At 38.7% G+C, this 118,414-nt stretch overlaps 6 protein-coding genes and 1 pseudogene across 9 annotated transcripts in view; 4 read left to right on the plus strand and 3 right to left on the minus strand.

Annotated features, from left to right (window-relative positions):
• The window catches only part of LOC137085142 (olfactory receptor 2T27-like), a 939-nt gene extending 324 nt beyond the window's left edge, over positions 1-615 (minus strand). Inside the window, exon 1 of the mRNA XM_067451699.1 lies at positions 1-615. This exon is cut by the window's left edge and continues 324 nt beyond it. Within this exon, the coding sequence (XP_067307800.1) occupies positions 1-615 (615 nt within the window).
• A 20,736-nt stretch (positions 616-21,351) lies between these two features.
• On the minus strand, positions 21,352-24,663 carry LOC137085143 (uncharacterized; annotated as a pseudogene).
• A 6,496-nt stretch (positions 24,664-31,159) lies between these two features.
• Positions 31,160-33,553, plus strand: zgc:171927 (uncharacterized protein LOC100124616 homolog). Its single transcript, XM_067451700.1, has 7 exons — positions 31,160-31,453; positions 31,552-31,637; positions 31,813-31,885; positions 32,090-32,185; positions 32,503-32,598; positions 32,699-32,830; positions 32,929-33,553. Exons 2-7 carry the CDS (start codon positions 31,624-31,626, stop codon positions 33,148-33,150), a joined length of 633 nt encoding a protein of 210 aa, XP_067307801.1. The 5' UTR covers positions 31,160-31,453; positions 31,552-31,623; the 3' UTR covers positions 33,151-33,553.
• A 1,165-nt stretch (positions 33,554-34,718) lies between these two features.
• Positions 34,719-36,174, minus strand: LOC137085145 (gap junction delta-2 protein). The gene has a single exon (XM_067451701.1). It carries the CDS (start codon positions 36,172-36,174, stop codon positions 35,110-35,112), a length of 1,065 nt encoding a protein of 354 aa, XP_067307802.1. The 3' UTR covers positions 34,719-35,109.
• A 2,336-nt stretch (positions 36,175-38,510) lies between these two features.
• vezf1b (vascular endothelial zinc finger 1b) lies at positions 38,511-54,676 on the plus strand. The gene is made up of 5 exons (XM_067450464.1): positions 38,511-38,682; positions 47,282-48,021; positions 48,956-49,025; positions 50,291-50,456; positions 51,691-54,676. Exons 1-5 carry the CDS (start codon positions 38,650-38,652, stop codon positions 52,053-52,055), a joined length of 1,374 nt encoding a protein of 457 aa, XP_067306565.1. The 5' UTR covers positions 38,511-38,649; the 3' UTR covers positions 52,056-54,676.
• A 1,477-nt stretch (positions 54,677-56,153) lies between these two features.
• Positions 56,154-87,665, plus strand: cuedc1b (CUE domain containing 1b). 4 transcript variants are annotated; one of them, XM_067450468.1, is made up of 11 exons: positions 56,155-56,399; positions 72,404-73,032; positions 77,421-77,548; positions 77,884-78,010; positions 79,826-80,042; positions 80,393-80,461; positions 82,626-82,715; positions 82,833-82,926; positions 84,060-84,118; positions 84,712-84,781; positions 85,238-87,665. In XM_067450468.1, coding segments are annotated over exons 2-11 (1,152 nt in total). In that variant the 5' UTR covers positions 56,155-56,399; positions 72,404-72,735; the 3' UTR covers positions 85,239-87,665. The 4 variants fall into 4 exon arrangements, with proteins under 4 accessions (XP_067306566.1, XP_067306569.1, XP_067306568.1 ...); XM_067450465.1 differs by lacking the exon at positions 85,238-87,665 and having other exon boundaries at positions 56,154-56,399; positions 84,712-84,785; XM_067450467.1 differs by lacking the exons at positions 56,155-56,399; positions 85,238-87,665 and adding an exon at positions 66,466-66,770 and having other exon boundaries at positions 84,712-84,785.
• Positions 87,666-91,598: 3,933 nt separating this feature from the next.
• On the plus strand, positions 91,599-105,696 carry wsb1 (WD repeat and SOCS box containing 1). Its single transcript, XM_067450469.1, has 9 exons — positions 91,599-91,974; positions 93,303-93,471; positions 94,902-95,173; positions 96,751-96,882; positions 97,658-97,758; positions 101,072-101,244; positions 101,350-101,463; positions 102,234-102,341; positions 103,702-105,696. The coding sequence occupies exons 1-9, from the start codon at positions 91,935-91,937 to the stop codon at positions 103,862-103,864; spliced, it is 1,272 nt and encodes a 423-aa protein (XP_067306570.1). The 5' UTR covers positions 91,599-91,934; the 3' UTR covers positions 103,865-105,696.
• Positions 105,697-118,414: the final 12,718 nt, after the last annotated feature.

Below are 118,414 nucleotides of genomic sequence, written 5' to 3' on the forward strand. Positions count from 1 at the left end.
CATCATGGCTGTGTTGAACAAGCCTATGATATTACTACTTGTGGTATTGTCACAGGTCAGTTTAAGGAGAGAGGGATTATCACAAAAAACATTCAAAACTATGGATCTGCATCTGGAATACTTGCCCTGCAAGGAAAACAGCAAAACAATGAAAAAAAGGTCAAGGCCCCATACAATAGCAATGATTCCCATCACAAACTTTGGTGTCATTAGAGCATTGTATCGCAGAGGCATACAAATAGCAATATAGCGATCAAAAGACATGGCAGCCAGGATGAACAAAACACCACCCCCATACATGTGGAGCAGAAAACCCTGGAGCACACAGAGGGGATAGTATGTCTTATTGCTTTCCATCACAATGTCAGAAAGAACCTTAGGAAGCATGGAAGTGATTCCAACAAAATCATTCAAAGGAAGACTAAACATAATGAAATAAATTGGCTTATGGAGACTTTGTGTCATAATGATGAGGAGCAACAGGGTCAAATTACAAAAGGCACTAAACATGTAGATAAAGATGCCAAAGAGAAATATGGGATATTTTGCTTCTGGAGGGATTGAAAATGGATCCAGGGTTAGCTCAAAACTAACTATGATGGATAAATTCTCCATTATGACTTTGAAATCTGTGGGAAATAAGAAAAAAATTTGTATTTTGACATTCATTTCATTAAATCTCTAAACTGACCCTTTATGAATTAAAAGAGAAGCCATAAAACATTTGTCAGTATGTCACTCACCTCATGCACCCTTGATTAATATCTCTCAGTTAAAAACCTCTATGCAGTATCATGTCATCTACAAGTTCAAGTTGAAACGCCTTTGTCTTATATATATAGTCATCTTAGTGACATCATGAACATTATAACCCCTGAAGACAAAATATTTGAAAATGCATTAATACTTGTCACAGGCTGGCAATGTTATGACAGATTCTTACCCAGACATGCATATTCCATACTACTTAATTCTAGCACCGAAATATCAGTGTACTTCAGAAATGTGTTGCAATAACATAGATAATAATAAACATTATCAATTACATTTTAAATTGGTTACTTTAAAAGGTTGGATGCTTTCCTTGAATAGAATACAGGGTTTGTTGAATGCTGTGCTATTGATTTAATTATAAGATTTATGTGTAGAAATGTATAGAAATCTCTAGTCACATACTTATTGAGACATTTTTTTATGGTCTTCACTTGGACATCTAACCATGTGTTATCTAAATAATTTCCAGCAAAGGTTTGTAGAAAAGCTCCAAACATGTAGATTAAGATGGCAAAAAAAAAAAAAAAAAAAAAGAGATATTTTGCTCCTGTGGGATGGAATATGGATCCAAGGTTAGCTCAAAATTAACTATGATGGACAAGTTACTTATAATGACTGTGAAATCTGTGAAAGGTAAATATAATATCAATATTATATACACCAATCAGGCATAACATTATGACCTAATTTTGTGCTGGTCCCATATTTGCTGCCTAAACAGCCCTGACCCATTGAGGCATTTACTCTTCTAGATCACTGAAGGTTTGCTGTGGTATCTGGCACCAAGATGTTGAATGCTCAATTAGATCTGGAGAATTTGGAGGCAAAGTCAACACCTCAAAGAACAGCAGAACATTGCCCAAAGCATCACACTGCTTTCGCCTGACATGTCTGTCATGTCTTGTCTTGTTTAGCTCATGTTGTGTTTTTTTTATTTTCTGTGCATGTGCTTGTGTTTTGTCATGTCTGGTGTGAGCACATGGCTTGTGTCACGTGTTCCTTGTGTCATGTGCTTTTCTGTCTATTGTCTTGACCCTTGATAAGTTATCTGATTATTGATTTATTTTCCCTACATGTTCTCCCTCATTACCTAACTTGTTTGTTCCCTTTATAATATGCGTTTGTTTGCAGTCCTGTGCTGGATCGTTGTTTGATGTCTTCTGTTCCCTGTGGTCCTTCACGTTCCTGCTCCCTGTGTTTAGTTCATGTGAAGTTTGGTTTTCCCCCCTCGTGGGTATTTTGTTTGTGTTTGTTTTATTTTTATTATTTAATAAACTACCTATCTTCCTGCAATTGAGTCCACACTCACTTTATACTTATCTGCACCTGTCACACCACTGGCTTGCCTACTTCCCATAGTACATCTTGATGCCATGTGTTCCCCAGGTAATCGACGCACACACACCCAACCATCCAAGTGATGTAAAAGAAAACATGATTCATCAGACCAGGCCTTCTTCCATTGCTCTGTGGTCCAGTTCCGAATCTCATGTGCCCACTGTTGGCACTTTTGGTGGTGGACGGGGGTCAGCACCCTCCTCGGCTATGCAGCTCCATATGCAACAAACTGCGATGCACTGTGTATTCTGAAACTTTTATCAGAACCAGCATTGACTTCTTTAGTAATTTTATCCACATTAGCTTGTCTGTTTGAAAGGACCAAGATCTGTTTGTTTCCTCTCTCAGGACCCATAAAAAGCACTAAATACGTCGTTATAAAAAGCCCATCTCAATAGGGTGGTAAACTCTACAATAATTTAATGAAGCGACGAGAATAGTTTTTTTGCGTAAAAAAAACTAAATAACAACTGATATACTAAAGGGCCGGTTTCATTTTTGGGTGAACTAACCCTTTAACTTTCACAGGAATTCATTTGAAAAGTTAAAACACTCACTTTGCTCCATACCGCTCCGTTTACACGAATGCCTGCACTTGCCTTAGCCGAGAGCTGTGAGTGTGACTGACGAACACAAGGAGCTTAAAAAGGGTAGAAATCAAACACTAATCAGATAACAAGGGGAGGGATCAGACAATGAGCAGCTGGGCTTCCAGCATGCACTATCAAACCCTTGCAGCTGATCCAGAATGCAGCGGCGAGAGTGGTCTTTAATGAGCCGAAGAGAGCGCATGTTACGCCTCTCTTCATCAAACTGCACTGGTTGCCAATGGCTGCTCGCATCAAATTCAAGGCACTAGTTATCGCCTACAAAACAACCACTGGCTCTGCACCAATATACCTAAATTCACTTGTTCAGAATTACACACCCTCCAGAAGCTTGCGTTCTGCGAGTGAGCGGCGCCTCGTGGTTCCATCCCAAAGAGGCATAAAATCGCTCTCACAGACATTTTCCTGGACCGTTCCCACCTGGTGGAATGACCTGCCGATCTCAATTCGTGCTGCCGAGTCTGTAGCCATTCTTAAAAAACATCTTAAGACACATCTTTTCCATTTGCACTCGACCAATACAGAATAGCACTTACTGATCACCACAGCAACGACCAAAAAGCACACGCTACTGGATCATATCTACGTCTCTCATCCGGATTTGTGCCTTCAGGCGGGTACGTTACATAGTTATTATAACTATCAGAATCCAGTGTTCTGTATATTGCGTATGTGAGTTTTTCTTGAAGATGGCTATTGCTGCGCGTTTAGCTAGAATACAAAACCAACCCATTGGGCCACTGAATCTGCATTAACGACAACAGCTGGGGCAACAGCCTTAGTCCTAATGGGTTGTTATCATAGCTATCAAAATCCAGTGTTCGGCACTTTGCGTACGTGAGTTTTTGTTGTAGATGTCTTTAAAAAAAAAAATTGTTGTGTATTGTGCTAATTAATTGAGATTTCTTACAGCTCTTACAGGTTTTTGGCCTTGTCTGTTCCGTTGCTTCTATTACTCTCCCCTTTTTTGTAAGTCGCTTTGGATAAAAGCGTCTGCTAAATTATTAAATGTAAATGTAAATGTAATGACTGGAGCACATGCTCGACATAAAACCCACATGCACACACAAGACAGGACAGGCATGTGATATTACCCCCTCCTTAAGGAGTGGCTACCAGACGTTCCACTAGGGATGGGAAGGACAGACCAGGGCGGGGCGGGAGAGACAGACCAGGATGGGGCAGGAGAGACAGACCAGGATGGGGCAGGAGGGACAGACCAGGATGGGGCAGGAGGGACAGACCAGGATGGGGCGGGAGAGACAGACCAGGGCGGGGTGGGAGGGACAGACCAGGGTGGGGCGGGGAGGGTCAGACCAGGGCGGGGTGGGATTGGAAAAACAGACAAGGAAGGGACAGACAAGGGAGGGATAAACAAGGGAGGAATAGGGAAAACAAAACAATCAAGAGTCCATGGTGGCTAGCAAAGTTCAGATGACCAGGGTGGAGGGGTGAGAGGCAGGAACCTAGGTGACATTTCCGGCCCCGCAGCGTCCACCTGCACAGAGTCCACCGGCACATGGACCACCTGCACACGGACCACCGGAATACGATCCACCAGAACTGGGACCACCGGAATAGAATCCACTGGAACTAAAACCACCGGAACACAATCCACCGGAACTGGGACCACCGGAACTGGGATCACCGGAGGAACCTCCAGAATCTTGGAGAAAGCCCTGTGCTCCTACCAAGCATGCAGGACTGCCACCACGAAGCATCCCATCACAGCCCTCCAGGCCGTTTCCGGATTCGGGACAACCGGAACACGATCCACCAGAACTGGGACCACCGGAACCAGATCCACCGAAACACAGACCACCGGAACCAGATCCACCAGAACAGGGACCACCGGAACAAGATCCACCAGAGAAGGGACCACCGGAACAGGGACCACCGGATTATGATCCACCGGAACTGGGACCACTAGTCCACGATCCAATGGAACAGTAGCAGAGGAATCTTTTCTCCTCCTCCTCTGTTTCAGAACCACCGGAACTGGGACCACTCTTCTCTTGCAATGGTATAGGTAGTTAGAAAAGTTCAAGTGGCTCACTAACTCCATCTCCCCCTGCGGGAGAGGGAAGTCCAAGCAGAGATTAAAAATGTCCTTGAGGCAATTAAGCCTCTCTGCCCTCTCCCAGAACCTCTGGGTAAACCCCCATATGTCCATTCCCCTTTGGCTGAGCGTACTCAGGCCACGAGGATGGACCAGGTTCCTACTCATCCTGCTGAGTCCTCTGATGGTTGGATCGTTCTGTCACGTTTAAAACAAAGGAAAACTGGTGCAAGGACTTAAGGGCAGAAATGAATGATTTATTTATAAAAGAAACATAAATACAAAACAAACACCCACGAGGAGGCAAAACACATAACACATTAAAAATAAACCAAAAACTCAAAACATACCAATACAGGGAATCGCAGGGAAACATGGAGACGCATACATAACAACGATCCGACAAAAACTGACAAACACAAAGAGCTTATAAAGGGAAGAAATCAAGAGGGAATAGGTGGGAGAAATCAAACACTAATCAGATAACAAGGGGGGAGGGTCCAGACAATGACAGGAGTGCATGCTCAACATAAAACCTGCATTTGTACACAAGAAAGGACAGGTATGTGACAATAAATCTCTTGTCTCAGGGGGATATGGGGGGGGGCATGGTCATTCGAATATACTCCTGGGTAATTGCTGAAGTAACACTTTAAACGTTGGATCTGGCAGGTAAGGGCAGAGAAAGGGAATTGCCTGTCTCTAACCCTGCTACTAGATCTATTTGCGAACCCCAAGACGTGAGCCTCCGCAAAACCAAGACCCAAGCCCTAAGAAACGCAAGCTGAAGCACCCTCCTCAAAGAGCACTTGGCGGGACTGGAGAGTTCTCTTTCCAAATGTTTCACATTGCTCATAATCAGCCCACTCAAGGGCTGCCTGAGCATGCTCCAGTCCCAAACACATAACACAGAGCAAATGCATGTCCCCACTCATAATATAATGAGGGCAAGGAGGCACACACTGTCTGAATTGCTGATTCGCCTTGTTTTTTGGGGTGGGGGTTGTTTGTTTGTTTTTTGAGACACACACACACACATACACACACACACACACACACACACACACACACACACACACACACACACACACACACACACACACACACTTTTTAGATAAATTATTTCAACATAGAGTGCTTGTGAAGACACAGAAGCTGACATTGTCTGGTTCAGGGGTGCTTTATAATTTCCTGGTCAATGACGTCACCTGCCTATGACGTTCAGTCACGCCATTGGACTGAATTCATTGGACTGCATTACTGCAGCGCGAGTTTGCTTGAAAGGGAATCAGTGTTATTCACTATACCTGTTGGTCAGATGCTCGATTGGATTAAGATCTGGGGAATTTGAAGGTCAATTTAACACCTCAAACTCGTTGTTGTGCTCCTCAAACCATTCCTGAACCATTTTTGCTTTGTGGCAAGCGGGTCAATGACATGACATGTATTTTTTGTGTCCAAATGATTTATTTTTCTAAACATAATTTTAATAAATACATGTCATATATCAAACTGATCTACAATATCTCCTTTATAAGAAACCTTTTTTATTTTATTGAAATTCAATTGATGTTTTTGAGTTTTGGTGTTTGAAAGACCAAAAATGTCAGGCGGTGCGACCGTCCGAACCTGCAACCAGAGAACAAAACTGCAATAAAAAGGTTAATTTTGTCATTAAAATTCTTAATTGAATAGTTTGGCATGATTTTATGTTAAAGTCATTATAAATGAGGGAAAATGGTGTATCAGTCCTATTTCAAAACTATTTTAATACTTAAAAAACTTTTGTCCGAAAAATTGACTTCTCCAAATGTCAGGGAGGGCGACCGACATAAAAATGCAATTTTATGCAATGTTCCTTTAAGAAAACCATGTGACAGCATATGACATCACACAAAAGACCCCAGAGGACCCATTTGATGCAGTAACAAGGTTAGTCACCCTCCCATAAATATTAGATAATTTGACATTTTTGAGTAATGATGAGGTTGATTCAACTTATCATGTCAGGCGGTATGACCCCTGGAAAACTTTGAAAATGTGTTGTTATTATTAAAATGTGTATTTGATTAAAAAAAATATCTATAACCTTGAACACATGGTCAAACATTTTTATAGGTGTCCAAATTAATGCCTGTTAGATTTGAATTGAGTTTGAAATGTCAGGTGGTGCGACCAATATGTCAGGTGTCGCGACCAGAATTGCAGTTAAACTAACTGAAAAAAGTCATGTTAATTCATGTTTTTGAATATATTAAATACATTTTAATAAATGTATAAAGCTTTTTGTAAGATATTAAGTTGTTTAACGGTGCAATCTACATATATATATATATATATATATATATATATATATATATATATATATATATATATATATATATATATATATATATATATATATATATATATATATATATATATATATATATTTATGATGGTATGGGTAACCATTTAAGCACATTGTCCATCTAAAAATCATATTCTTCAAGAATAACCAACACTGATACTAAAACAATTGCATATTGCATCTTTAAATTAATCTTTTTTCATTTGTTTTTGTAGATGCCATTATCAAGCAAGGAGAAAACCGCACAACATAGAGCTCGATATATAAAGGTCATGGTAATATAAGAATATCCTGTAAGTTTCCGAGCTGCAAATGTCCTTGTTAGTCAAAGAAAAGCTTTTATAAACACCAGGCCGTCGGTCTTGTGCTTCATCCTGACATCATCGACTGACGAAACACGCCTCTACAGAATAATAAGCACGTCCATGTGTGTGTGTGCAGTTTGTGCTTCTATCCACCGATCGGGCAGGCCAAGCAATACAAAAATAATATTTCAATCAATCGCGGGTGGATGAGAAATAAATCATTGTGTTTGTTTGATAAAGACGTTCACGAGCCCTGTGGTCGCGAGAATCATTCTGGTTGCCGCTTTCAAAACAATCCCTCCCTCCAATGAACTGACAGCGTTTACTTCTAAGTCTCCCGTGACACACCAATCAAAACCCAGCGTTCAGGAGAGAGCCTCAAAACCAGTGTAGAAAATAGACTATCGCTTATTAGTTATGATGTTTTTGAATGTAAAAACCACACGAACATCATTAGTTGACCTCAGACAACAGTATATATAAAAACAAAAAAGCCAGTTCATGACACCTTTAAAAAGTGATCCAGTTGCAAGGGCAAAGTACCTTGCCAAAAGAAAAGCAAGGTTTTGTGTATATCTAGATAAAATACAACTAAAGTTAAGATGTTATGTTTTGTGGTAATTACACAGTTATTACATGTTAATAATAGAAATGTTTTAAATTTCTAGTTCCCTTTCAGTCGGTCACGTTCGACGTACGTCTCCATTCCCTCCTTCAGGGAACGAGGGTTACATACATAACCGAGACGTTCTAAAGAATCGATAATCAAATGTTTTTATTTATTTATTTTTATCTTGACTTACTGTTACTAATGAGTCTATTTGAATGAACAATAGATTGATAGATTCTGGGCCCAATATTTGCACTAGTTCCATATAAAAGATGTTTTCATTTATTTAACTTGTTCCTTGAGGTTTTGTCTGTATTGTTTTGCACTTCTTGTTAATGAAATATTATTATATTACTGAGTTACATAAATTGGTCTGATGATTAAAATAAAGGCAATTGAAACCAGAATAAAATGCATTGACATTTTTACTTTTATTTTGTGAATATCAATCATTATTGATCACAACGTCAGGTGGTGCGACCGGTCATGGTCAGGTGGTGCAACCAGCATATTTTCTTTTAAATTTATCAATTTCCACTGCAATTGCAAAATAAAGTAAGAAATATAACTGTAAAACTTTATATAACATATACAAATCATTTTAACAATTAAAAACAAAAATAAAAACTCCTTATCGAAAAATTGGTGTTTGAACACATAGAAAAGTAGCCATTTATATGAATTGGAATAAAAAAGACAATAAATAAAGAAATGAAAGGGGAATTTATAATGCAATATGCATTTAAGACACTACAAGGACTGATATTTACAAGTTCTCAGTAGTGCTAAGTACATTAAATGTATATTTATTTAAATTAATATATGGTCGCACCACCTGACATTTTCTGGGTGGTAAAATCAGAAATCTTGTTTAATAATGAATTAATGCTGCCTAAAAAGCTGTAAAACCAATATGAAGCAACATCAAACATTTGTATGGACATAAAAATGCATTTTAAAACCGTTTTGCTTAAAAAAAAATAAAAAATGATCTTGAAAACCTTATTCGTCATTAACCCAACGCATTATCCTGCTAAAAGAGCCACAGCCACCAGGGTATACCGTTTCCTTGAAAGGTTGTATATGGTCTGCAACAATGCTTAGGTAGGTGGTACATGTCAAAGTAACATCCACGGGGATGGCGGGACCCAAGGTTTCCCCCCCAGGAACATTGCCCAAAAATCACACTGCCTCCGCCGGGCTGCCTTCTTCCCATAGTGCATCCTGGTGCCATGTGTTTCCCAGGTAAGCGACGCACACGCACACGCACCCGGCCATCCACGAGATGTAAAAGTGATTCATTAGACCAGGCCACCTTCTTTCATTGCTCCATGGTCCAGTTCTGATGCTCACATGCCCACTGTATTCTGACACCTTTCTATAAGAACCAGCATTAACTTCTTGAACAATTTGATCTACAGTAGCTCGCCTGTTTGATCGAACCACACAAGCGGAATCAGTAACGGGAGGGAAAAAATGGTATCGGAACATCTCTAATATCCCTCCCACTATCAGGTGCCGTGATGAAGAGATAATCAGTGTTATTGATTTCACTTGTCAGTGGTCATAATGTTATGCCTGATCGGTGTGTGTGAGTAACATTTATTTATTTGTTTGTTTGTTTGTTTGTTTGTTTATGTCTACTTGATGAAAACAATAAAATATCCCAATGGACTTCCTCATAATCGACTCTCAGAATGGAAAATACAATGATATCTGTGTGAAATACAGTATGGCCAAAACCTTAATAAATATTTTAACTCTTTTAATAGTCTTCACTCCATAATCTTATCAACCCGCACCCCCAAAACTGCCAAAGATGAATTCCTATATACAGTCCCTGAGAAAAGTCTTGTCGCTTGTGTACAAATTGACCTAAAGTGCCGCTGAAATATATTTCTAATCAAGATATTTTTACAAGAAATTGCTCATTTTAATCCCACCAGCTTTTGCGATAATGTTTCAGTGAAAAACTAAACTTTCAAAAAGTTTTCTAATATTCACAGCTTGGTAAAGCCCATTGAGTCAATTTTTGCAAAGACATAAGTGTTGTCACCTTGTCATATGAGCTTCACCTGTGACTAATAATGGATCAGTTAGGTCTCAAGTGTGTATAAAAAGAATCCCAGTACACTAGACCTTCACATCAACTGCAACTAGACCTCTGCAAACATGCCTAAGATTCACCCTGAGACTAAAGTTTTGATTATCAAGAGGCTGAAGACCAGATCCACTGCTGATATGGCAGACACCTTCAATGTCTCTCAGCGTCAAGTACAGAGGATAAAAAAAAAGATTTGAAGAGACTGGAGACGTTTTTGACAAGCCCAGGTCAGGCAGACCCCGCAAGACAACTGCTCGAGAGGACCGTTTGTTGGCTCGAAAATCCAGGTGGCCAGCCCATTTTCCACTGCAGCAGAGCTCCACGAGACCTGGTCACCTGAAGTCCCTGTGTCAACCAGAACAGTTTGTCGGATTCTGTCTCGAAATGGCCTCCATGGTCGAATCAGTGCCCAGAAGCCAGCGCTAAACAAAAGACAATTGAAAAACCGTGTGGCATTTGCCAAGGCCCACAGCCTGCTAAAAAAAATGGACGCTGGAAAAGTGGCAGAAGGTGGATTTTTCAGATGAATCTTCTGTTGAATTACACTACAGTCGCCGCAAATATTGCAGGAGACCTACTGGAGCCTGAATGGATCCGAGATTCACCCAGAAAACAGTGAAGTTTGGTGGCAGAAAAATCATGGTCTGGGGTTACATCCAGTATGGGGGTGTGCGAGAGATCTGCAGGGTGGAAGGCAACATCAATAGTCTAAAATACCAAGAAATCTTAGCTACCTCTTATTCCCAACCATAAAAGAGGCCAAATTCTGCAGCAGGACGGTGCTCCATCGCATACTTCCATCTCCACATCAAAGTTCCTCAAGGTGAAGAAGATCAAGATGCTCCAGGATTGGCCAGCCCAGTCACCAGACATGAACATCATTGAGCATATGTGGGGTAGGATGAAAGAGGACGCATGGAAGACGAAACCAAAGAATATTGATAAACTCTGGGAGGCATGCAAGACTGCTTTCTTAGCTATTCCTAATGACTTCATCAATAAATTGTATCAATCCTTGCCAAACCGCATGGATGCAGTGCTTCAAGCTCATGGAAGTCATACAAGATATTAAATTTGGATCTCACAGCACCACAACTTAATTTGCTGACATATTTTTGTATTTGCAGTAAATTTGTTCCATTTCTGTATAGGCGACAAAACTTTTGTCTTGCAAAAATTTGACCTTTCTGTCTTGATTAAATGATAAATATTTTTTCTGTGAAAATTATTTATTTCAGTGCATTAAACATCATTTGGGAGGGTTTTAGCTTTTCATATGAGCTATTTCTAACACCAATTAATTAATTAAAAGTCAGGTTAATATCAGGTATTTCTAGAAAATAGATAAGCGACAAGACTTTTGTAAGGGACTGTATGTATAAGTACAAGTACCATTTACTATAAGTATATAGTGAGTCATATTATGAGTCTGAATAATATGAAATATTCACCCTGACATACAGTATTTATTGGGCCATTGGGACTTTTGTCAAACCATTTCATCATCTTGAAACATCAGATTAATGAGACCTGTGGGAGAGTGTATTAATGACATCTACTTTTGTTTACCACATATCATAAACCCTTGATAAACCTCTTGTGCCTCAAGTAAACTCACCAATTAGATTTATCTACGCCTTAATAGCAAACAATGTTTCTAATAAAACTTTGGGGATTTGTGTTACATACAGGCCTATACAGAAAAATGTTCCTAATCATTTTTTAATCATGACAAAAATTTCTAAAAACAGCTGAAAATGATTTACCAGGGAACCGTTTTTGCACTTTTGCTTTCGAGAAATCACCACATTAGAATTATAATATTCTATCTGCATTCTGAGTGGTTTTGAGATATTGAGCTTCAAAGTTTTTGCATTCCATTCAACTTTGATAGAAAAATATTTTTTTTTGTTTAAAAAAAAAAAAGTTGTCAGAATAAGAATATGTGAATAACTCAATTTTGAAGTATTTCTATTAGGGGTGACCTCTAATAGTCGAAGATTTGATGCATCGATATGCAGGACCGGATTCAACCACTGATCTCATGGTCGAATCTTCGTGGGTGTTATGAAACGAGGATCATACCATTTTGGCAATATGGGGGTGCTCAATATTAGTGTTATAAAGACATGTCGCGGGACTCGCGGCAATGAGCGATCGCCCCTTTAAGGGCACTGAGCTTCGCACTGGATGCGCCGCGCCTTTAGAATTCGAATACATATACACTGGCATTCGACGCCTGTCCGCGGCGATTAAATGTATATTTCCCTCAAATCGTGAATGTACATACTGATTTCACCCTGTGCTACAAGATACACTCATTGTGCAGCTCTTCTGTCAGAAGTCGATTCAAAATTGAGCTCGCGCGTATATAATGTTCACGTCTGCCTGGTGTGAGATACCTGAGACACGCCGCTGAGCTTCAATCCGGTGTGCGACCCCCTTTAGGCACAATCGGCTTAAGAACGTGCATATAAACACACTCAAAGTGTTCTTTTCCTCTCTAGGCAGGTTTTTTTTTCGGTTTATTTATCAAAATGTTCTTTTATATATTTGTGTGATGTTCTGTGTTTCGATCGCGACTTTTAAATGTTATGAGAGAACGGTTAATTTACGAATGTATAGTGTAGCCTAGTTTTCATCACTTTATTAAAAGTGGTGGCTGACTAGTGTCCTGCCCTTCCCAACCTGTTTATACCGTTTATTTTTTTCCGGTCTATGGTTTACACACACACAGATGATTCGACTATCGGTCGACCAAAGAGAGATTCGAAAATTCTGATTCGAATGTGTAAATCCTTAGTCTGGGACACCCCTAATTTCTATCATGAACTAAACATATTATTTTCAGATCTCGGGCTTTAGTTCTCAAATTTTTGCAACCTGTTGGCTGTACTGTGAATGTGTAAACAAATCAGTCACTGAACAACTTCAGTTATAAATCCGTATTACTTGATTTGAGGTTGTCAGATTAGTTACAATTACACATATAAAATGTGCAGTATTGATAAGTACAGGACTTTTTAGAATAATATTTATGTCAATAGCCATGTTTCAACCAAAATTACCCAAAATAATTTGTCCCAGAATTTTTTTTCTTCTGACCTGTTGCTGTCTGTTTCCATTGGAGTCTAAAATACCGTGAAAATTATTCCTATTAGTCCGGTGATGAAACCTTGTGTGATACATTTTAAGGATGACGTCAGACTTTACTGCACACACCGCAGCAGACTTTTAAAAATGGTGGTTGAAATAAAACCAAACTGAACTCAACCAATCAGTATGTTTATCACCCAAGTTCCACACCCAAAATTTCCCAAGCTTTGAAAAAGTACTTCCTTGCGAGCAGGGAATTTCTGAGGGGGAAATAATTCAATACCCCTACATTTCTAGACCAAATAACACATCGAGTGCAACCCCAAAGTCCCTAGTTCCTGGAGAAGGTTCCTGCAATGGAAATGCGGTTAATTAAAACATTGACCCTAATGAGACTAAAGACCAGAGAGAAATCATAGTAATTAAGTCTATGAAACATTGGTCATGGGACAGCCACTGTGAGCTTATTATGACTGTAGAGACTATGAGAGCCTGGTTTGAGTAAGTGAATTAAGCCTCAGGTCAGTATTTTATACCCACTTGTGGATAAAGAGGCCCAAGTGGAACAAGGGGTTCAGAGTTACTAAACATTGCTCCTACTGGTAAAGTTTGTAACTACACCTGCACAAATAGGGTAAAAAAAAAGTATATTTTTGCATTGACAGCAAGCAATTAAAATTAGCATTGTACTTTGATTTAAAAAAAATATCTTTTTTTGATCTATTTTAACTTTTGTATGTTTCATTAGTTACTGATTTGTATATGGCTTTAAAGAAACAAAACACATCTCCATATTTACTTTTTTTTTTTTTCTGTCTGTTGCAGTTCTTTCTAATACAATGATCAGTGTCATGACACAGTCAACCCTAAATTTATTCAGACACCTTGATTGTCTCACATTATCAGTTTATTCGCTATAGTTTACCTGTATGTAATTAGATCTGTAATTAATTTCTGTAGTTACATTTATAATTACACAGTCGACACCTAACCCTAAATTTACCCATACCACCACACCTGTGCCTATAACTATACCCTTATATCCATTATCAGCAAGTGTTTTGCACTACAATATGAACACAGTAATTACTTGTAATTACTCCAGGTGGATGCTGCACATTGGTGGTGGTTGAGGAGATTCCCCCTTCTATGTAAAGCGCTTTGAGTGCCTAGAAAAGCACTATATAAATGTAACTAATTATTTGTACTAATTTTAATTTTATTTTTTAATTATCTAAGTATATTAGTTAAGGCCACCTAATATAAAGTGGGACCAAAAATTATATCTGGTGTCTAAATAATTTTTTGGTTTGACTGTATGTATGGGTCAGATGATTGGCTCAAAAGATGATCGTGATGTAAAGATGGCAGCATTTACCAAGACATGTCTGCCATGAATGAGATGAGTGGGAATGCCAAAGTATTGCTTATTCCTGCTACGTTATCTCTCAAAAAATTACTGTATGCTGCACAATGTTAAAAGTCACATGTGTGTGCTGCATGTCTCATTTACGAGTCTTATTTCTGGAATTTCTGAAAATAAATATTTTAAAATATTTTAAAATATTGTAGAGGTAGAAGGATCTCCTTAGCTTTGCAAGGAAACAATACATCATTTTCTGTTATTTTCAGTAGTCTCTTGAGTGTATTAGTGTCAAGGGAACACATTAATTGGCTCTCTTGGACCTCTTGTCTCAGGTCTGTGTTGTTTTTGTTACTGTACCTGTTAGCAGCAAGATTATTTTTGTAACTCTTCCATAGTAATGACAATTAAAAAATAAAAAAAAACTATTCAAAATGTTCAGCATGACAGCCAATAAGGGTGAAGAATAGAATCATTTTTTAAATTAAATAAAGTAACTAAAATAAAATAAAAGATTATGCTTTTGATTGTACATCATTTCATTATTTGTTATAGTTTTCAATCATTACAAAAACTGGAGTAAACCTAAAGAAAGTAACACTGCTGGATAAAATACTGTAGAATCACAGCACTAATATGAAATAAGTACTTTATCATCTACATAATCAGTAATTAGATTCAGTGGATCAGGCCCCTATAATGCTTATGTCACCATCAATAGTTACCAACATCATCAGCCCCTGTTCTTCGTAGATCACTCGGTTATCTGGATTTGACATCCAGGATTTTTAGGTTTCTCAAAGCTCATCCTGGAGTTGCTATTTATATTTGTCGTGGTTTGGATTTAAATAGGCAAATGCTAAATAGTCTATGACTGGATCATTATTGCGATTTTCATGTTTCTAGCATGTTATATGTTTTTGAGAACAGTTATTCTAAACCTTATTGATGGAGCTTTTCGTTTCTTTAAACATTATGGCCATATCCCAGGATGCAATGTCATGATTCATCAGGGTCAAATTGTGAAAGAATGGTTGGAAGGGAGCATGAAGAATCATTTTTACACAGGCACCTCTGAGTCCAGACCTTAAAGGAATAGTTCACCCCAAAATTTTAATTCTGTAGTCACCCTTATATCGTTCCAATCCCGTAAGGCCCTTGTTCACTTTCGGTACACGAATTAAGATATTTTTGATGAAATCCAAGAGCTCTCAGGCACCTAGAAATTAGGGGTGTCAACAATAATCGATTCGGCGATGCATCGCGATGCGGGGCATGAACGATTCAGTATCGATGCGGCAAAGTGCCATAATCGATTATGTCACTGTTTATTTTCTGGCGGACAATACAGTTGTGAAGTTTCAAATACTTCCGGTTCCGGGAGAATAACAACAACAACAAGCAAGATGGCTGAGGCGGAGGGAGATGACCACGATAGACGGGTTATTAAAAACGGTCCCAAAGCTTGGAAGGCGGACATCTGGGCACATTTCGGATTTTATGAAGGGAATGGGAAACTAGACAAGTCTTACGCGGTGTGTAAAATCTGCCACACTAAAATTAAGCACGTTGGCAATCCAACTAACTTTACAAACCATGTCGATTGTTGGCATCCTTGACAACAACAACACAAAAAGTCAACACATCCCAGCCAAGAATTGACGAGTCGCTGGTGTCAGCATTGCCACACAACTCCAAGAGAGCAAAGAGGATCACGCGATCGGTGGCATGTTTTATAGCGAAGGATCTACGACCCTTGTCTGCAGTAGAATTTTGATGCATCGCAATGCATCGTAGAATCGAATTGAATCGAATCGTTACCTGGTGAATCGTAATCGAATCGAATCGTGAAGGCAGTGCCAATGCACACCCCTACTAGAAATAGAGGGATAGTTCACCCAAAAATGAAAATTTGATGTTTATCTGCTTACCCACAGGGCATCCAAGATGTAGTTCTGTTTGTTTCTGTAGTAGAACACAAATAAGATTTTAACTCTGTATGCCGTATAATGCATGTCATTGGGGTGTTTTCTATGAGAGTCAGAATCCATATTAAAACCTATGGCTTGTGGCGACACATTGATGTTTTAAGACACGAAACGATCGGTGTGTGTGTGTGTGTGTGTGTGTGTGTGTGTGTGTGTGTGTGTGTGTGTGTGTGTGTGTGTGTGTGTGTGTGTGTGTGTGTGTGTGTGTGTGTGTGTGTGTGTGTGTGTGTGTGTGTGTGTGCATGCGTGCACATGCGACCAGTGATCAGGTCCAGGAGTCAGAGCGATGGCATGTCCAATGACTGTTATGTTCTGACACTAGGTGTCGCTGCAGGGGGTGAGATAAGAGAGAACAGATCTGAGATACGGATGGTTCTGCTGTTGCATGGATTGATTAAAAAAGTATCTTTGTTAATCGTGCTTTCCGGTGTCTAATTTCATCAATACAAGACACTACAATGACTTCAAAGGTAGCTTTCACAAACTGGAAGTACAAGCGCTACTTTTCCCGCTGAGGTGAAAGGTAAGAATGTTTATGTAACATGCAACTTATGCCCAGGAACGTGAGCTCTGCTACCAGGAGGAGACAGAGCCACGACATTAAAGCAACCAAAACTAGGTTTTTCTCCACCGCAAGCTCTTATCACCCAGACAGAATTTAACAAAATAATATCTATATATAGTGGAGGACATGCTGCCGTTGTCGGCAGTTGAGTCAGATTTTTTCCGGGCAATCGTGAAAATATCCACGAGAGAGTGGGTATGCCCGCCATACAAACAAGACTTGATTGCACTTCTTGTTAAACTATTTACTCTTATGAGGAAGAAAATACTTCAAGAAGGCTACAGTATGTCTACCAGTTGTGAAGCTGCGTGACATTTTTAGAATTTTAAAGGGATGATGAATTGAGGAATCAACTTTCCCTTGAGCTTTTGATATATAAAAGGTCATGGTAATATAAGAATATCCTCTTAGTTTCAGAGCTGAAAACTTCCTTGTTAGTCAAAGAAAAGCTTTTATATACACCAGGCTCAGCAAACGGTCCTGTGCTTCATACTGACGTCAGTGTGCGACAAAACACACACCTCCACAGCGCGTCTAATCCAGTAGCCTCACCCACCGACTCCTGGAGGGCTATTCCTGTTTGTGGAAGAACACAGTCGCTGCATAAGCATCCTTCTGATACTAATATTAGGAATGAATGGTTGGACTTCATTTTTAATGAAGTTCCAGCTCACGTGAGGAAGACATGTTCACTTCAGTTCACTGCAGAATCATTTGTAAACAAATCTCCGGTTGATGCTGGATTTGGATCCGACAGGAATGGTGCAGCACATGTGAGTAAAACTTTTTTCATGTAATAGTACTGCATTGTTATAGATCGTTTTGCTTATGTGTTGTGTCTAACAGAGCATAACTTTAGCACGCTGGACTCATTATGGGCTAGAGCTCCCAAAGCCCGGCAGGCCGATGAATCTCTTAGTATTCCCACTTACGAAACAAAAATATATTGCAATATATTTGAAAATATCATGCAATATATTCACATATATGGGATTTAATATTTATATTTTCCAATATATTGCAATATATTGAAAGCGGCAATCATTTGTATATTTTGCAATATATTGCATGAATATATAATATATTTTATAATACCATCAATATATTATTCCATATATTAAAATATATTTCAAGAAAATATATTGGTAAATATATTTTCCTTTCGTAGGGTCCGTTCTTGTTCTGCTATTCTGTCTCAGTCTCTCTCAAGTTGACTTGGCATCTGAAGGGCGGCGCGCATACAGAACATGTATGTTTGTGCGTCCGATCTTGCGGGCTATGTGTAATATAAAAATAATAGTCCAAACAGTCATGGGTCGATGAGAAATAAAACATTGTGTTTGTTTGATAAAGACGTTTACAAGCCCTGTCATCGAGATAATCATTCTGGTTGCTGATTCTTTCTCATTCTCTCCTCTCTCATGTCACCGGACTGACAGGGGAGCTTAAAGGTGCACTATGCAACTTTCCGTCCACTGGAGGGCGCCTATTCTAAACAAAGGTGTAGTTTGATGACGCCAAGTGCGAGCGCAGTATCTTGGGACATGTGGTCTTCACCTCACAGCCGGTGGAAAATAGGACTTGGGGAGAAATCATGTTCATGGATGCGGTTATTAATGTTACTGTAGTATGAAGCAGAGCAGGACCGAGTGTTGTGGAGCTGAGCACGGCCGCTGGAGCGATTGTTAAACAAACACACGGTTCACGAGCACCGGGACTTTTATTTTGACGGGACGGGACACAGTCGCCGGGAGCCCGCACTTACGCGATTTTCGGTCATGATTATGAGGTAAATCAGCTCTGTTTATCATATTAGATGCATTTATGTGTGTTTAAAATTATGTTATGACGTTACTCTGTGTGTTCGCTCGGTGGCTGCTGTGACTTGTTCACACTGCTAAGAGTAAAGCGCTTCTGCCAAATAAAACTGAGGGTAACGCAGATATGACGCACTTGACAGGCGACTCCCTGTATATATGTACAGGTCTTTCTCAAAAATTTAGCATATTGTGATAAAGTTCATTATTTTACATAATGTAATGATAAAAATTAAACTTTCATATATATTAGATTCATTGCACACCAACTGAAATATTTCAGGTCTTTTATTGTTTTAATACTGATGATTTTGGCATACAGCTCATGAAAACGTCTCGGGTTATGTATATAACCCTTGTTCCCTGAGAGGGAATGAGCACTGCGTCAAAACAACGAATTTGGGGTTGCTCCCTAAGCATCAATGCACCTGAAGTATGAATGAAACTAGTCCAATCCTGATTGGTGTTACGTCATGACATGGATGTGACGGCATACCCGGAAGCTATAAAGGGGAGGCCGGCGCATAGTAGCGTCAATTATCGCGATGAGGCAAAACGCTCTCAGGCGATACGTGGTTTGGCGACGAGACGCAGTCTCGGTCCCTCTCAGGGAAAAAGGGTTATATACATAACCCAAAACGTTCCCTATATCGAGGGAACTTCGCACGAATTTGGGGAACGAGTACCCATTAGGCCACACCAAGGGTACGCCTGCCCTATTGTGAAGCTGGAGACCAGGCACAATTAAGATTGAAGCACCCTAGCGCCGGGAGTCGCAGGGATGTGTAGGCTGTAGAACCTAATAAACGTTGGCTGAGTGGCCCAACCGGCCACTTCACAGATATCCTGCATTGGAATGCCAGAGAGAAGGCAACCGAGGAGGCCATGCCCCTGGTATAATGTGCCCTAACGGCTATAGGTGAAGGCAAACCGCCAACCTGATATACAAATAGCCTGCACTATCCAATTACTAATAGTAGGGGTAGATGCAGGCAACCCCTTCTTAGGCGAACCAAAACACACGGGGTTTGAAAACAAACAGGGCACAAGAGGAAAAGTCTCCCTTCTTCCGCCGTCACATGAGGCGGAGGATGGAAAGCCTGTACCACTAAAGACCTGACCACATGAGAGGGCACCTTAGGCACATAGCCTGGCCTAGGGTGCAAGATGGCTTTTACTCCTCTGGGTGCAAACTCCAGGCAGGTCGGCTTCAATGCCAAGGCCTGAAGGTCCCCCACTCTCCTCAGAGGTGTGATAGCTAGAAGAAATGCCACTTTTAGGGTCAGATATTTAGGTTCAATGGATTCCAGTGGCTCAAAGGGGGCCTCAGCCAATCCTTCGAGGACCACCGCCAGATCCCAGGTAGGAATCCTGGTACGGCCAACGAGGAGCTACCAGAAGAAGACTGGCTCCTTGTTGCCGGACTCTCTCCAGGACCCCGGGGAGCAGAGCGATAGGGGGAAATGTGTACAGATGCAGCCTCGGCCACGTCTGTACCATGGTGTCCAACCCCAGCGGGGCTGGATGTGTGAGGGAGAACCACAGTGGACAGTAGGATTTCTCTCGAGACGCAAAAAGATCCACTTCCACTGGGCCAAAGCTCTTGCATATCAGCTCCACCACCTGCGGGTGGAGCTGCCATTCTCCGGGCCTCAGCCCCTGCCTCAACAGTATGTCTGCCCCCTGATTTTGTATTCCCGGGATAAAAAAATCGCCCTGAGGGATAACAATTTCTCTTGTGACCAGATGAGGATGAGATGCACCAGTCTGCACAGAGGGCGCGACCTCAACCCCTCTTGGCGGCCATATTGTCCATGCGGACCAGAACGTGGTGCCCGCAGAGATCCGGGAAAAAAACTCCTCAGAGCTTTGTAGACCGCCATCATCTCTAGACAATTTATGTACCAGGAGGAATAACGGACCTCCCATGGACCTCTCGCAAAGCGGCCTTCCATGATCGCGCCCCAACCAGTGAGGGATGCATCTGTTGAAACGGTCTTCCGGCAACATGATGCTCCCAGCACTGGTCCCTGGGACAGAAACCAGACTTTCTTCCATATGACTAGAGCCCGAAGGCATTTGCGCATTACTCTGATCATACGAAAGGGGTTCCCTCTGGAGGAAAACCCCCTGGTCTTTAGCCAGCACTGCAGGGCCCTCATGTGCAACATGCCGAAGGGAATAACAGTGGACGCTGCCGCTAGGTGCCCTAACACTCTCTGAAAGTGTTTCACATTGATATTCTGGCCTAGCTTTATTGCTGAGACTATCACCAGAGTGGTCTCGACTCGCACAGGAGATAATTGCGCCCGCATCGAAATCGAGTCCCATATAACCCCCAGAAAACTCGTCTTCTTGGCCGGCTCCAACACTTATCTTATCACATACATCACCTTGATGCACCCTGGACACATCCTCAGTGATGTTACCTGGGGTCACGGAGTGTTTCGGGTCTTTCAAGCATCATACACTCTCACCCAGGCGACCCAGCCGGGGTTGATCAGGCCCTAGCTTGTGTCCAGGTAGCCCTACCCCACCCATGGTTCTCCTCTCTTTATCCACAGCCACCTTGAGGCAACTTCTGCTGACTCTGTGACCTCCTTAATGGCCCTTCGCTTACTGGCCCCTATGATGCCCAGGATGTTATAGGCCCTGCAGAGAGACTGGCCAGCAAACCCTCTACATCCAACCTCAATGGGCTCACACCGTGCTCGCCACCCATTATTCCGGCACTCCTCCACTAGCTCAGCGTATTTTGCCCTTTTTCTCTCATTGGCCTCCTCGATACGGTCCTCCCAGGGTACGGTAAGTTCAAGGAGAACGATCTGCTTAGAGGTCTCTGAGATGAGTAGCATGTCAGGCCGCAATGTTGAGGTGGCGACAGCTTCTGGGAATTTCAGTTGCTTCCCCAGGTCAGCTTTCAACTCCCAGTCTCGTGCTGTTGCTAGCAGCCCTGATGAGGTGGCCCTGGCTGCTAGTGGTGGCTTGTCCCCAGCCCGGACAAAAGCAATAGTGTTCTTCACTGGGCGGAGGCGCTTACAGTGGTCAATTCCACAGCTGATGGTATTTGCAATGACTTTCAAGACTTGGTCATGACGCCAACGGTAGCGCCCTTCGCCCAGTGCTTTTGGACAGCAGCTTAGGATGTGCTCCAGAGTCCCCCTCTTCAGGCAGAGGGTGCAGGCTGGCAACTCCACCAATCCCCAGCTGAACAGGTTGGATGGGCTTGGTAGTACATCGTAGACAGCCTGGATCAGGAACCGTAGGCGATGGGGTTCTGCTTTCCACAGCTCCGCCCATGTGACTTTACGGTCCACTGCATTCTCCCATCTTGTCCAGGCTCCCTGCTGCCGCATTCCAACCATCCTGCTGGCCCGCTCCTCCTCTACTGCTACCCGCACCTCTTGCTGCACCAGTGCTCTCCTGTCCTTCCCCTGTGCCTTATTGTAGCGAGGTGTTGTGCCGCTACCCAGCCCAGCTCTTCCATGCGTCACTGCTCCTATCAATGACCTGTGCCGTAGCCGTGACTCAGCCTCATCCACCGCCGCTACTGCCCTCCACTTCCGCCCTGTCCTCACCTCGATCCCCGCCTGGGAGACCATCGGGTCTAGTGACTCTCTGTATTGCAGCACCTCCCTGGCCCGGCCCACCTTAAACTCCTCACTCAGGCCGCTGATGGGGAGCTTCAACTTATTGTTCTGGCCATACAAAGCAATGCTGCTCAGGCTTCGAGGTAGGCCCAGCCACTTCCATAGAAACCTGCTGACTCTCCTCTCAAAGCCCTCGATGGTGGAGATTGGAACCTCATAAATCAGGAGGGGTCAGAGAATCCGTGGGAGGATGCCATGTTGGTAAATCCAGGCCTTGAACTTGCCAGGTAGGCCTGACTTGTCTACTGCAGCCAGCCAGCCCTCCAGTTCAATGTTGGTTGCATGGATGGCTGCCGTGTCCTTCAGGCTGCAGTCGAACACCTTTCCCAAGCTCTTCACTGGTTTATCAGTGATTGATGGTATCTGGGTCTTGCCGAGTGTAAAGCTGAACTTGTTGGAAACCTTTCCTTTCTTCAACACTAGAGCTCTAGACTTTACTGGCTTGAAGCACATGCGCGCCCAGGATGTCATCTCTTCCAAGCCCTTCAAGATCCACCTGCCCCCTGGTACGTGTGGTGTCGTCACCGTCAGGTCATCCATAAAAGCCCTAATGGGCGGCTGGCGAATACCCGACTTGGTGAGGGGACCTCTGCACTGGACCTCTGCAGACTTTACCAGCATATTCATGGCAAGTGCAAATAATATCACTGAAATTGTACATCCAGTGATAATTCCCTTCTCAAGCCTGTGCCAGTCTGATGTTGTAGACCCTGCAGAGACTCTGAGACTGAAACTGCCATAGTAGTCCAGAACGAGGTCTCTAAACTTGTCTGGGATGTGGTGCCGGCGCAAGGCCTCCTCAACCAGTTTGTGGGGTATGGACCCATAGGCGTTTGTAAGGTCCAACCACAGCACCACCAGGTCTCCCTTATTCTCCCGGGCTTCCCTGATCAGCTGTGTGACCACGCCTGTGTGCTCCAGACACCCCAGCACCTTTGGGATCCCTCCTTTCTGGACCGAGGTATCGATGTAAGAGTTCCTCAGGAGGTAGTCGGTCAGCCGCCTAGCAACAATGCTGAAGAATATCTTGCCCTCAACACTGAGCAGTGAGATGTTTCTGAACTGGTCGATGGTCTTTGACTCTTCCTCCTTTGGAATCCACACCCCTTCTGCAAACCGCCACTGCTGAGCAACCTTTCCCCTCCTCCATATGACCTTCAGTATCTTCCAGAGTCTGTGGAGTAGCTTCGGGCAGTTCTTATAAACCTTGTAAGGTACCCCACTAGGTCCTGGAGCTGAACTTGCTCTAGCCGTTTTGATCACCTCCTGGATCTCCTTCCAGCTGGGCTCCTTTCCGTCAAAGTCCAGAGTTGGTGCAGGTGGATCAATCAGGTGCTGGCAGTGCCCCAGATCTTGTTCCCTGGATCTATCACAGAAGGTGTCTCTGAGGTGACGATCGATCTCAACTTTGGAGCAGGTAAGCCGGCCACTCCGCTTCTTGCCAAGTAGCTGCTTTGTGAACCCAAAGGGATTCGCTATAAAGGCAGCCCGCTTCCTGGCCCTCTCTTTCCTCCTCCTCCTGTGCCACTCCGCTCTCCTCAGAGTCATTAACTTCTTACGAAGGATGACACGCAACTCTGCTAGAGGACCCCTCTCTTCCTCCCTCGCCTCCTTAAACCTCCTCCTCAGACTCTTCAGCTCTTGCCTAAGCTGGTGGATCTTGTGCGCCCTGTTGTTCATAGTGTAAGGGAGGTTCACTACTTTCTTCTCCTCCAGCCCAAATCTCTCAGCTGCTAGGCTGATGATGATGGTAGTCATTGTCAGGAGGCGTCGGTCCGCGTCACCCTTGACTCCTGCTTCCAAGATGGTATCGACGTCTTCGTCAAACTGGAGCCACTCCTTCTCCTTGTTCGCTTGGGGCCATTTTACCCGCCGATGTTCTGATGTTCTGCATGGTTTTGGGGCCTGTGTCACTCGGAGGTTCTGGGCGCTGTGGTTTGACTCCGGGCCTAGCTCCTCCTGCGTCTCACCAGGGGTGTTCCCTGTGCGCTGTGATACAGGAACCATCCGCACGCAATCATCTTGGCCTGGTGGATTCTAAGGCCATGTGGGTTTTTGCACACTTTGCCGCAAAAGCATTGTGCACTCGTCGTCATGTTTCCGTCGCTGTGTGTCGGTATCCTTTGGTCTATCCGAGTGGGATCCTCATCCTCCCCCCCTCTCGGGGATCCCTGAGGGTATAACACCATAGGTCGATCTGTAGCTTGTAAAGTGGGTTCTTCCTCACAGAAGATGCAGGTTGGGCTGCTAACCCTCCCTACCCCGTTGCCGTCTCTCCGAGCTGTCCGCTGTCTCTCCAGCTGCCACCACACTGTTCTCGGTTGTCAATCAGTCTATTCCTGATCGTCACTGGTTGTTCCAGACAGTAGCTTATCACATACATCACCTTGATGCACCCTGGACACATCATCAGTGATGTTACCTGGGGTCACGGAGTGTTTCGGGTCTTTCAAGCATCATACACTCTCACCCAGGCGACCCAGCCGGGGTTGATCAGGCCCTAGCTTGTGTCCAGGTAGCCCTACCCCACCCATGGTTCTCCTCTCTTTATCCACAGCCACCTTGAGGCAACTTCTGCTGACTCTGTGACCTCCTTAATGGCCCTTCGCTTACTGGCCCCTATGATGCCCAGGATGTTATAGGCCCTGCAGAGAGACTGGCCAGCAAACCCTCTACATCCAACCTCAATGGGCTCACACCGTGCTCGCCACCCATTATTCCGGCACTCCTCCACTAGCTCAGCGTATTTTGCCCTCTTTCTCTCATTGGCCTCCTCGATACGGTCCTCCCAGGGTACGGTAAGTTCAAGGAGAACGATCTGCTTAGAGGTCTCTGAGATGAGTAGCATGTCAGGCCGCAATGTTGAGGTGGCGACAGCTTCTGGGAATTTCAGTTGCTTCCCCAGGTCAGCTTTCAACTCCCAGTCTCGTGCTGTTGCTAGCAGCCCTGATGAGGTGGCCCTGGCCGCTAGTGGTGGCTTGTCCCCAGCCCGGACAAAAGCAATAGTGTTCTTCACTGGGCGGAGGCGCTTACAGTGGTCAATTCCACAGCTGATGGTATTTGCAATGACATTCAAGACTTGGTCATGACGCCAACGGTGTGTTTTTCGTGTTGGGTCTCAGCCCCAAGCACTGGATGTGTGACAGAACTACATCTCGATGTCGAACTGCCATCTCGTACGACTGTGCCAGGATTAGCCAGTCGTCGATATAATTCAGTACACGGATGCCCTGAAGTCTCAATGGAGCCAGAGCTGCATCCATGCACTTCGTGAACGTGCGAGGGGAAAGAGCTAGACTGAATGGAAGTACACGATATTGGTACGCTTTGCCCCCGAAAGCGAACCTCAGGAACTTCCTGTGGCATGGAAGGATGGATATATGGAAATAGGCGTCTTTCAAATCTATTGTGACGAACCAGTCCTTGGGCTGGATCTGACTCACGATGGTAGGGATAGTTAACATCTTGAACCTGAATCTCCTCAGAGACCGGGTTCAGATACCTTAGATCTAAAATCGGCCGAAGCCCTCCATCCTTTTTTGGAACTATAAAGTACCGGCTGTAGAACCCGGCCTCCCTCTCCGACATTGGAACCTTTTCTATGGCTTCCTTCGTCAGCAAGGATTTTACTTCTTGTTCCACTACCCGAACCCGCTGTGGCACCACTGCAGTCCATGTTTCCATGCGCCGAGATAATCTACTAAGGGAATCAGCCTCTTGAGGCCGACCTCGGGTGTTATCTGAACCTCGTTCCCAGCCCCCTGAAGCGGAACCCTGGCAGGGTCTTTTTCAAGACGACTGGGACAGCACTTGCCCATGGAAAAATGATGTGACCCGAAGCGTCAGTGACGGCGGGATTACCACATCGTTTTCCCAAGAGCGCCGCACGGAATGCAACCTCGGTTGCCCCCGCTCTTAGAAGCCCTTAGAAGGGACCGCTTTTAGAAGCCCTACCGCGGCTAGGACTTCTTCCCAGCAGCCTTCTTAGCAAGAAGGACATTCCTCAGATCACCCTTCAGCCTTGAAGACTGCTGGTGAGAGTATCGCCTTTGTTGCCAGGCTCCCGGAGGAGGGGCTCTAAAAGCGACACTCTCTTTCTGCACCTGCCAGTGCGAGGAGCTGGTTGACGGCTGAGGCTGCCCACTTGGGACAGCCTTCCCCTTAGAACGCTGAGGGAGAAACTGGCGGAAAGCTGCCGATTGTTTTTTCGCCTCCTGAAATCTGTCGACGACGGTGTTAACGGTATCGCCGAACAGACCCGAACGCGAAATCGGGGAATCTAGGAGAAAGGTTTTGTCCTTCTCCTTCATCCCCGACAGATTGAGCCAGAGATGTCTCTCCACAGTAACCATAGAAGCCATGGAGCGGCCGATGGCACGGGCCGTCTCCTTGATGATGCGGATAGAAAAATCGGCAGCTTTCCGGAGCTCTAAAATATCCTCCGGAGAGGGACCCTCTCCCTCGTCTAGTTCCTTGAGGAGGTCGGCCTGGTATGCCTGCAAGATTGATAATGTAAGTAGGGAACTACCAGCCCGCCCAGCCGCCATATATGCCCTGGCCACCAACGCGGATGTATCACGGCATGGTTTGGTGGGCAGTACCGGGGCTTTAAGGGATGATTCCGATTCGGGCGAAAGATAGCTTGCGAGAGCATCTTCCACCCGCGGCATAGTCCCATAACCAGCCTTGCGCGCTCCCAGCATGTTAGAATAATCCAGTACTGGGGGATTGGAGACACACGCGGAGTATGGTTTATTCCAGGACCTTGGAAAAAAATGGTAAGCCCCGGCGAGGAGCCTGAACCCGGCGAGAAAGAAAGCGATCATCCAGCCTGCTTGGTGGCTGGATCTTCTGCATTTCTTGTGGCCAATCGATGTTTAATTTGGCTACTGCACGGGTCAGCACCTCAACCAACTCCTCATTGACGGGTGGATGAAGTGGTGACACAATATCTTCACCATCCGCCGTTCCTCAGAACCAGAGAGCACGAGCATCGGACCGCCCACCCAGGGGGAAGAAGCCGCAGCGCGGGCTTCCAAGCGGGGAGGGAGATCATCCGAACTGTTAGCGGATGATTGAGGAAGTGCCTCGGCAGTCTAAATCTCCGCTGACAAATCCAGCTGTAAACCCCATGATCTGCGACGCCGAGCCGCCTCGGGGGCCGCGGGTCCAGAACCATGGGGCTCACGGGGCTGACCGCCATCACTGAAAACGGCCAGCCGCGAGCGAAGCACTTTGAGTGCCAGCTTCTCACAATGCTCACAAGCGGCTCCCTCAAGAGCCGCTGTGGCATGCTGAACACCCAGACAAAGCACACACAACGAATGTGTGTCCGCACCTGACATGAAACGGGGGCATGGAGGCACACATCGTCTGAGCTTCTAGTTGCCATTCTCTTTATATATTTAAATATAGGGACAAACAACAATAAATAGACAGACAATTTCACACAGAGAATTATGCTAAAGAGCGATAACTATGCCCCGGCCTCCCCTTTATAGCTTCCGGGTATGCCGTCACATCTACGTCATGTCATGACATAACACCAATCAGGATTGGACTAGTTTCATTCATACTTCAGATGCGTTGATGCTTAGGGAGCATCCCCAAATTCTTCGTTTCGACGCAGTGCGAAGTTCCCTTGATATAGGGAACCCAAAATTCCTATCTCAAAAAATTAGCATATCATGAAAAGTTTCTCTAAACAAGCTATTAACCTTATCATCTGAATCAACTAATTAACTCTAAACACCTGCAAAAGATTCCTGAGGCTTTTAAAAACTCCCAGCCTGGTTCATTACTCAAAACTGCAATCATGGGTAAGACTGCCGACCTGACTGCTGTCCAGAAGGCCATCATTGACACCCTCAAGCGAGAGAGTAAGACAAAGAAAGAAATTTCTGAACAAATAGGCTGTTCCCAGAGTGCTGTATCAAGGCACCTCAGTGAGAAGTCTGTGGGAAGGTAAAAAATTTGGCAAAAAACGCTGCACAATGAGAAGAGGTGACCGGACCCTGAGGAAGATTGTGGAGAACGACCGATTCCAGACCTTGGGGGACCTGCGGAAGCAGTGGACTGAGTCTGGAGTAGAAACATCCAGAGCCACCGTGCACAGGCGTGTGCAGGAAATGGGCTACAGGTGGCGCATTCCCCAGGTCAAGCCACTTTGGGCTACAGAGAAGCAGCACTGGACTGTTGCTCAGTGGTCCAAAGTACTTTTTTCGGATGAAAGCAAATTTTGCATGTCATTCGGAAATCAAGGTGCCAGAGTCTGGAGGAAGACTAGGGAGAAGGAAATGCCAAAATGCCTGAAGTCCAGTGTCAAGTACCCACAGTCAGTGATGGTCTGGGGTGCCATGTCAGCTGCTGGTGTTGGTCCACTGTGTTTTATCAAGGGCAGGGTCAATGCAGCTAGCTATCAGGAGATTTTGGAGCACTTCATGTTTCCATCTGCTTAAAAGCTTTATGGAGATGAAGATTTCATTTTTCAGCACGACCTGGCACCTGCTCACAGTGCCAAAACCATGGTTTACTGACCATGGCATTACGGTTGAGCTTAAGGCTGCTATCGAAGCATCCTGGGTCTCCATAACACCTCAGCCACGCAGCACTGAAGCAGTCATTTCTACAAAAGGATTCCCGACAAAGTATTGAGTGTATAACTGAACATAATTATTTGAAGGTTGACTTTTTTTGTATTAAAAACACTTTTCTTTTATTGGCCCGATGAAAAATGCAAATTTTTTGAGGAATTTTGGGGTTTCGTGAGCTGTATGCCAAAATCATCAGTATTAAAACAATAAAAGACCTGAAATATTTTAGTTGGTGTGCAATGAATCTAAAATATATGAATGTTTAATTTTTATCATTCCATTATGGAAAATAATGAACTTTATCACAATATGCTAATTTTTTGAGACAGACCTGTGTGTACATATATATATATATATATATATATATATATATATATATATATATATATATATATTAGTGCCACGGATGGTCCAGATCGGCATCTGTGTAAATAAATATCTAAGATCGTGCCGGGTTTTGACCTTATTTGACGGAAATAACGGCCATATAGGAATACTAGATGAGATTCGTCTGATATGAGGTAAAAAAAATAACACAAATACTGCTCGGTTTCTCGCAGAAACCGATAGTTTCGTGTCTTAAAACATCAATGTGTCGCCACGAGCCACAGGGTTTAATATGGATTGTGTATTTTTTACTCTCATAGAAAACACCCCATTGACATGCATGCCTACATCTTGGATGCCCTGGGGGTAAGCAGATAAACATCAAATTTTAATTTTGGAGTGAACTATCCTTTTAACACTTTCAAGGTCCAGAAAGGTTGTAAAAACCTTGTTAAATAGTCCATGTGACTCCAGTGGTTGTGCGCAAAAACAAACAAAAAATAATTACTTTATTCAACAATTTCTTTCTGGCCTGTGCAATCTCCTAAATCTACGGCCGATGCTGTTCATGTGAGCACCACAACGCATGCGCAGGAGCTGCACTACATCGTAAACAGCTAAAGGAGACTGGCACAGGCCAGAATGACAGTCATTATCTTTGTTTGGTTTTGCACTCAAAAATGTTGCAATAGTGCTTGATTCTTGCACTGTCAAATAAAAATAATATCCCAACATTTATTACTATGTATTGTTTCGTTTCCTCACTGGATTCCTCCACAACTTGTAATATTCTTAAACAACATTCGGGAGCAATAAATACTGCATTATGGCAATGCTAAAAAAAAAACATGTACATGTGTCGTCTATGTGAAGCCTGTCAATCAACATTAGAGCGCCACCCTCAGGCACAATCTCTGCCGAAAATGTGTATGCGTGTGTTCAACTATAATAATAAAACTTACAAAATGTTTACCATAAACTACCGCTAAGACCCAGAATCTGCCCTACTTCACTTTTGTACATTATAGGGTACTGCCCCAGTGAAAGCACTGTACCTTTTATTCTGAGTGCTTGCTACATTTTAATGCAGTGATAGCCTCTTTGCTTATTAGCATATTATGTGATGTTCATGTTCATGTTAAGTTTTAGTTCAGTTAGAACATTTAAGTAAGCCTAGCTTTTATAAAAGTGCCTTACAAAACAAAACATTACTGGTGTGCATCTTAAAACAAAACAATGGCAGTAACATATTTTAAAGGGTTAGTTCACCCAAAAATGAAAATTATGTAATTAATGACTCCCCCTAGAAAGTTAATTAATGACATTAATTTCACTTTTGGGTGAACTAAGATATGCCAGTGCATGTTGCTTTCAGTTAAAATAGTTCAAACATTTGGATTTTAGTCTGGCCTATAGGTTTAAGCCTTGTCTGTGAAGCCATGTGTTGAAGCTAGGTGTTGAACAGTGTTTGAACTTTTGAACTTTTTTATGGATTCCAATGAAATAACTTTACAGTGGGCTGATTCACATCTGAAAGTGACTAACGTTCAACAACAACAAGATAAGTGGACTCTTCCTTATTCCTTAGCGGCCTCTAGCGGCAGTAGTTTACTATTACAAGGTAGTTTGTATGTTTTTTACTGGTTACGGGTAGTAGTGATGGTCTTGGGTACACTCTTTTTTTCTTGCCTGTTAATACAAATTTCACAAGCTTTATAATTTTTATTTGATTAACTTAAACACTGATACTACAATGACAACTTGCTGGATAGGCTGTTGGTAAAGTTGCATAGTTCATGAACAATTATATCTTCAGAAGTTGTTCAGAATTTGGCAGAAAACAACATAGTGTCATGCCTTTGACACTTGTTGTCGCTCGCTACTAGGCTGCAACTTTAAGAAACAGGTAATGGCCACTTTGTAACCTGATCAGAGGCTTTAATAAATGATGGAGCAGTATCTGGGTTCACTATTGCCACGGTTGTTGCTGTTTGCATTTCCAAGGACAGAACCCAGCTGAACAAAATAGTCGAGCTAAAAACACCTTTCTGCGTTCTGTGATCAATTAACCTAAGGATGAATCCTGAGTAGTAAGTAGTTATGCCTCTATTGTTTACTTTATTGGGGTACTGTGTTGCTAACGGTTAACAGTCTTTCTTCGATTACAATGACTAGAGAAGAATTCTGGCCTAGTGTAGCTTACATAGCATGAACACCAGTACACTAATATGCTATGTTAATAATAGCTTATGATGTTTTTCTCAGTGATTACTTGTTCAAATTGCTGCTGATTGGGGACTCTGGTGTGGGAAAGTCATGCTTACTCCTACGGTTTGCTGTAAGCTAAATCATTTTTCCCCTTTACTTGTCATTTTCTCTTTGGATGTTCTTCAGTGAATGGTGTCATTAATTTAAAGTAGTTCTATAAATTATTTACTCACCTTCATTTTAATTTTTTTCACCTTCATCTGTTTTAGAAGTTTCCACTATTTTCTGTTTTAAAATAAGTACTTCTGTTGATGACACACACTTATTTCACCAGGATGACACCTATACAGAGAGCTACATCAGCACTATTGGAGTAGATTTCAAAATAAGAACTATTGAAATGGAGGGAAAGACTGTCAAACTGCAGATTGTGAGTATAGAAATGTATTTCCATTCATATTCAACAAAGAGTCAACTAGTTGGTTTGTGTCTGGCTGTGTCTAAGTTGTTTTCTTTTTTTATCCAGTTATTAGTTTTGTTTTAAACAAACCTCTGTGGAGCAAAAACATTTAAAATCTAATTATTGTTGTTACAATAACTAATAATTTGCCAATTAACTTTTATCACTTGGATTGGTCCCAAAGGGCAAAAAGGCCCTGTTGAGGATTGATATTTCCATTTTCTTAAAGTGTTCGCAAACAACATTGTGCTTTTTTTACATATGCCATGCTTTTCTCCATCCTGAAGTGGGATACAGCAGGGCAAGAGAGATTTCGAACAATAACATCTAGCTATTATCGAGGGGCTCATGGGATAATAATAGTCTATGATGTCACTGAGCAGGTAATATTTTTGAATATTACAGAATGTTGAATAATTTAGCATTTTGTGTATGTAGAATTGCTTACTATTAATGCCTATTAAAGTACTTTGTTTTGTACAGGAGTCTTTCAACAATGTGAAGCAATGGTTAGAAGAAATTGATCGCTATGCATGTGAAAATGTTTCCAAGTTGCTAGTCGGTAACAAGTGTGACCTTTCTCCAAAAAAAGTGGTAGACTTTACCACAGCAAAGGTAATGCTTATGCAAATTCATGGTGAGGTCTGTAATACAGGATTGCCGTATCTGAGCTAAAATTGATATATTTTACATTTCATTTGTACTTTTTTCAGGAATTTGCTGAGTCACTCAAAATCCCATTCCTGGAGACAAGTGCCAAGAATGCAAACAACGTAGAGAAGGCATTTTTAACAATGGCCTCTGAAATCCAGAAGAGGATTGGGACAGACAGTGTTCAGAATGAAACTGTTAAAATGGGATCCAAAATAAACAGTGCCCCCCTATGGCCTGGTGGAGAGAAGTCAGTAGCTGAGGAGGTCAGCTCTTGTTGCTAGTACTCAATATCATTCAAATTCAGGGTTATATGAAAACTCTATTATTGTTTTCATCCTCTTTCTGATTCTTTTTCATTTTTAATATAAAATTTATATAATAATAAGCTTATAATAAGCTAATGAAGATGCATTTGGAAATGTCTCTGAAAATCATTTTCTGCTTGTGTATGCATTGTTCTATGATAAATGTTCTTTTATCTTTTTGGTGATGGACAAAACCTATAAGCATTCACTACTTTTCAAAAGTTAGGGGCCGTTAAGATTAAAAAATGTTTTTGAAAGAAGCTTCTTATGCTTTTAAGGCTGTATGCATTTGTATTTGATGGGGAAAAAATCAGTAAAATCAGTAATATAGTGAAACAGTTTTACATTTTAATATACTTTAAAACATAATTTATTTCTGTGGTGCAAAGCTGAATTTTCATCAACCATTTCTCCAGTCTTCCGTGTCACATGATCCATCAGAATCTAATCAAATATGATTTTATGCTCAAGTTTCTCATTATTATCATTGTTGAAAACCATGTTAGATTTTTTTTAAATAATAAAAATGTTTTAAAAATTTATAATATTGAAAGTTTAAAAGATCAGCGTTAATTTAAAATAGATTTAGTTTTTTTTATAATAGCATAGAAGTTTTTGTCTTTGTCTCTTTTGATCAGTTGAATGCATACAATTAAAAGTATTAATTTATAAAACATTTACTGACCCCAAACTTTTGCACGGTAGTGTATAAAATGTCTGATACTATATCACCTATTTTTTTAATAAACAATACTATGAAATCTAAGAGAAGTTCAGCTTAAAATATATTTACTTTTCAATTTCTCAAAAAAATAAAAATGTATATACATAAATGTGTAACTTTTTCTGAGTATAGAAGAACCTTCTGATTGTATTGATCTTCATTTGCATGGGTAATCAAGCAATTCTGCACTCTCGCTGCGCTGGGCATATACAGAAGCGTTTGCACTGCATACAAAGCTAAATAAACACTCGGATCAACCATGTGCTAAATATTATATGCACAGATAAAGCACTGGACCAAGAGTTGTTGTGCATGACACTACATCATATGTGTCAAAAAGAACAAAAACAAAAAATCACGGTCATTATTTCATGGATCTCATTAGTGAAATAACAGTCAAGTATTCATACAATTAGGTAGATATTATATAATATACATTTATAATCAGATGATCAAATTCTGACATTTCGTTGAATATATAATATTCATTTATGACATTTCAACATTTTTGAAAAGTGCTTATCTTGATTTATAATCATAGCTCTAAAAGGGTGTAACTTCCTGGGTCAAGCATTGAAAGCATTTCAATTGAAGATAAAATGGCACAGAACATTACAACGCAACAACAACTCTGCTCAGCTGACATGAGTACATCAGTTCATCACTGAAAGGTTTCAGGCCTGTTGTGTTCATCCTACAGGCTCATGTTGAGCTTCACACTGATTTCTGCCTGGATTATTTACTGTGGGGGGGGGGGGTGCATTAACAATGACCAGTGTCTTTTCCGCTGAGCTTACAGACATTTCCTTCAACCCTGAAGCACATCTCAATGCAATGCATAATTCAAAATACGAGGAAAACAATGAGGAAAAATCAATGCAGAAAATGTCTTCATATTAACGGGCCAAAATTATTTCCTTTGATATCAGCCATCTTTTTTTCAAAAAAATGGCTGATTAGATCACTCCCTCTTGTATGTTGCTTCTATGAACTTATAGTTAAATTATATAAGTTTAAGCACTTTCTGCTCTGTTTTCTGCTGATTTCTGCATGTAATGCGCCTTAAAGTCCACTTTCATTGCTTCTTCTGGGATGCAGCACCACCGCATGCATTTTAAAAGCTGTAACTTGTTAATATGCCCACCAAAAGAGATGAAACAGGCCTCTGAATGAAATGTACAACAAGAGAAATTAAAAACCATCAGTACACATTACAACCAGGACTTTTTCCCAGTAAATCTGGCCATATTGGCCAATTTCAGCCGCATGCGTTCCCTCTCCTCTGTATTTCTCTTTGAGGTGCACTCAAGTGTAGAGTCGGTCTGAAATGAGATGGCTGGGCCGTGTGAAAGCAAAGCTGCCCCCGTCTTCTCCTGAGACAGGGTGGTTGTAGGCGACTGCAGGACCAGCCTGCTCCGCATTGAATGTCTGAGGCGTAGCAACAAAGGGTTGCGTTGAGGATACATCTCCCTCTCCGGCCTGCAGCACAGGAAGCAGGCAGCACACAACATGCGGAAAATGTAGATCCAGCCGAGGTAGTGAAGCTCCACAATGTTCAAGAGGAAACAACCCAGGCTGATGCTAAACATAAAATTAAGGAAGATGGTCTTTTCCGTGGCTCGAGACACAAAACAATCGGTCCGTGTTGGGCATGGGTATGTTTCACAGCGGAACAAATGAGGCACCTCAAATCCGAACAGGTAGTACTGACCGACAAGAAACGTGATCTCCAAGACGGAGCGGATTAGGACATGAACTATATAGATGAGGAGAACCTGACTGGAGAGTGTGGTTGGATCCTTGCTGACCTCACCAAAATCATCATGCAGTAGGCTTTGCTCCACGCTTTCCTCATCCTGACCACCCCATTCTTCTCCCTGAGGTCCATATGCCAGTTTGACACTCTCCCCTTCCAGCCGCCCAGGGTGCCTGGCCTCTGCCTGGACCCTTTCCGTCTCCAGCTTCTCGTCTTTGGTGATTTTGTGCAGCACATAGATGATGTAGAAGATGGAGGGCGTTGAGACCAGCACAATCTGGAAGACCCAAAAGCGCAAGTGTGAGACAGGGGCGAAAGTGTCATAGCAGACGTTGTTGCAGCCCGGCTGCAGTGTATTGCAGGTGAACTTGGACTGCTCGTCGCTGTACACGGCGTCTCCCACCAGGGTCACAAGCAGTATGCGAAAGATCAGGAGCACCGTCAGCCAGATTTTACCGATGACCGTCGAATGATTCTGAACCTCTGTTAGAAAGCGGCCCAGAATTGACCAGTCCCCCATTTTTTAAACTGGAGAAAAAGAGGAAATGGTGGAAAGGCAAATGTATTGTTATGTAGTCATCTAATATATTAAGTTTTTCTTAAGAGAGAGAAATATGCTAATTAAAACAATATTTTGTTCATCATGCATTATTCAGGTTGTAAAATGTATGCTTTTAATCTATCTCTTTGCAGTCATTATTTTATTTGGTAGGTCAATATGCATAAAATGACACTCATTTGATGAAATTGAACAACATTATGACCAATACATTGAGGAATATCATAAAATATACATTAAAAAAAGGCACTTACCTTTGGTTAATTTGTCTTTTTTTGATTGCAATTTGACAAATTGCGCAAAACATACCATTTCATTGCTACATTTGAAAACGGGCTGTTTGTCACTGGGAAAGGACCTCAATGTGTGAGCTGGGGGAAATGGGCTGACCACAGGCATCCATCCAAAACCCTCATTGTACTGTATTCAGACAAAGAATCCCAATGTACAATGTCACAAAGGGATGCAACATTTCTGAATGTCCCTGAACACTCAAACTAATTGTTCAAAAGAACCTGCTGGAATGGGGAAACAATGTTAATTCATGAGAGATTTTGACCTATACCTGCTCTGAACGTGTGAAAGCTATATTCTTCTGCACGTTAAAATAATTAAACCCATATGCCATAATATGAAAATGATCCGTAATGACCCATCACTCTGATCACTTTTTCGTTTTGAATTGTACTCGGTTAACACTGGCTCCCTAAGTGTAAAGTAAACACACAACACAACATTTCCCCCTTTGGGTCAAAAAAAAAAACAACAGTCTTCCCATATGAAACAAAAATATATTGCAGTATATTGGAAAATAACATGTAACACATTAGGTAATATATTCATATATGTAGGATTTAATATTTATGTTCTCCAATATATTGCAATATATGAAAGCGGCAATCATTTGTATATTTTGCAATATTACAGGAATATATAATATATTGTATAATACCATCAATATATTATTCCATGTATTTACAATATATTATAATATTTTTCAAGTAATATATTGGTAAATATATTTTCCTTTCGTAAGGGTTAAAAAAAAAGATAATGAACTTGGAAAAGTTGAAACTGTGAATTTTAATTAAGATTATAAATATGCTTTAAAATATAATGTTCAAGAGCCTTGTTCAATCATGTCAGTGGTAAGAAAAAAGTTGCCATGAGTTGAAGTTAAAGTTGCATCTGCGGGGATGGGAGCAAATTTTTAAACATTACTAAGCTTTTCTGTGAACTTTTTGCACATCCTTATGCTTTCACAACCACACCATCTGCCCCGTCACAATATCGACTTGCACTAACATAATTTGCACAGCCTCAACATCTCTCTTCACTACTTAATAACATATTAAGCATTTGGTTCTCTCAAGCATGCAAACCAAAATATAATGTCTATTTCCTGTATTGTGTAACTTGTTGAGTATTACTATATTTGTATGGTTATAATTGTATTAACTTTAATTTCATATCATATTTAAACTATATATTACAATATAGGTCTAGTTTAACTATATATTTATAGTTATATAACTATACAGACAGACAGACACACACACACACACACACACACACAGACAGACAGACAGACAGACAGACAGACAGACAGACAGACAGACAGACAGACAGACAGACAGACAGATAGATAGATAGATAGATAGATAGATAGATAGATAGATAGATAGATAGATAGATAGATAGATAGATAGATAGATAGATAGATAGATAGATAGATAGATAGATAGATAGATAGATACATACATAGATACATAGATACATAGATACATAGATAGATGGATGCATTTCTTCATCATGCATAATTCAGGTTGTAAAACTCATATTTAAAATATATAGCCTATTACAATAATTCAATATTGGCACAATAAAGTAACCTAGCACTATTCCCGGATAACTAGTGCATTAATGGTCAAAATTAGTTGTCACAATTCAGCAAAGTATAGCCTTTACCAAAAGTACAATTATTTGAAGTAGCCTAAATATGTAAATGTATTTATAATTAGCATTAAATAAATGTAATTCAAATACATTTTGGTAAATGTATTTTCTTAGCCTAAAGCTTACTCTAAGTTAGTTGTTTAGGATATAGCACATAAAATGGACTATTACTTTTCCTTTTAGTATTATATGATTATTAATTTCCACATCGTGATCAATCTTTTCTTTGTCATGTGAAAAGTCGTTTATTGATAGCCTATATTTTGAATAAAAATAAAAAGTATCGTTGCTCTAAAGTGTTTGTGAGTGCAGTGCTGTGATGGAGTGAGCTGGCAGAATCTCAGCAGCAGCAGCAGCAGCGCGTATATCAGATGAAATGGTTTGGCCCTCGGGGTTACAGGAAGTTGTAGCAGCTGCCATGTTTAGCTGCTTTGTTGTAGATTTCTTGTAGGTTTCCTGCAGATTTTTTTAAGTGTTGCAATGGAGCCGAGCTGGAGTTCATTTTTATTTCAGGTAAGCCAGCCGTTTGAAATAAATCTCAACCACGCGGGAAAAATAGAAAATCGATCGGGACTCTTAAAAACAGCGCGAAGCGCGGAGATTTGAGCTTTAAAAGCGGGATTTTATGTCAGTAAAAACAATGGTAGCTAAGCTAGCTTACATTAGCCGCTAATGCTGCATCTCCCCCAGACTTCCAGCTGTGAACTATGAGGGAGACATACAAGGGATTTCTTTACCTCTTTTCCACCTCTTCTTCCTTTCCATTTCACGCTCTTTTTATGTTCTTTTTGTCCTTTTTATCTTAAGTTAAACACTTTTACGCTGGCAGCTTATGCCTTAGTTTTGGGTACTCATTGATTTTGTGACACAATTTGGATGTTTTGGCCAGACAACGTCCATGTCTGCGTGGTGTGTAGTGGAATACGGTGTTTATGTGCATTTTTTGGCACAGTGTTTTAATACTTCGTTTTTCTTCCCCTAGCGATCTCCATGTTATACCGCTTTTCCTTTTCTTTATTTTTATTTGTTGTCAACGCAGCTCCCTTGGTTACTTTTATTGGAGGGAGCATGGGGATAAATGGCTGTGTTTCAAAACCTTCTGACCTGCCCACCTAGACATCATAATCGAACAGAACGTGCACACGATGGACAGAATACTGTATCACTTATTTTAAAATACTGTGAAATTCTGTCAAGGACTAGGTTGATATATCACAGTCTTTTTCTGTAAGTTTTAAAACACCTTAAATTTTGACTTTGGTATTCCTTTTAAACTATGCTTTGTAGTTATGCATGCAGTGATGTTACAATGGAATGCATGCTTTATGTAAGTGTGATGGAAATGCTGATGTATGAGGAATCTGTGCATGTTTATGGTGAAATTAGAACACTTAGTTTGTGGCTGTTGTTGACCGCATGCAACTCCTCTTTTTTTATGAAAAATTACTGTGATGTTTTTCATTTTTAAGTCGTTTGCTGAATGAATAATGCAAATGCATGGATCAGCCAATATCATTTTTTTTAACAATATCAACACTGCTGGTTTACATCATTAATATGCAAAATACATTTTATAAAATGTTTTATTTCTGCTTTTTCGTGGTAATAATCATGCTACATTTTCGATTTAATATTATCAATAGCAGTATTTTTTAGTAGAATCTAAATTTTGTTGTTGTTGTTGTTTAATTGCAGATTTGTTTTCTCATTGTTTTGGCCTGTCTAACTGTTGTTAAGATTAAAGGGTTAGTTCACCCAAAAATGAAAATTGTCATTAATTACTCACCCTCATGTCATTCCAAAACTGTTATTCCTTCATTCATCTTTGGAACACAAGTTAAGATATTTTTGATGAAATCTGAGGGCTCTCTCACCCCTCCATGGACAGCTTTTTAATTACCACTTTCAAGGCCCAGAAAGGTAGGAAAGACATCATTAAAATTGTCCAATTTACTCCAGTGGTACAACCTTACTTTTATGAAGCAGCGGGAATACTTTTGTGTGCAAAAAAACAAAGAAAAATAATTACTTTATTCTACAGTCAGTGTCCTAAGCTGTTGATGTAGTAGTCCAGCGCTTCCAAGTACCAAGGCCAGAACGCCAGCTTACCATTGGCCGAGGCTGCTCACGACGTGAGGGACTATTTTAACAATGTTTTTACTACCTTTCTGGGCCTTGAAAGTGGTAATTAAATTGCTGCCCCTATGGATGGTTCAAAAACCTCTCGGAGTTCATCAGATCTTCACAATCAATCCATGAAATAGGAATGTGACTTTACCTGTGAAAACTGTTTCCTGTTAAATTCACTGTGTGCTATTCTTTAGATATACAATACATGATGTGATTTATTGTTGGAGCCGATGTTAAATAACAAATTAAATTAAAGTATAAATATTGGTTCAAAAAACATTGATCAAGCTAATTATTATAAATAGTCAAGACATGTATTTAAATGTCATCTTAGTCGAGTATACTTTCTGTTCTAGAGGTATAAGGAAGTAGTGTCTCGGCTTTTCCCTTGGGAGAGAAAGCATTTGAAGCACTCTATGACTATAGGCTTTGTTCCAGAAAAGTTTGCCAAAATGCATTTCTTTCTGGAACAGAAACTGTTCCAAAAAATTATAACTATAGGAAGGCCTGCTGCATCTTGTGTGCTTTATCATCATCTTATTTTTAACTAGACATGTAGTGAATTAATTTTATTGCAATCAGCTTAAACATCAGATTTAGCATTTTCTTTGAGAATAGATTCTAGAGATTTGAAACGATATGAAAATGTAATACGACGATTATAGTGACCAAAACGATCATGGTTATTAATATTATCATGTGCTAGAAATGGTCAAAAAGTACTGATTCACACTATAATCATTTTGCCAAGTTTTATGTTGAAAACCAACATAAACAAATACAATTAGCAGCACTATGCAATTTTTGTCTGCATAAACATAAAAATAATAGCATTAACAATGATGGCCAGTTTTTAAATAAACAAAAATGAAAAGTTTTGATAAAAAATTATAAAAAGGTAAAACCTCTTATTTCACCCTTTACATTTTTTTTTATGAAAAGGATGAATCAAAATGATAAATTATAAGTATTCATTTTTATTAAATCTATATCCAAACAGTTTTATTGAAGTTTTATTGAATTTGGTCTTATAAAAAAAAAACGACAGACAGGCTGATTGAAAATGTTAATCCACTCTCTGACAGTAGGTGGCACTTATGGAACTACAGAAATAAAGCTGTTTCCCAGGTAACCTCCGTAAACAAAGAAGCGCTGCGCTTTATTAGGCATAACACGGAGGGGAGCTAAAAAGCAAATGCCATCAAAACTTTTCTGAAGACAGACGGTTCCTAGTCTGGTCCTACCAGACTCTCGTACATTTAATTTGTACAGAGAGTCTGGCCACTCTCCATTGACAAGTATTTACTTCCTTGAAGGCAGACTCTGTTAAAGTTTAAAATTCGTTGAAGTCTCTAACGTTTTGGTCATGACGTATGTCATGCGTAGTTCCAGCAACTATCAGTGTTGTTCACCTTAGCCAACTCTTTCACCACTAGCGGACCGAGCTCGAAAATCAAACTTTTCCCGAACCCCATGGGGAGTAGGGGCCGCAACATCCTGGCCACCAACAAAACTCAGCAAAGACTGTCCTTGCTCCGGCTTTATTTTCTGGATATTCGGCAGCGTTGCCACAACGGACCGAACGGCTTCGCTCGCATCTTTCTCCACCACGTTACTGAACTACAACTCAAACTAGCGCACAACAGCAAAGTCATCGTTCTCAGCCACTCCCTCTGTGCACTGATTGGACAGATTAAAATTTGGCCAGAGAAAACCAGCGACTATAACGCAAACCTAGACGGAGTACTGAAGGAAAAGGAAAATTGAGCGGAAGCACAATAGGAGGGAGGAGCCAGGCTAGTCGCTTCCCCTGTTAGAGATATATTGTAATTAATTCATACATGCATTCTGCCTTGTGTTTTTACCCAAAAGCGCCTGCATGAGACTGTTGCTGAATGCTACATATTTACAAATGCTATAATCAAATACATTTTTAATGATAATTATGAAACTCTAAAATTAACCGTCTTGAATTTTTATCGTGACTTATTGGCAAATTGGTAGTGTTCTATCCCTAATAGATTGATTGTTATACACCATCAAAAAATGTCGTCTTGATTACATTATGCATGTTTGTCTACTGTTCTCAGGAGTTTCTTCAACCTGCTCACCATACTCCATGCTCCCAAGATCTTACGTGCACCAATCATAATCCATATTTGACTTTGTGTAAGCTTAACCTTAGCTGATCCGGATATTGTCAGTAAAAACCAGAGCTCGCTGACCATTAAGGAGATAAACAACATGTTTGTTTCTCAAAAGCCTGCTCAAAGTTCTTTTCAAGTGTCTTGAAACTCTGTAATACAAACTTGAATAATTTTTAAAACTGAGAGGTCAGTGATTTGGTTTACAAGCCTAAAAAGTGCTTAATTTGTTCTGCTTGATTCCATCCATGTGATGAGGCATCTAATGAGACGACGGTCTAGCGCGTCACTCCTCATTGTTCTGCAGGCGTCTGAGGTTATTCATGAGCAAGGCATTGTCCGGCTCCCAACAGGCATCTCTTAATCCGTCTGCAGCAAACAAGAATTTGATTCACTGGGTTCTGTCTCTGGAGTAAAGGCGTTCTGCTCACTCTTGGTCTTGTTTTTCGACAAGTTACACGAGGAGATGTGGTTTTGATACCACAGATGTTTAATTTTATCTTTGTTATTAAGCAATTTCTTTTTCTATTTCTCCAACTACGCCTGTAATAGGCTTAATCAGAGATTTATCTGTGCATCTGGCATCTTCGCAGATCACGGTTAGTTTGTGCTGCAGATCAGAGTGTCTACAGACATTGTCACAATGCGAATTAACCTATATACCAATACCGTCCTTTAAAAATAGACTGACAAAAGTGCCACTTTTTAAATGCAGCTTCAGGTTTAATTTTACCTTTAAGCCATGCTTGTCACATTTAGGCCTGTGTTTCAAAGTGCCTACAGTGTTCTTATGTGCACTGCTCAACCTCCATATTATTTCTATTGGTGTGACCTTAGCCTTCAATGCGAATTTGTATCAAAATCATCCGAGCAGCGTGAAGAGCAGGTTGCTGTCACGGTGTGAAAATGTATTGCTGCTTGAATGGGTCCATATACAAATAGACTCACAGACACAATGTCACAAAAAGTACCATCCATACCAAATAATGCTGGGATAACAGTGTTCAAATTATTCAGACCTCAAAGCAGCTGTGTCCCGTTTAATTGCACATGTTGTAGAGTGAGGTCGCCTAATCAAGCTCATAAAGACCTCCTATGGGGCTTTTACTAAAAATGCAGACCAAAACACGTATGTTCTTTCATACTTTTAGGATATGTAATCCTGTAAGCTTTAACATTTATAGCGTTTCCCCAGCCACCGTCGTCAGAGGCGGCATGTCCAGTCTGCAGGTCTCTCGTTACTGTAGACTTTATTATATTTCCTCAGAGGCACAATTGTGTTCATGAAGGGCCGCCCCCACCCATCAACTGGATGCCGTGACCAATGGGACAATGCAGGCAGCTGCAGAACGGGGAGGCTAATAGTCGTGTAGTCTTTCAGCTGCTCTTGTTTTAGGCCCAGTGATCAGGGTTGCCCCCCCTCAGCAACCAACGCCCACACACCTTATGAGCAAATTATGCTCTGTGACCTCCACTCATTTATTTTTTTGTAAGTAGACACAAAATGTATTTTTATTTATTTATTTTTTACTATTTTTATTGAGAGTATTATTTATATTGCAATGTGCTTTATTGTGATTTATACCAGTTTGTTTGTTTTGATCGTGTCAGATTTTCTTGTTTTTGCTTATTCAGGCATTTATGTATAAAAAATAACTAATCCAGTTCGTTGTTCTTTCTTTAACTCATAATAATGTTCTGTTGTGGTTTTATGTTCCTTTACCTAGGGCTGGTCGCTTATGGCAAAAATCATAATCATGATTCTTTTGCTCAATATTGAAATCATGCTTATTTAACATGATTATAGGTGGGTGATTTGATCAGTCTTGTTTCATGAGATGAGTCATTATTTTAAATGTCAGTGAAATTTCACAATTAATCAATACTTCAGCAAAAAAAAACGAATACTAGGTAAATTAATGCAAGTAAAAGTCATGGATGGCAAGCAAACAGTCAGCAATACAATAAACAAAAATACAAATGAAATAAAGCGTGCTTTAGGTTTGTCCGAAAGATGTACTAACAGTTATATTCAGATAATAATAGCTTACAATGGAAATTAAATCAATTCTAAATTAAATTAAACATTAAATATACATTAAATATAAACTAACCCTTATTAAAACTACAAAAGTTATTGATTCAACAGTCAAAGTGATTTTTATCTTTTGTTGTTTAACAATAATAACTGCAGCAGATTTATTGGGCTGCTGTCATTTTAAGACATTACCAAAACCGCATTTCAACAAATTTCTGTGTAGGGTATTTGACCGTTTAGGTATCTGAATCCCATAGAATATTTTGCTTATGTGTGTTGCGCACAGTAGCACTCTCTTTCACAGCTTAATACGCTTTTAAAAACACTGTTTAATATCAAGCACGTCCCGTAGTTTAGCAACAATAAATTGCCCTATATTCCATGTTTTTTTGAAAGGTATACAGGTCCTTCTCAAAATTAGCATATTGTGATAAAGTTCATTATTTTACATAATGTAATGATAAAAATTAAACTTTCATATATTTTAGATTCATTGCACACTAACTGAAATATTTCAGGTCTTTTATTGTTTTAATACTGATGATTTTGGCATACAGCTCATGAAAACCCCAAAAAATCTAAAAAAAATTCGCATATCTCATCCGACCAATAAAAGAAAAGTGTTTTTAATACAAAAAAAGTCAACCTTCAAATAATTATGTTCAGTTATGCACTCAATACTTAGTCCGGAATCCTTTTGTAGAAATTACTGCTTCAATGCGGCGTGGCATGAAGGCGATCAGCCTGTGGCACTGCTGAGGTGCTGTGGAGGCCCAGGATGCTTGGATAGCGGCCTTAAACTCATCCAGAGTGTTGGGTCTTGCGTCTCTCAACATTCTCTTCACAATATCCCACAGATTCTCTATGGGTTTCAGGTCAGGAGAGTTGGCAGGCCAATTGAGCACAGTAATACCATGGTCAGTAAACCATTTATCAGTGGTTTTGGCACTGTGAGCAGGTCCCAGGTCGTGCTGAAAAAACAAATCTTCATCTCCATAAAGCTTTTCAGCAGATGGAAGCATGAAGTGCTCCAAAATCTCCTGATAGCTAGCTGCATTGACCCTGCCCTTGATAAAACACAGTGGACCAACACCAGCAGCTGACATGGCACCCCAGACCATCACTGACTGTGGGTACTTGACACTGGACTTCAGGCATTTTGGCATTTCCTTCTCCTTCTCGGGTCGGCAGTCTTACCCATGATTGCGGTTTTGAGTAATGAACCAGGCTGGGAGTTTTTAAACCCTCAGGAACCTTTTGCAGGTGTTTAGAGTTAATTAGTTGATTCAGATGATTAGGTTAATAGCTCGTTTAGAGAACCTTTTCATGATATGCTAATCTTTTGAGAATTTTGGGTTTTCATGAGCTGTATGCCAAAATCATCAGTATTAAAACAATAAAAGACCTGAAATATTTCAGTTGGAGTGCAATGAATCTAAAATATGTGAAAGTTTAATTTTTAGCATTACATTATGGAAAATAATGAACTTTATCACAATATGCTAATTATTTTAGAAGGACCTGTATAATGGCTGTTTGTCATAAATATTGTTTTGCCCTCAGCACTCAAATATCATTTGCACTATTTAAACATGCATAAACCAAGAATGATTAGTGCCATTAACATAAAAATATCTCGATTTTTCCATGTTTGAATATGCAAATTAGATTAGAGAACTGCATTTGAAGTACATTGGATACTTTTACAGTGCCTTATGTCCATATGTTCCACCCTTTTATATTGTATGGAAAAGAGCCATCATGTGAACATTCTGCCTTCTAACTTGCTCTGCTAACCATGTAATCTCACTGTGTGTATCCTGCAGTCGTTGTTGTCTATATGTAAGTTTAGCAGAACGTCCTGAGCTTGAGGCCAGTCACATGAGGAACTGCTTTCATTACAGACTCAGATCATTTTACATGCAGTAGGTTTATGTTTGCAGACTATTTCTTTTGCAAAAGCATTGAAGTCTGATATGATGCCCAAGTCTGTTTTCGTAGTTAGTTGCTTTTTATGGACTGTTTTCAGCTTGTTCTCTTACATCTGAATAAATGATAGTTCCTTCCTTCTCATTTGCTTTCTTACTCTCTCCAATATCTCATTAGTCATCCTGCACTTTGCTGATCAGCTGATTCGTCCCCCTGCTAGGTCCCAGTCAGGGCTTCTCATGTTTTCCAAGTTGCACAGATGCCCTGGAAATGAGTCAGTTTCTATTTTTGCTAAACATTTAGCACTGTCTCTCAGCTGAGGTCGTGTTTACCTCATACTGGCCAATAGCAACACTGGCCCATATCACAGCCAGTCGATTCACACAGCCAGTTTGCATAGTGTTCAAATCAAATGATACAGTCAGGTTTTATTACAGGAGAATTTTTGTATTTATTAATATCACTTATTATTCAAAAAATATACCAAGTTCAAAAAACAATAGTTTTTAATGTTTCAAAAGGCTTCTTCCTATATTAAGCAGTGCAACAGCTTTTAACATTGATAATAAGAAGGAATATTTAAAATCAGCGTATTAGAATTTCTGAAGGATCATGTGACAAAGACTGGAGTAATGCTGACAATTCAGCTTTGTCATTACAGGGATATAGAAAACAATAATTTCACCTTGTTACATTTTTTTTTTTGTTTATTTGAATAAATTCAGCCTTGGTGAGCAAAAGATGAGAACATGAAAAAATCTTGATAGTGATGGTTTATATTAAAGTAGTGATGGTTTTTGGTTTTGTTTCGTGTCTAAAAGCTTCTGTGAAATGTTCAACATTTTAAAAGTATTTTCTTCCTCTATTTCAGCAGGCCAATGAAGCCCTCCACCACCAGCATCAGGTCTCGCAGAACAGCCTTCTGCCTCTGCTCAACTCTGAGCCGCTGGATCAAAAGCCTATTCTTCCCATCCCGCTTGACCAGAAGCCCCCAGTCAGTGCGGCTGACCTCCTCAAAGACAACATGGGCGGAGTGGGAGGAGGTGGCGGCGGCGGTGGTCCAGTGGTTATAAAGAAGGAACCCAAGTCGAAGACTCCCTTCATATGCGGCTACTGTAACAAGGCCTTTCGGGACAGCTACCACCTCCGGCGGCACGAGTCCTGTCACACGGGCATTAAGATGGTGTCACGGCCCAAGAAGACGACCACAGCGCCCACCATGGTGCCTCTCATCTCCACTGTGCCCCGCGACAACAACGGCAACCCCTCCTACGTCTCCACGATGGCGGGCATCCTCACCACTGCCACCACCTCCGCATCCACGGCCGCAGGCATCATGTCGATCCTGCCTCAGCAGCAGCCGGCCGTGCCCAAAAAACCCCCCAAACCGGTGAAAAAGAATCACGGCTGCGAGATGTGTGGCAAGGCCTTCCGTGACGTGTACCACCTCAACCGCCACAAGCTCTCGCATTCAGACGAGAAGCCCTTCGAATGCCCCATCTGTCACCAGCGCTTCAAGAGGAAGGACCGCATGACATACCACGTGCGCTCGCACGACGGCGGCGTGCACAAGCCGTATATCTGCTCCGTTTGTGGGAAAGGCTTCTCTCGGTAGGTTCAGCAATTCACCATTGATTTAAAGGGTTACTTCACCGCTTTTTCATATTAAACTATGTTATTCCCTTAACTAAAACGAGTTGATACATCCCTCTCTCGTCTCAGTGCGTGCTCTTAATCGCTCTGACGTGCAGTGACATTCTGATAGCATTTAGCATAGCCCACTAAGCCCAGTTCATTCACTATAATACCAAACAGAGATCAAGTTAGAATTACCAAACACCTCCATCTTTTCCCTATTTAAATACAGTTACACGAATAGTTGAACGATCAAGTATGGTGACTGGTTTCTAATCGGATTAAAAAGGAGAACTACAATGTATGGCGGATTAGCACTTCTGAGAGTACTTCGGCTCGGCGCAGTAAAAAGTCCCGGCTGAAACCTCTTTCCTCACACCTCCCCCTCACTCTCTCATTTCTGTCAATAGGGAGATGTGAGGGAAGATGTTTCGGCCGTGACTTTTTACTGCGCCGAGCCGAAGTACTCTCAGAAGTGCTATTCCGCCATACATTATAGTTCTCCTTTTTAATCCAATTAGAAACGCGCCACGTTTTATTTTGTCACCATACTTGATCGTTCAACTACTCGTGTAACTGTATTTAAATAGGGGAAACGTGGAGGTGTTTGGTACTTCTAACTTGATCTCTGTTTGGTTCCATAGTGAATGAACTGGGCTTAGGGAGCTAAGCTAAATGCTATCAGATCGTCACTGCGTGTAAAAGAGATTAAGAGCACGCACTGAGACGAGAGAGGGATGTATCAACTCGTTTAAATTAAGGGAATAACATAGTTTAATATGAAAAGGCAGTGAAGTATCCCTTTAACAACAACGTTATTTAATTTTGGCTCTTATGAAAAAAATTGTTTAATATGTCTTGCATGTACTTTTGAAGTTGTTTTTATTGTATGTAACTTCCTCTCCAATAGGCCGGATCATCTTAGTTGTCATGTCAAGCATGTACACTCCACAGAACGACCCTTTAAATGCCAAGTAACGGTATGACTACACATTAATATTTATATTTTTCATAAAATGTAAAAAAAGAAAAAAAATGCTTAAAGTCTACAACTGTTTTTTTTTTTCTTTACAAAGAAAATGTAATCATTTGCATTTAATTAATTTTATATTTACTAGAAATAATATTTGAATTTTCACAAAATATCCCACATTGTTTTACAAAGAATATTAAAAAAATCTGTAGAAACTTTATTTAACAATTTATTTTATATTTACTATATATATTAATAAAATGTTACCCTTTCACAAAAATGTCCCACACTTTTTACAAGGTTATTTTTTTAATGTTTAGAAACATTTAACAATGTATTTTTATATTTACTAGAAATAATATTTGTATTTTTCACAAAAAAATCCCACATTTTTTACAAAGAATATTTTTTAACAACATTTAAACATTTAATTATTTTTTTATATATTTACTATAAATATGCATTTATTTTTTAATAAAATGTTGTTTTCACAAAATATCCCACACTTTTTAAAAAGAAAATTTAAAAAAATCTTCAGAAACATTTAAAAGTGTATTTTTGATATTTACTAGAAAAAATATTTGTATTTTTCAAAAAATATCCCAAACTTTTTACAAAGAACGCATTTTTTAAAAATCTTTAGAAACATTTAACAATGTATTTTTATATTTACTAGATATAATATTTATTTATAAAAGGATACATTTTACACAAGATCCACAATTTTTTTATTTCTTTAAGTGTATTTTTATATTTACTAGATATAATATTTATATATATTTATAAAAGGATACATTTTACAGAAGATCCACAATTTTTATTTCTTTAAGTGTATTTTTATATTTACTAGAAATATGTACGGTATATTTTTTTCGTAATGTTAGATTTTTACAAAAATCCACAATTTCTTCTTTGCAATGAGAATTTTTTTCAAAAATATTTACTAGAAATAATATTTGTTTATAATGTTTCATTGTCAAATATCCCAAATTCATTTCTAAACCATTTTCTTTAGAAACATTTTATATTTACAAAATATTATATTTGTCATAAAAGGTTACATTTTCACAAAAGATCCACAATATTTTTCTTTACTTATTTTTAAACATTTTTCTTTAACTTTATATTTTTATATTTACTAGAAATATTTACAATTGTCATAAAATGTTACATTTTTACTAAAAAAAACAACAACTTTTGACTCCTGCATGCCAAGACTTCCTGTGAGTTATCACACTCCTTCCACACTGATTTGTCTTTCAACCACTGCAGGCCTGCACGTCCGCCTTTGCCACCAAAGACCGTCTACGTTCACACATGATACGGCACGAAGGCAAGGTTACCTGCAACATCTGCGGGAAGATGCTGAGTGCCGCCTACATCACCAGCCACCTCAAGACCCACGGACAGGCCGGCTTCACATCCCCTTGTAACAAAGGTATGCCAATTCTACACAAATTTTCAAATGTCCTCTGGGATGATTTTCACATTCAGAGAGAGGTGCCACTGGTGTCTCTTGATCTTCCCACATACATTAGTGCTTCCTGTTTGCCACAATGTGTGATTTGATGTGGCCATTAAAAAATAGAATGGTTCTTTATGTTCACTTTTTTATTATATTTACGTGCTCTTTTTTTCCCCCCAACTTGGTCTTTTAAAGTCCACAAAAGTCAACTGTCTACTTTGAATGTTAGATATGTAGGGGTGAATCAAAATAAGACATTCAGGGCTCAACGGTAAGTATTTATTTTTTCATATATATTCAGTATTATATTTCTTCAATATAAATTTTTCATGGTACATTTTTAGAGGAGAAAAAAAACACTTTTTTTCTTTACAAAGAAAATGTTAACTTTTTAATTTTTAAAGACCATGTGAACATTTTTCATTAGAAAAGTTTCTCTTTAAAAATTTATTTTTTGATTTACAATAAACAGTCTTCATATTTATCATATAATGTTATGCTTTTTTTTTTTTACAAAAAAGGTTTGTTGTAAATTCTTTTTGGAAAGGGAAAAAAAAATAACACTTGCGGAAAATGTTTGTTGGAATGGATGGATTCAGTTCAGTTTATTCATCTGTTAGGAAATTTAGTTTGCACAGAAGCCACACATCACATTTATGCTGTCACACACATAGACATTCATTTAATAAGAAGAAGAAGAAGAAGAAAAGCTTAAATTATACAAAGATAAGGAATGGATGAGAGAGGGTTCCACTGACCATCAATTCAAGTAGCAGCATATTACTCAATATTGCAGGTGATTTTAACATAGAAGCAGCAGTTGGTATAAGTATATGAATTTTTAAATCTCCTTGTTCTTCTCCTTATTGCTCTATCAATATTGCCTGATGGAATTACAACAAACTGGATGGAATTGGTTAGCAGATCTTACTGACACTTTCATAAGTAATTTTTGACAATGTCATGTTAGCCAGCTTGATCAAATTTGGTGATAAATCAAGATTGTTTATATTTGGAAGGCATAAAAGTTGATGTACACTATCAATGAATGTCAATTGACATTCATTGATAGTGTACATCAACTAGCCTGAAACGCTCTCATACTGACCCTGGGCCATCCTTATTGATGAACCCTTGTATTTCCTGTCTTGCTCATACTGAAATCATTCCAAAGTTTTATTCACTCCTTTCCCGCTTTTCTGCCCAGACTCTAACAACGTGTGCAACTCTGCCTCAGTCACGTCAGTCACTGCTTCGACCGCATCCAACACTACGGCTATGAACCGCGGCACCGCAAGCAACCCCGTCACCATCGCCGCCCAGATGAACATCACCACCAACACGGTCAACATCACCTCCCCCGTCAGCCTTCAGCACCCGGTCACCATCACCGGTCCCGTCAACATCGCCTCTGTCAACATCCCAGCCACGGCGCCCATGAACATCGCCCATCCAGTCGCCATCACCTCGCCCATGTCCATGAACATCACCGGTCCACTCAACATCGCCATGAGGCCAATGGAAAGCATGTCTTTCCTCTCGCAGGTCCTGCCTTCCTCCCCTCCATGGTAGAACCGAACGTCCCACCCGGCCTCTCCTCGTAAACCTCTCGTCTCCCGTTTTAGTCTTCCTCTCCAGCTGTGAGGGAAAAAAGAGCCCGGAGGAACGGCGAATATAGGAAAACGACAGTCCGCGGCGGCAAGGAAATCCATGCAGGAAGTTAGCTGGCACTTTGCGTCTCCTTCGCTGGGCTGGGAGACGAGCAGATCCAGATTGTCTAGAGTTTAGTGACGGACAGAAAAAAATAGTTATTGCATGGAGTGGAAGACTGACATGCTGTATGTTTGGTGATTTTTCACTTTTCTAGTGCCAGAGAATCCTTGCCAGTCGGCTGTTTGAAGCGTAGCACGTCGCCGCTTCATTGTTAGTGTTAACGGTTTAAGGACTTTGGCAAATATTAACTGTGAGGATTTTATTTTTGTTACGTTAGCTTGCTTATCAGTATTTCATAGTTTTATGCATTTTAATGAGTTGCGTACAACAAAAGGGACAGTGGCTTCCGTTAATGGAAGATGAGAGGGTTTTTTATTTGAGACAATACTCTACAAATGAGGAAAGCTAAGATTTAGAATAAGGTTTTAAAAGGCCTCCTTTCATTGTAAGCCTTTTAATCTGTAGCTGTGTTTTATTTTTATTATAATTATTAAAATTATTATTATTGTTCTTTATAGGTAATCTTTGGAGTTGGTCATTCCTGATTGTAGAATAATTACGTTCTGTTTCAGTAGCTGGGATATTCTTCTGCTTAGTGGGGTTGAACATTTACAGTAACAATCTGATGAACTCTTGCACTGAACACATATCTCTTTAGCGGCTATTCTGACGGCAGTATTACTTTAGATCAAATATTTTGAGTGTTCATATAGATGCCTGGTCACCAAGTGGCCGACTTCAACACTGAAAGGTCCATTTTTATCCTGATTCTTATCTTAAGAGCATTTAGTTTTGTAACCGTGACGTCTCTGCTCTTCCTTTCTGAAGGACGAGGGCTGTTTTTTCCTTAGGACCTTTTGCTCAGGAAATATATGCTGAGGGTGTCCCAACTTACTCTGCTCCTGTGGTGTACAGAATCACGCCTAACGCTTTCTTCCAGACCTAATTTTCTTAGCAATTATCACACTTGTTGTGTTCCCTTTATTGGCCAAAACTGAGACGCACCTCAGAGGTCGAGGCGCCAAAAACTCGTCAGCTGTTGACGTGATCGTCCATCACAGGAGCATTAAGTGAACCTCTGTTGCTTGTTTGTTTACCCCAGTCACAGTGAAAACCAAAACTGCCTTCAAATTTTCAGGGTTTGTCATCTTGTTCGGAAGTAACCCTGTTCAAAATAACAGAATCGGACATCGCAATTATCCCCAAACTAGCTTCTCTTTGATTTTCCTCTCTCTGTGGGATATATAAAAGCAATATGCCTTTCTCAGTCCTCCTGTTGACCCAGCCGGACAGCTGTTGTGCCCATTTTGTGTTATGATATGGGGAAACTGATGCAAGGTATGTTGTCACGTGTCGCCCTCTAAACTGGGCTTGCGTGCGCTTGTGTAATGTGAATGAGTCTCAAACAAAGTAAAACCAGCTGAATGTGATCGTACTTTTAACTGATGATGTCATAGCTACCACCGTCTGGGCGTAAATTGCCGGAAAAAAAAGGTTTAGTTCGTAGTAACTCGCACCCCCAGTGTTTCCCAACCAGCGTTGAGCCTGGTAGCAAAACGTGTGGTCTTCTGTTAGTATTACATGGACTTATATGTAGGCATGTGAAAGCTAAAATCACTCAAAGGCCTATTTCCTTTCGCGTTCTGTTTGTTTTTAAATGTTGCCTTTAGTAGAGGCGGATGAGTGTCGAGAACTGGAATGTGACTGAAAACACTACAACAACAACAACAACAACAACAACAACAACGAAAGAGTTTTTAATTGTGCTCGTGATTAAATGTCTGTCCTTCCACAATGGCGTCACTTCCGTGCCTGAACTGCATGTCTGAAAAAGCCACCGTGAAACACATCAGTCTTCTCGATAGAAACAACTGGGCGGCCAACTGCAGTTTAACTGTTTACCAAATGTGTGTGGAGATTTAGAATCTATTTTGCATATGAAATATCAAGTTGCCATGTTTGAGGAGTTATGAATCCTGTTATTTTTTTTAAATATCCTATAAAGTATTGCTAATGAAGTTACTCCTTATGCATCAGTATCTTTTAAAGAACATTAATGGAGGGAAATGAGAAAAGGCTTTGTGTTCGGTTTTGGATTGGAGAGTTTAAAATTAGTCCAGTCCTTTCATGTCCTTTTTTTATTTTAAATTGGCAAACCCATGTGAAGGCCAATGAATGTATATCTTTGTACAAAAACATTTAGCTCAGAGAACGTGGTAGTTATGATAGACACATGCAAGGAAAAACACAAGTAAAATAACCTTTTATAAGACTTTTTGTATTAGAACATTAACATTGGTAATTTTGTATATATATATATGAAGACTAGGCTTTTTTGGTTAGCAGAAAGGTTAAAAAAAAAACATTCCTACGTATTGTTTTTTTTTAAATGTATGTCAAGAATAATTATGTAAACACATTGCGCAATGTTTTATGTGCCTTTTATTTGGGTTGTCTAAATAAAAGAAAACTGTCAAGTATGATTTGCCTCAGTCTCTGAAAGCTTTTGCTGTTGCCAATTGATTTAATAGTAAACGGCAAGCAAAAAGAAACGTGTATTTACATCACTTGTTAGGTATAATCTGAGCTGAACATTGTCAAACTGAGCATCTTTCAGTAAATATTTAATAAATTTGGGATCAGTACACTATTCAGAAAGAACACTTCAAACTGATTAAAAGTGACAGTAAATAAATTACTGTTACAAAAATATATTTCAAATGAATGATGAATGAACCACTTTTAGCATTGATAAGAAATGTTTCTTTAAGCATAAAATGGGGATATTAGAATAATTTCTGAAGGATTATGTGACATTGAAGACGGGTAATGCATCTCAGGAAGAAATGACATGTTATATATTATAATAGAAATAGATTTTTGCAAGATTACTTTTATTGTATTTTTGGTCAATAAAATCAGCTTTGTGAGCTGTGCTGTATAGCTTTGGTTATGGTTATATGGATTTAAATGCATTCATCCATCAATACTAAACTCATTCCCATTTAGAGCTGGCACACAATATTTGTGGATGTCATGAGCAATAATAATGATGATCGTGATGATTATAGGGGCATATTGCACAAAACTAGGTTAAGAGAATATGCCAGGATATCTTTTCATCATATGCAAAATTCAGTACACCACTGTCGTGTAAACATACCGTGAAGGCACACTCACACCAAGAACAATTACGAAAGATAACTGTATATTAGCAGATAGATAATCCCTTATCCTAGTTTTGTGCAATAGGCCCTAGGTTTGCAAAATCTGTAATACAGGTTCCAGTTTATAAAATGCATTGCAGATGATCAAAATCAATAGTAAAGGATTTTGTACTGCTATAATTTCTGTAACATAATTTTAATTAAACAATTTACCAAAATGTATGTCATACTAAGGATCATAGAGAAATATTTAATAATAGCCCAAGGTCACTGAAGGCTCTATATTTTAATGTCTGTAATGTTTTTAAAGAATTGCAAAGCAGATAATCACTTATTTGTAAATACAACACTTTTATACAATATAAGTAGCCTAGATAAACTTATGCATATTGACTGTAAATGATATACATTTGAAAACTGAATTCCTAAGTACAATTAAAACATATAGTTTGTTTACACTTAAACAGTTGTACTTAAAATGTATATTTATTTATTTATTTATTACATTTACAAAATCGTATTTCTAAAGTATGCATAACACATAATTAGCTAAATGTAAATAAAACATTAAAGAAATATAACTTAATTGTATTAATTTTAATGTAAATTTAGTTATTTCTATTTTATGCACATTCTTCTTTAGAAATACATAATTATAATTCCTACTAATTTTTTCAAACATTTCCCTGCTGTTTGGACCCAGCGGGTGTAATTCCGCTCTCGTTCCACTGGGCGGCCGTGTGGCTCTTTGTTCCCTCTCACACACGGATTGTGGCTGACAGATTTTTTCCCATCTCTTTGATTCATCCCATACACAACAACACACTGCTAGTTCCCTTTCTGTGGGATTTCAGGCGCTTAAGCATGAACACATCAACCCGTACAGAGTCGGTGTCGATGGAGATTATGCATGCCGATGTGAATAGTCTTTTAAAGCCAGCGAAAATGAGTAAATAGTGTTTATATTTATGATAAAAGAGGAAAACGAAACGGATTGGGAACGTGCACTGGGGAAGTCTGCTTCTGTTCACCTAGAGTAAGTAGCTTTGTTTTTTACACTAGCTTGCGGTAACATCCTACGCTACGGATTTCACATTTTATGTTAGTATTATATGACAGACATTTAGTTACTACGCAGATAAAATCGCTACGTCGTTGTTTAATGGTTGTTTTACACGTCTTTGTTTAGAGTAGGGGCTGTTTGGTTGCTGTTGTCGAGGAGTGTGTTGCGAACTGCTGCGGCCCTATGTCTTATTTACACTTCAAATGTATGTGTTTATGTTATATATATATATATATATATATATATATATATATATATATATATATATATATATATATATATATATATATATATATATATATATATATATATATAATATAATATGCGCCAAGGGGGATTTAGCTGTAAGTTACGCGTTAAATAAAATAAAGTCAGAGAAGTCCATATCTTGGATCTGAAAAGCGCTGTCCTTCTCCAATTAATCTGTTTGTTTGTGTTTTAAAAGCCTACTTAAACAGTCTGTTTGTGCATCACGCGTGTTCGAATGGAATTTGTTGGTCTGCCTTTTTCAATAGCCAAGTCCGAGTCGTGAACGATTCGTTATTTTGAATCGGATCTTTTTATTGAATCGATTAAACCTGTTTGCAAATCTGTCTCAACGATTCGTTTTTTAATCGAAAGGTAATCGGTTCGGGTGGTTTCTGAGTCCGCAACGATGTCCAATTCCTGTTTAACCAACTTAAGAACAGAAAAAGGTTTTTTTTTTTGTTTGATTGATTGTTTTTGTTTGTTTACTTCCTAATAATTTAGATGAAAATGTACTCTTTTTGTTATTGGAATGCATGTTTTAAAAAATTATAGAGATTTGTTCATTTCATTAGAGATATACAAGTAAATTCATAACATTTTTGTATATTCAAGCTAATACTTGTTTACATTATTTTAAGTGTGTAAACCACAAGGCAACAGATCTTCATGTTTTTACTGATGAGCCACTTAACAGCTTCCTTACATCTTTACACAAAGGAACCAGTTTTATTTTTGCACAGTTGGAATTTGCTTTTTAATCAACCAATCTATTTGCCTGACGTCATCACTCAATTCTAGTTAGAATATGAGTCTGATATTGCTCCATTGGATGTGATTATGGGGCTGTTGGGGGTAAACAGTAGACGACCCAAGACCAGTAGTGAAAAATGAAGACCAGGTGTCAGGAGTGCAATTAATTAAAATAAAATTTCAGTGAAGAATAGTTTGCAGTTTCATCATCAGAAGCCAGCTTTAAGTCTTACAAGGAGTTTATAGGGCACGCTCCCCCTCTCCCTGTCTTGTCGTAATCTCAAACATTCAACAGTTATAGTGTTTTCAAGGTTTATCCACGGCATTACTAGCTTGACAAGCCAGACCCACATCAAGATGTTTGGTCTGGAAACTCACCATTGACAGGGCTCAATCCGAGGGGCGGGATAAACGGTTGTCTTTTAAACTCCCTCTGCATGCGATAGGATAACGCTACAACCAACCAGAGCAACGAAGGAAAAACAGAGCTTGTTGATAGATTAAACGTTCGCCGTATCCGGTCAGCAAAACTCCGAACACATCTTCCCTTCTTAAGAATGACTTCAATGCCGTCCTTTTTCTTTTCTCAGAGAAAAGCTCAACTCCAAGTCTTCCAGAGTCGCGGTCAAAGCTGATTCGAAAGACCGCCGTTCGCCAGTTTCTGTGTTTACTAGAAGCACGCAAACGCAACTCGGCCGTCGTCATTATGGCCCCGCCCACCGACTCTATACACGATGTGATTGGCCCAGGAGAGTTTGGCGATTACATCTCAGAAGGGTATTGAGAGTTAGACGACACTCGTGGGCAGATTAGATTTGCTGCCGCTTGGGTGCGTCTAGATTTCTAGGCTACAGCATTACTGCAATGTGGATGATTCTGATTGGCTCAGAGAAAATGAACAGTTACAGTAAATTTCCACACGTCAGTTAATCTGATGCATGTTTCCATAGACGTGTCACTTGTTGCTGCTTTCACCCTGGAATTAGGCCCGTAGTGATTTTCCAGATCTGGAGCAGGTGCCAGCTTGCCCAAAGCATGTAGTCCACCCATCTCTTAGGATGTCCATTGTACAACTTCTCAGCACTGATCTGTAACACAGAATATTGTGCACATACAAAGATACACAGTCTCTCCCAGGTTGGAGCTGATTAAGCTCCAGCTCTAACTAGAATGTCTCCAAAACATACTGATCACTTGCTGGCTCTCAGTGAGGATACAGGCAATATTGTAGGTGTGTCCCCGACTAAGGATTTACACATTCAAATCAGAATTGTCGAATCTTTCTATGGTTGACTGATAGTCGAATCATCTATGTGTGTTTAAATGGGCTGGGAGGGGCACGACTAGAGGTCGACCGATTCATCGGATTTGCCGGCACGATAGCTGATTGGTGGAACAATCGGTTATCGTCAAAAATCAATACCGATAGTTTTTCCGGTTTGCGTCCATTGCGGGAGCGGCTGAGAAGGGTGCTGTCTTTACACAGTAGCCTACAAGAGCTCTGAGAAGGGCCTGCTGGTATTATATAGAGCGAGAGTGGCCTCTAGAGGCCAAATAAAAAACTATCACTGTTTACAGTGAGGACATGTGAGTTTGCACGCTTCACAGCACACGCTGCACAGAGCGCGCTGACACATCTGACGCGCGTTTAAAACAGCGAAAGGGAAACGCTGTTGCCAAATCATTATAAAGTTGTTGTTTTTTTGGTTACTAGATGCTTTAGCAGCGAAAGAACAGAAGTATGTATGCACTTTACTTTGTCGTCGAGGCTGAGAGGATGCTAACATTAGCAGTAACATTTACCTCAAGCAGTTAAAGCGATGTAACAACTTACTAGGTGATGTAAGAAACCAAACTTTATGGTCATGCATCCGACAGAAATATAAACACATCAGAAACGCATTCGATTTCAATACATATTTTGTTACTTTGATAAGAGTGATCGTCAAGTGTTCTAAAAAAGCAAACTGTTTGTATTTATATGAAATAACACTTAATATAATACAGTAATCCATTATAATTCATTATATCCAATATTCCATTTGTAACATTAAGTAAGGTTAATAAATGCTGTAGAAGTATCATTCATTGTTAGTTTTATATGTTAACCTTTTTTATGCACTATGAACTAACATGAATGATTAAGATACAATTGTATTGCTCAACTATTATTACACGTTGTAAAATGTATATTGCGTATCATTCATGTAAGCTAGCTAAAAGAGCTAATAAATTCTTGTTAACAAATGGGACTTGCAGTCTGTTACCTGACATTCACTTACATGTTTCTAGGTTATAGCTAAAGAAACATTTATTTGTAATATTTTAATGTTTTAGTTATTTTCTGTAGATTTTTTTCTGTTAGAACTTTTAATAAATTCATATTTACATATGCAATTTAGAATTGCATATGTAAATATGATTAATTTGTTGTTATTATTATTATTACTATTATTATTTTTATTTTAATCTAGTATCTTTTTAAAAACTATCGGTCGATTAATCGGTTATCGGCAAGCGTGATCCAACCTAGCTATTGGTATCGGTAAAATCCACTATCGGTCGACCTCTAGGCACGACAATAGTCAGCAAGAGGGTAAAACTGTTTTTATTTTCCTTTACACACTGCACACAGCAACAACTATGACCAAAACTGCCAACCAACCGGCAGACAAACTGACAATGGCTTTCTTATTTGGGTTTAAATAAAAGGTAATGTGGTGGATAAACATTCGTAAAATGTTTTCTCATAACATTTTAAAGCCGTGATCGAAATACAGCGTCACACAAATATATAAAAGAACATTTTGATAAATTAACCTAAAAAAAATACCTGCCTAGAGAGGAAAAGAACACTTTGAGTGTGTTTACATGCACGTTCTTAAGCCCATTATGCCTGGTCGCACCCCGGACGCGAAGCTCAGCACCACGTCTCCGTTATCTCACACCGGACGCGCACCAACTGCAGGCATGCTGAAAATAGTAGAAGAAGATAAGTGTAAACGATCTTTGCTGGTGTTATCAATAATTTAAGGCTACACAGAGTACTTACCAACTCAATAATCATTTTTGAGAGAAATAGTAAAGGTGAATGCATATAAAAACAAGTTCTCAGTTTAGGATTAGAGTAAATTCAACCCAAGTGCTCTTTGAAGATCTGGCTGAATATGTTATTGTTCATCATCTGTCAATCATTAAAGCCCACCCTGACAGTTTGATCGGTTCAAACAGCTGTTCGGGCATAGTTACTATACACAATGCAGCAAGTTCAGACTGAACTTCCCGACCTCAAATGTTGTGGGCAGGGCTTAGTTTGGCTGGCATCCAGGATACCAATCTATCAACTTTTCTTTGTTATTTTCTGAAGTATACTTTGTGGCTTTTTCATGGATGCAAACCTTATTAGAAGACTCACAATAAGCTGTCACATTACCACGTGTGTTAGGTTTGTCAGCACATTGATTTGTTCAAAGATCTAGATGTCTGGCAGCCATATTCCTGGTCCTTGCAGTGTTAATAAATGATGAAGGAGGTGGTGAAGGTCTGTTGGACAGCTGGTGCCACTCCTCTCCCTTTAAGAGAGTCTTGATTTGCATATATGGCCACTGACCCTATTTTTTGCCGTTCTTGAAGATGTTGTAGTGGTTGATGGACTCTTACACACCTCCTATATTGTATGGGTATTGATCCAATGGACCTCGGGGGCGAAGAACTGGATGTAGGTTGTCCCTTTCAGATCCCCTCCTTATTGGCAATGTCAGCGCTCAAGTTGCCTACATGCATTAAAAAGGCACGTTTAGTTTATTAATTAGTTTTGTATGAGCATGAGAATACACTGTAAAAAAATATGTTCAATAAGTTATGCCAACACATGTTTATAAATAATTTTAACTCATCAAAATAAGTTAAGAAATGTTAAACTTTTTGTATAAGTTATACAATATGTAACTCATTTTTTTAAAGGCAGTTTAACATAATCTAAGTTGAAATAACATAAACATTCAAGTCGATTGTACTTAAAAAATTCAGGTTGTGACTTTTTTTACAGTGTAGTTGCAGTCAGATAATTTGGTTAGGTTTGTTGTAATGAAGTGCAGCAGAGTTTGCAGTATGGCTTTGGGACAAAATTCAGAGAGATTTATTCCTAAATGTGTTTAGTCCCAAAATAGCTCATCACTGTCTAATGCGTTTAAGCCACTATATTTTTAAAGTATGACCTTGGGACAACAAACTCCCAACTTCCCAAGTGTCTTTTTATTTAAAAAAAGAAGGCATAATACAAACAGGCACATAAACAGACATGTTTATATAGTATCTTTCAAATACTCAACTAATAGTTCATATAAAAAATAAATAAATAAAACTTATTTTGTGTCAGTATTATTAGTTGTACCAGTATTATTACACCGCAAAACTCCCAGAGTTAAATTAACATATGCAGATACAGATTGTGCATCTAAAAATGTGTTTATAATTTAAAAAAAAATGTAAGACATGGTCTGTCTGAATATTGTGTTTGGCTGGAAGGTGTACAACTGTTTAATGCTCAGGTAGTTCCAAATCAGTTAAATCATACCGCTAGATCTAACGAGCCATAAATTATGAAACTAACCATCATTTTTACTTTTCCCAGTCAAATATTTAGCTGCAAACAATGCTGGCACATGATCATGGTATAAGCGTAATCACGACAAACTGTGTGTTAAACTATTTGAATGGATTATGTTTTACGTCAGGCGGTTCTTTACCTCCATGTCATGCATTAAAATTGTTTAATGCACAACTGGCCATGAATTATCCCCTATATACACTACCGTTTAAAAGTTTGTGATTGGTATTAGTTTGTGATTGGTATTGGGATTACTTTGTAAATCTTAGATGGAACTTTTAAAGTCCTGCCATATCACTGCATTTTCAATAAGTTCATGTATTTTTTGAGTTGGTCCTGGAAGTTTGGCTAAAAGAGGCTAATGTGCTTTCAGACACTATATTTTGCAAATGTATTGTGTGTTGGGCTCCCAGGGGACAATGGCAGACTTTTGTTCCTTATGTGGCAGATGGCCCAAAAAAAGGTCTGTTAGGATCATCTTTATTGGGTTTATGGCGCAAGCCTCAACAGATGCACTCCAGGGTTGTCACTCTGAAGAAGATCCTCCAGCAGCGGGATGAGACATGCTGGGGGTGTCATTGTGAAGTCAGCCGTTTTCTTTCCTCCTTCCAGTATCAGAAACCTCAGTTCCCTCATTTGGGCTATGGCTTTGGAACCAGGTCAGAGAAAAGGAGGAAGAAAGGAGAGGAGGAGGGGATTGTCAAGGCCTTATGCTATTTGGTTCAGTGCCAGCCTGACTGATTTCTGCTCATTTATCTGACCTAGAGTCACAAATAAAACCACTGCAGACATAAACTTCAAATAAAGGGCTTTTCGAGTTTGCTTCCAGAAACGGTGATGAATAAAACCAAACTGTTTTGTGTCTCTATTCAAGCGATTTTACCAGTTAAATGGCTTTGTGGCATCCATCCAGTCAGTGATGCATTCAGATAAATGGCAGATAGCAGTGAGTTACTCTCTTTTAGCCATTAATTATTCTACTTTCGCAGTCTTCACACTTCTTTCATTCAGAAACGCATATGAGCAGAAGCAGCCAGACATCACAGACGGCGTAATTGATTGCTCCTCGGTTTAAGGTCTGTTTTGCAATTAGATTTGCTCTTGCCAAGGTGTTGGAGCTGACTGGCTCACTTGAGAACTCGTGGAGGCTTTCCAGTTTCTCCCCCCCGCGGGTCTGGTCTGTTCATCTGCTTGCTGAACAGCCATATTTTTGCTTCTGACTGCTCCATTTGCCTTTTTTGATTCAGAATATAATCACCAGACCTAATATTGTCATTGTCTATTTGTTAACTTAATTTTCGTTGTCTGTGCCAGACTGATTTTGCACCCGACAGAGCAAGCATTGACTTTTATCTGTATTTGACAGTTTGAAGTCAGGCTGTGTCAAAGGAACGTAACGCCCTGATATTTGAGCATCCAGATTTAGCATTCTTTTGATCACTGCACGCACTGCTCGGAAAAGATCTTCTGTCAACAAGCCCATGTTTTTTTTTCCCTTCCTCTCTTCGCTCTTGGTGAAAGAGAGTTTCTCTCACTTCTTTTTCCCCCCTGGTTTGCTGGCCTGTTTGTTATCTTGTTTAGCTTGTGCTGATGTTGACAGATAGTTTCCAATCTGATAATTGGCTTGATGGTTTTACGTGGTCTGTTCAGATGCCATTTCGGTCTTCGGCATTTTTTAAACAGGTTTAAATCATAGCTGCTCGTACACACATATTAAAGGCCCTTTGACGTTATTAGAGCATTGTTAAATATTGATCACATCACACGCGCCTGCGTTTCATGCTTCTTTGAAGTCCTTCAGCCTCAGTGTTTGGCGGTCTGTCAGATTTACCGTTATTAATGTAAAGTGAAACCTATTTCGCCCTAGACAAGGACTGTGAAAACACAACCTGCAGGCTTTAATTGGCCTTTATCAGCTGTCAAAACAAGTTGAGTGCAACCAATTTGGTGCCTACAATCAGGATGGCTGGAGTCACTGTGGAAGGGCGATGGTGCACTTATGTGTGTCAACACCCAAAATGTGTTAGTGTTTCCTTGACTTATCATTAGCAATGTTTCCATTCACTAGTTTTATGCAGATTGTGGGATTTCACGTAAAAAGCACTGAATGGAAATGGCAAGGAAATGCGCATAAATTCTAAAAATGTGCATAAAAATGTATCAGATCAATTGAGGTGGATAAATGTCGTATCCAATAAGAAGCATGGGCGTGGTAGTGGGGGGAAAAGTGGACCTGACTACCCAGGGCCCCATCTAGGGAGAGGGCCCTTTGAAATCCCATTTAAAAAAATATATATATATTTTATTTTTTTGTAGCCTAATTTGAATTAATTGGCCCCTCCAATTGATGTCATTATTCATTTTCTTTCTTATTAAGAAGACATGCGCATAAACTATGATGGAAATGCATCAATGCGCATGTGCAAAACAAAAAAGTCATGTGGTTTTGTCTCAACAGATCATGTGAGACAGCGTAACTGAACTAGCCATGGGACCAATCTCATTGCACAGCATCTCAAATGTTGGTTTGGTCATTCTGAAATGCCTGAGCCAAATTTTGTCATCAAAATGGTTGGTTTTAATGACCTCCCAGTGCTGTCTCGCACGAGGCATCTGCCTCAGAACGCAATATAACATGATACCGTTTGTGTTTTTTCTGCACACTCTGAGGCGCAAATGATGTACAAAGTGGCTTCACCCATTGCATCGATGTCCATTCTTATTACAGATATTTTACGGCAACTTCCCAGTAATTGAAGATTTTGTTCTTTTGAACACACGGGATACAAACAATTTGGAAGTGTTTGAAGCAATATTGAAATGTTGAGCATATGTTAATTTGGCAACTTTGGATGGAAATGGCTATATTGTTTTTTTTCTTCTTTTCTGTAGTTTTATGTGGGTAATTTCTGCTTTCTAATAAGGAATTTAAATTTTACATTTATATCTATTCACATTTTATTTATTTAGCAGATGCTTTTATCCAAAGTGACATTCTTGTTTTATTTATTTTTTTAATTGGTACTCACTTAATTATTAATAGGTCAACCATCTATAACCCTGATTCTAAGATATATTTTTTTTGCTAGCACAAGCATCTTGAAGAAAGCTCTATAGATTTTCCCTGAATTGGAATGGCCGTTATTCACAAATCTCTACAAATCCCCTGCCTCTTGCATGGTTGTTTATTTTGGATCATTTGATTTTCAGCTGACATTAGGAATTCATTTATAATTCATTTATGAAATGGCCGTTTGCCAAAAAAAAAAGTTTTATAGAAACCATAGTTACATTTAACCGTTATAGTGAGGGCATGCATGATTGTACCTTCTTTTCTTTTTCTTTTTTTACTGTTGCTGATATAAGTTTATAATGTTCATAAGCTTAAAAATCATTGCTTTAATGTCAAATTGGCATTATCATGAGACCCAGTATGTTGTAATATTGGTAAGTGCACTTATTTGTGAAGTGCAATCTTTATTGTTGTTGGTTTATATATTAGCTTGGATGTCTATACTATGTGTAAATCCATTCCTCTGAATTGTGCCCTTGACCACTTAAAAATACTCTGCCAATTATGATGCCTCTGAACTAGAAGCATGCTTTGTGTTAGCAAGCACTGTTTGATGTTAAAAGTATTGAACATTCTTCCGTTTTGTGTCTCCATCAAGATCTGCCCACTTTAATCCCTCTCTGTCTAAACGATAAGACTGAACAGAGTTGAATAATGCATGTGAAAGTGCAAAGTGGAAATCTCACATCCATGTATCCTTAGAGCAGGTGATGGTGTTCAGGCTTTTCTAAATGGAGTTTTTAAAGCACTGCAGCATCTGGATGTCCGCTGGACTGCAGCCAGCTTGCAGACAGGATATGATGTGTTTCTTTTCCCATAATTCACATCATGTGTTGCATCTGGAAACCGTCCGTGCACCATGTGAGTTATTGACTAACCTGGATGAGTTTGCTAAATCTTTGGTTCAAGAGTTCAGGACTGCTGTGGATGGCCGTTGTTTTTTTATCCTGTGTCACGGGTATCTGTACTAGATTTCTTTTCAGATCCACTTTCATTGATCAGATTATAACTAGGTGCTGGGTTTTATGTTGACTTTTTGATAATATTTAATGTTATAAATTAATAAATTAAAAAAATTATATAAATTAAATATATTGCTAAAGATACTAAATTAAGCTTTATGTATGTCATGTAGATTTTAAAATCAGTTAATGCTGTGTACTGTGGATTGTGGTCAAAGGACTTTCCTGGAATATATTTTTTAGTTACTTATTGCCTAGTAAAAAAGACAAATACCAAACGTTCCATAACCTTTGCTTGTTTGTAAAACATCCCACTAGACACAGTTTTTAAGCAGGTAACAACAGATTTATGAAGCACTTTTAGCATGACTGGTTTACATTTGCTCTGAATTTTTTTGTCATGACATTGGCAGAGGAGACAGTGTGTTGGTTTTTCTGGAGGAGTAAAATCGAGCTCTGGCTCCCATTAGTAAATATAGAAGGTTCTCTGATACAGATCATAGTCATGTGAAAAATAGCTCAGTGGAATGCTTGGCCTTGGCTCTGTGCGGTCTATGCCAACTCTGAGCGCACACATTATACGTGCACTGCAAGTCATCTCTGCTTTGTTCACCTTCAGTTCAAAGCTCTTTGATATCGGGTGTTAGTGATGGGTCAGACGGGTACTTCACAACAGGAAGTGAGAGTCTCAAGCAGGAAGGGTAAGTGGAAAGTGGAATGTTTAGAATTTCGGCTGATGATAAGCTCATCTATATATTGACAACAGCTCTTTATACTTCATTTGCAGCCCTGCATTGTGAACAGTAGTAATTTTTTTAACACTCATTTTACGTTATCGAATTATTATTTTAAAATGACCAGAAACTTGTAGCATGTTTAGTGCAAAGACTATATTCAATATAGTCTTTGCACTAAACATGCTACACGTTTCTGGTCATTCTAAAGGCTTTATTATTATGGAGCATCCTGTTCCCAATTTCCTGTCTCCAGGGATCCCTGATGAGAGTTGACATAATGCAGAAAGAATTCCATACTGGAATATTCCAACAGACAACCTAAATATAGTGGTTTTGAGGAGGATCTATTTACAGGCCTGCTAACCAAGCTGTGTTGTATAGACCATGAAGTTGAACTGAAATGAAATGTTTTTTTATTATTTATAGTACTGTTTAATTATTGTAATTGCAGTGAAAGCTTGGTGTGACTTATAGCTAAACATATAAACTACAGTTCAAAAGTTTTGAGGTCGGATTTAAGTTTTTAAAAGATGCTCACCAACACTCAACTTTCTTTCTTTTTTTTAAGATTAACACATTTCAGTTAAAGGGGTACTTCAGCGCTGGAAAGATGATTCTGTATTTAAACTGGGTCATTATTGTAGTAGAAATGTGAAATTATTTTTGAATTTGGTGCTTTCTAGATTGAGAAAAGACAGAAAATGTATTTTTGTCTCATGGGGATGAAAGACTACAATTCCCAGAATGCTTCGCTGCCCTGTGAGGCCATTGCCAAAGCCACCGCTACTGGATTACAGGGACTGTAATTACAGTCACAGTTAAAACACTTACATCGCTTAGCATCCGTTTAAATGAGTGCCTGTAGCTGAGCTGAGCTCTGAGTGTGATCTCCCATCCCCATGTGCGGGTTGAAAACGTGGAAATAGCTCCCTCTGCTGGCTGTAGTCTTTAGCCTCTGGTCAAAAATTCCGAAGAGGCCGCTAATATCGTCAATTTGCGTCACGGCAGGGAACTACACTAACCTTTTCCACTGGTGGCACTTGCGCTACTAACTTTTTCAGTTACTGGCACAAAACATGATTTGGTCGCACAAATTATTTATAGTAAGCCACTCTGGATAATAACAATAATGAAACTGTATTGCATACCGATGTGCTTTTTTTTTTTACTTGCCATCTTTTAAACCACATGCCTTCTTGTTTTCTTTAACAATGGTTGGGATAGATTTATTGCAATAAAAAATACAGTACACAATAAAGTGCAAAATGAATTCCTTTTGCATTTCAACATGCTGTGGTGGGCACAGATGGGCAGACTCCTGAACTCTTAAGGAAAAATAAAATAAATATAATCCATAAAATAATAAGAAAAATACTATCATTGTTAAGCTTCAGTGCGTTTACATGGAGCACTATAATCGGTTTAAAAGTCCAATCCAAATGAAAATGCTCCATATACACACCTCAATCTGAATAAAAATGCCCAAACCGAATGAAATTGTAATCAGTTTGAGAGGGGTGGGATAAACCTTTTCATGAAAAATGTAACCATGTTAAACGACCTGACCGGATTACTTTTCAGTGTGCGTCCTTATATGACGTGATACACAGCACGCGCCTTCACTACTGACTGCGCGCCGCGCTCAAACGCAGGCTATAATGTTGAGAGGAAAGTTTATTTTTCTGAGGGGTAAACTTTTTATTTCTTAAGAACGTATGAAGATAATGTTGGCATAATGACAGACATAGCCTGGCTACATCCTCTCATCTTGACAGCGTTTGTCCCAGGCACTTTTTACTTTAACTGCGCCTGACAGAAGAATTTATTTTTTCTGAGATGATTATTACACTTTACAACAAATAAATAGCTTTTATAAAACCGTGTAAGTCCTGGTGGCTGTTGAGAGTTGCTATGGCATCCGTGAACACATTCAGCTGCTGGAGAGAAGCGTCGACATTTCTGAAGCGGCAGACAAACTGCTCTGTGATGATTGCGATTGAAAGTCAGCTCGGTTTAGATAACGTCTCATGTAAACAGTCCACTGAATCTTTCAATCATAATTATTTTAATTGGAATGACAAAAAAGTGTGCATGTAAACGTGGCGGCTAACGTTACTGATTCGTGTTTGAATTGTTTTGACGCAGTTACAAATTTGGACAGTCCTGCAAGCAATTGATGGCCCACAGAATTTACAGTACATACAGTGCATTGCTCCGTCTTGGTACCTTAACCACTGGTAACTTATGAATTTCGACACCAGTGGCTCGAAGAATATGTCCGTTTCGTTTTTCCCGCGTGTGCTTTCCCTGACGAATCCCCTCAGCCACATCATTCCCACTCACAGGCTCCGTTTGACATGTCGCATCGACATCAAGTGATGGTTCTGTTCATAGACCGTAAAAATGTTACACTTGAACTTCCCTTCTTACAATATGAGTCAATTGTCCGCTTAATTTCAACACGTACAGATTGTAACTTAGGCTAAGTTGAGATATATATGCGATTGCTGTGTGTGTCTTAACGAGAGATATATTATTTTTAATCAACGTACGCCTCGCCTACATTTTGGGAGGGGGCGGGGGTCGCGGGGTTGAAGCCAACTTGATGTGTTGAATGCTCAGAGCACGTTATAAAATGTTTTCTTAAAATACACATTTCTGTATTAATAAATGCTCATAGTAAATCATAGTATATTGCCTAAAACATAAGGTAGGTACAAAAATAATCAGTGATACATTTGCGACCCCATAGAAATTCGGGTCGCAATGGCATTTCAAAAGGTCGCATATGCGACCATTTTGGTCGCACTGTAGTTCCCTGCACGGGAGGATTTTTTCCAGAAATAAAATGCATAAATCTCTTGTCTCAGGGGAATATGAGGGGGGAAGCACAATCATTTGATTATACTCCAGGGTACAAAGTACCGAATAACTTAGTGCGCGAATCGCCGTCTTTCCCCCTCTCTCTCTTTCTCATCCACGCTGTCACGACAACAACGCATACACATATTTAGGCATTAAATAAATAAATAATATTTAATATTTAAATAGTTTAATTAGTTCAACTTTAAAAGTTTTTTTGACAGTATTGAAACTGATACCGTTGCTATTTTTAGATCCCGCAGTATACCATTTTACCATATTACCGCCCAAGCCTAGTACAAAGCCATATCCTAATCACTGAAGTAACCCTTTAATAGTAAAATTCTATCAAATTTAACTAAAATGTGTAAGGATTATTTTACTCAATTTGATGAAATGTTGCTATTAATTTAAATCTGTAAATCTTTAAAAGAAAATGGCTTACATTTTTGAGTAGAGGCGGCAATTTATTTATTTTTATTTATTTTTTGTTAAAATGCAGTAAAACACCAGTAATACTGTCAATTTTTAGTATGGATGGATGGTCAGGTCAAAGTGTAATTTTGGTCCCAAATTTGTATCAATTTTACTGGTAGTCCAGGAATTTGCGGTTATATTATGTCACAGTTTACTTTATTTTGCTATCCTCACTTGCATATAGTGGCCGGCACCCACTAGTAAAAAAATATATATCTGGTGTCTAAATAATTTTTGGTTTGACTGTTTATGAAAATGTATTCCTGTGACGGCAAAGCTGTTACTGAATTTTCAGCAACATTACTCCAGTTTTTAGTGTCATAAGCCTTCAGAAATCATTGTAATATGCTGATTTGATGCTCAAGAGACATTGCATGTAAGTAAGCATGTTTGGGGACTATCAATACAACACTGCCCTGAAAGCACTATAAAAATGGTTAATTAATTACCCTAGGCCAAGGATTTTCCAGAAGTCGCATTTATCTTCAGCTTATTTTTCTAAGTTGGCATTAAAACTTGCCAAGTAGGTCATACTCTTAAAAAAAACACTCTTGTTTCTGTGACCTTTCTTGTTGTGCGTTGTCAAAGCATCGCAGCGTCTAAGCCGAATGAGTAAGTAGATGCAAAACAGGCCCTTAGCTCAGTAGGGAACTAAAACAATACCTTTTCACACAAGCCACTGAAATTGGCCACGAGGTGAATTTTTCCTCGATAACTAAGCCATGCTCCCTGCTCTTTCGCGGGTATCCCTGCAGGCATCCATACACTTTCATGTCAGTGCACGGCGAAGCATCCTGTTTACATCACAAAATGTATCCATGCCAACAAGAGGCTGGTGAGGGGTGCTGAGTCCTGGCAGTGCCATGTGGGCTTGGCTCGGGCTCGGCTGTGTGTATTGTTTCGCCGAAGCAGGGATTTCTCTGCCCTGCACTGAGAGGAGAGAGAAAGGGAGGGTGGAAATGGGGCAACTAATGAGCAAGCCATACGAGATCCCAGAACATCACTGCAAAGTTGTAGCTATGCTCTACAGACTCGTGCATTTTTAGCATTCTTGAAAGCTGGCATGTGGAAAACTTCGGACCACTAGATGCTGAGAGGACTGGGGCTAGGAGTGGTTAGGATTTGCTTTAAGTAGTCTGAAGGTAAATGAATACACTTGCTTCTAAAATTGTTTTATGCTCGACAGTAATAGATTTTGCTGCTTGCCACTAGTGCTGACTGGTGTAGATCCTAAAGAGAACACACTGAAAATAGATGTATTTAAACCTATATATATATATATATATATATATATATATATATATATATATATATATATATATATATATATATATATATATATATATATATATATATATATATATATATATATATATATATATATATATATACACACACATTTGTACATTTAATAATGTATTTAAATATTATGTATTTTTATGTATTTTAAAATGAAGTATATAAAATATACTTGAATTCTTATATTTGTTTTAAATAATATATAATAAATAATAATAATAAATAGTTAAAGTATCTAGCTGGCTAACATAAATATTTAGAAATTAATATTTTATTCACCAAGGATGCATTAAATTGATCAAAAGTGACAGTAAACTCTTTCACATTGTACATTTCAAATACCTGATGTTCTGTCTGTCAAAAAAATTGAAATTTTCAACATTTATAATAATAAGGAATGTTTCCAAAATATCATATTAGAAGTATTTCTGAAGGTTCATGTGAGACTAAAGATTGGAGTAATTACCGGTATGCTAAAAATGAATAATAATAAATAATAAAGTCATATAAAATGAAATCTTGTGTGGTGCCGGTGAAAATGTTGGCATGGCTGGACAAGTACAAATCTGAACTGTTGGCCTCACCAGTCTACTGCAAAAATGCTTCTTGATCTTGAATTTAGTATAGCCTAATTATTTCTATATGTACTATTTGGATACCCTTCCTGTCATCCAAACTACTCACTTGCTTAGTCTTTTTACTTCTTCCTCTTTCGTCTGATTATTTCTGCCAGTGTCATTATATCTGTGGTTGTCATTATATCTGTCTCTCAGGGATAGATGGCTTTGTAGCGATGTGTGTGGACTAAATACAGGGTGGTTAGTCTCCAGAGCGAGCCAATGAGAAGCACAAACGCAGGCCATTAACTGGTTGATGTTTGGCAGTCAAAGGTTTTTATAATGAAATATATATTTTCAAACCATGTCTTGTTAACTGCATGTCTCTGTATTTGTTTTCAGTTTGAGCAGAACTAATGGGGAGATCACACAGTTGGGGACACAGCTAAAACGCTCAAGACCAGACCGTCTACTTCCTTCGTGCCAGGGACTCCGTGCTGTCGTGTTGGATGCAGCTTAATAAGCAGAAGAAGCGAAAGAAAGGATTTCTCTCACTCCAGCGGACTAGATTGTTTTTGGTATGATGAAAAAGTGAACTTGAATAGTTCCATAAACCAAAAAACAGGCGAGACGGACAGAGATATTTGTGGGGGACATCGGGCTGAAGTGGGCGCCATCGTTTCCTACGTGGCATCGTTGGTCGTGGTAGGGTAAGGGAACGGGGATCCTGTAGGATGACCAGCCTTTTCCGACGCAGCAACAGCAATGGAGGGTCTAGGGGTGGCGGAGGCTCGGCAGCAGGCGAGCTCAACAACTCCAGGCCCAACCGGCAAGTTCGACGGCTGGAGTTCAACCAGGCCATGGAGGACTTTAAAACCATGTTCCCTAGCATGGACTATGAGGTGATCGAGTGTGTCCTGCGCTCCAACAATGGGGCTGTGGACGCCACCATCGACCAGCTCCTGCAGATGAGCATCGATGGGCAAGGCTCAGATGACAGTTCGGACTCAGATGACAGCATACCACCAGAGGTCAGTGTCTTTGAAAGAGCCTATATTGCCCATATGATTGCATTTCCTCAGTAGAAGACAAACGCAGGGCTCGACGCTAAGGATCAACCCCAGGCCTGATCAGGCTAGTGGGTTAAATTTGTACTGACTACACCATAAAAAAGGAATAAATAAATAGGCTAGTTATTGTTTTCACTGTTTTTGTCTCGTGTAAATAGGGTTATGATTATGGCTGAAACGATTCCTCAAGTAACTCCAGTTACTCTAATTGAAAAAATCCTCGAGGCAAAATCATCTGCCTCGACGCTTTGCTTAGTGCTTTTAAATACACATGGATGCTGCAGAAATAAAACATTTTGTGTAAGGACTCGGAGTATGCAAGGATTGTGGTTCTATCGACGGTTCAAGAGGGTAAACATCCCAAAAATTGCGGGTGGATGAGAATTAAATCACTAATGTGTTGATTTTATAAAGACGCTGAACTCTCATTTTACGGTAAAACGCAACAAATGTGTGTCGTTCTTTAACTTTTGTTTTCAGCTCATGTCAAAATCAAAGACTATAATGCCAGAGAGAGTGGCATCAGCTCTGGTAATATAATTTAGTCTCGCTATTTTTAAATGAAGACAACTGTGTGTTGAGCTTTAGAATACGATGCTGAACATTTAAGTTTCATTTGTGGCAGTTTGTGCGTCAGCTGAGGAGATACAAGCGACTCCAAACACATGAACGCGATGGAGTTTGCGCATGGATCACCGTCATTATGATGTGTGTGAAATCTTTGATGAGACTTTATATATACTAGAAAATATCTTCGAAATACACCATTAAAATGTTCTGAACGCTAGGCGCAACAAACAACAGAACACGCTTTACCGCGTTTGTGTGTGTGTGAGATGCGCAACGCTCGTGCTTTCAGAGCTGCGTGCTTTCATTTATTTTGTATTATTTATTTTTTATATCTCACATTTTAATCATATTTGATACTAACTTAATAAAAATAGCTGTGTTACAATGATGATTGATTAGTTCAAAATATAGATCTGTAGACCTGTGTTATGTACTTTATCTGAATACAAACACATCTCTCACTTTTGCTCACATTCCAGCGGTTACTCCTCCATGTGATGTAGGTTGTCAACCCTGGCTTAGGTTATTTAAGACATGTAATTTCGCCAAAAAAGATTTTTTTTTAAACAGCCTACTTCAGTGTCGCTAATATGACGATAACACCGCGCTTAAACCGAGGATTAGAATTTTTGACGATCGGGTGCGGATGATTTTAAAGGGGGGGTGAAATGCTGTTTCATGCATACTGAGCTTTTTACACTGTTAAAGACTTGGATTCCCATCCTAAACATAGACAAAGTTTCAAAAACTAATGTTGGACGTTTGATGGAGTATTTCGGTGTCAAAAATACTCCTTCTGATTTCTCACAAGTTTCGGAGAGTTTTTTTCGAGTATGGCTCGACTTGACGTTAATAGAGCGGAAGGTCCTTGTAGGGGTCCTTGGGCCGTACGGGCTCTTCTCCCGGTAGGGTGCGCGCACGCGTGTGACTAGAGCGAGAGAGGAAATGCACGGCCATAAACACTCCGCGCCGCGCTCCACTTTATTCCTATGGGTGACATCAAGCGACTTCAACGCTTCAGCACAGCATTCCGGGAAGGCAGCGCTGCCTTTGAACCGATTTGAACGCAGAAATGACGGGAAGCTTCACAACATCGCTTCAGTCGCGTCGCAAAAGTGGATCTCCACGGTCACTGCTGTCACAGGACTTCACCAAATCATACCAAAGAAGTGTGTTTTTGATGGAGCGGTCCCAGCGATAAAGGTTCGGTCCTGCTTTGGAAGCAGCCGGTGAGTAAAACTGCTTCAAATGTCTCTGCTGTTGCCTATCGTCGCCTGAGTAAACATCAGTAAACAACATTATCGCGTGCTTCGTCATTCAAATGCGCTAACGGTTACTCCATTGTTGTTCTATGTATAACGTTACACTAGTCTGACGTGCAAAACCATTTTGCTTGCTACTGCTAAGGTTTAGAAGCATACAATAGTCCATAAACCGAATCATGTCCTCATAAACTGCGAGTAAAGACAAATGTTGACAGGCCACTAAATACAGTACATACCACAGAGATGGACGTCCTGCTGTTGCTGTTTCTCCTGTTCAATTTATTTCAGCCTTCGAATGATTCTGGATCATGTATCTATGAGCTGAGATTGATAGCCATGGGCTTCTCCATGCTTGAAGACGTCACTGCTTTGTGCGCGCTCGTCATTCTTTAGCTCCGCCCACACGATACGCCTCCAGGCGCTCGTTTTTTTCCGGAAAGACTCGGTACAGCCCATATTTCTTTTATAAATATAATAAAACTAAAGACGTTTCGGAGATATGAAGGATGCAATACTACCCTATAGGTTCTCAAGATTGATATGAGATTGACTGAAACTGAGTGTTTCACCCCCCCTTTAACAGAGGATCCGGTGAAGTTAGAACTGATCTGCGCATCTCTAGTATGCTCATCTCTACTCTTGTTCTTATTTCAAGTTACCTTTCTGGCCAATATTTTTTGCTTCTTACAAAAGCCACAAATCCTTCATAAGACAGTAAAGGCTTATGTCATGCCTGAACTGAAGCTAAATACATTATATTATTAATTATTGCTATTAGGCATTATTGCTATTTATATTACTATTATTTTGGTTTATTGGTTGTAGGTTTAGTTTTATATTGAACTGTTTACCTTTTTTAAGTAATTTGAAATAGATGTTTATATAATATAATATGGCAATTGAATGCATTCAAATTGTTTAGTTTCACAGTTGTTAATGTATGCAATTTCAGCAATAAAACATAATTTTTTTTTAAAGAAAACGAATTAGATGTTAATTTTAAGATACCTGTCTTATTTTCTTTTATATTTTTAGTTTTGCTCTTTAATAAAGAAAAAAAAAATATTATCTAATTACTCAATTAATCGATGGAATAATCGGTAGAATACTCGATTACTAAAAGAATCGATACACTCCAAAAAAAAAATACTTTCAGCATGAAAGACACTCGGGACAGTTCACAAAATTGTCACTTGTAGACCTACCTGAAAAACTAAAAGCACTGTTCATTTCAAATCCATTTATTTGTGCTATTGCTAAGTTGTACATTTGTTATTATTGTATTACTGAATGTTTACCTGTCTTTAACAATGTTTGACTCAGGCTTGTAGGAATTGGAATACAAATTTTGGTAATAACTAGGGCTGAAGCTACACTCTAAAAAATGCTGGGTTAAAAACAACCCAAGTTGGGTTGAAAGTGGACAAACCCAGAAATTGGGTTGTTTGAACCCAGTGAATGGATCCATTCAAACAAACCCAATTTCTGGGTTTGTCCATTTTTAACCCAACTTGGGTTGTTTTTAACTCAGCATTTTTTTAGAGTGCAGCTACAGCCCTAGTTATTACCAAAATTTGTATTCCAATTCCTACAAGCCTGAGTCAAACATTGTTAAAGACAAGTAAACAGTCAGTAATACAATAATAACAAATGTACAACTTAGCAATAGCACAAATAAATGGATTTGAAATGAACAGTGCTTTTAGTTTTTCAGGTAGGTCTACAAGTGACAATTTTGTGAATAGTCCCGAGTGTCTTTCACGCTGAAAGTTGACATTTTAATAAATGAAAAGCTGTCCAAGCTTGTCCTTGTTTTAAGCAGGGTGTAATAATCAATAAGTGTTTTATACACAATGATCCTATACCTGAATGCTCTGATAATAAACGGTGTCAGTACTGGGCCTGGAGACAGATCTGAGACACATTACGGTATATCTGTCCGTTTCCCCATCTGCTTCATGGCCCAGTGGAGATGCTCTACCATTAGACTTCGATGCGATCCTAAGTGAAGCATAAACTGCAGTGCATTGTTTATACATTCTGCCACGATTCTGTATGTAGCTGCTTTTAAGGACATTCCCCACTGGTGTATTTTTTTCTTGCATTATTTATAATCTTCTGTTTAGATGGGGATGTGTTGGAAGAGTATTTGCATGCACTTTACTGTATATGCTGTTTATATGAAAATCACAGCAAACACTGACCGATTATCACTAATCAACACAAAGACCAGACTACTATATAGCCTAAATGTTTAATTTAATTTCTAATTTATTTTTATATTTATTTAAAATGCCTGATGATATTCAATTTCATTTAAATATTAACCAATTCAATTAAAAAACAAACATTTTGATTTATATATATTATGTATCAACAGATGGATTTGTTGAAACTGTATCTCTATGTGCTGTAATTAATATTCATTTTGCTGTGATTTTTATACAAACAGTATATGAACAAAAGTTTTTTGTTTTTTGTAATTGCATTTGTTTTCTCTTGTGCTTTTATTAGATTCTTGAGCGGACCCTCGAGCCAGACAGCTCAGATGAAGAGCCGCCCCCTGTCTACTCACCGCCAACATATGACATGCACATATATGACAGGAAGTACCCTGATGCTCCTCCTGTTCCTCCACCCAGGTTATAAACCTTTTTGAGAGCCGTTTTAAAAGAATTACTGAAACATCAGTCTTGGAAATGGGGTCATCACAGGTCCTTGTTCATTTTAGTCACGCTTCTTTAAATTGATGCCCCCTGGTGTTCATAAGCCATAGTGCAAATCCTGTTAATCCTTTTGTTTGTGGTTTAATAGCCAAGATGCATGTAATTCCACTTCTCCACAGATGTAATACTTATTAATTCACAAATGGGTCAGACACATTTCAGGAGCTATAATTGAATCATAAGTCTGATGTAAGCATTGAGAGTTGCCATTGAAACAAGTGTCGGTGACACTGGGCTCTGCTATCTTTCAGATTTGAGCCCCAGCCTCCCCCTGCACACGGGCAAGTCCAAGGTTACAAAAACTGGAACCCACCGTTACTTGGCAATCTGCCTGATGATTTCTTGCGAATCCTGCCCCAACAGTTGGACAGTATACAGGTTAGCATTTACCATGTGATGCAGTAATATTTTAAAGTTTGGGGTCAATAAGATATTAACACGTTTATTCAGAAAGGTTGCATTACATTGATCAAAAATTACCATAGACATAATGTTACAAATTATATTTCAAAATAAATGCTGCACTTTTGGACTTTATTTTCATCAGAGAATCCTGATGAATATTGAATGATGAATATTTCAACATTCATAATAATAAGTAATGTTTCTTTAACATCAAATTAGCATATTAGAATGATTTCTGAAGGATCATGTGACACTGAAGACTGGAGTAATGATGCTCATTCAGCTTTGCATCACAGGAATAAATTACATCTTATAATTTAGAATAATAGGATTTTAAAAAGTTATTTTACTTTGTAATAATATTTAACAATATTACTGTTTTACTGTATTTTTATCAACAATAGGGACAATAAAGATAAAGTTCTGATAATCAATCAGAATAGTGGAGTTAACACCACAACTATAACAATAATAGCACAGAGTAATTATATATTTTCCTGTTGATTAACGATAAAAACATCAGAATCCATGAGCTTGAGCCTTTAAAGCAGCAGATGACAACTGCAGCGCACGTTTAGAATAAACAGAACAATATCTGCTGGTGTGGATGCCAATGTAGTTATTGTTCCTTATAGCTATTAGCTATCTTTCTTGGTGTGAACAGCCCTTTAGTTGGAGGCTTTCAAAATCGTACTGGCCTTAAACTTTTGAACGTTAATGTATCTAAGACTTAACCAAAGCATCACACTGCCTTTAACACTGTTTAGGGGTTAAAACACAGTCTGTGTTCTCGGTTATTAGCACAAACTCTGATTCCAAGCAGGTTTTTTGTGCCCTCTGGGCTTGGATTTTTGGCCTTTTGATTTCACTCCAGCTCTTTTGCTATTCAATAATATTAAAAAAAAATTAATAGCTCAGAAACATCTTTAGAGTTTTAGAGGTTTGGTCATTAAATCATGCTAATGCAATACAGAAGTGCAGCTGAGAGGTCGTTGTGCAGTTGCTTTTAAGCTCTTCTGCCATATCATGCTTTTGGAAATGGCTATATTAACTATAATGGTGTCCTTGATCCATCGTACTTCTTTTACAGTCGTCCTGCAAAGCAATTGATATTTACTATAGCAGCATGACATTCTCATGTTATTAAATTAAAATCTCACTCACATTACCATATGAAAATTTATATAGTATAGTATATTATATAGTATATAATATAGTTTAATTTATATAGTATTTCTTCATCAAACATAATATAAAATTGCTTTTATTATAGTAATAAGACGGAAGAAAATCTAAAATATGGTAATGCAAATTTTGTTGGGAAATGTACTTATGATAATGATTTTTGAAGTTGAATTGTTATTAATATAAAAAATATTTTAGTGTGAGTGTGTGTGTGTAATATACTATACAATAAATATATACTATGCTATAAAATACTATACTGCTATATATTGCTATAGTATATGCATGTAACATATGTAACAAGGACACTAAAATAAAGTGTTACCAAATGTTTTTTATATGCCAAGTGTATGATCGGATGAAACTGTTATTAATTCCATTAGGGAACTGGAAATAAAATTTATTACAGTAACAATTCTCTTAAATATTTTCAGAAATGTTTATTTGACAAAATTCAGACTATAGAGAACTGCTCTAAAACAACCCTGCTTTAAATTTTGCCAGGTCTCTTCTTTTTCTTCTTTTTTTTTTCCGAACTTTTGGATCTTTCATTAAAGCGAGTCTGATTGTCCTACATGTGCCATACCCTTCAATGTTCTGCAGAGCTCTCAGAGTAGCGTCTCCAAGCCATCTTCCTCCTCCTCAGTACCCCAAAAGGTCCCCACTGTGGCAGCTGCCACAGGAACAGGTGGAGCTTCAGAGCAGGAACGCAAACTGAAGCAATATTTGGAGGATGAGCGTATCGCTCTCTTCCTGCAGAACGAGGAGTTCATGAAGGAGCTGCAGAGGAACCGAGAGTTCCTCATTGCATTGGAAAGAGGTAGGAAGATGCTCGCCCACACTCTAAATGGGACAATGAGCAGATTCTGACATACTCCACTTCCCTTCCTTTCACAGTTCCACCTACACAAATCCTAAAGAGAGAATTCTTGTGCTAATTTACTCAGCGCGGCTGTGAACGTTGACGGTTTTGGTTTCTTTCCAAGGCCATTAGCAAAGTCTATTCCTCAACGCAAAGTTTTTGTTATGCTTTGTCACACACAGTTTGTGCTTTTCCACACAGTTTTTTTGATATGCCTTAAACCTATGAACGGTCCTCATTGGGCGATTTCATATCCTTGTTGAATGCAGAATGTCAAAGACTTCCATAACACCTGTCTTCTGTTTTAGATCGATTAAAATACGAGTCAAAGAAATCCAAATCCAGTCATTCATCAGCTAGCATGGAGAACTCCACAGGTAGATATTATTCACCTGAACTGGTTGTGCATGTTTCCCTGTGTGTGAGCATGTATGTCACACTGTGTGCATATGCATACACTCTCTAATATGCTTTTCACTTTAGAAATCACATTGGTGTCACCACTATGGATAATAAGAGCTGCTATTTCTGTTGCAAATGAGAAACATTAAAACTGCAAGCAAAACAAATGGAACAAAACTGCACTATGCATTTGAGCTTTGTTTAATATTCGTTTTTCAGCTCGGACCAATAATATAATTTTACAAAATGTGATTTGCTGCTGCATTAATAAAATTGCAGTGAGATATAGTGAGGAGCATTCCATTTCAAATGCAGAACTCTGTTATAAACCACAGATAACAGATCAAACTCTGCTGACATCAAAAATCAGAAGAAACATTGTGCCATGAATGAAAAAGTTATTCAAGGATTTTCAGTCCACAAATCACCAACATTCACCATGAATTTAATGTAGTTTATTGTAGAATTTAATTAATTTAATGAAACTAACTGAAACCATGATATTGTGGCAGAAATAGTCAAATGTTTTTTATTCATCTCAGGGTTCGTACAACCTTTTGAGAGTGAAATTCGAGCCCTTTTCAAGCTCTAAATAGTATCCATTTTTAATGTGATGACTTGTAAAACTAAAAATTAAATACCAGTTAACCAAAAAAACTTACCAGCCCGTGGCTAACAGGCACTTTATTAAAAAAAAAAAAAAAAGGAAAAACAAGACATAAAAATTACCACTATAACCAGTGGATGGAGGCAGAGGACAACGTATTGACTTATTAGCAATTCCCTCTCCCTAACATGGAAAAAAAAGTAGAAAGTCGACTCAACAGACTGAACAGAATGAAATTAACCGAATATGATTTCCACACCAAATAATGCAGAGCCACAGACCAAACCGACCTATTATGTTATTGCCTTGGACCAATGGTAGTTTGAGTTGTTTTCCGGAAAGCTGTTTCGAACAAACATTCTTTTGGCCTAATTTTGTCTGAAATGACACCACACTAGTTTGTTCTTCGATTTAGATTTAAGGACCTTAATTTTCTCTTTTCAAAACCCCCAATTTTTCTAAATATTAATAGCTCAGCTATTACAATTACTCATGTAAATATATATATATATATATATATATATATATATATATATATATATATATATATATATATATATATATATATATAATAATAGATTTTATTTATAATGCACTTTTCATTCCGAAGAATCTCAAAGTGCAACAAGGGGGGGGGGGGGGGGGGATAACAACAAAAAAATGAATAACAAGTAAAAATATAGAATACTACAAACAATCAACCAACACAGAAAACAAACAGAAAACAGAGCTGATGGTGAACAGAAACAGAGCTGATGGTGAACAGAAAACAGCTGATGGTGGAAGTCTCTGTTAGCTCCGCAGCACACTGTGGTCCACTCCATGTTTCAGATTTCTCCCAGCGGCAGTGTCCCAATGACATCGCCGAGGCAGGACAGCTGAAGACCAGATGATGGGTCTTCATGACGATTCAAACGATGGGGATCGCCGCAGCACCATGCAGGAGGCAGAACATTTTTTCGGGCACTTCTGTGGACACACCGGGGTCGGCGCAGAAGTCCAAGCCGCTCCACGGCCGCAATGCAGGACGGAACAGTGGCGCAGCCGAGAAGCGGAACATCCCAACATCATGCCGGACGCCGATTACGATGGCCCAGATGACGCTAGCCCGGTGCAAACTTCAGCCACCATGCAGCTTAAGCCCAAGGGAGACCACCAGTGAGCAGTCGCGACGAGAAACATCAAAAGTCCTCCAAACCAGAACCAACCAACCGCAGCAATTCAAACGTAAACATTAGAAGCGGTGGAAAACGGCGAAACGAGGAACAACGTCCTCTCAGTGGCTGCCAGCAATCAGCAACAGCCCCAATTGTAGCTCTGACTGTTAGACTAGTCACAAACATAAGGAAATAAAATAAAATCTAAATCTAATAGTACATTAACATGATCATTTGTGGGTGGAGAAGCGGCGAACAGACGACGCCAGCGTCCTCTCCCCCACGTTGCCTAGCAACTCATATATATATATATATATATATATATATATATATATTTGTTGTTGACAAGATGTTTTTTACTTTTTTCTGAAACAGGTGATCACTATGCTTCCGGATCTGTAGAGGCCTGTACAGCAGTTTCAGATGACGCTCTCTTCAGAGACAAGCTAAAGCATATGGGAAAATGTAAGGGTCTTGCCTGAAACACCCCTGTTCATCTGAAAATAATTGTTTATTAAACATTTTACTTTTAGGACGTTAACATTTCTATTGCATTGTAACATTCTGCATTTTCTTCTGCAGCAACCAGGAAGAAGCTGTTTGAAATTGCCAGAGGGTTCTCGGAGAAGACGAAGCGGAGGAAGTCTAAAAGAAGAACATTGCTGCGGCATCATTCATATCCTTCAAAGTGTGCCAGAACCACATTAGTTTAAAGACCCCCCTCTAGTGAAAATCAAGTTTTTAATGTTGTTCCTATGCCTATGTGATGTTTTTAATATGCTTTAGGATAAGCCCTGTGCAAATTCATCAGTCATCACCATTGCTCTCCTTAAAACTGCAGTAGGAAAAAAAACGTGGTTTGAAATTGCAGTTGTTCCCTACATCACAAATGCCGTCAACGCACAGGCAGGCTTTAGCATATCATTAACTATGCTGCAAAGCAGTGAGATTCTTCTCAAGAGAAGCCAGTTTATCCCAGTCAATTTTTCTGTTGAAATGAAAAATGGGGTACATTTAGCAAAATAATGGGTGAATATTGTTTATGATGTATGTTATGATGATCTCTGTGCCTTTCTCCACTGACGTTATATGTTCAAGCGTTTCTAAGGATGCTGGTTTTTATAAGGCAGACTGAGATTTCGATTGTGAACATGGTTTGTGTAACATTAGCAACACATTAGTGGCTGTTTGATAACATAGTCAAGCAAAATGCTAAACATATTAATTACAAGTGTCCGATATTGTAAAGAGCAATGCGTAAAACGTATTACTATTTTGATACATCGATTTGTAGATGACCCTGTATAATTCACTCTTCCACTACTGAATCAGTTTCTGGGTCAAATATATACTAATTTGCATATTCATGTTTCTACATATACTAAATTAATCAAGGGTATAGTTATATTGAAGCTATTTTAAGGCATGAAGAAATAATTTTCACAGGGGGAAAAAAATGTAAATGAAATTTTGATAATCAAAGGCGAGTTTAATTATTGATTACTAGGGGACTTTAAATCAATACAGTAGCAGTGTAAAAAAATTAAATATTATGTGAAATCAGAGTATTTTTTAGAGCAAGCATGAAATAGAAATTAGTACAAAAATTAGGAAGCTAGAGGAGTATATTTAGAGATATAGACTGAGTTATTATGCTGTGAACTCAGTGGCTCCCCTGTTTTGTGTTCAGTGAATTCCCCAACAACTGTTATTTATGGTTCTTGGCAAAGTAACTTTGAACTTTAATTCTGGTTCAGTTCATTTGAGTACATTTAGTGTTGACTGTTTACTTTGACTGCACTTTCTCAGATTGGGCACAGCAAACTCCACTGCCAACCTCCTAGATGATGTGGAAGGAAACCCATGTGGTAAGATTTTCTCTCCAATTTTCCAAGCCATTTTTTCCTTTATGCCACTGATTAACTCTTTCCCCACCACAGACAAAATTTTCCGTAATGTATGACCTGACGCTTTCCTGGCATTGACTGAATATTTCAACAGACCGTGTTTTCACTGCTATACGGTAGAGGGCACTATTACGGATCATCTAAAATACTGTAGTACAGAATTAAAACCTAAAATCAAAAATTATACGGATCAAATTGCATGCGAAAAAGAAGCCGAGACAAGCATTTGTCTTTCCTCAGCTTTTTGTTAAAAATGTTGCTTTTTTTATGAAACTGACCCACATTCAAGTGTTCAAAAAAGAATGCATGAATCTAGAATAAAAATTACTCTATTATTACTAAGTACTAAGCAGAGGCTCTGTTCTGTCTTTTGTTTTATTCATATCACAAAATATTTTTGGGACCATGAAAGTTTAGATCAAAAACGCTGGTGGTCTTTATTAAAATTAAAATTAAAAACTGGTGGTGAAAGAGTTAATTGAATGTGTATTTACTTAGGTGCAGTAAATTGCTGACGTTGCTGAAAATATTAATGCTTTAATAAATAAATATAGATGAAGAAAGTCAACACAGACGATTGGCTGCGCAGGAAGAGGAGTCGTCACATAAGGAACCACTATCATGGTGAGTGAGATTCTTCACTTTACTTTTGTGCTGTGTGCTTTCATATTCATATTCGTCCCACTAATATAATAATCCTAGACTGGGTACACCCAGCCTGATCTGCCGGCGTTTCGATTTCGCAGTCTCAGTCTGGAAACCTACTTCTGTTACACTTTTGCAGGAACCAATCACAGACTGGCTTATCCACCTGGCACACTATTGGCGGGTTTATCGGCGGTACAGTCATTTGAATTATGCTCGTTTATCACTCCTTTGAAGGACTATCCAATTGCGTACAGAGTCTTTTCAATAATGCTTGTTTATCACGCCTCTTGTGCAGTTGAAAATACAGAGCAGACTCCCCAGACCAATGTTCAATCTTAAATTGAGCTTGGTCTGGTGATATCCAGACAATAATACTCCTTTAACTGACATAGATATCTAGTAGTAACAAACCTCTTGATCATTTCATTCCAGATCCCTCCTCTGTGCTCTTGGGAAATTAGGGTTTCCATGGTGACCTCAGAATGACCCATGGCTGATAGCTCCTTATCTCAGCGGCTCCAGTCCAGGCAATCCCAGACTCTGAAGGAGGACCAGCCGAGGCAGGACTGTATGATCATTTTGTAGCAGCCTTTTGCAAGCCTAAGATTATTGTTACCTACATTTGATTACTATTATAATTATTGTATTGTAACTGTTAATATTTGGTTTCATAATGTAAAACTTAGCATCTATAGTACTGATTTCCAAAATATTTTTGTCTTTTTTTTATATCTAATCATCTGAAAAGAAATTCCCTTGTATGTATGTTTAAAATATCAGTTACCTGTGGAATTTCTTTCCCCACTTATATTTTCCTTGTCACCATTAGAAAAGTGGCAAATATTTGATTTATTATTGTCCACAGTGTCCAGAAGTGACACAATTAACTTTCAGTTGTTTCAGCACATTACTATATAATTGTTTCCTTATTTTCATTGGACTCTGCTGCTCTTAGAGTCTAATCTGCACATTAAACATTAACAGCATTTCCTCAAATAATGGACCCAGATTGTCACGTTTATTACTCGAAATGCTTTCTCCCTTCTTCATCATTGCTGTTAAGGAAAAAACACCATTATTCAGGTCTCCATTTAGTCTGGTGTGATTAGGGTGCTGAATGGTCTATTTCCATACTACTTTTTCATACAATGAAATCAAAACTGACTTCCTTCAGATGACCTCTTTTAAGTGGTCTCCTTCCATGTAAGTTAAACAAAAAGAGAAAGGCAAATTGCAGATCAAACGAAGAATTGGCCTGCTTCTAATGTTTGCACTGCCATTTCTGTTTTATAAAATATTTGAATGGTTTTCATTTCAATTGTTTCTTTGTGGACAGTGATTAGATTTGTTTGTTTGAGCCAGTATAGTTGCCATCTGAATATCTGTTTGTTTTTTTGGTTATCTTTGAACAGAACGAGCAGAGAACAATTTGAATGATACTGTCCTTGAACCAACCAAAACGCTGCTGTGCGCTTTGCTGCTTCCTGTTTGTTTTTTGCAAATCACACTGAATGACTTACCCTAATGCTGTGCTTCCAGTAGGTCACGTGACTGTCATATGGTCAGAGGTCTAACTGTGATCCACCAATAAGAATGTGCCATTATGTTCATTTTAGTGTTGTGCATCCAAGTATTGATTCAGTGTAAAGTAGCCTATTGGAGGATACTGTGTGACAGTGATGATGTTTTTTTTGTATTTTATGTATGTCAGGTTATCCAACTGGTAAATCTGTTAGTTTGAAACCACCTAGTCACAGTATTACATGTGCCGAAGCACACTTTTTGGATTCCACCATGTTACTGATACACGTCAAGCTCCTGAAATGGCTATTGGAACTTGCTTGTTTTATTTAAAGGGCATTATGTACAGTATATGAGGTTATCATGACTATATCTCATCAATATGTGATTTATATAATTTTTGCCATTATTAAAAATTATATAGGTATCCATAGGCATCATCAATGACGTATATTTCGTATACAGTAATTATATGTTCTGTGAAGTTGAATAGCCATTATGAAATGCATATTTGCATGATGTATTTTTTACAGGTTTTTCTTTTTTCTGAGCTTTATGGATGGCACAGAGCAACAAGTCAGCAATTCGTTTTGAAAATGATGTGAATTGAAAGAACAAAGATTTTGTAAGAGAAAAACCTTGTTGAGTAGTAACGCATACAAGTACAGATCCCACGTTCCCATTGCTACCGTTGTAGTCTATGATTCGCAGACACGACTGCGTGAGATTTTTTCCTTCCATCTAGCTTGTTAACATATTTTATCCACTCAGGGAACGCGCTCTCATTTCACTTTCTGCTGAAAGCACAACTAAAACTGAAAACTTCTTAGCGCAAAATATTCATTAATAGGCAAGGTATCGCCGCCTGTTTTGCCGTCATGAGGTTGATATAAACAGTTCAGGGACTGTGGATGATCTGCTTCAGTATGTAGCCCAAGTTCCTTTTCTTGATCACATGTCCTTGCGTGTTTACCAGAAATGTTTTCAAGGTCTGCTTCTTCATCTTCCGTCTTTACATGGGAGAGATGAGGCGAAATCAACTGTGGATGTGTTCAGAGTGTCGTGTGCGAGCCACATGATTTTAAAATTAGTGGAATGTAATATTTATACTGTATTAGAAGGTAAACACGTACAAGGAAATTGGCGATTTTGAACGTAAAATACTTTTTTGTTTTAAAGAATATTACCTAATTAATTTGACTGCATCTATTTGCCCTGAATAAATGTGATTTTGTTCCGTATCACATCATTCACTTAAGACTATTTCTAGTTCTGGACTTTTCTTACAATCCAGATGTTTATTAGCTATTGGAATAAATAATAAAATTGTTGTACTCTGCCTGATCATGTCATTTTTTCTCAACAGAGTCAAGTCAAGTATTGAATAGTATATTCATTCTTTGTAGGCTATGTATAGGCTGTTCCACAACCACAAAAAAAAGTGCATTAAGATACTTCTATCATCTATTGACTCCCACAATAATACTTAAAATATCCGTAAGCTTAATATTTATTAAAATCATAATTTATTGGTTACTTTAAATTGGGAGGTGGCTGTCCTGAGCCATAACTGCTAAATTTAAACTTGAAAAGTGTTGTTTTTTTTTTAAATGACATAAATCTATATATATTTTAAACATTTCCATTGATGTTTTTAAAAATATATATTTTAGATGTTATATATATATATATATATATATATATATATATATACACACATACATACATACATACATACATACACACACACACACACACACACACAGACTCTAAAAAAAAATGCTGGGTTTTAACCCATTCTGAGTAAAAAACAACCCAATGTTGGGACAAATATGGACTAACCCAGTGAGATTGGGTTGTTTTAATCCCACGGCTGGGTGAAATATTTGCTTAAGACAACCCAATCGCTGGGTTTAAACAACCCAACTGCTGGGTTAGTCCAACAATGGGTTGTCTTTTACTCAGAATTTTTTAGAGTGTGTGTGCCTGTTTATGTGGTTTATGAGGACACAAATTTGTATAACTACATGGGTATTACACTATAAATGTGGTTTATGGGGACATTTCAAATGTCCTCATAATTCAAATAGCTTTAAAAACATACTAAATTATGTTTTTTTTGAGAAAGTAAAAATGCAGAATGTTTCCTGTGATGGGTAGGTTTAGGGGTAGGGGCAGTGTAAGGGGATAGAAAATATGGTTTGTACGGTATAAAATCAATTACGCCTATGGAGAGTCCCTGTAAACCACATAGACCAACGTGTGTGTGTGTGTGTGTGTGTGAGAGAGAGAGAGAGAGCGAGAGAGATGAGAAAAATAGATTTTATATTTTCTTTGTAACTCATGAAAGTTTATATAAAAAGTTTTTATAAAATGTTAAAAAGTGCCCCGCGTTTTCATATCACTACCGAAAAAGTGTTATGTTTTAGTTGTGACATCGTTTTTGGGGGGATATTGATATTGCATAACCCTGTTGCATAATCAACATTGTTATGCAAATCATTAGTATGTTTTCATTATTCATTTTAGTATGATTAGTCACGATCGAAAAACATGCTATGTCAACTAAGATGTAGTGTTTGGTTCAATGTATATTCAGACTAATAATCCTTAACTTTGAAATCAGTATGATAAACTTTATGACCTTATTTAAAAAGTAGATCTAAACAAAATATTAATAGGCTTTATTAAATTATTATTATTGTGTTTCAGTAGTGATACATAGGGAGAGAAAATCTGAAAATACAATATGAGAATTAACTGCAAAATTACTAGAAATGTGTACCCTGGATATTATATAATTTGAATGCATACAAAATTTGTGGAGAAAAAAAAAATCTAAATGTTCCACTTCCAACTCTAACTGACTGAACTAATTCTGTAGAATAGCCCATTTGAAACACCCTATTCGATATAAATGCAACCAGTAGAGGGCAGTGCAGTCCCTTATAATGGGTTTGTTTTTCCACATTGCTGCATTTTTAATTTTAATTTACATACATTTTTCTTTTAAATCATTTACCATTCTTGATTTATTACTTATGGCTGACCACCCACTTAGATGACCTACCCTTGGCCAACTTTCTGTGAACTGGTATTTCTTGGAATTACTATAGGCAATGAAGAAAGCCCTTTCAACTCCATGTCACCTCAGTTATCACCCCAAGACAAAATAAAAACTTTGCACTATCAAGCATCAAGATGGCAAGAAAAAGAAAAACGTCCTGTATCTAACACACTTATCTGTTTGACACACAAAGTTAACCCTTTAACAATGATCTGGCAAGAAATAAACATGCACTTATTGAACCAGAGATGTTATTCCAAAACTCTTTGCACACTGATACAAATCCAGTAGCTATAACATCATATAAACATAAAGGAGAACTAACTAGAAGATCACAACATTATTAATGAAACATACATTATTGTTTTATCACATCTGCGCTAACAGAATGTTCTGTCTGATGTGTGTCAAATAAAATAATTGATATGAAACCATAGCATCTTCTTGAAGAAAAATTATTTTAATATGTACTAAGCACCCTCATGTTGTTACAAACCTCTATTAGTTTCTTTCTTCTGTTGAACACAAAAGAAGATATTTTAAAGAATAACCAGACAGTTGACAGTATAGCCATTGACATTTTTGGCTTCTATGGTGACCGTCAACTGTCTGGTTACCAGCATTCTTTAAAATATATTATTTTGTGGCAATCCATACAGGCAATCCATACAGATGACTAAAAAAATAATAATTTTTATCCCTTCAAGGCACTTGATCTGCTGTTGAGTGACTAGTCAGTCCAGGCATGCCTGACAGCACACTTTATCCTCAACTATATTCATTACACCGTTTGGCTTTGGAAGCCTTATTGCATAATCAGAAACTTTAGAAACAACTCCAACCCTTTCCCATAATAAATTCAACACACAAATTTTCTAACATTTATTTCACTCTCTCCAACCATGACTGCATGTGCAGATTCATTGTGAAAACCAGTCATTCTTCCAAACCATTTAGCTTTCGCATTTGTGTCTTTCTTTTCAGCTCTTGACAACGTTTTTACTGGAACTACCTGTTTTTAGATCAATCATCATGCATTTAAAATAGGGACACACTTTTCAAATTCTTCTGTCTTTTCTTTGAGGTGAAATACCTACATTTTAGTCTCATATCGAACCTCTTTTTCTTTCAATATGTTTCAGGTTATCATATAGGGCTTATCAATCCACATCAATGGGGCTGGACTTAATGTAGCTGGTTTTAACCATGGGTCAAACCTGTGAAATGCTGAAGATACTGATTCTGGACATTTTCTCCTATTTCAGGACATTGTAAAACTCACTGGCAACAGCTGACCTTCTTTCTTGTTTGCTCAATGTAGAACAGCCTGATCTCTTTTATGTTGAGAGAGCAATATTGTTTTTTTTAATGTCACAAATAATTAGCCTTCAAAAAGATGGCAAGTAACAATTAATTAAATGTGAAATTTTGAAGACTGAGCAGTTTCTTGTGAAACGTACTCCAATTAATACATTGTTTTACAGTGTTCGAGGTTTACCAGCACGGTCATGCTGATCATGGTTCAGATTTTTTTTTTAATAATATACATAGGCCTATTGTATGGATTTATTGTAAGAAAACATGACACTAGCCCTATATAGGCTATTTATGCAACTGTAAGGTGGAGATAAAATGAACAAAGATATATATATATATATATATATATATATATATATATATATATATATATATATATATATATATATATATATATATATATCTTATTGTATGTTTCAGATAATTGAATAGTAGGCTACCTACCAAGGTGCTAAACTGTTGGTAAATTAATCAGACTTTTAAAAGTAAAATTCTGAAGAACAAAAATATAATGTTTAATATAACGCAGACTACCTACACCCATCCACGTTATAAGATACATTTTCGTTGTAGCCTACAGCCTACTTCAACCTTTGTTCTCTGGATGCTTTCGTGGAATTCACCACAATACAAGCTAAACGAAATAAAGAGTACTTTCAATTTCTGAAGCCTTTTTAAAGCAATGTGCTCTTTTCAGAAACAAAGAATTGCACCTCTGGATTAGGGTTTGCGCTTCATCATCACACTGCTCACCAGCACGTATTCCACGAATCCATTCCATTCATATTCTCGAGAGACTAGCCAATCAAAAGCCACGCGTAAATAGCCTTGGTCCAATCAGAGATCCTCCGTTGCTTCTGCAACTGTTGTGACGTCGCTAGAATAGCCACCCATCGGTGTGTGTGTGTTTGAATCGTTAGGAGGAGGACGCTCGCAGCCATTATCACTGTATTCGAGCTTGGTGCGAAACGGTTTAAGCAGACCTGTCTATTATTTGCTCATTTTCGTTGTTTAACTCTTAGTTTTTATCGATCTCAAGTTGTACATCAAAGACAAAAATAATTGTCTATTTTCTAAACAGTCGTATATGTAAATATTGGCAGCGTTGCGTCGACGCGCCGCATTCCCGGGCATCTGACTCATCGGAGACACGCGGAAATCATTTTAACGCATTTATTTCATTAACCAACACGATTTGAATTGAAGAGACTAGCTTCGATTTAGATGGCAAGCTTCCCAGATTTTGTCAACGAAAATGAAATAGGTGAGTTTTTGGATTCGTCACCATTGCTTTGAATGGGGGAGGGTCTTGATTTTTAGTTCCCATCTATTCCTTTATATACTGCCTATTTTTACATTTGTGAAGCAATGGGGCTTAAGTAACGTTACTCATTCAGTGTTTGTCTATATCGTATTAATGCGAGAACTCAAACAAATGCCTAACACATATTTTATATATGGTCATTATTAATATGTGACGGTTAAACAATGATATTTATTTTAGTTGTGCTCGTGCTTTCTTGAGCCCCACGTTCACACCCAGATTGCTTCGACTCCCTCCCCCACCGTCCGACCCTCAGAATGACTCAACACACCAGTTGTGAACTACACGTTCGTGTTAATTATATAAACAATAACATTTTAGGAGAGAAACAATTTTATGTTAATTAACTTATGTTGTTGTTATTAAATTCTTATATCCTCGGCGTATTCATATTGTGCCCAGTATCTTTTCAATTAGCCACTACTAGTAATTATAAGGTAGCCAACTAACATAAGTTCATGTCACTATCCTGATTGTGAAAAGTAACTATTTAATTTGTTTCTAGTAACTATTTAATTTGTTTCTAGTAACTATTTAATTTGTTTCTAGTAACTATTTAATTTGTTTCTAGTAACAAATTGCTAATTTTGTCGTTTAAGTATGCAGGATTTGTGGTTCAGACACTTAATTGATTACTAGTACGTTATGCATTTAAATTGTTACATTCACTGCTGTAATAAGTATTGGTATCTAATAAATATTTACTACTGAAATTCATCTATTTGATTCCTTACTAGCTAGTGACACAAATGTTTTACAACGTAATACCTTGTGTGTTAAAACAGTCCCTATTTTTAAAGTATTTAAATTGATTTAGAGGGATGATTCACCCAAAAAATGAAAATTGTAATTTACATTGACTTGATTGCTTCTACAGAGCATAAAAATCAATATATATATGCAATATTCCATGCTTCGAAAGTCAATTAGTCAAAAGTCTTTGGTTACAAACTTGGGGAAACAAAAACCAAAAAGTCATGCATGTTTGGAATGACACCAAGGTAAGTAAATGTACTAAATTATGAAAGAATTTAGTATTTTTGGGTGAACTAACCATTTAAATGTTACCATTTAACCATTTCAATATAATAGGATTTTATTTGCAAAAAAATAGAATACAAAATGCAGTTATGATATAACTCAAAGCTGTGAATTCATACACACATTCTCTCTAATACAAAGTTGTTCACCAACTAGTTTAACATTTTGTTTTATAAGAAGTTTTAAAGGCTTAAAATGTGATATTATTTTTTTTCCTTTTGCAACAGGTAAAGCTAAGTTCATCGGGGAACTCATACCTCCAGTTGCTCCCTTTGACCAGAAGTCTGGACGGGAGACTTGGACTGTGGCTTTTGCACCTGATGGTTCCTACTTTGCTTGGTCTCAAGGGCATCGAATTGTGAGACTTGTACCATGGAAAAAATGCTTAGCCAGCTTGTGAGTATACACACTGATCTCTTTGTTTCCCACCATGGTGAATTGTTACAATACAGCTTGTGTGTTGATGGACTGAAAAAAGGCATGAGGTGTGTGCTGGTTGTCTGGTCTAGTCCTCTGGGCTTTCACATGGGGGCAATGCCACAGTCTTGCACAGTGTTTGGGCTTGTGTAGCATTCAGTGGCACAACGTAGGTCACCACTAATCATCATCTCACCTTACCCTGTGGATTCAGAGACCATTGTCGTGCATGCAGCCCTGCCAACCAGCCATTGTCCCGTTCTGAATGTGAAGCCCTTATTATGAGGTTCACATCATTGCCCTTTGGCTGCTTGCCTTGAACTGAGCAATGTTTTGGGTTGTTTATTTACTTTCCTCTTAGCCAATATGAACGTAAATAGAGCTGGGCACAAAATTATCTATCCAACTACTTTCCACAGTCAGTATATTAAATGTTATTTTGCATTAATACAACAACAAAAAAGATAAAGAAATGATTTTAAAAAAAATTCTGACTTGCTCATGCTAGTAGCCTTCATAAACACACCAAAAATATCACTGCAACATGAACTATGCAGACAGAGTAAATGTTTAACAGAAAAAGTTACAATAGTTGCAATTAAAGCAAACAAGTTTCTACATGTGTCCATAAAAGAGAAGCATAGTATTGTAAAACTATTTTCAGTTGTTGTACAGTAAAGTGTAGTAACTTTTATTAGTAGTAGAAAGTACACACAAAGGATATCATGTGGAAACTGTTAAATTAATTAAGTTTAGTTGGGTATGGTAAAATTACACCACTAAAATAATTCAGAGATGATCATAAATACATTCACAGTCGGTTATTATAGATGTCAACTGTTGAAATAAAATAACTTAAACTTCTTATTTTGGCTAGTTGCAAAGGAATCGTTGCTCGTTTATTTAGTTGAACATGATACACTAAAATAATAAAAAAATGAATAAAAACATGGGGTTGTGTAATGACAGAGTTTTCATTTGAGTGAACTGTTCCTTTACTGCGAAGGCAGAAGCAAGCAACTGTGCCATTAAATGCTTCAGCGGACACGTGGCAGGCATTATCTGTTTCAGTTCTGCAGCGCCTGCTTTGTATTCACACAATAACCTCTTGTAATGTTTCCAAAACCTCACACTCGATGCATTTAATGAACAAGAGCTTGTAGAATTAGGCAAGTGATGTTAAATGGGTCAAAGTTGATGCAACACTTCTGTAATCTCTTAGACTGGGAGTTTACTTAGTGTTCAAATATTCAAAAGATTTAAAATGTTCAGCTTATTTCAACAGACATTCTTGATAACCCTTTAAAGAAGTAAAACATCCTCTTGCTATTCTTAATTTATCAAAGAATTTATCTGTTTACATCGAGCGGAGGAGACGTGATTCTCACGGTGCAATAATCTCACCCTAGCTCTGTAAAGAAAGAAGATCGGCCGAGCAGTGCAGGTCCTCAACGACTCTCCAGGCAGAACAGTGAGGGCAGTCTGCTGCCTGGCGAGCCCAGAGAGCACACCATCGACTGTGGTGACATTGTATGGGGCCTTGCCTTCGGCTCTTCCATTCCCGAGAAGCAGAGTCGCTGTGTTAATATCGAATGGCACCGGTTCAAGTTCGGCCAGGACCAGCTGCTGCTTGCCACCGGCCTCAACAATGGCCGCATCAAAATCTGGGACGTCTATACAGGTGAGGGTCCTCAGACAAAATTTTGCATTAGTGAGACTGCAGGTCATGTGACATTACTGTTTGTCCAGATGACTGTTTACATATTCCTCAAAGAGTTGCTTTTGAAGAAATTAACAGTTAAACCACATACAGTTTTTAATAATAAAAAATTGTAAGTGCCTGATGAAGTTTTACCATACACTTTTCTCACCTTGTAAATAGCCAATGAAGCTGGCATGGTGTTAAAAATAAACAGACAGTCCTAACAATTAATACTAATAAACTGGTGGGTTAACTGGTGAGGTGTTTGTTCACTGATTTGTTTTTTATTGATGTTTCTGCGCTATTGAGTAAATGTTTTAAAAATCACAGTCCAGCCATGCTGTCCCCTCTTAACACTTCTGTGTGCCCGCTTCCTGTTTTTCATTTTCCCAACAGATGCGTGTGTGTGTAAGAGAGAGGGGAGGTAGTGGTTATATAATGCGTTGACATGATATTTTAAGTCCTACCTTTTTGTTATTTTGACCCCATCTTGTTCATACTTACACCAATGTTTTTCAAATGTGTCTCTTGGATACACCTACTGATATTTTTTTTTTTTAGCATTTATGCAGTCAGTCAGTTATAAATTATTTTTAGTACATATTTGCTCAACCTTTCAGGTGGTATTATCATTCTACTTTATGAACCTTTGAACTGCGTTGGCATTCATTCCTTGGTCACTGAGGTTCTGCTTTTGTGCCTCTGATCAGTTTTCACAGTTCTAATGATCATAACTTGTGAATCTGCTATCAGAGAATCTAAAACTGAGAGGTAGTTGTTGACTTAACTGGCAGCTATTCAGAGTTATATAATTAATTTTTGCTTGGCTACAACATGTATTAATAGGTGGGCAGGTCCTGTACAGACATCCCCATTGGTTGTTCTGAGGGGATAGAGATGTTTTCTTCAGTGGATAACTCCACCTCCCTTCTAACTAAAACCGCAGTGCCATAAATTTACCAAGCAGACTTGCTGTTTTCAGGGTGCGAGACTCCTCCTCCAGCTGCCTTTTTTTTCCATTCTAGAAACTTCCTAGAAATCTGATAGCAGTCTTTTGTACAGTATCTCGACAGGATTTGTGTCATATACCCGTCATTCACAGAGCTAAGTGAATGTATTTTGTCCTGTTTGACAGGTTACAAATAGGCCCTGTTACTAATCCCCAATCAAATTTTCAGAAATACATGTTAAAGATTTTTTTGTCCCTGTAGGTGCAACTAATTGTAGGGATTTAGCCTGGCAGGTGTCAGTGATTGTACATCCATATACCTCAAGGCAATTCTATACCGCTCATAAAGTAAGAGCTTAATCGGGTGTATAACCTACTGTTTCCGAGATGCCTTGGAAATGCCTTTTTGGCACCTGCTTAATAAGTGTAAAGCCACAAACATAATCATTCTCTCTTTGATTCCTAAGATGACAAAACAATTCCTAAAAAGTGGAATGCAGCTCCCAAGATGTTAATACTAATGCAACATTGACTATTTGATCCGATTAGCCTGAACTTTGTGCTTTTAAACAGTGGTTTATCCTCAATTTTGTTTTCTTGTGTATAGGAAAGCTATTGCTGAACCTGATGGACCACACAGACATTGTGCGGGACCTGACATTTGCCCCAGATGGGAGTTTAGTACTGGTTTCTGCCTCAAGAGACAAGACCCTACGTGTGTGGGATCTCAAAGATGATGGTGAGGAACAAGTGTTGATTTTTGTATGAGTAATTTGGTTCATTGGAGAATTTTGTTTATTAAAAATTACAACTTTTTTAAAGTTCTTTACATAATATTAACAAGTCTGATAATGTGTAGCCCCAAACTGATAAGTTTCTGCAGTTGAAGTTGCTTGCACAGCAGCCTGCTTTGTTTTTATTTTCATATCTCCATGGAGTTCATCACACATACTCGCTAGCTCAAGCCTTCATGTGCACACCCTCTCGAAGATTCTGGCACTGTGGTTGTAGCTCAAAGGAATGTTTGCTGATATTTTCTCTTATTTCTTATGAAATCCTAAGACAGACTTGCTTTTAATAGGATCGCATGAATCTTATTTATATGCTGGGAACTGAGATGAAACGGAGCTCAATGTATTTGCAACCAGATTTTTATTTTATTTATTTTTTATTTTTTTACTAATCATTAAGGAATGTTGGCCACAGTTCAGCTTCAATTCCTCTGGTCTCAAAGCTAAGAAACTTGGCTATTAGATCAAGTAAATTAGTTTTATTGTTTTTCCCTGTGCATCAGCATTGTTTTCAAGAGATAAATATTCGATTAAGGATTTATTTATTTTCTTTTTTTTAAAGTTTACTTTCTGCAGTATTTGTGGGAAGTTTATCATTAAATGTAACAGCATTCTTAACCATTCTTTTTGTGCAATGACATTTGATAACCAACTCAAATTTTAACAGAAAGCTAGCTAAAGCTATTGCTATACTATAAACAATCTAAATTGTTTGTCTAATAGGTAACATGGTGAAAGTACTCCGTGGTCATCAAAACTGGGTCTACTGCAGTGCTTTCTCACCTGATTCATCGGTCCTTTGTTCTGTAGGCGCAGGGAAAGCGGTATGTTTTGCAGTTCTTTCCTCCTCTTTATTACTACCTGTATGGTGTGTTGTTAATAATTCTAAGACCAATCAATGAATGCTAAATGAATCATAATGCTCAGTGCCATAACCTGCTTCTATAAACCCTGCCTGTAGTTTTGATTTCTGGTTTGCTGTTGTTTAAACAAATGGGTGCCTGATTATTGTACACGTTTACATAGAAATGCAAAAAGCTCATTCTTCTCCATAAAGATTTAAAGTTTATATTCATTAAAGGAGCCTAAAATGTTTCACACTCCACCAAAATGTTAATCAGCACAGCTTTTTTTACAACATCAATGATAAATGTTTCTTGAGCACCAAATCAGTATATTGGTATGATTCCTGAATGATCGTGTGACACTGGAGACTGGATAATAGAGAACTTATTGTTGTATTTTTGATAATGTATTCTTGATCAAATAATTACTTATTTTTAAAAAATTAAAATATCTTAACAATCCCAAACTTTTGAACAGTACATTGAATGACATAGTTGTCATGCTGGTTTGCATGTGAACGCCCTTATGGCGCAAGCAAAGTTTTCCAGCCGTCAATCTGACATCTCTGAAACAGAGTCTTACTGGATCCTATCTAACTCTCCACTTATGACCAGGCTGCAGTGATTAAACTGTACGGTTGTGTGTGTCCATAAGTGTCTTGCTTTCCCTGTCCCAGGTGATGGCAGAGCTCTGTGTTTGAGTGATTTTGAGGGAAGCGCCGCGCTGACATATAGAGCAGCCGGTGCGGACCACACGGGGCACGGCTGCCATCGCGGCCCACGTTGAACGCTCATGTGCCCTCAAGGGCTACCTGTACGTAGGTTTTGCTCCATGTCTGTCTACCTCTCACTGTCACAGTTTTTACTTCTTTTACCTTATCTCTCAGAAGAGTTGACAGTGAGATCCCCTTCCCACCCTACCCCCTACTTACTTTCCTGATTTCCTTTCCATCTCTATATTTAGTAGCATTTCTATTATCTCCATATTTACCCTAAAACAGGAGCTCTAGGTATTGTCTCCTGTATGTGTACGCAAACCATCCAGTAGAGCCCCTTCCTACTCATTAGTGGCTTTTGTTAACCAACCTCACTGCACCCTTGAGGCGCAACGCTCGGCCGCTGGTCAATTTGTCTGTATGTAATGCCCTAGTCAGACGTTTTTGTAATGGTGTTAATAGTTGGAGGGGTCGGAGCATTGTTTGCATGTGTGAGCAATGAAAGGGCTCCTTGTGCCTCAACAGATTGATAATGTCACTCTAATGAGGAATTACTCCAATTGGGAAAACAGGTTACGCAAATGTATCATTCCCTATTGCGTCATGCATGAAGCCACCACTAGCAAGACCTATGGGTACTTTCCACGCTGGTTGCAATTTCTATTTGAAAGCGCATTTTGTTTTCCATTTGTTAATAACCTAATTTATCCTATTCTCAAAGCAGAGTCTGTTTCAATGATGTCAAGAGCTTTAGCAAACACCAGCATGATTTTCCCAATTCACAAGGTACCACTCAGCAATAGTAGCATTTATTTTTCCTACAGTAGGTACAATTTCAAAAAAGGCTTTAATGTTCCCTTCATGCGAAAGATATATGGCTTGTCTTAGTATTGAATGCTGGGAGTAGTCATGCACCCTGAAGCCCTTTCATCTCACGTTGCAAATTTAGAGAAAACGGTAAATTAGCCTTGTGTACTCACCGTTGTAGTTTCTTCAGAAACACCAAAGTGTTTCAGTTGCAAATAGCTATTGAATCTGTAAACTTTTGCTCAAGTGCAATGTCTGTAGCTTATGAAAAATAACAAAAAAATGTTTCTTTAATGTTACAGGGAGCTTGAAACTCAAATTAATGGTTAAAGGGATAATTCACCCAAAAAAATTAAAAACCCTGCTCCTATCCTAGGTGTATATGACATTCTTCTTTCTGGTGACTATAAAATCAGAGCTAAAGATGGCTCTTCCAAGCTTTTATAATGGCAGTTCAAAATTTGAAGAACACCAGATGACCAGCCATCATTGGGGTGTTAACCATGATAAAGGCCTCCTGAAGCGAATGGATGGGTTTTATTAAAAGAAAAATATCTATATTTAAAACTTAACAAAGTAAAATATCTAGCTTCAGCCAGACCACCTCCCGTATTCAACTTACAAAGAAAGTGTAATGCTTCTCGCAGTTCAAAATGCTTACCCTAAGTCAACGTCCTTGTTGCACCAATTATGCTTTTTTCGTAAGTTAAATACAGAAGGTGGTCCCCGGACATTATTTTATAACGTGTGGTAAATATGGATATTTTTCTTACAAAAAAAAAGCATAGATCCGCTTCAGAAGGCCTTGATTAACCCCCGGAGCCGTGTGGATTTCTTTTATAATGGATAGATGCACTTTTTTGTCCTTTAAATTTTGGGCTGCCATTCACTCCCATTATAATGCTTAGAAGAGCCAGGGCATTTTTAATGCAACTGATTGTATTTGTTTGACAAGAATGTCATATACACCTAGGATAGGTTGAGGGTGAGTAAATCATGGGATACTTTTCATTTTTGGGTGAACTATCCTTTTAAGCTGTGGTCACATTAGTGAAATTGTGTGATCAAACTTCCTTTCCTCATTGTCTATTGTCATATCACACATCCAATATTGACCGTACCTTTACACTTAAAATATAATAAAAATTGCGCTGGAGCAAAATAAGCACTAGAAACTCATGGTTGATTCATTAGTAGAGTTTGCAGTTGTGACGTGTGTGTATTTTGTGTTTGCCAAAGGCGTCAACCTTTTGGCCATCAAATGTTCTCTTCTCTTGCAGTATCTGTGTCTCTTCGTAGGCCTCCGCCGGCGCGGTGCAAGCCTATTGTAAACTCAAGTGAACTAAAACTGAAAGGGGATGCCAGTGGAGTAACATTATGTTACCTTAAGTTACTACTTATTTGTATTTATTTATTTTTTAATTTCCACATTATGTAGTATTTCTTGGAAAAATGTTTTAATCAATATATTTTGATTTATGTACCCTGTAGTGTTTTACAATATTTTTTATTATTTTTAACTGAGCAGTTATGTAATTTAAAGTCTTACTAGAGATTGACATTTGTGCAGTTTTGTGCAACCAAGCCTTGCTGTTTCTTTGGCATGTGCTACCTTTTACTGGGTTTGGTTTGTAGTGCTTAAGATTTTCCTTAAATGACACTGAGCAAGTTTTGAACTTGTTTAATTTGAATTAATTCTTTGTTTAAATTTATTGTCTCTCTGTGTGGAAAAATACAGTAGACTATAACACATGTCTTTTGCATTGCAGGTCTTCCTGTGGGACATGGATAAGTACACTCTGATTCGAAAGCTGGAGGGCCATCATAACGACGTGGTGTCCTGCGAGTTCTCTCCTGACGGGGCTTTGCTAGCCACCGCCTCCTATGACACCCGTGTCATAGTGTGGGACCCTCATGCAGCCACTGTTCTGTTCGAGCTGGGGTACGTGACTAACCCCTAACTTTTTTATTTTAAATTTTTGATTTCTTTCTAAACTTTTGCTTTGCATAAGCTCATGTTGTTTGGCTGATCTCTTATCTTCCCCAGGCATCTCTTCCCTCCTCCCTCCCCCATATTTGCAGGGGGAGCAAATGATCGATGGGTTCGCTCCGTCGCGTTTTGTCATGATGGTCGGCACATTGCCAGTGTCACTGATGACAGGTAAGATTATGCAAATAGTTGGTTATTTGCTCTTAAAAACTCATGTTGATTTGTTCGTTTTTGCAGTTAGGGCCTCAAGAAAGAGTGTGATTTGTAGCAGGGCCTCTTTCTGGGAAAGATCACATGCCTCTCATATGACATCCATTAATCACTGTGAGGCGCCTAGTTTGCTTTCGCTGCTCCTCCTGCCGTCTCTGGGTGGAGGCGTCGCTCTCTTACTGAGTGAATTAAACCATTTGTGCTCTACAAAATGGCGGAGAAAGAAAGTTACATTACTTAATGTATGGTTTATTTTATTTTGGGGTACCTAATTACACTACTGTCATTTTATGCTCATATAGGCTGCGTTAATTTGATCAAAAATATTGTAAAAAATAATATTGTGAAATTATGATAATAGCTGTACTCCAGTCTTCAGTGTCACATGATCCTTTAGAAATCATTTCAATATGCTGATTTGATTATTAAAAACTGTTGATGCATATTTTTATGGAAACTTTGGAACTATGAGGGAAAAAAAGTTGGGTTTGTCTGATTTAATGGAAAGTTCAGACGTATTTACTGTCAATATAGAATTTCCTTTATTAATTCTAGCTGAATAAAAGTATTAATTTATTTTTTTGTTTACTGGCCCCAAACTTATGAATTTTAGTGTATAAAATACACTAGATATTTAAACTACATGCTTTGTGCTTTAAAAGTGTTGTGAATCCACAGATGTGAATAAAACAATCTATTGTTTTTTTACAATCTGTATTTTCGTTTTTCAGGCTGGTGCGTTTCTGGAGCATCGATGAGAAGAGTCCTCAAGCCATTGCGCCTCTCACTAATGGCCTCTGCTGTGCCTTTTCTACTGACGGAAGCGTTTTGGCTGCTGGGTACGAATCTGTTAGTCTACTGTTTGGTGGCTATAGTGCTGCACGATTATGACACATCATAATTGTCAATTATTCCCTTGAAATTGTAATGGCGATTATTAAATATATTACAATTTACTTTGAATGGCTTTATACTAGGGGTGTAACGATACACTTGTCACAATTTGATATAAATCACGATACTTAACTTATCGATGAACTTATTGATATTTTAAGACAAAATTGTTGTTGTTTTTCACTATTATTATTATTATTATTATCAAGATCTACAAATATTCCCCCATTGTATCATTATACATTATATATAGTGGTTTAATGTAGTAATGTCACTGAAACTCCAAAAACTTTAGTTTCAGATGATCAGTGCAATCTGTCACAGTTCTAATTGCAAGAAAGCGTGTCAAAATGACACTTCCTAAACTGTAAATGTTTAGCTCATCTAAAAAATGAATTCTGCATGTACTCACTCATGTTGTTTTCGCGTGTCTCGCAATCATTTGAATGTCCGTGTTTACTTCAGTATGCAAGTCGTGGTAAATCTGGTCATCAGATAAAGCCATTGTGTATCTTCAGAAGACTTGGATTTGGATTAGTTGGACACTCGATTAGTTATTTTTACAATGCTTTTATGACATTGTTGGATCTTTTTGATCCAATTTTTGAGAGGAATGGACAGTCCCGCGGCTGGCCGTCTTGATGCCCTAAGCGTCAATACTTTATGATGTCTGTGGCACTGGGAATAAACTTAAATGGAGGGACAGAAATCGCAGGTTTTATAACAAACATATTCATTTGTTTTTAGAAGCTAAATGACAACATATATAGGCTGTGTGCATGGCTTCTGTGCTATTTCTCATGCATTCGACCAGTCCGCATACTTCTGTCACAACGGAACATGATATCCAAGCATGCAGAATGTTTTTATTTTTTTATCGTGGCTTGGAACGATTACATAATCATAGCATCCATAATTGTAATCTTGATTAGAAATTTGATTAATTGTGCAGCCCTAGGTGGATAGTGTTACTACGTAATCAAATCTGTATCTTGCTTTCTTACTTGTTTTGGAATGATGCCAGAAATATAACACTTTCTTGTATCTTTAATGATCCGTTATAAAAAAAAAAATTATAGCAAACTGGTTCCGCAGCTTCCTTTTGTTTATACAATTCATTTCACAGAGTTGGCTGTCACACCCTCATACTTTTCTGCATGACTGTAATCTGACAGTTTAATTAACTAGTACGGTGTATAAATGGCACAACCCAGTTTGATCATGATGTCAGTTTGTATTTTTAGTTCACTAAATAAGTGGAATGTTTGGATGCAAAGTTAAATGCTTCTGTTCGTCTTCCCACAGGTCTCGTGATGGCAGTGTGCATTTCTGGGCTTCCCCACACAGCATTGCGAGCCTCCAGCACCTGTGCCGTATGACCCTGCGGCGAGTCATGCCCACCCAGCAGGTTTATACGCTGCCCATTCCTTTCTCCATGCAAGACTACCTGGCCTATAAGACACTTTAACATGGACCACAAATCATGGCACTCTGTGAAACCAAGGAATTAATTTTTTTTCTTTTTTTGGTGCAAATATTTTTTTTATGCTCATACAAGACCCCCTAAAGTAGGCAAGGTCCGTTCTTTTTGTATTTATTTATCTTTTTTATTTTGAAAATTTACTTTTTCTAGTTCCAAATATATTTCAGTACTTTTTATTTGTTGAGATTTTTTTCATCCTTTTTTTTTTCCTATGTCCATATCAGGTAGTGGCCTTCACAGACAGCCTTAATATATCAGCAGACCATGTTTTTTCCTCTTGATTTGCAATTCGTTTTTTTCATGTGGCTCAACTGATGGGTGAAATTTGTGCTTTCTTTGGGCTCAGTTCAGGGTGTTCCTGCACTGAGCTGAAAACGACATGATGGGGAATCCTCTCCCAAATGTTCTGCAGTGTTTTCTTTTACCGTGCTGGCTATGAGAGGGACTGAAGGGAAATGACAATGTGAAAATGTGTATGAACGCGTGCATGTTGTAGACGGAACTGAGTTTGGTAGTTCAGGGACACAGGCAGTGCCTCCCCTTTACGTGCCTCTTTAGAGAAAATAAACTCTGCGCGCTTATGCTGCTTCAGCAATGGCCTTATGTTCGTCACAAACCTAAAACTACAGTAACGCATGGGCTAATTTGTTTTTTGCAGAAATTGTATATTTTTTACTTGTACAGAGATTTGTAAAGGCACATTTTTTGTTGTGTATGCATATTTGTATAAATGTATATATGTAGCTCTTTTTTCATGCTTCTCATCCTTCACTTTATAATTCTTGTATTGAAAGTCTGCTGTACATGGTCTTTTCTCTTGTGCAAATATGATAGTTTGTAGGGGAATGACACAAGTTTGCTTTGAAGAGAAACTGCCTACCAGTTTGATGAGATGTGTAACCAGTAGCGAAAATGATCCCACATTCTTGATTTCTCATTCCAAACAAATAGCCACTGACTTCCATTTGCTGTATCTGCGATTAATTCAATATGGCACTTTAACCATGCTTGGGACTTGGTCCGACACATTGCCTTGTTCTGACCATTATCTCGCAATCAAACCTCAGTCTGTTCACCCTTCGACATTCTAGATGAATGGCCATGTGTTTTAACAGAGAGAGCCAAAAAAGTGCAGTTTTGTTGAGATGGTTTTGTGCAGCCATGTCTCATCTACCTCTCGTTTTGAGGAACTAGTCATGTTGGCATAAAGGTAGATTATTGGATGTCCTGGAACAAAATGGAATGATTCTGTTTTTGTATATGCATGTGACCCTGCCTGTCAATCAATTCTTATTTTAGAATGTAGGAATCAGAATGTGGCGCATTCATCTGGTCATGCAGTCTTGGCAATAAAAATGTGTTGAAAAAGCTGATGCCAAAGATCCCCTTGGGTTCTTATTGATGTGATTGGCATAGTCAGTTTTCTTTCCCTCTCCTTCATTAATGGCTTAAACTTGAAAGTCTTTATGTATGTCTGGTATTCTGTGCTTGGGTGTATGAAGAATGCTGATGTTCAACAGATTGGGTTTTCTTTAGACCGCTGCTTATAAAGTACATCTAGAAAAGATACATAGATTTGCTTTAATGTTCCAACTTAAATGTTAGAATTACAGTTTATTTAGAATACAGTGGTGACATTTTTCAATCACTAATGAATATTATAGAGCTTGGAAACTAGTTAATCTGACCATCTGTTTCAGACAGAATACCTAATGCTATGTTCACCAGGAGCAACTCAATTTTACAAGAATGTATTTAATTTTTTAGTCTGGATTTTTGTTTGTTTTGATTGTTGAAATAAAGTATTTTACATCCTTTGGTTGTCTTGAAGCAGTTTTTTGGCAAAGGTAAATTTACAGCAGCCATTATGCCAGTTTTTGGTGTGATCTTTTATTTTTAGGAATCATTCCAATATGCTGATATGCTAAAGAAAAACATCTTGTGTTGAAAACATTTGTGCCGCTTAATATTTATTTAACAATTTCAGGATTCTGTGAATAGGAAGTTTAAAAGAACAGCATTTACTTTGGTAACATTAGAAATGTTTTTGACACTTTTTAAAACAATTGGATATGCTTTATCCAAAGTGACTTACAGTTGAGGGGAGTGCAATACAAGCAGTCAAACCAACAATCAATGTGTTCACCCTCATATTTCACCCTCTCCTTGTAATACCTGTCATGCCCATGTCATTATACCAATTTGTCCTCATATGTCACAAAAACATGCCCACACGCACAATGTATGCTAATTATTAAATTAAAAAAATTTGTAATGCATAAGCAAAAACAAAAAAGATTGGTAGCTCTGTTCATAGGACATTTGACCCATTTTGTGACTGAACAAACAACAATCACTGTGAGATTTCACAGCTGTGCTAATCTTCCCATGCTCCTCAAAACAAGTAACTCCTCAAGAACCCTTACGGAGAACAGCATTCCAACCTTCAGCCTGTAGCAACTTAAAATTGCTACAGTTAGATATGTAAAATGTTTGTGTATTTTTTTTGGAGACATATTTGTTCAAAACAGTTTTTTTTAAAGAAATTATTTAATTTATTGAGGTTACATTCCACAAAGTGTGGAAACTTGCTGAACAGCTTTAGTGTTTTTAGACTCTGTCCAAAAGGCATGAAAGGTCATTATCAGGTTAATTATTGACTAGCACCAGTAATGCTATCAGGTTAAATATTAAGACTTACAGCCAATAAAACCAATGCTTCAAAGGAACAAAATCATTACGTTTCACATTTGAGTCATTATGGCCTAAATCTTTATTTTAGTTTTTTACTTGTATAGTGTATGTTGCAACCTCTCTAAAGAGGCTCAACTTCCAGATGTTTCTGCAGCCTAAAGCATACACTCAAAGTGATGCTGTATTTTTTTTATGCTGTTCGATTTATTTAACTATTTATTTTGATTCAGCACCACTGTATCAGGGTTAAAATGATTTGAAGCGGTTACTCTTTGACTTAACTTTTTCATTTTGAAATAACATTTTTCAATCAAGTAACCCATGGTAATTTTAAAGTGTCATTAATGTAAAATACTAAATCAACTATTCTATTTAAAATGTAACTTTGACTATATATTATATATATATATATATATATATATATATATATATATATATATATATATATATATATATACAGTCTTGTTCAAAATAATAGCAGTACAATGTGACTAACCAGAATAATCAAGGTTTTTAGTATATTTTTTATTGCTACGTGGCAAACAAGTTACCAGTAGGTTCAGTAGATTCTCAGAAAACAAACAAGACCCAGCATTCATGATATGCACGCTCTTAAGGCTGTGCAATTGGGCAATTAGTTGAAAGGGGTGTGTTCAAAAAAATAGCAGTGTCTACCTTTGACTGTACAAACTCAAAACTATTTTGTACAAACATTTTTTTTCTTCTGGGATTTAGCAATCCTGTGAATCACTAAACTAATATTTAGTTGTATGACCACAGTTTTTTAAAACTGCTTGACATCTGTGTGGCATGGAGTCAACCAACTTGTGGCACCTCTCAGCTGTTATTCCACTCCATGATTCTTTAACAACATTCCACAATTCATTCACATTTCTTGATTTTGCTTCAGAAACAGCATTTTTGATATCACCCCACAAGTTCTCAATTGGATTAAGGTCTGGAGATTGGGCTGGCCACTCCATAACATTAATTTTGTTGGTTTGGAACCAAGACTTTGCCCGTTTACTAGTGTGTTTTGGGTCATTGTCTTGTTGAAACAACCGTTTCAAGGGCATGTCCTCTTCAGCATAGGGCAACATGACCTCTTCAAGTATTTTAACATATGCAAACTGATCCATGATCCCTGGTATGCGATAAATAGGCCCAACACCATAGTAGGAGAAACATGCCCATATCATGATGCTTGCACCTCCATGCTTCACTGTCTTCACTGTGTACTGTGGCTTGAATTCAGAGTTTGGGGGTCGTCTCACAAACTGCCTGTGGCCCTTGGACCCAAAAAGAACAATTTTACTCTCATCAGTCCACAAAATGTTCCTCAATTTCTCTTTAGGCCAGTTGATGTGTTCTTTGGCAAATTGAAACCTCTTCTGCACATGCCTTTTTTTTAACAGAGGGACTTTGCGGGGGATTCTTGAAAATAGATTAGCTTCACACAGACGTCTTCTAACTGTCACAGTACTTACAGGTAACTCCAGACTGTCTTTGATCATCCTGGAGGTGATCATTGGCTGAGCCTTTGCCATTCTGGTTATTCTTCTATCCATTTTGATGGTTGTCTTCCGTTTTCTTCCACGTCTCTCTGGTTTTGCTTTCCATTTTAAGGCATTGGAGATCATTTTAGCTGAACAGCCTATCATTTTTTGCACCTCTTTATAGGTTTTCCCCTCTCTAATCAACTTTTCAATCAAAGTACGCTGTTCTTCTGAACAATGTCTTGAACGACCCATTTTCCTCAGCTTTCAAATGCATGTTCAACAAGTGTTGGCTTCATCCTTAAATAGGGGCCACCTGATTCACACCTGTTTCTTCACAAAATTGATGACCTCAGTGATTGAATGCCACACTGCTATTTTTTTGAACACACCCCTTTCAACTAATTCAACTAATTGCCCAATTGCACAGCCTTAAGAGCTTGTATATCATGAATGCTGGGTCTCATTTGTTTTCTGAGAATCTACTGAACCTACTGGTAACTTGTTTGCCACGTAGCAATAAAAAAATATACTAAAAACCTTGATTATTCTGGTTAGTCACATTGTACTGCTATTATTTTGAACAAGACTGTATATATATATATATATATATATATATATATATATATATATATATATTCCGGCAAATACACGGATAATGCGACCCGGCATTTGTGCCCGGGCCGCTAGATTTGGTCCATTCACACTGCCAGCGAAATACCGTAATAAGTGCGCTTTCACACACAACCCGTAATGGTCTCGGATCAAGTTGACACGTGACATCCAAATGTGACGTATAATGGCGAGCGATCTCCGCTTCAGCGCGGATAGTAAGGAGCGCCGTGATCTCGACTTGTGTCCAGTTTGCGCACATTTCTGCTTGTTTAATTTTAGTTTCTTTTGTATACGAACACTCTCTGCGTTTAAAACACAGACTAGCTGTTCTGGCACTTCAGGGTTGTATTATTGAAAAAACAAGCTCTAGGAGTCGCACGATAACTACGTACACCTTGCGGCATTAGTTTTGGCTTTTGTTCACACAGCGCTCGTCCCGGATCGAACCCCGCAATGTTACTAGGTCCCCGACCCGGGTTCAGTTCGGAAATCAATTCCGGGACGTGGTTGCTTTCACACAGAAGGCGACCCGGCAATGTTCCGGGAATATTGCGGGTCTGACGTGCAGTGTGAAAGGGGCTATAGAAGGCCACATCAGAATAGTCCAATATTTTGTTATTATCCATTCTTGGGTGATTTTAGCTGTGTGTTTTGGGTCATTGTCTTGTTGCAGGACCCATGACCTGCGACAGAGACAGAGCTTTCTGACACTGGGCAGTACGTTTCGGTCCAGAATGTCTTGATACTTTTGAGATTTCATTGTGCTCTGCACAGATTCAAGGCACCCAGTGCCAGCAGCCCCAAAACATAAAACATGCAGTGAGCCTCCTCCATTTTTCACTGTAGGTATTAGGTTTGAAGTGAAAGTATTGATGAACGTATATTATGTGCAGAGAGCCTTCCCTCAGTATTGTTATCTCATTTTTGACCCTGGTGGCTTTTAGAGGATTTTGCATTGGAAGTCTTCAGATATAGATTGCATAATAGCAGTATGGTTCAGTTCTTTAGATCATCTTTCACCATCAAATTCAAAACCAATATGCGTATGTTAACCATGCCCACTGGTTTTTCTGAGATGCAGAGCAGTCCTTATCTCCTGAACTATCAGATGAGCTCACCATGGCCCTTGCTGCAGGGCGGTGGTGGGCAATAAAGGAGGTTTCACGCCCCACCTCTGAGGAGCCTGAGTATTGTAACCTCAACTCAGGGCTGTGGAGAAACTTCATGCCCCTCATCCCTGTTCTTCAGTGATGCATCTGAAAAGGCTCAGTATCCACACTCAGACTTCTCAGATGCAACACTGAAGACCACGAAGCAAAGGCAGAAGAAGACAAGGAGCACCTGTGTCCGTCAGGTCCCAACAGGGAGTGCATGTGCATGCCACTTCTAAAGCCCTATTCGGACTGGATTAGATAAACATGGGGACATGGGGGTAAAGTAATTTTTATCAGATGTGCTCTGTGTAAAGATTACAGAGACTTTTACCTTCTGTAAAAAGGCCCGGAAAAATGACCTAGGGGGAAAACTAATCCCATTCAAATAGACCCGCTGTAAAAATGTGAGGTAAAATTCCATCATTTCCTGTTTAAAACGCATTTTGCGAGCTTTGCGGCGCTTGAAGCATTAGGTTGCGTTGTAGGTAGTGGGACACAACTCTGTGGCAAACGTCCAGTATTTTCCACTTATCATTTAAAACAAAAAGAAGATCAAAAGCACTTATTAGAGGCACAACACTTATTTTAGCTCTAGGAAAGTGTCTATTACCAACACAATCCAATCAGAATCGTTAGACTGGATGTAACTGTGCCGGTTGAAATAAAAGGCTGCGTGAGCTCAACCAATTAGCATGTTCAGTGCCCAAGTCCCACACTCGAAAGTTCCTGAACTTTGAAAAAGTACAACCTCACAAGCAGGGCCCCTTTGAGGGGGAAATTACCCGGAACTTCATTCAGACCCTGGTTCCTGTGGTCGAAACACACCAAGTACCACCCCTAGTTCCCGGGGCAATTTCCTGCGGTGGAAACACGGCTTAAGAGGCAAAGCCTCTGAGATGGAGGCTGCTGCAGCAAAAGCCTCGAGCTTCTCTTTAGGAATCACCCATGCCTGACAAGGCAAAATGCCTCCACGAGACAAAAACTAAATATCCCGGAACCATTGAAGCATGACATGTCCCTGGCAAGGTACCAGAGAAGAGAAATCCCTGAGCAGTTAAGAAAGGTGCTGCCTCAACAGAAGCCGTACAAGGAGTACAAGGAGTAGCACCCATGCCTGCCAAGCCACCGCAGGAGACACCTTTACCTGATAGTGCCTGTGCATGCCAGGAGCCCACAGGGCGCAGCAGTCCCAGCCAGGTCTGTGGAAGCATAAAAACATATAAACCATATAAACCATAAATGCGGGAGCCCTCTTCATCTGAGGCAGCAAAAGCCCAGTACCTTTGGACAGTTCCTTCCTGGACCACCATGCCCAGTCAGAATAAGAGGCTATGCCCGTGGAGTACCGAAGCATCTGTAAGTCCCTTCCAGCTCGCGTTTTTACTTATATTCAGATTTATTAAAAAAATAATTAAACATTGACTCCAAATATGCTTAATATTTTCAAAGTCCTTTTATATTATTTCAAAATTATAGTAAGATATGTCTTTCGATTTAGTCTAAGCAATCATTAAAACAAGCCCAATACGATTATGTTTCTTCAACAGGACAAGGTGTGTGTGTCACCTCCACAAAATCAAATATGTGTGCAAATTGACAAGAAGGTGCAGCTTAATCTTAAACTGAGGGGTTAGAACCAGTGCAACCTTCAGCCAAAAATAACATAACCAGTTTAAATTACAGCGGAGTGATTGAATTGAGTTGGAAGGGCATAACTGTTTTATATAGATTCTTCCTCAGTTGTGTTGTCAAAGGATTTTGCATAGATTAAACCTTTAATGTTAGTAAAGTTAAGTCGGTTATGTGGAACCACTGTCCATAATTTGATTGAGTTAGTATAAAGTATCGATTTTTTTGAGTGATGGAACAAAGACTAGCCTTTTTAATGGCCCTGAGAAGGGTAAAAGATATATTCCTAAAATATAAAATAAGTTTTCTGTGATTAGAGTTTTGCTGCAAAGATAAGAAAAGAACGACTGATGTCACAGAATGATGCATTGCAGTCCAACGAAAGCACAGTGTGGACAGATAGTCACTTCTATATCCTGCAATCTAAGGAATCCAAGGATTGCTATTTATAACCTCCAAGTGTAAAATGAGAATGAGCAGATGGATTCAGGGTTGTGACACACACAGCATAGCTAGCTGCAAATCATTTAGACAGCCTGCGGATCAAGTCAAAAACATACCACGCCAGTATGATACAATAAACAAATGTGTCCTCAAATAGACAAATATAAAAGTACGCCTATGTAGTTATTTAGAAAGAATATTTATTATAGCCTGTACAGTCACAATTTTTACATGATTTTCAATCATTTAAACATTTAGACCATTTTTTCACATCTTTTGTGGGGTGCTGTTTGCAGTTACCAGATGAGTTCAGAAAATAAACCTCGCCAGTCTAATATGCAATAAAATTACAATAAAGTCGTAATTATATTTTTTGTGATCAAGATTGAATTTTTTATTTTAGCCTATTTATTTATTTTTATTTTTGTTTGTTAAGCAAATTCCAATTTCCATAGACAAATGCAGTTCAGTCTTGACTTCACACGTTGTCTTAAAAAATTATTGCTCGATTATCATCGCACGTGCAGGTCACTTTTTTAGTTTTTTAAAAAGAAATACAAATACAAATTCAAATACAGTCTGGGGTACATTGAATAAAGATAGTAAGACATAAATACAATAATAAAATAAAATAGTGACAAATTTAAAAATCAGATAAAAATATGAAAATGTAGAAACACATTTTACACCTTTCTTGTTTTTTGTTTTACTTTTACTTTTACTTTTGCTTTGTATTTAACCCTCTAATGCATGAATTGTGTTTTTGCACTCAAAAAAATATAGAATTTTATTTTCTGGAAGATTTAAGATAAGATTAACAAAATAAATAAAAATGAAAAATCAAGAGGGAACTGGTACTCTTTTCAGTGGAAAATGTGTTTCAAATATTTCATTATGACATTTGGCCACTTCAAATACACTTTAATACCAAAAGTTTAGGGACATCTGCCTTTACATGCACATGAACTTTAATGATATCCTATTCTTAATCCGTAGAACGGGATGTCATTTAACAATGAGAGACGTACACGTGCGAGAGATCCACTTCCGGCGCTTTCCGCGCTTGCGGAGACTAAAGCCAGAACGCGCGAATGTCACAACAGGAAACATGCACGCGCGCCCTCGGATCAGTCGGACGTAGTGGTGTAGAAGAGGTAAAAACGATATAAATACTGTTCGTTTTCTCACACAAACCGCTCGTTTCCTGTCTTAGGCCATCAGTGTGTACTTACGATGAGGGTTTGTTTAATTTGGACTTCTCTGTGTATGCTCTTTGAGGTGGTGACCATAGACCTGCATTATGTGAGGCACAGACATGAACGGTTTGACCTAAAATGATCAAAATTGAAACTACTGGGGAAACAAATACTCCTACATCTCGGATGCCCATGAGATAATCTAAAACATATCAACATTGAATTTCAAAGTGAATATAACAGCTTGAACTCTTCTGGGATGGCTTTCCACAAGGTATAGGAGTGTATTTATGGGAATTTATGACCATTCTTCAAGAATCACATTTGTGAGGTCAGGCACTGATGTTGGACGAGAAGGCCTGGCTCATAGTCTCTGCTCTTATTCGTCCCAAAGGTGTTGAGGTCAGGACTTTGTGCAGGCCAGTCAAGTTCTCCACACCAAACTCACTCATCCACGTCTTTATGGACCTTGCTTTGTGCACTGGTGCGCAGCGCAGTCACGTTGGAACATGTTGGAAACTCTTCCCACAAAGTTGAGAGCATGAAACTATCCAAAATGTCTTGGTATGCTGAAGCATGAAAGTCCTTTCACTGGAACTAGGGGACCAAGCCCAAACCCTGAAAAAAAAAAAAACACTCCATAACCCCCCCCCCCCCCCCCCCCCCCCACAAACTTGAGCCATTCTTGAGCTAATCTGAGGTCTGTAGCTATATGCAACAAAAAAAGTAATTTTGATTTTGATACATTGATTTTAAATGATCCACAATTTGTTTTTATTAGGCATATACTATAAAAGATAATGAATACTGACTTTAAAAAAATGAATACAATTATATGATATTATGTTAGTTACTGTTTCTGACAAACAAGCAATGCTGCAAAAGCAAACTATTGCAAATCAAACATTAAGAAATTCCAGTAGGCTACGTAAATGCTGTCAAAGTTTACTACAATCTGAGACACGACAGTCAGAGAGAGTGGTGGGGCCGTGTGTCTGTGTATGCGCATTCCCACTCTGTCCAGATTGCTTCAGCTGCTCCCTTGGGTCTCTCTGAGCTGCAGTCAGACTACTGTGAGTGAAAATGACACAGTGAGTGAGCGCTATCTAGCTGCGGCTGCAGTCACTGCCGGCAAACTCAGCCTCATGACTTGAATAAATGAATTCCCATTCAAGGCAGAATGCAACAAATATTCTGTCGAGTGCTTAAGCCAAACACAATTTACAGTGTGCTTATGTAATTTGTAGAAAGAAGAAGGAAAGTGTTTAAACGTGTAACGTCATTTGACCAATATGTAAATAAAATATCTCTATTTGTATCCCTATGTGTGTGTATATAGGCCTGTGTACTAAAGTCTTAGGCCATGGTTCTCTCTCTCTCTCTCTCTCTCTCTCTCTCTCTCTCTCTCTCTCTCTCTCTCTCTCTCTCTCTCACTCTCACTCTCACTCTCTCACTCACTCTCACACACACACAAAATTAAGTGTATGTGTGTGTGTGGGTGGGTGGATATGTTTTTGTGACATATGAGGATATGAGGAAATGTATATAATAATGACATGGGTATTACAAGGAGAGGGTGAAATATGAGGACACTGGCCATGTCCCCACTTTTCAAAATGTTTATAAATCATACAGGATGAGTTTTTTTTTTTTTGAGAAAGTAAAAATGCAGAATGTTTCCTGTGATGGGTAGGTTTAGGGGTAGGGGCAGTGTAAGAGGATAGAAAATACGGTTTGTACATTATAAAAACTATTACGCCTGTGGAATGTCCCCATATGTCACAAAAACAAACGTGTGTGTGTGTGTGTGTGTGTGTGTGTGTGTGTGTGTGTGTGTGTGTGTGTGTGTGTGTGTGTGTGTGTGTGTGTGTGTGTGTGTGTGTGTGTGTGTGTGATTGCTGTTTATCGGGCAATCTGCCTCACCGCCCTTCTGTATGGTTCTGAGACATGGACTATCTATGCTCGACATCTGAAAATGTTGGAGTCTTTCCACATTAGATGCCTGCAGCGTATCCTTAAGGTGACTTGGCAAGATCGAGTGCCACATGTTGATATCCTGAAAAAAGCGAACTGTTGGAGTATAGAAGCAACTCTAATGCTATACCAACTTAGATGGCTTGGTCATGTGGTGAGAATGCCATCAAGTCGCTTTCCACGTAAGGTATTGTACGGGCAATTACATCTTGGATGTCGTTCTGCAGGAGGTCAAAAAAAGAGACTGAAAGACCAACTAAAAGCCTCTCTTAAGAAGTGTGGGATGAACCCCTTATCCCTGGAAAGTAGTGCCGCAAACCGTACACTCTGGCGGCAAACATGTCAGAATGGAGCACAAAGCTATGAAGCCAGGAGAATTGAACTTCGCCTGTCTAAAAGAGATCAGAGAAAACAGGCAATGCTTGTTCCCGCACCCCCAAGGCAATCCGGAGACACTTTTACATGCCCTGTCTGTAAAAGACAGTGTGCTTCCCGCATCGGACTTTACAGTCATCAAAGAACACACAAGTCATAGAAGAAGTCATCATCGGACATCGATGGACTACCAGAGAGAGAGAGAGTGTGTGAAATTATAGTATATTCCAGGTTAATAATTGCATGACTTTCCCAGTAATTCCACAGTACTTCTCTTGTATCTTGGTATCTTCTAGTGTTTTTATCTTCTCTTGGAATATCATATTGCATTTCTGCATATGTACTATGATGGTACCCAGCATGCAACGAAGGCTGGCCCATGTGGTCTGATCAAACAGACGAGCTACTGTAGCTCAAATTGCTCAAAAAGTTAATGGCTGGTTCTGATAGAAAAGTGTCAGAATACACAGTGCATCGCAGTTTGTTGCGTATAGGGCCACAAAGCAAAAAAGGTTCAGGAATGGTTTGAGGAGCACAAAGAGTTTGAGGTGTTGACTTGACCTCCAAATTCCCCAGATCTCAATCGAATCGAGCATCTGTGGGATGTGCTGAACAAACAAGTCCGAGGCCCCACCTCGCATTATAAAGGACTTAAAGGATCTGCTGCTAACATCTTGGTGCCAGATACAACAGCACACCTTCAGGGGTCTTGGAGTCCATGCCTCGGCAGGTCAGGGCTGGTTTGAATATTACACCTGATCAGTGTATATTCTCATGATAAATTCTGATGATGTGATATATGCATTTAAACTAATATAACAATGTAGCAAAAGAAAGCTACTTGGTAAAACCCTATTACCTTTACGGCTCTGTGGCAATCATGCTGTCTACAGATGAGAAATCAGTGCTGTGCTCTTTTTTTGAGTCTTCCTTCAATTGTCCTGATTTCCTGTGAACCAAATACTTTTCTGATTGTGAATCACTTCCTGTCTTGATGTTGCACCACGCCAGGATATATTCTGCGGAGATCACGTGAAATGTCTAAGGTGAAAACGAATTTTCTGGAACAAAGATGTTAAACTTCAACAGTGGCATCCACGATATGTCAGTATAATGCTACAAAACCTTCAAGTAGTTTCTAGAGTTAGCTGGGTTTAATTACACTTTTGCTACTTAACGTCTTTTCCCAGCAGGAGGCACTATATGCTCACTCATATTCATTCACCCACAAATGGCAGTGAAAATGATTTTAAGCATGTCTTTTTTGTTGTTGTTGTTTATTTAAAATAATTAGTTTAAAAGCATATTTGCTTTTCCCATTTCAAGTATTGTGAATGTATTTCCTATGTGATCAGTTATAAAGCAGATGTTGACATCAAGATCAGTTCACAGTTCGCATCTGATAGCAAAATTTGCAAACTGCCACAGTTTAAATAACATGCTAATATTGTGCAGAGCCATAGTTGAACAACTCTGCCTATGCAGTTCAGGCCCAGTGTGTGAACATGTTGACTAATATAGAAAAACGAATTAGAATGGAGGGAGTGTCTGAAGAGTGTTGTTTGGTATCTCTTCTAAGCCTAACCTGTTCTGCAGCGTCATTACTCTGAGGATACCGGGTGTGTGTGTGTGGCTAGGTTTAGAGCAGCATTTCAAACAGCCCACAGAACCACCATGCTTCTGTCAGCTGACGTGGACATAATTACTGCCAACTAATTTATTTCTTGGCGTTGTGAGCTAAAATACAAATTGGTTATAGGTTTTCTTTTTAATTCAGTGGCTCTGCTACACTGTCTCAGACAGTGCCTCTTCTCTGGCTTCAGACCTCCATACTGTTAAAAATGATGTCTCTTTCTTGGCAAGCTGTGGTGGAGAAGTGATTTTTCCCATGGGAAAGTATGTGCCTCATATAACAAGTTGGTGCTGTAGCATTTCTACATGTCTCTCTGTTACAATTGCTTATCTCAGTCACTCGAATCCTGACAGCACATGCATTAGGCTACTGTTTATTATGTAACAGTACAGGCATAGCCAGCATCTTTTTGTTCATTTACAATAAACAATATGGTCATTGCATTTCATTTCATTTCATTACAATAACAATACATTCACTTCAAGGGTTCCCAGCAAGTCTGAGTGGAAATTTAAAAAAAAACAAGTCTTTTCTCATCTGAGTGGGCAGAGCAGTACCTGTAAATAGTCACACATTCACACTCACACACACACACACACACACACACACTCAACATGTTTTTCCAGCCCTTATGCAAAGTGTGCCTCTGACATAATGGGATCAGTGTATTGCTGAACCAGCAGTAGATATGTGGCAAAACAAGTTCCAACAAAGGATTGTGCATTTCTAATATATTGATATTAATCAGCAATTGTTCGTATTTTATCTAACTTTCACTGTGTCATTATTTGAGATGATGTCAGGTAAAATGGGGCAGATACTGTTGGAGTGTCTCAGTTATTTGAGATTTCATACACTGCAAATGATATAACAGCTAGTATAGCAGCGTACTTGGAAAGTATGAGTTGATTTGATTGGTCTGAGTTTGCAAAGGTGGGAGATGGGAAAGATTTTGGTGGGAAAAACCTAAAATGAGTGCCCAAAATGCTAATTAGGCTACACATTTTAATTAATACAATTTTAGTGTTTTTTGTTTGTTTTTGTTTTTATCAAGATTGGGCTGTAGAATATAGGCCTACTATTTTCTACGTTATTTTATCAAAAAAATATTTATGATCTAAAAATCTAAATATGATAACACGAGTTAACCATACTCGATAATGTGGAATATGATGTTGTGATGCTTAAGTTCACTTCTGGAGAGAAAAGGGGAAAAGAACAAGAACAAGAAAGAAAGGAAGAAAAAACAGATCTGCATTAGATCTGCATAAAAGTTACACATAATGTCTACCTAATAGGCCTATGTAGTAGCCTATTCGGCCTAA

This window comes from Pseudorasbora parva, chromosome 8, assembly GCF_024679245.1.
Source record: "Pseudorasbora parva isolate DD20220531a chromosome 8, ASM2467924v1, whole genome shotgun sequence".
Lineage (NCBI taxonomy): Eukaryota > Metazoa > Chordata > Actinopteri > Cypriniformes > Gobionidae > Pseudorasbora > Pseudorasbora parva.

Excerpts from the sequence above, each read along its gene's own strand:
- zgc:171927 (XM_067451700.1), top strand. Across the intron at positions 31,886-32,089 it reads GCTTACTCCTACGGTTTGCT|GATGACACCTATACAGAGAG; the intron begins GTAAGCTAAATC and ends TTATTTCACCAG. Across the intron at positions 32,186-32,502 it reads AGACTGTCAAACTGCAGATT|TGGGATACAGCAGGGCAAGA; the intron begins GTGAGTATAGAA and ends TCCATCCTGAAG.
- LOC137085145 (XM_067451701.1), bottom strand. The coding sequence starts at position 36,174 with ATGGGGGACTGGTCAATTCTGGGCCGCTTTCTAACAGAGGTTCAGAAT.
- vezf1b (XM_067450464.1), top strand. The coding sequence starts at position 38,650 with ATGGAGCCGAGCTGGAGTTCATTTTTATTTCAG. Across the intron at positions 49,026-50,290 it reads CCTTTAAATGCCAAGTAACG|GCCTGCACGTCCGCCTTTGC; the intron begins GTATGACTACAC and ends CAACCACTGCAG. Across the intron at positions 50,457-51,690 it reads CACATCCCCTTGTAACAAAG|ACTCTAACAACGTGTGCAAC; the intron begins GTATGCCAATTC and ends TTTTCTGCCCAG.
- cuedc1b (XM_067450465.1), top strand. The coding sequence starts at position 72,736 with ATGACCAGCCTTTTCCGACGCAGCAACAGCAATGGAGGGTCTAGGGGT. Across the intron at positions 73,033-77,420 it reads ATGACAGCATACCACCAGAG|ATTCTTGAGCGGACCCTCGA; the intron begins GTCAGTGTCTTT and ends TGCTTTTATTAG. Across the intron at positions 78,011-79,825 it reads AACAGTTGGACAGTATACAG|AGCTCTCAGAGTAGCGTCTC; the intron begins GTTAGCATTTAC and ends AATGTTCTGCAG.
- wsb1 (XM_067450469.1), top strand. The coding sequence starts at position 91,935 with ATGGCAAGCTTCCCAGATTTTGTCAACGAAAATGAAATAG. Across the intron at positions 96,883-97,657 it reads GTGGGATCTCAAAGATGATG|GTAACATGGTGAAAGTACTC; the intron begins GTGAGGAACAAG and ends TTTGTCTAATAG. Across the intron at positions 97,759-101,071 it reads CTGTAGGCGCAGGGAAAGCG|GTCTTCCTGTGGGACATGGA; the intron begins GTATGTTTTGCA and ends TTTGCATTGCAG.